This window comes from Hippoglossus stenolepis, chromosome 11 (assembly GCF_022539355.2).
Source record: "Hippoglossus stenolepis isolate QCI-W04-F060 chromosome 11, HSTE1.2, whole genome shotgun sequence".
Lineage (NCBI taxonomy): Eukaryota > Metazoa > Chordata > Actinopteri > Pleuronectiformes > Pleuronectidae > Hippoglossus > Hippoglossus stenolepis.
The window spans coordinates 15,017,958-15,132,449 of NC_061493.1; the positions used below are offsets into that span (position 1 = coordinate 15,017,958).

Genomic DNA, 114,492 nt, shown 5'->3' on the forward strand with positions numbered 1-114,492 from the left:
AGAGGAGGAGATTGTTACCTTTGCTGCATCTCTCTCTGTGTGCACGCTGCCACACTCAGTGGTGGAGTATAATTGAAAGATTTTGCGAGGGATCAATGAGATTAGGGATTTTAGTTTATTCCTCTGTCGCTCTGGATTAGTGCCCCTTTTATATCTGCCTTGAGGAGTAGCATATCCAGCACGCACACACGCCACAGCGGATACAGACACAAACATGCTGACAAGATAGCGCGATGTTAAAAATGTGACGGCGAGGTGTTGGAGCTGTGAATGTGGCATTTCTGTTTTTAGAGGAATTACTGATGATTGTGAATCATCCTCCTGTCGATGTGAGAAATGTATTTGTAAAACGTGCCGCTCTTTTGTTCACGTTTCTTGGTACGTGGTCTTCGAGCATGCTGTCATTATGCTTTAATGCTTCTAAGCATCTTCATACACGTGTTGTAGCAAAGCAGCTTCGGAGATTTTTTTTTCCCATGGACTGTTCCTAAAGTGGGGGTAGACTCAGACGTTTAGAATGTAGGGAAAGGCCGCCGGGCTACCATCCACTGTGGGTAAAAGGAGAGTTTGCTATTATTAACCTTGCTATGAATCCCGTCCTTCTACCGATCCACCAGTAATCCTAATAATCCGAGCCTGCACTCCTACTTACTATCCCTCTGTAATAAGTGCCAGATGCTGATAGTACAGATAAACAGCAAACCTGTGTTTTTATCCAAGAAAAATAAAGCAGAGGGGCCCGCTGGAATCCACATGCTGTGATGAAAGAATGTGAAAACATCGGGTCGCGGCAGAGAGGATCTCTCTTCAATGAGACGGAGACAATGTGCCTCATGCAAAAAAGTCTCTAAATTGAACAGATTTGTTTTAAGTGGTTAAGGAAAATGGGTGGCATTCGCCGCTTTTCATGCACTTAGAACTTTTTCTATGGTGAATGAGGTTTTCAAATGGTTCAGAGCTGTGGTACGAGCGATGTTCACAGTCTGCCTTTCTCCAAAACACAAAATGTGAAGCAGAATTATACTGGAATAAAAGAAAGTTAATTCAGTTTAATCATCATTATCATCATCAGGGTTTGCTGCAGCATTTTTCTTTAACTTTATGATTTTATTCTGGCATGACAATTTTAAAATGCTTCACTTCAGTAGTTAGTAAAAGTCTTCTGCTCCGATGCCTTATGTGTCACTTCCACACAGTTTTGTTTTGTGATTCCGTTTCATACAGAGACTCTGCTCCCTAGTGTTCAATGCACAGAAATGCATTTATTTAATGGACAGATAGAGACGTCACTGCAGACATGGGGAGAAAGGTTACTTCTTTTTTTCATTTTTTTTTTCACTGCTCAGTTGTGTTAAATATGCGACATGGTTGCAATATCGGGACAAAAACCATATTGTATGGTGACAGATCAGTGAAAGCACATTGTTTATGTTGATTATGTTAATATCAATATATCTATTGATATCTATTGATATTATACAATTACACAGTATTGACTATGTTTATGCTAACTTCCTGTGGCACTACATAAACGGTCAGAGTTCCGCAACACATCGAGGATCACCGGGGTAAGTGTGGGAATGTCTACACATCTGATTGACGAAACAAGGTGTCAGGGTCCTCGTGCAGGCTGCAGTCCAGAATAAGATTCCACTGTCAGACACAAAGGTGTAGCAGCACCTTCTAGAGGATGATATTTTCTCATCGTACCATCTGTGGGACTGGCATGTCAAGGTGACGCCCACCAGTCACAGCTTTGCTCGTGTGAGACATATTTTAGCATCTAACTGTAGCTACGTCACTTCCTGTCTCTGTCTGCTGTACCCGGCTGCTCCACCCTTCGCCTGAATAATGCGTCTGTGCAGGAAAAACCTTCCGCTCTGTTGTGCATGTGTAAAAAGCAAACTCTGGGTAAAAACCCTCTAGCCAATTCTCCGGATTTTACCCATCGGTCATGTCTGAAAACGGCTTGTGTCTGCAACAGCCGCTGCTCTCATGATGTCCTTTTGCAGCTGATTAATATTTTGCGTCTGTTTTTAATGTGACTGCTCACTGTGTCAGATGTGCTGTCTTTTTCCTCTGCTGATGTCTTCAGTCTCTGCGGAGTGTAGATCGTCTTTTGAATAAAATTGTTTGTGCATTAAACTTCCCCAACAAATGGAAGTATAACAGTTGTGGGCGTCAATTACGCTCATGAACAGATGGCATTCATCACGTTGAAACGAGCAATTTACCACAATTTAAGAGTGTTTGGCTGAATATGACTTGGAACGTCTGCATAAACGAGCCCTGTAGAGAGAAGGGGTTTTTTTTGCACAATGCATATTGAGAAAAACTAAGAAGCTGCACCTGAACATCGCTGTTTAAGAATGTATGCAAGGTAACTTTATAGAGAGAAAAAAGAGAGGCAGAGAAAAACAAACAGTGATAGATTTTTTTGCTTGCAGTTCAAAGTAAGTGCTTTGGGGCTGCTGTATAACACAAAGTGATATACATCCACACACAAAGCTCCGTGGGTCTCTGGGCGGGAGAAGCAGCGGAACACTGTTCTCCTCTGGTGTTTCTGGGCGGCACAAATCACATCCACCATTACTCAAACACAGACCAGTGGTGCCGGAGGTCCAAAGAGAGGAGATCATGAGCCGAGGATTACAACAAATATACTGTCAGGGATTTATCTGTTCATATAACCCACCACGAGTCAGTGAATCATCACGCCGAGCACTTTTCGATAGAGAGCACACACGGCAGATGATGAAGAGAGGCAGTGCGTAAATGCTGTGGCAAAATAGTTCTTTTGGTTTTGATCAAGGCAAAGATGAAATGGAAAGAGTGAAATGTAACGTTGGGCAGTTTTATAAGGCACCTATAAGGTCTATTCAAGGCTCTAGGCCAATTAAGTAAAAACTCCAAACTATCAATTAAAGTGTGCGTCTCAATAGATGTTTCTGAATCGTTTCCTCCATCACTTCTGACAGTGATTCATTCTCGTTAGTACTGGGAGTCTGCTTTGTTTCCCTCCTCCTTTCAGCTGGAGAATATGCTGGCCTTGACTAATAGCCTCACACAATACCTGAAGGTTTTATATGGTCGTTGCTTGGGAAATGTTTAATGCTGTATTGTTATCTGTGAGACATACCAACAATAAGTTTTTTCATCCTTCACTGATTGGAGGTCCAACTGTGCTTCAGAAGAAAAACAAATATTTCCGAGCTGTTGCGAGTAAGTGCTGTAGAATATGGAGAGATTAGCATAAATAAAAAATAAATGTACTTCATATTTTAAAATGAGCCGGAGACAACTTTGAAAAGAGAAATAATCACAGTCCGTGACAGCGCTGTTGTCTTTGAAGATTAAAGGCAGACACCATAATAGTCCCACGGCTGCCCTTATTGCAAATCTATCTTTTTACCCAACGCAGCGCTAAGCAGCCGCCGTCAGCCGCCAGTGTGTCAAAGCAGCCACTGCGTCTTCGGTTGCCGCCTCCGGGGCCTTTCGCCGCTCTTCCACTGGAGACAGCAAAACAAGAGAACCAATGCCAAGGAGGAATCGATCAGGGTAATGGTCTTTCCCCCGTGGACAGTGAAGCCAGGGCAGGTGGCATATCCACCCCCATCATACGCCGCGCAGCCCTCCATCACCTCTGTCATCCCGCACTGCAGACTCCTCATTCTGTCCAATCTGCTGGTCCTTCACCTTATCTCTCCGGCCAATCGGCTCGCTCCTGATCCCATCCCCGTCAACCAATTTCATTCTGGAGCTTCACTTTAACGAGTCAGAGCCCTCTGCCCTTTTTAATCATCCTGGACCGCTTAAATTAATAGCCGCTACCTTTACATGTAACATCAGAAGAATCGGCGAGGCAGAGAGGCGCAGAGACGTGCCTCCCGCCGCTTCGCTTTGATAGTCTTATGCAAATTGGCCAGACCACTTGACCTTGTGTCAGTTGCTGTGTCAGAAGTGTGAGAAAGAGAAAAAAATTCTTGGCAAACTTCATCTTCACTTTATGATCATTAAAACTTTGATTAGTTGTTTGTTCCTGTTTTTTTTTTTGCGCCACCTGTCACTGCTCACTCAGGCTACAAGAAATCAGAGCTGATAAGCAGCTGAGCGTTTAGTTCAAATTTGCTCTATTTCATCAAAGTGAAAAGATGTATATTTCCTGTTATGCTCTGGATTAGTTGCTTGGCATTTTTTAAAAAGCAGGTAATTAAAGTCATTTGCCAGATGAAACCCAGGGAAATTCTACCCTTGTATTCTCGCTGCCATTCTAACCCCCGGACTTTCTTTCAAACCCTCCATGGCCTCCACATTCTTCTCCTCTGTCACACTCTGAATCAGCTCTTCTGTCTCTTTCCCAGAACTGAAAGTAGAAAAGAAAAAGAAACAAAACTCTGACTTAACATGACCAAACATCGTCTTCTTTGTGTCTGAGGATGACGTGTTCACATGGTATTTCCAACAGTCAACACTGCTCCTCGTGTCTCACCCCCTTCTTTTCATGTCGAATAATGGTGTCCCCCATTAGGCAGAGATGTGTAATTGCATGAGTCAGGCGCGCCAACAGCTTCTTTTTGTCTGTCTTTGTCAGTCTGAACGTCACACTGCTGAATACAGGACGGGGCATTGTGCCAAAATCAACTCCGTCCTGATTTTCTTTATCCGGTGCGTGTGTGTGTGCCTGTAATTTTGTGTATGTGCTCATTTCATGCCCATTTCGTATTTATTGATTTCTTTGTCTATTTGTCTTCAGTCCATTACAGCATTATTGCCATGATTGCCCTTTGGAATAAATCATCCAAAAGGCTGTTTAGCAGTCAAGCCACATACTGTACAATGAGGCATATCCCCAATACATATTGACTAAACTGTGATGGTTTATTAACACAATAAAGATAATTGTTATTGGTAATTGACCAAATAGATACGACTAAATGGGTTCAAATAGGCCCACAAACACTGCAGGCATGCTAAGCTTATTTCTGTAACCAGCAGTTTCATGACTTTTCAATGGGAAAACAAATGAGCTCATTTGTACTTGAAAGCCTCTTTTGAATATTACAAATTACTGTAGTCAAAATAGCACTTATTCATGCATTTAGCCCACATGGAGATGAGATACTTTCACAAATGTTTCCTGAACAGCTTAGTGGTGAGCACTGTTGCATATATATATATATATATATATGGTGTTTTACAGTTTAATTTAATTTTGATAAAATGGAATAAGACAAAATTAGAATTAGCCACTCTTATACTGGCGTAATAACAAATTTGCAATGCAAATAATACTGTGCACTATTACATACACGCCTTTGCCATCTCTGGATATTAGTTTTTTCCCCGAAGAAATTAATAATAATCTTCACGGTATCTCAACTAAAGCCCAAAAAGTTTTTAACAATTCTCTTTTCAATCATTATTAAATGAACTAAAGAAGTAGCCCGCACACCCGCCCGCGGTCACAGCAGATCTCCACTGAACAAACGGTTGAACACAACAAAGTGGGATCAAACATTAGTATTCTCTTTCAGGATCTCTTGTAGTCCTCAGTGCAACATGTTACATAATTGTCTGTCTCTGCTGTCAGCAGGGTGGCACGGTGGTGCAGTGGTCATGCCTGCGTGGGTTTCCCCCAGGTGCTCCGGCTTCTTCCGGCAGTACAAAGACATGCAGGTTAATTTGCAGCCCTAAATTGCCCATAGGGGTGAATGTGATTGTTTTGTCTCTGTATGACAGCCTGATGATAGACTGCTGACTTGTCCAGGGTGCACTCTGCCTCTCGCCCAGACTCAGCTGGCACTGGCCCTCCTGCGACCCTCAAAGAGTAAACAGTATAGATAATGGATGCTGTATACTGTCGACAGGTTATGAATAAGTTTAATAGCTCAACGCACGGCAAGTAGCACAAACAGGCACAGAGATGTTTCCAGGGGACAATAAAAGTGATGAACCTTGTTGTTGTTTTCTGGGATATCAATGTTAGAATAATAAACCAAACAAACTTACAATTAGCTAATTTTCCAACAGATATTGAACAACAACTGCGTGACATCACTTTTTTCTGTCCCACACAGTGTGCTGTTAGTAGCAATGTTTTGTCATTTGCTTGTATATTAAATCTATTTGCCTGTGCTTGAGCTGCACCGCGTTGACCTCACAGGACCAGCTATGAACTGTATATAAAGATGGACGCATCTTGATTGCCCTCTGGTGGCTGCCAGAGGTAAAAGTCATAAATCCTGCCACCTCCATGTTGGTGGGTGGGACAACTATAAAGTCAACGTAAAAAATGTCTCAAAGATGGTTTCTGTAACTGGCAGGATCTCGCTCCACCCCCCCCCACCGCTACCGCAGCGCATGTGCAGCTGTTACCTCCTCATATACATTTCTGTACATACATAGACATACACTGAGTCCCACATTACAACATGACTCCTCTCCAGTCAGCCCTCACAGCGAGGGGACGTCTAACAGAAGTCCCATGCAGTTGGGAAATGACAGTCCCTCAGCTTAAATAAAAAAAAAAAAAACACTGCTCTGCTGCTTATAAATTATTAATGTGACAGCGTTTCTCTTTTTTCCCCCTCTTGTTTCTCTCCTTTTTGGGGCATAATTAAAATCTCAGGAGCTGTCTCACTTTGCTGGGGATTAATCTCCCGTGGCACATCTCCATCTGCAGCCTGTATCGTCATCCATCACTCCCTGCATTAGCCCCCAGCCGCGCAACTGTCTGCCCAACCCCGGCCGAGCACTCTGCATAGGGCCACACTTGGAAACAAGTGGTGGGGGGAAGAAGGAGAGGGATATGAAAGTGACAGAAAGAAGGAGAGGAGTTGTGCGTGCTTGCATGTGTGTGTGTGCGTGTGTATGCGTTTGGAAGGGTGGGGGGGGGGTCAGCGATAAATCTTAATATTTCACATCAATTTTATTTTGCAGGGCTGATTTGAGCCTCATTTTCTTTCAAATGGCCTTCTCCACTGAGATCTGATTGATACTAATAGCTTCTACGGCGCTTACATTTAGGGAGGGTAAGAGGCTTTTTTTATTGGCACAGACAGTTAGTAGTCAGTGTGGCACCAGGCAGGATTGTAAATTTGGCTCTCTTTCGTGTAATGTGACTCTTGAGGGTGGTTGGACTCCGAGGGTGTGATACACCACCGCTGTCCATCTACACTTCCCCCCCCGTGGCTGTCCAATACTAATGAGATGAGTAATTCCTTAAATGGCATAAACAGGCACAAAATGCACATCGTTTATTTCCGGTGTGGCAGATTTCACTTGTGGGACTATTTGTTTGACAGGTGACCAAAGGACTTTGATTATTTCAGTGCATTTAGATATAGTTGTGTTATCAGTCTTGTTAATACTGCTGCTCTAAATGTTTTTTAGGGGTAATAATAGTAGTAGTAGTAATATTGCTCAATGACACGAGGATAAATGTAGGTTTGGTACGTATGTATAAGTCTAGACTGAGATCTGCAAAAGGACAGTTTACCTAAAATGTGCAATGCAACATGACAGCAGTCAGTCACAGAGACTCGGAGGCTTTAGAACTCTCCCAGGCTTCGGATTGGAAACCGTCCCACCCACTAAACAGCCAAGTATTTTGGCTGCCTCGAAGCCCAGGTGATTTAACGGGCTCTGGGCTCCAGCGTGCAAGATATGGTTGATCCAATTTAGGCCATGCTCAATCAACCTGGTTCTACGAGGGACGCGGAGGCTGGGTCCCGCAGTGTGTGCAAGAATGGATTGCTCAACAAAGCAGCTTTTAAAGGTCATGTTTTTGCTGCCGCCCAATGCCTACAAGATCCTCACGCAGGGCACTGTTTGCAGGCCGAGTATGTAAATTCATCACATTCCTCCAACTCAACAGTGATTTATGCCGTGAACAAGAGGGGCATCAGTTTTGACTCAGAGTCGGAGCGTAAAATGCAACGCGGCTTCTTCAAGGTCCTGTTTGTGGAATGTTGCGCTCTAAGAAGTTGAGAAATCTCTTGTCTCAATGTTTACTCATGCTTTTGTTTAGTTTTGTTGTAAATGCAGACGCACAGTTTAAATCCAAACAGTGTAAATCTCACAAATGCACGCGCATGCACACGTCTTTAGGGTTTTTGCTCTCCTCCTTTTTCAACATCTACATGCATCTTTCACATGAGGAGCACTGTGTCATGCCTTTGCTTCTGCCATACAAGAAGCCAATTATATTATCAGCATGGGACCCCCGCTTGACATCGCATGTCCTGATGGTATAATGGAATAAAAGAGGTTTCACACACGTCCTCCCACTGTGTCCTTGACGTTTGGAAATGTCTAGTTTGCAGTTTCTGTAATTTGGGTGAGAGGTGTATTTTCCAAGATACCATGGTGGTGAACGTTCTCCGCAGGGGACGGGCAACCCTGCCTCCCATTTCAAGGGGGGAGACAATGATCCAAGGGGTTGGTCCGCAGTGTGAGACTTTTTGCTTTCTCCTGTCAAAGCTCAATTAGGACATATTTTCTTATGTTTCCTTACATAATCAAATTAATAACTGTTTATGGGTCTTATTTTCAAAGTTGTGGTGATCATATTGGTTCAATATCAGCGTAGTCAACAGTTGAATAGCTTAGATTTGCAAACTTTGCTCATAAGAAGTTAGATTTTTAAGAATCTAGTTGAAGAAAAACAATTGTTGGTTTTAAACACATCACTATTATAGAGTTGTTATGTTTTATGTCCTTTTAAACTGAATACTTTTTGGTTTTGTACCATCTGTTGCAGTAAACAAACATTTTGAAGACATCACCGACAGGTTCTTGAAAGTAGTGTTTGGCATTTTTTACTATTATTTCACATTTTATAGACTATACAATTAATTGATTAATTAAGGAAGTGGTTAATAATAAAAATGTATTGTTAGTTGCAGCCCTAGTTTTTTTCATCTGCCTCATATCTTTTTAGAGAAATGTTCTGGAGCTGAAGCACAATGTATTGGAGGAAATAACCATCGACATGGAAGAGAATTTTACTGACTGTTGGAGGGCATCAAGTCTAAGATGCAAACTATTACAGCAGTCAGGAATGTTTGTTGTAAATGCTCAACATGCTGCAATAAAATGTGCCAAGCAGCGCTTGATGCTGGGGTCTAAAACAGGCTTGTTATAATGAGATCTCCCACCAACAAACAGATGTGGTGAACCAGCATTCTGTGAAGTTGACATCTGTAGATAATTGGATGGTGTAGCTATTGTGGAGAAACACATTGTGGGCCCCTGTTTCTCAGCGAGAAGTCATTATCAATGTTTATGTTAATAGCTTTGCCACACAAGGCTGCATGTGTTCGTGGACTGGAGGGGGGGGGGGGGTTCGGCAGACGGTTTCTGCTTTTCCATTTCTTGGTCATGGCTCAATAGTGGTGCTTGGATTTTCAGAAGTCTTGAATACCCGAACAATCTGCCATGAGTTTCCCGAACTTCCCTTTTGACTCACTTGATTTCACACTCATCGCCTATCAGTGTCATTGCGGGTCACAGCACCCACTGGAACACAACCAGTTCCCAGAGCTTTGCAGCCGTGCAGCAGCTAATTGTCCCTCCTCTCCCTGTTTGCTCTTCAGTTTGTAGGAGCACTCTGTCAGTATACTCCAGCTCTAACAAGTAGGAGCAGCCATCGAAGTCAAAAGCTTCATCGACATTTTCCACATCAGAAAAAGATTCGGCCATGATAGTTTCTCTTATAAAAATTCAAACCCTTCTTTTCAACTCTTTTTCTCACTCACATTTCCACCTCCGACTTCCTGCAACAAGCCAATTCTTGAGAGTGAGACCTGAGTATAATGTTGCCAGACTCTTGGCAAAGAACCAGGATAGAAATTTAAAGCCTTTTGTTTGTCCTAAAAAACATTTAGTGGACATTTTTGGGAATGTCCACTAAGTTGCCCCATAAGGTTACATTGCAGCCACTGCCAGCGGAAGGAACATTTACTACTGGACCAATTTCAAAAGTGTTTGTAAGAACTGTTCATTAATCACATTCATAAACATGGGGCCCAGGTTGGAAAACACCAGAATTTTCATTTAAAGTTGTATCTGTCTGCTTCTATGTTGAGTTTGAAATTTAAACAGATTTTCATTAAGTAAAGCTATGCCAAATAATAGTTGTAAAAAATACATATCTAGATTTTTAGATGTTTGGCTCAAATTTGTAAGTTTGAAAAAAAGAGTTTTGTCATATGGCAATATGAATAAGAATTTCATTAGGCATTTGAGTTTCTGTGAAGAACTGCTTGATGAAATATAAATATTAAGCGTTCCTTTCATGTAGGATGTCCACAGATGCCCTGAATCTATTTAGTATTCTATCAAAACTGTTGGATAATTTGAAACCTATCCTGAATGAAGATGGCCTTTCGGTCTCTCTCTCTGTTCTGGTAAGGTTTGCACTTGATTTGATCACATTTGATATTCACATTAAGTCTCATGGCAACTCAATGCATCACTTATACATTCCAGAAAGTAAGCACATCCAAGGACGAAGTATGTGACGGTAAATGCATCGTGATGGGTTCCTGAAAATGTTTGTGTTTACTGAGCTTTTCAATGGAGGTAATTGAACATCCCAAGCAATGAAACTGACGTGAAGTGATGAAGATTGCAGTAAGAGCTGCCGTTTGTGTTTAGTCTCCTTCACAGCGCTAACAGCTCACTCAGTCAACTCTGTATAAATAAAGCATGTGTGCTCACAGGTTTTTCGATTCATTTACTGCTTGGCTAAATGTAAAAATGGGCAAGATATGATCTACTGTATAGGGGATTCGAGTTTGGTGTGTCAACAGGTTGCTGAGACGCCTCAAGCAACTCAGAAACCCTGTGACCGCAAACACAAGGATTTTCATGCTCCTATGGTTTCCAGAGAAAGAGACATTAATAACATCCAGTCCATAGCAGTCCTGCTTTGTTGTAAGAGAAGTCAGAGTTGAATGGTAAGAGCATTCAAGCTAAAAGCAGAGAAAGACCCTAACGGAATGTTATCTTGCTTTATACTCAACACAGCACCGGTTGTAGCCTAATAACCTAAACTTTAATCCTTAATATGGAGATGTGAACGGAGGAGGGGCAGTAGTTTATTTAAGTGTTTTTTCCTATTTTGTAAAAAAAAAAAAAAGAAAAGGAGATCTGCTAGATATTGCAACCATACAGACATATGGTTGGTATTACCACCAGTTTCAATAATTTCAACTTTGTTTCTGAGATATAAGAAAGAAATACCCATGAACCTCGGGAGCAGTTGCTATGGAGAAGAAGCCAGTCAGAGGTGTAAATTGTAACCGTAGGGAACTCAGAACTATTTGTTGTTATAGCTGCTGAAGTCTATCAAAACTGACACCGATTTTTAAAGTATATTGATTGCAGCTGTAGATTGTGTTTTCAATTTTCCCAGCACTGTAAGCTTTTAGCGACCCATGACAGAACCCTATCGATTGAGTGTTGAGGGAATCGTCGGTAACTTCTCCTCTGAAAAATGTTTTGATGTTTTTATCAAATAACCATGTTTTCTAACACACTTGTGAATCATTTGAACTGATGATTTACAGCAGGAGAGTTTTCGTGCGGAGCCAAGACATAGAAGTGATCAAGCTGTGAGTCACGTACTATTGACTGTGGGAAATATGACTTATATTCTGGAAGCAGGGGCTCTCTAGTGAGCATGTTAACCAATTTCTAGCTCGGAGGGGTGGTGTCTTGTTTTGTTTTTCCCAGACCAATCTGTAGCAAATAATGTTTCCCTCCCATTACTGTCATTTTCCATCCACACAGAAAATTCTGTATTGTTGGCTTTTAATCTACCTACAACAACAGAAATTGCAAGTTATATGTTGTTACAGTATTTCTGCCAATTTACAACCGACTGTACATCTGTGTGGATCCATCTGTTTTCAGCCCCTTTTCTGTTCCTCTTCTACATGGATGTGGTTGGCAAGCTGGCTAGCTATTAAGATAAGATAAGATAATGTATGCATGCTTTATCGTGCCTACCGATGCAAATCTGTGATTGGTCCATTGTTTCTGCAACTGAGGGAACCATCTGTCAGTAGGGAAAAAAAACAGACGTGTTTGAATCACTGAATGAATCCTACGTTTTTCAGAGGTCTGGGGCCAAGCTATACCAATTAGCATAATTTGACCAAGTGGTGCATGGGTTCCGTCTTGCACTAAATAAAATCCCATTTAAAAATGTATGTGGGTGTTGTATTGGCCTGTTGTGGTGAAGAGGGAGTGAACCGCAGAGGCGAACGTGTTGATTGACCAGTCGCTCTGCGTCCTGACCCTCACCTTCGGTCATGAGCTCTGGGTAGAGACGGAAAGATTGAGATCGCGGATACAAGACGCCTGAAATTATTTTTCTCCCTAGGTTGGCTGAGTACAGGCTGAAAGACAGGGTGAGGAGTTCGGACATTTGTGGGGAGCCCGGAGTAGGGCCGCTGCTCCTTTGCGTCAAAAGAGGCCAGTTTAGGTGGTTCGGAGATTTTATCGGGATGCTTCCTCGGCGCCTTCCAGTAGAGGTGTACCAGGCATGCCCAAGTGGGAGGAGACCCCACGGTAGACACAGAACTTGCTGGAGGGAATCCATATTCCATCTGGCCTGGGAACGCCTCGGGATCCCCCAGGAGGCGCTGAGAGGAGAAATGTCTGGAACACCCTGCTTAGCTTGTTACCGCTGCCATCTGACCTCGGATTAGCACAAGAATATGAACGTGAAGATTTTAAAATGTAGCTCTCACCGGTAGACATATTTTAATTTATATAGCATTCAATGCAGGTGACATAAAGTTTAACTGGGAAGAGAAGCTTCATTCAGTGACAGCTGGTGAACATGAGTATGTCTAATACTCAAGGAATGATGTTTGATTTAAAGTGATTCAAACGATACAAGTCTTTTATCACACCCCGAACCGTGTTAATGGATTTATGGCTAAAAAGTAACATAAAAAGGTTCAGGTGGTAAAACTGTGTTCATTTCTTTTTCTTTTTAATGCATTGACATACTTTTTTCTATTATTTCTGGAGTAAAGGTGATGTTGAGTTGGCTTGGCGGGTTCAGACACACAGCAAGATAACAAATTGATCATGAATTAATAAGGTCACATACTAATCAAAATGTCCCATGCCTAAGTCTGAATGCATTAGCGGGATCAGACGACGTGTGTTCGGAATCAGAAGAGTTGGCGGAAGCTGCTGAGGCAGAGCAGCGAATACCAGAGAGACAGCAGTTCAGGAGGTCAGAGGTTAAGTAGGAGAAAGACCAGATGTGTCCAGATACGTCACGGCTGATTAAATTCTTTCACTATCGTTCACTAAAATAAATCCTTCCAAGAGGTTTCTAGAGCCCACATTCCCATCTGTATCTGTCTGCACGGTTATTCATAGATTTATATATAGACAGAGAGTCAGTCTTTCCTTTTCTCTTTATTGATATGGCTCTCGTTGTAGTTATAGATAGTAAGTTTTGCCGACAGATGAATCAGTTGAGCAAAGAAATCCACTGATATGAGCCTTTTACAGACATATCGGTCTCTGACCATATGCACAGATATGAAAACAATGCAGGAAAGACGTGCATTAATTCTACCTACAAAAATGTATTTTCATAGTTTATGTATATGTACATGATGCTAATATATTTTTACTCACTAAAATCCATATTGGACATGCTCCAGTAAGTATAAAATACAATTAAGTGTGAAATAAAATATAAGTCTAAGGAGTCTCACATTCCACTGGGCACCCTTTATAAATAGCTTGGGAGGAATTATGTTTCCACCTGCCGTGACACCCATGAAGCTCTCACCATTTTGTAAACAGGGAAAGTGTTGATCAGTCTCATAACTACTTTAGATTGCAGTGGCAATAGGGAGGTATTGTACAGGCATGTAATTATCTCCCACTGTCTTATGCTGATAAGGACAAAAAAAAAAAAGCTGTGTCTTAAAAATGTTAATCCGGGTATTAGACAAGAGGAAAGATGCATGTTTCAGTGCGGACAGGGAATTAGTTTTCAAACGCGTTCATTAAAGCCCTCTGATTGAAATAACTTCTTTGGCTGGGAAAGTTTTGCAAGGCTGGGAAAGTTTTGCAAGGCTTTCTCTTTGCTTTTTTTTATACCAAATATCTCGGGAGTGTTTGTACTGTAGCTGCGTAATGGATGGAATTTTTCAGACTCAAAATGGAGAGTGCAGCTTTTTTTTTTTATATGTATATAAACAGGCCTTGGTAATTGCTATCAGTGGAGTATCTGATAAAATGTGCTGTTATCTGTGAAGGCTTTTAAGCTATTGTTTAATGGTCAGATGGAGCTGCATGGAGCACTAATCCTGCAGTGTAAGCACTAATTTTCATTTTTCAAAATAAAGCCATCGTACAGCTTTTGTGCTGCATTATCGCTGTTCATCATTTTATAGCAATTTGAGGAATCTGAATGAGACGGCATGAAGTGCTTCTCCTAACAAAGAAATAAGACACTGGCTCCCCCAAAGCACAAGTGGTCAACATACAGAAACTTTATTCTACCCCTCTCAAAACATTTCATTGCCTCTCCATGCAGATTTGTATTCAATTGGGTCCTATTTGCAAACATGTGATTATGATCATGTGTATTAATATTAAATTATAACTTTTTTTCTAAAAGCACTTGGAAATGCAATGAAAATCCCAAAATCATTTCCTCTTTCGACTTGTCACAGTGGAAAAAGCCCAGAAGTAAATAATAAAATGAATGACTGGATTCAATTTAGCTGCTTGAGTTCCAGGGTCATGGTTTTGTGCCTGTAGGCTCACTGTCACACTGTCATGTCTCACTCTGACTCTCAGATAGAACAGTGACACCATTATTGTCACGAGTAATTTATATACTTTTCCTCCTATGACAAGTCAGGAAGGAATTAAATAAATGTTCATGGAGCAACTTAGAACCACATCAATCAGACTATAATAACCTAAAGTGCAAATCTAAAGTGCAACTCATCATGGCCAGAACAATTTCATTAAATGAATTCTTTGTACCACAGAAGTTTGTTGTGGAAATGATGAAATGACGCAGTGATTTAACTGTGTCTTACTGTGAGTTAGCCAGTGCACAAGCAAATACCAGTACCGGTCTACCTGCTCAGGAAGTGACCTACGAAACCACTTGCGAAGCTTTGACCTTTCACTCTCTCTGCGGACGCCACCTCGGGCCCCTCTTGAACTTGTCAGCAGCCCTCCCATGTCTCTGGACTGGGCAGCAGTGATTTATTCTCGGTGCCCTCGCTACAAGGAGCGCCGCAGGGTTGAAAGATGATTGTCCTCCTGAGCAGGGGAATGCGACGTGGCATGATGGTGTCAGGAACCCCATCTGGAGCGGGGAGCAAACTCTATCACAGGCACAAAGGAGAGAGTTGACCTTTAATCAAAGCAGAGCCATTCATACGGCTGCTGTCATACGAACACTTGAACTCCTGTTTTACTGGCTTTTAATCTGCAATGTCACCATTCTTAATGTATTGCAACATTCCATCAAGTCCTATAATGGATTGGGCGATATGGAAAAATATCTTATTGCAATAATCAGTCGATATCGATATATATCACGATATATATAAAATCACTGTTTCTGTCATTTCGGCTTCAGATGGTGAAACAGATTAGTGTTATTACCCGTCTTTGTCGGAACATGCTTTCGACACAATTTGCAGTGCACTCTACTCTGCTTTTTATTAGAGCCAAAGTATCTCCACACTACTGCTTTTCAACAATGTCCTCGTCTTTTGAGCCTTGTGCTGTGTCTTCTTCAGTGGCGCTGTCGCTCGAGTTTTTCGTGAACATTTTCTGTCGTCATTGTCTTTTTTATCTCACTCCCACTCTGCAGTGGCCCGAACATTAGCATGTGTGCTGCTGCCGGCTTGTCGGACTTTAAATAGCCCAAAAAAGCTCTTTGCTGTGTGCGTCAACCTTACCTGACGTGGCTGTAACTCTGACTCATGATTGGTTCAGTGCAGCGCTATTTTCATTATCATTGGCTGTTTGTGTTTTTGGTCCAAACCAAAATTTTTTATTTTACGACAGTATTATCACTATAGTAACGATCGCTTACATAAGCATGTGCATAATGTGACTTCACTATGTTTGTTTTCACATTTGGCCTTTCTGCATATTTTTTTTACTTTGCAGCACAAGGGGATCAATTTTGACTGTGGAGAAGCAATCCACCAAGGTGACAGCCCGCCAGGCTTTTAAAGGAAATGGCAGATGGAACTCTGGTTGGTTTAGTGCACGTTGCTCCCAAAACATACCCATGATTTATTGAGAGGCTAAGTGCAACACTTTTGAACCATTCGCCTCTTGCAGGAACTTTTTTCTTTCTGCCCTTCAACTAGAAAGCATTCGGAAAAACACTCTGTTCCTTAATAGAATGAAGCCCCACTTCACTCACATAAAATCTGACACATTTCTACAGTTATCTCCGATTATAATTACAGGAAAGTCAACTTTATTCATGTAGCACAAAACCATTGTAGAAAGAAAAGAGCCTGTCTGGAAAATTGTGGTTATTTTCCTGTAATTTGAGCCATCTGCTCTGTCTATTGTGATGATGAGCTACAGTGTCACTTCCTGATATCATCTAGGCCTATTTATGTCTGGTTCTTTCTTCAGGTGAGGTTAGTCACCCTGATGAAGCTAATGCTCTTTGCAAAGCATTAGATACACTCAGGCATGCTTTTAATTTTTCCACAGCAAGACTGCCTCAGTTTATTTCCTTTTTTGCATCAATTTGAGGGAAATTAAATAAAGAATACAAATCTGGGGGTGTAAGGGATAAAAGTTATATTTCAGCTTCAGTGTGCATTGAAAATTATTTTACAATCACCAAATAATCAGTTAACTGTAACTGAAGCCCTGCAGTGACTCGTGGAGGTTTTAATGTCCATTATAAGTCAAAAGCCAAAGTTGTTGTGCTTTTGTTTACAGATTATGCTGAGTTCATAGTTGCCATTATGATGATAGAGATTACAATTTATAAGGACAGTGATATTAAGAATTTATGTTTGTTTCTCCTTAATAAATGTCTTTCTACAGATGTAAAACCTCCTTAACAAGAAGAGATTAACAAAATAAAAGACCTTTCTAGGAAGTTCTCATGGCTAAATAACAGCTTTCCAAAACCATGACTAAGGACGGGTTGAGGATGAAGAGCTATAATCTTATGCTGACTTTACCTGGACGTTAGGCCACCAGCAGTGCCATCGCGTCTCACTGCGTTAAGCTCTGTGTACTAAATCATGCCCCCCCACGCACACTACATCCAACTCTCCCGTGCTCGCCGCCCACCGATGACTCTCTCACGGCTGCTATCAATGACAGCCCCTTTGCTAGGGAGGAAGAGAAGAGTTTGCGTGCGTAAATGTGTGCGTGTGCATTTGTATTTATGTGTGTGACAGAGCAATAAATCTGTGTTAGCACGACATGATAAATCCTCTTTGCTATTTTGATTGCTTGAAGTTAATCTCATTTTCTGAGCATCAGGCCATTTGATGAAGTTAAAAGAGTAGGGAGGAACTTACAGAAGAATGTGTTTGCCACTTAAGTCCATCATACCACAATGTTGAGTCATTTCCGTCGTCTTGCTTTGAAGACTCCGAGGAGCATGCTGCGGTAACACAAGCCACCGTACGTTTAACAAAGATGAAGGGGGATGAAGTCATTATCTACTGATGTCTCTTTTAAATTATTTTGTCCTGCTGACGTATACCCAACCCACACCATCTCCTCCGCTCGCCCCAACCTTCCACTGGCACTGCTCCTCTCCAGCTTTTCCTTATTTGACTTAATGCTGATAAATGAGCCGGTTGTTACCCGTAGCATTTCTCATTCTGAGTGGTCCTGTTGGATTTACTGGAGCTTACTTCACAGTGTCTTTCTCTGTCTGTTCGATGGAATTGGCCGCGAGGACAGAAAGGTTCTGGTTGTGCAGTTCTGGTGAAGGTCATGATAACTTTTCAATTATTAGAGTTCACGCAAAGGTGGCTCTTTGACTTCCTCGCACCCGAAAGGAAATTCCGAGATACATTGTGTATATTTCATAATCTATTTTTATTTCATTCCGTGTTAACTGCGCCTTGATCTGCAGTAGACCTTCTGAAATTAAAAAGAAAAAACATCAGAAGTGTTTATTGCATTTAGAGAGGAACACAAGAGCCGCTAATTTTTACCTAGGAGATTTAAACACTTTAAAGCGCTGCCATTGATGTAAATGAACACTATTATTCTCCCAACGGTCTTCCAGAACATTACTATAATTACCATAATTATACACTGTAAAAAAACACATTTACTGAACTACTGGAGCAATATCTCCACAGCCTCGTAGTGTACGCTTGCACATTCTTCTTCAGACGCAGAAAAAACAGTTTCAGCAAACTTCTCATTCCCCTGGAGAGCTTTTTGTGTGGCTCTACACTTTTATATATAAATATAAATATATAAAAGAAAAGGGAACAGGGGTGGGAGGGAGAAACAGGAAAGGAAAGAACTGTGTGCAAGCGTGAGAGAGATGTCAGGCTTTACTGATATTGCTGGCTGCTCTGTGTGATGCTGGGATGCCAATATCTGGGTCAGGCCTCCCAGCCTGGCATCAGGCACCATGCAAGATTCTCCAGGGAGAACTCTTTAACATCAACACGGGCGAGAAGATGGATTTGGAGAATATCTTGGTCTGCAGGTGTGGCATGGGAGATAAAACACTTCTTGGTAAGACAGCTGAGCAGAGATTCATCAGCAGCGCAGTGGGTCTAAAACATTCACAGACCAGCTGGTGCGGTCTCACAGCTCCTGGCAACATAGAATTACACTTGAAATCTTACCATTGGTGCCTACTTGTGATTGTGTTTCCTTCTGACACAAACCTGCAGTGAAAAGTAATGGCGAAAGGAAGCAGTGTAAAGCCTTGACCCCCCCCCACCAAGCCGTGGCCTCGTGTACCCAGGGCCTCTGGGATGCAGGCCTGTTGATGTACATGGTTAAATCAGAGTGGCAGGGCAGCCTGCGCTGACAGGGTGGGTTATATGAGCACATTGCTCGCTGTGCCCAGACATCCCACTCTCTCCCCTTCCTTAACATGAGAGTCAGTGATCAGCACCAAGTCAAAGTCTATCGCTTCTTTCCTTTTTTTTCCCGGTGCATCAATCACAGCTATACTCTCACAGAGTGGAGAGCACACTCCAGGATGGTTTCGTTTGTCTTCAATTAAATGATGATCTGTTCATTACATCATTTTTCATGCTGGTTCATCATAATTAGTAACGTGGATTTTACTCAGTATGAGAGAAGTGTATGGAAATATAAATACGAGCCCGACTGATGTGAATTTTTTAGGGCAGATATCAATACAGATATCAGGGAGTAAAACATTTACAATACCAATATATTGACTGATATATACATTTCATATTTTAAACTGGCAATAATTCATAGGATGTTGTTATCAAACCCCTTTAAGATCGAAAAATAATTGAGGGTGAATATTTTACAATTTAACCATAATTTTATTGTAACTTAACAGAAAACAAATATAATCGATAAATACATAGATTTCAACCCACATTATCAGTGTATCGGTCGGGATTTAATACAAACAATACCTTGTTTCAATCTTTAAACATTATGTTTGGGGTTTCGGAAAAAAGAGTTATCCCAAGATTATAAGTAATAATACAGTATATTCAATTATTTTGCTTGGTAAAATGTTTTATTTTGGAAGCTAAATCAAGCTGAATATATGAATTAGTCCGTTTATTTTGGAAAAAATAATTGTTACTATTGAAAACAAAGTAGCACAGAATAACATAAAATGGGAGAGAATTTGCCCTTATTTTATTATTTTATAGTTTTGGGAGGATGTACTGTGTATGACTGTTGAACAAAAAAAAAAAAATATATATATATATATACATACACAAGTTTGTTTTATATGACTGAGTGGGAGTTGGATTGAAAACTTTACAATTGAAATTACATGATTCCTGCAGGTGGTGCCACCAGCTTCACATTTGACCATATTTGTGGGTGGGCGTCCGGTTGCCTGTCCAGTGGGAGCAGAACCGTGGAAGATGGTGTCGGCCTCTGATGAAGCTCATCACTGGGAGGTGAACGGAGCTTCATGCAGGTTTTTTTCTTGTGCTGGGGGGAAATATTTTAGCCTCCAATTATAGTGACACAATATTGAGGATATGACATGCTAAGCAACAGGCCTGGTCTAGAACCTAGGCCACTGCAGCGAAGATTCAGCCATGTTATATAGTATATGATGTATAGTACATGTGGTGGCACATGTCCGTGTGTAGCTCTGCTCAGCACAGCAGTGCCGGCTCGTGAAGTGCACAGGGAGATTGAACATGACACAACGGGAGAAAACCGGTGGGGAAAAATGTCTATAAATGGAAAGAATCTATAGCCTCTGTTTTCAGTAAAGGCCGTAGACTTTCATGCTTTGTTCACAAATTGTAAAACTTTGTGTTTGACCTTGCCAAACAAAAAGATTACACTTTTGAAAGAAAAATATCTTAGACGAAGGGGGAATGTTCATTGCCATCCATGATAAAGGAATGTGAGTGGAAATACTTTGCAGCAGGGTCTTTTAGACTGTGTAGCCTTGATATATACCTGAAAATGCTGTATTGCAAAATTCTCTTAGACTAGAAGTCTGATGGTACTTACTGTAGTTCATTGTAACCAAGTAGCAACCAACCGTGACGTCACCCACTGGTTTGTGGACTGATGTTTTAAGGCTTACGTTTGGCATGTTGGCCACCGCCATCTTGGTTTTTTGGAACCAGAAGTAACCATATATGTAATAGAGATATTTCAATACGTTACTAGCACTGGAAATGCCTCCAATACTGCCGAAAATGCCGGGTCAGGCATCTGCGAGTACTTGAATCTATGTACCAAGTCAATACCACGCCTTTACACTTTCATCCAAATAAAACTGCAGTTTTCTTTTCAACCGATACACAAAGTTCAGGCATTGGAATCATGTTGAGAAGGGAAAATGGTATCTGAACATCACTAATTTGGAAAAGCAAGAGGTGAGAATGACTGAGAGCTCGAGAACACTTCATGCCCACCTACACCAATGATAAGAAAAGTTTATAATGACATTTAAAATGTGCTTATAGAAATCATGATGTAAACATTTTTGCAGTTTCAACTAAAAATAAGTAAAAATACATTCAAACATGATCATCAACATTTGTTTTATTGTGTAATCTGGCACATTTTTGGATATTAGCACTAATAGCTCTGCTATGATTTTGAAGCTGGTCTCAACTCTCTTACAGTGTCGAGCACAGTCATTCCAATCAGAGTCAGGGCTGCTGAGGACAAAGAAGGAAAATCAGCTCACTACCACCCAACATGGCCACTGCCTGGACAGCCTCTGGACGATGGTAAATGGCCGTGAGCGTGGTCAGCCACATGGTGAGTCAGTCTGATGCACTTTGCAAGTGAGTGGGCAGCAGTCGGGTCATCTCAGCAGAACTCAACTCAAATTAAAACACACAGCCAAGTCTGCGGATCTCACTTCTTTGACTCTTCAACCAGCCAAGTGTTATCTGAAAGTTTTGTTAGTGTCGGCCATGTAGATAAAGTTGGACGACACGTTTGTCCCTATGCTTATACTGCAGCCAGCCACCAGGGGACGATTACGATATTTTTGCTTCACTTTTGGAGAGCTGTCACATCGTTTATATAAAGTCTATGATGACAGTTTTGTTGGAGATTTTTAAATGTCAAACAATAAAGGTAGCTGAGAAGTGCAGATACACATGTTTGGAGCATGAACCTGAAAAAAGCCATATTGGTTTAATGTTGTTATTTTTATAACTGGTCAGCTGGAGAATATTCCTTCAATAAATAAAGATCAAATCAATCATCCAGAAATGTTGTCTTACACTGTATTTGCACTGGGATTTATTGATACACAGGATTCATACTAAAATGCGAGAATTCTATGTCTGTATGTGTATGTATCTATTTAATTCAGCTGAAATTCATCTGAAAACCCATTCATTCGATCAACTTGGCTGGTGTGTTGCCGTGAGCCTCAGGGAGTGCAGCGGCAAATGTGGTGTGATTTGGACAGTATTTTTGAAACATTTTGATTAAACAGGCAAAGAGAACTGTACTGCAGCTGAACCTCCCATCACCTTTAGTGTGGATATATTTTAGACAGAGACCCACCGATGTGCACGTGCTCTGTATTTTCTGCTTAATTTAAAACCCCTTTACGGAGAGAGAGAGAGAGAGAGAGAGAGAGAGAGAGAGAGAGAGAGAGAGAGAGAGAGAGAGAACGCGAAATCATTGAGGTGTGAAGTTGTTTCAGCGAGCGAATCTCAAGATAGCTGCAACCAGCAAAACCACAGGCCGAGCAAACGACCCATTCCTAACAGGCTTGTTTAGAACGGGCCCTGCACTCGTCAATACTAAATCTCCTTCAGTGAAAACGTGCCTCTTCCTCTCCTTCCCTCCCTCCACTTGGCCACATGTACATGCATGCATATGTGTGCACCTGCTCATCCCTGTGCTCCAGGGCTAATTACTTCAAATGAAAAACGATCTCCTTTGGGGCACCAATTTCACCCACTGTCTGATGAGCAGAAATTACACGTCTAATGGAAGGGAATAGTTGCGCAAATCGAAGAAATGAAACACGCTTCTTTTTTTAATCGTGTTGCCACCTTAGATTAGGTTTTAATTTAGACCACACTCACGCATTATGGAGTGCAGTGAGCTTTCTCTGGCACCTTTCCTGATTGCCTGTGGCTTTCTTATTTCTGCGGGATCCATTTTTGGCTGACCACCATTTTAAGCAAGATTCCGTGTGAGACAGGAACACAATGTCAAGGCAGCTACAGTAAGTTTAAAAGCTGAACCACGGCTTGTGTACAAACTCTTTCTTTAAAAAAAACAAGCAGTGTAAGAATTCGACTTGATGCTCTGTGTTTCTGCCTCTGGAACAACGACCTGCAGACCAGGCAGAGCTGCCTTGCATGCCAGAAATATTTCCCCGCCTGTGGAAAAACAACTCACCAACCAGGCAGGATACCCCTACATGGTAGAGATACTGCCCTTCTTCTGGCTGAAGAGCCTCCCTCTGTGCAAAATGACCTGCCAACCAGAGCAGTGCTGCCCTGCTTATGGCTAAACCGTCAGCCAGCCTATCCCCGCTCTTCCTCTCTACCCACTCGACAGACTGGTTTTCCACAGGCACTTTCCAAGGCTTTGTTTAGTCAAAGGTGGAGTCATGTTCCTGCTGTGCAGCGAGTTCTACGTCACCAACAGGCTGTTATGACAGAGACGGGGCTTTTGGTCTGGTCAGCCGGGGCAATTTCCTGGCAAGCAGGCTGGTTTCTGTCTTTGTTGCCACGTGATTTTTGACTCAGGCAATTTTCTGCTTTATATTGTGCTGCTGACACATAAGGTATGAGTGCAAACCTACAGGCCAACAGTCCCCTTATGAAACTAAATCCATTAGATTAAGATCTTTATTTGGGTTTGCACCAAATGGTTCATAGATATCAGTCCTCTTAACGTGCAATCTCACAATGTTTCAGAAGAGGAAAGAATTCCTGCATTCACCCCTTTGTCCGAATCCACACTAAAATGTAATGTTTTTTTTACCCATGTCCCATCCTTGCACAAGTTTTGTCCTGAAACCAGGATATTCGTAATCCTGCTGACAAACAAACCAACAGGGATGAAAACACAACCTTCTTGGCAAAGGTAATAAATGAAACTGTAAACAAAACCCAGAATTTACAGGTTATACATAGAATGACTTTAAAATGAAACCAAATTCATTGGTGACAGAAAGAAATTGTTGTATTTATGAAATATATTTTGAATCACTCTACTCGATAGGGAAATATATAAGTGGAGTCTAGGCTTTCAGAAATTTGTTTATTTCTACTATTACATCTTCCCTTATGCCTCAATCTTCACCATGGTAATACCCCACGTACTCCACTATTTAATCAGTAAACAGTGCCCCCTGCTGTGCAGAAATATTAGGCAGTCACATTAGATCATCTGCTTTTAGTGTAAATAAACACTATTAGTTCCACACACAAACACATGGCCGTGACTTTTTACAGGATTTTCTTTCTCTCTCTCTCTCTTTGTTTTTGGGGGGAGGGGTGTAACAAACTGAGGAATGTTTTCTTTGCCTCCTCCATCTGAAAACATGTCTGAGCTGCAGTGAAAGAGGGAAAAGAGAAAAGACAAGACACAGCTGCTGGAGTTAAAAATAAACAGATACTGAAGTTACGTGAATAGAGTCGGTGAGAGCTCTGGAGGCAGCTGACCCCGTGGCCCGGAGGTCGCAGAGCTGTGGTTCTGAGAAAGAGAAAGAGATGGGAAGAGCTGATGTGAAAAGCCTCGCCGAGTTTTGCAACTCCTGCACAAACTTGTCCGATACAAAAGCCTCCAGAATGTACAACTAAATAAAAAAAAGAAGCTATAACACGATTAAAATCAGCTCAAAATGTGCCGACATTGTTAAAATACACACTTTCTACCATCAAAGACATTACACAATTTACATTAAACTGTATGTGATAACAAGCATTTATTTATTTATTTCATCATGTGCTCATCCCTATTCAGGATTAAGAGAGACGAGTCCCAGCTAAGATTTAAAGATAAGTGTAAAAATGTCTTTATCTAGTTTTAATATGATTCTGCTGCATCCCCCGTATGTGCTGGTTTAAAATAAACAAAGCTTTCATATCGTACATGAGGGAATTCTGGCAGCTGTCAAGATATTCCTCTGATAACGTGAGCCGGAGAAACAAGGTAGATGTGCTGAGAGAACTGTGAAGAACTGTGAAGAACTGTGAAGAGCTGTGAAGAACTGTGAAGAGCTGTGAAGAACTGTGAAGAACGGTAAGAATAGTAACTTCTCACCAGCCCCCAGCACCCTGCTCTCACACTGCAGCCACAGCCAGGGCGCTCACACACTCACAGCCACTGTCCCAGCATCCCTTTGTGTGTGTGTGTAAACTGCATATGTCATGAATAACTTCCAGCACAGTCTCTAGTTGCGACAGTAATGTGTTTCTCGTTGTGTGCTCTCTACTCCCCTGTACACTTCATATCAAGTTAAACAACAACCAGGAGGGTAAAGTGTTGACTCAAGGCCAATTCATGCCTCTGCGTCGAAGCTACGCCGTAGGTACGCACGTAGCCTCCGCACAGGGCCGAGCATTCATGGTTGTGCGTAGGTGTGTGTGAGTCACGCTGCAATTACACCGCCGAAACACTAGTGGCAGTAGAGTTTCTATGCTGGTGTTGAGTGTCTTCCAGTTTCTGGTCCGCTTATTTATTTAGAACAATGGCTGGTGTTGGAGCTGATAGATGTTGAAGAGCAATTCCTTTTTCTTAAAGAACAGCAACGACGAATAGAAACAAGTCGCCCGTGTTCCTTCCTACAACTCAATTCAAAATGGCGGCGAGGCTGTCCTGACCCAACAGACCAGCTTCAAAGGTTGTTTGGAGGTGTTTACGTCTTTACTAGGTGGACAGAGTCGGACCGGTTGTCATTTTTAATACGAGGGAGTAAAACATTTAATTTTGGCTGTGGAAGTAAATATGTTTAAACTGAAAGTCATGATTTTAATCTTGACCCCTACCACATTCCTCCATCTCATTTCAGCTCAGTTGTTTCTATGCAATGATGCTTACAAACAAACATTCGGATAGAGGTGAAAACTGATCCTCCTTGGTGGAGGTAAACATTTCAAGTGAAACAACAACTAGAAGGTTAAAGTGCTGACTTAAAGTGGATTTAAAGGTGTTTGGATGTGTGGGGGTCTTTAGTGTCTGACCTGTTGGGGGCAGAGGTGGATTCTGGGGTGGGGCCAGGGGGGCACTGGCCCCAGCTGAAATCTGATTGGCCCCTAAAGTGAACAAGGAGCCATTTTCAAAATATGTTCACTGATGTGTGGCTTTGCTGAAAGCTCTAGTGCTAACAGTCAACAAGGAATAACTTAAATGTGCTCCTTACTGAATCAGGAATTGTGCATGGATGTAGGCCCCTCTGTGTAAATTGTGGCCCCTTTATGGCCCCTGATTTACAAACAATCCTCGATCTGCCCAGGGGGTTAAGCTGTCTTTATAATTAATTGGCTGTTGATGTAAAAAGGTCGAAACTGAAAGTCATGATTTTAACCTAATTTTTACTCAAAATCCAATACTCGCTAAATCAAAAAGCTGTTTTAATAATTATGTGAAGCACAGTAAACGTGAAGAGACAAGAGGGTGAAAAACAAGCTTTGACTTGGACGACTTTAGCACTGAGAAAATAACCCAAAAATAGAAGAAGATTTGGGTTATATTCATAAGTGGCAGCTACAGGAATAAGCCGGAGCAAAAGTTAATGTTATGTATTATGTGCTATTCACCTTTATTCATTATTCATATTTCACAGTAAATTACATAACTGTGCATCCAATTTTACCTCCTCAACCTACAACAAACTACTTTGTGCGAGATAATATTCAAAGCTTAACCCTCAAAATAATTCACCATCGCAGAGGAATTCATCCTGTAATAAGGGATTATACTACAGCTTACTCTACAGGCTCTTTTTTTTTAAAGCCACAAGCTTGAATGGCACAAAGTTCTCTGAAAGGAAGAATTAGCATGGCGGAATATAAGCAGCGATAGAGAGATATTTTAACACTTCAATCATCGTCGTGCCTGGTGATCATCGGGGCTCAGTTGTGCAGAGAGAGCCACTGAAGTATTGTTTTGTTTCCGCTTTACATAACTGCTCCCGGCGGGGTTCAGACAGCGGACAACGAAAAAAATGGTTCTTCAAAAAAACTTTCACCTCCCCCGCTGAAGATGTTTTCTGCATCGGCTTTTAACGTGAGAGTTTTTTTATTTCTCCGTGTACCGACGGCGCCCGTTTGGCCAATTAACCCGCACCCCCCTCGTCCTGCCTCCACAATTTCCCCCCAGCACATTGAGAAAAACCGCTGGCATTTTCAGAGATACTGTGTTTGCGGCCTGAATGCAGATGCTCCTCCAAACTAGGTGGTCAAGGGACAAAAGAAGAAATGCATTACTTTTGCCAATATAGCGTGCGGCACGTTGCATGGAGAATTACCTGCAATAAATAAAAGAGCAGGCGGGAGAGGGGGAGATAAAGCGAGCGGGTAAAAATAGAGGGATGTGCCCACCATTTGCAGATTTGCCGTGTGAAATAGCTGGCCATTATCTGGACGGCCAGGAAGGTTTAGCGCAGTATGAGGAATGCTAAGGTGCGTCCTGGGGTGTTATTAACAGATAAAGCTGTTGGTTCATTAAATGCATATGCAGTGTCATGCATTCACTATGCCAGTATTGATCGTCGGGACATCTCCGCGCACCTCCCTGCTCACCGGACTTCTGACACACTACATCCATCACGCACACCTACCTCCACCATATTTATAGAATTTTAATTAGTTCTGAGCTCAAGCCAACATCATTAGCTTTTTTTTCTTTTTTCTCCCAGCAAACAGCCATGCGTGGTAATAATGCTTGTTCTCAGACAGAAGCAGTGGGTACTTAAATCAAGGACACAGCAAGACACAGAGAGAGAGAGAGAGAGAGAGAGAGAGAGAGAGAGAGAGAGAAAGCGCAGGACAAAAGGTTGACAGTTTAAAATGACAATGAAAAATGGGAGCAGCGGCAGAAAAAAACAGCCTCACATGTGGAATGCAGGCAGCAATGTCACCTTGGAATAATTTCATTATGATTAAATGAGAAGCTCCAGCCATTCCTCTGTGATGACGGTATCTGAACACAGTCAATATGACTGAATCCCAAGTAGGTGTGTGTGAAGTTCTAGTCTCTTCAACATGCAAAATCAAAACTATAAAGTTTAGCCTTCAAACATGACCTATGTCAAAAAGAAGTACATTTTCTGAGGAAACCTGGTGCCGTAAAACGTCAATATGCGTCTATAAAAGAGGTGCGGTTGCAGAAATCGGGATAACTACTTGAAGTAAGTAGGCAGCTGGACTTTTATAAAAGAAACACTTGTATACTCTTATCCAGGAGTCTGATCACATTCTGTTATCTGCACGGACTCTTCTTCAACTCCGCTCACACGGGGGTTGGTCAGAAATACAAACAATATGGTGATAAGCTCTCATCTTCCATTAGTGATAAGATGGAGGAGTCACATCCACACCAGCGCATTACAATGCAGCGGCGCCTCGGCAGCCATAAAGTAAAGTGGCTTTATGCTCAGCTGTTGAGATACTGTAATGTAATCAGTCAGCCTGGTAGAAGTGACAGAGAACGAGTTGAGTTGAGGAGTCAGAGACACTGTCAGTGAAGACAGATGATGATCACAAACCTGGATAACCCATGATGGAGCATCAGGGCCACAAAGGGAAAAAGAAATAGGAGATTTCCAGAGAAAAGTACGATTAAGGAGAAAAAAATCATATTATTACAAGAGAAAAAATGTAACATAAATGTGTGATATTATGGGAATGACGGCATAATATTACGAGAACAATTTTACAAAACTAAAGCCAAAATTTTACAAGAGTAAAGTCGTAATTTTACAAGATTAAAGTGGGAAAAAAAGTCGTACTTTTAGGCTACATGTAATTTTGGAGGGGGAATATCAGAAGATCAGCTTCTCACTTGTGTTAAAGGAAAGAAGAACCTTTTCACAAATAACTAATAATAAAATACCTCATCTTTTATGAAATTATTTGTATAAGTACTGTGTCTATTCCGAAGAAAGAACCACACGGACCTTTTTTGTGGAGGAGGAAATCTTTAATTACGACTTTATTCTCATAATATTACAACTTAATTTTCATAATATTATGACTCTCTTCTGAATTAAGCCTTTATTCTGTTTATATTACAACTTTCGTCTTAGTAATTACTTTATTCACGTAATATTACAGTTTTCATCTCAATCAAGACTTTAAACTTGTAATATTATGACTTTCAACTCAATTACAACTTAATTGTCACAACAGTGCGACAAAATTGTCGGAATCGCAGCTTTTCTTTTCCTCAATATAACCCTTATACTCGTAATAACCACGCTTGAATACATATTTAAAAAACCAAGGTGTTTTAGTTTCCATCACATGAAACAACCTTGATCTGACTCGCGTTATTGCATTCTACCAAGTTTGCTCTCCGCCGGTTGAGAGAGGCACTTTTCACCAGCCTCGCTGTAAATTCATTCTGATCTTGTGGCTCGTGGACGTGACCCTCTGGTCTGTTGGGAGACGGAGCATTCACTCACAGACGTACACACACACAGTATCGCACAATACTCACTTAACGGTGACCTAATTAAGCCTGAGGGTATGTGTAATTACATGCAACCTTCATCTGCCCTCTTCTCTATTGTTGTGGCTACTTGCTGCCTATGGACTGATTCTCCATGTGCCTATGGAGCGGTCGCCCGCAGGGACTCTAGTTTCTCACTCCATTAGCTGTATGATTCCAGAGAGACATAACTATCATGTATTAAGTTCTAAAGAGATATATTTAGGCTTGCATGCTGCCTTAATAATCCATTTAGTTTTCATGTATGTAAGATCGCATTACCGCCTCTTCACTTCTGATTTTAATAAAAAGATAAAATAATTATTCCGATGAATAATTTAGGTGGCCTTGTGTTTTTCTTTTTCTTTTTCATGGACAACATTTTCAAGTGTGACTCCTGTGAGACTGTGCTTGTGCATTATCTGCCATTCTAATTAAATACCTTGGAATATAGTATTCTGGTATATGAAAGTATATAGGTGTGAGAGCAAGAGTGTGATTTAGTTTTTCTCGTATTCTACCTGAAGCCTGAGAGCAGTGGCGCTCTGCACGGCTTTATCTATTTTCTGTTGGCAACAGCCTCGACCATTAGTTTCCAGGTTATTAATGGAAAATGCTTTAGCTCATAAATATACTGCCCGCATATGGGAATATATGTGATGTTTTCCACCATACAACCCTGCAGCTATATTAATAGAAGCCGTTTCCACTGTAATGTTGCTGATAAACAAGCTTTATCTTCTCGGTAAGGCAAAATGTCAAGATGACAATGTTACAAAATGGCTTTTTTAGCTATTGTAGGAAGTTTTCACCACTGAATCAGATATAGATTATGAGTTTAGTTAAACATTAAGATTATGATTTTGATCAAGCTTTAAAATGATCTTGTTGACTGACTTGCTTTGTTCTAACTATAAACTTTCTGTTTAGTTGGTTTTATTATCCTCTTCAACCCCACTTACCTGCTTGGTGGTTTGGTCACTCTAATACATAAAACTAAACTAAATAAAAACCTTGCACAAAAACACAGAACATCAGTTTGAATTCAGATAAATATCTCAAAGTGCTCAGAGATGCTTCGGATCCAAAGCTGAAATCATACACAACAAATATATGGAACATTCACCACCAGAAACACAAACGTATATTTTAACACAGTTTAAGTGCCAAAGTGGGAGGTAAAGTGACGATTGTATATTCTAGCAAAAAATATATGTGTGGAAGTGGGGGTCGTTGAATGATGATACAAATATTGCTCAGACATACAGTGTATTCTTTATTTTTCATGCATCCTCTATCTCTAACTTGGAACACTGTTAAACATGCACTAAACATAAAAGCTGCAAATCTAATCACGACCACAATCATTTAGGCTCCATTAATGCCTCCCATGACAGGTTTAAATCAGGATGATGTGATCTATATGACTTAGAGAGGAGGTGATGGAGGTCACTGATAACAAATGTTATCACACGAGCTGTCATCTGTAGCAGCAATTTGCTGTGGGCCCCGTTAGTAATTAATCACAGGCGCCTGGTGCCCGCGTTCACCCGGTGCGGGAGGGATCCATCGCGTGGACAGTTGACCCTGGAAAGGTCAGACTCCCCAGGTGTTTGTCGGTCTGTGAGCCGCGTGTTTGCACGAGGCATCGGGGAAGTCCTCCGGTCAACACCAGTTAATCCTTATGCACATATTAAAGGAGTCACTGCCAAGAGTGAGTTGAAATGTGTACCATAACAATGTGTTGAAAAAACAATACCGCAGCTATTAAGGGTGAGAGCAGATAACACAATCTCATATATAGAATCACAAGTATCCTTCTTTAATGAAAACATGACATTAGATTATATTTAGAGCTCGACCAATTTATTGTTTGGACAATAAAAGTCAGCTGATATCAGCCTTTTACATCAGTATCGATTTGGGTAAAGAACAAAGATGTGCATTAATGTTTATATTTTACAGAAAAAAGAGTTTTTTTTTTTAGTTAAGTCCTATATGTATTTGTTTGTAATTGTACTTTCTTCATATTTATAGTTATTTATATTAGGTTTATGGTCAAACTGTAAAATCAAGCCTCAATAACATTTCTTTTCATAACACTTTAATAACATTTGAGGGATCGTTGTTTTAAAATGTACAAATATCAGCCGATATATCAGTATTGTGAATATTTTACTCTGTAGCATTGGCTCCGGGAATCCAAATCAGTCACCAAGTTTTGCCTAATTGTTGATGTTGATTGTTTCCTGTTATTTGCCTTTGCATGTGTTTTTAAAAGGTTCTATATAAAGTTTATTATTTTAATATTTTTTATCATTACAACATATTGAAAATAGTAATACACCATTATTGGACAACTGGAAATGCTAGAAAATGTTGGAATCGCTGATGATGAGTCTTGGATTTGACCTCTTGGTGGAGAGGATGAAAGGTTAGAGGAAAGGAATGACTGCCAAGCGCACTTGCATCGATTTCTCCTCCTGCATCATTCCTTTACCTGCCAATCACAATAGATGGAGTGATTTCTGGGAATTCGGGCAGGCGATCAATGAGAGAGGAAGAAGGGGTAGTTTTGGTTAGTGGAAGAGCAGGAGACGGGGGGGGACTGATCTCGCCCTTTATTTAAAAGGAAAGCCTTAATGTGAAGTTCGTCAGGGACAGAATGTGTCTCGCAGCGAGCGGAGGAGCAGCAGGAGAACAGGTGATCCATGTAAACTAAACAGGTCAACGATGCCTGTTTGCTAAAGTGAGACGTGTGTTGTGACACGTTTGGCGACACGCTGACAGCGTGTAAGCACGAAGGCCGTGTTCAGACTGACAAAAGCTCTGCGGTCGATTAGCTTAAAACACCAACGCTGTTTACCTTGTAGTCATTCAGATGGAGGATAAGATCACTAATGTGGGACTGCTGGATTGTCTCTTATCCACTCACTGGATAAATGCCTGCACTAAGTGTCCGAGAAGAGTTGAATCGAGTGCGACAGGACTTGGTTGTTGATACGTCAAGACATGTTGCCTTATGAGAGGAGAAATCTATAACCAAGTCCAGTCACCCTCGATTCGTCTCTTATTGGATAACATGATGTCCGACAATCTTCACTGAAAACCCACACTCGGCTGTTTTCTGTTATCTTCGGACAGAGGCAGAATGGCTGTTACCATTTCCAATCTTTCTGCAACGCTAAGCTAACTGGCTTCTTGCTGTAGCCTCATATTGACTGGACAGATATGAAAGTGTAACATTAGTCTCCTCTAATTTCCCTTGAGAATGTGAAAAGTACAAATGCAATCAAGATTCGAAAGTGATAGCTACGTAGCTATAGATGCGAGAAATTTTTACAAATGTCAACCTGTCCAAGGGGAGCAAGGCGCCATTTTACCCTCGGCGCCGTCTTTTCTTTCAGCACACTCAAAGAAAAGCCACAGCTCATCCGTGTTTTTCCTTGTTTGATTTCTTTCAGTTTTAGACTGTAATCCCCACTCTTAACGTCTGGTCTGAGATTTTTCCGGAGGGGCTATATGTGAAAGCGCAAATGTCCCGAGTTAGTTGCCGTGGAAATGTTCCTGCCAGCTAGTGCCCCAGTAAAATATCCGGAATATGTCATAGTGAGCCCATGTGAGAATACAGTAGGAAAGTGGCAGGAGTAAGTGGGCGTGCAAAACTTAAAAAAAGAATAAAGAATACAAATATCCCAGGATTAAATAGAGGAGCCATACAAGAAGAAGACGCAGATGAAGATGTCTATTTGGAAAATCGACGAGATTCGAGAACTTTTTGCGATAAGGGCCGATCTCCCGCTGCATTCTCCGTATGTGAAAGGAAAAGTCTGGAAACGACTTCTGGTTGCTCTCCTCTTCAGCTCCGGCTAACTCGGTCACATTTCGTTAACATAAAACCTATACTACTCTAGGGAATGTCGCCACAGACACCAGATTTAAAACTCCGGTGTACCACTGAATTACCTGCCTTAGAGGGGCTTATTCAGCATTGCACCAACTTGGGACAAAGGTTTGTGTAATGTAACAGATTCATTCATTTACATGTACAAGTCCTGCACTCGAGCTTTAAATAAACAACAAAGTGGTCGCAGGACTTCGACAGAGATTTGCTTCTGTGCAGTATTGGATTGTTTTTACGACCACTGTGGATACATTTATTCAAAGATAATGAAGTCGTGTTCTTATGTGCCCCCTTATACATGCGGTGTGTGCATTTTTTATGTATCTTACCCCACTGAGGCTTGCAGATGCAGATCCTCAGGGACTGATATACAGCTCTGCTTTGCCGTGTTATTTGTAGAATATAGAATCGGTTCATATGTGTCCAAGAATACGTCAGAAAATATTTTCTTAAAATTTGCCTGCTTACTCGTGGCTTAGAAACTTTCCAAGCATCCTCATCAGTATGCAAATTTTTTGTTATGGCCATTGAGCTCGGGGGATTGAGTGGGCCGAGATTTGGTTGCACACTGTGTATCTACAGGTTCAACCTTTAGCTCATGTCAAAACATTCCCTGAAGTCAAATGTGCAGTGGGCCAATTAAGTTCCACACTAAGACTGTGTGGTTATCAGGGCGTAACCCCCATGTGAGTCTGTGTTTTGCAGTCTGCTGAAGTCTCTCTCTCTCTCTCTCTCTCTCTGCACCCAGCTCAAGAGACTGGCAGTGAGGCGAAAGCAGCGGCTCACGCAGAAGGTGGTCTGATCGGCTTTGTAGCTCTCCGCCGCGGGGTTCAGACACCGAGAGCCAGAGGGAGCGTCCGTCTTCGTTCTGACTTAATGACCAACATCAGTCCCCAAAATCAATCCACAAACACCTTCGTGAAAATCACCCAAATTTCGGTCACCCTCATCTCTTTGTGTGCGTGTACATGTGTGTGTTTGTGTGTTTGCCAGCCACACTGCCTCTGTTGTTCATGCTCTTTATCTACCTGTCCCCCCTGCCGCTCCTCAGTGTGTCTGACCTCATCCATCACTTTGTTTCTCCACACTCTCTGATGATCCTAGCATGTTCCGCTGTTTAATTCTAGTAATTGGTGAAACATGCCAGTAAGATTTTTCCAGAGGCCTCACTTTGATTGTGATAACGACAGAGAAGAAACAAAAACACACATTGTCAGGTCCCTTCTTTTTCCATTTCCATCAGATAAAGGTACCAGGGCCACTGTGTTAATATGTGGATGAGCATGCTCACTAAACAGATGACGCTGTGCCGTGCTTTGTAATGCAGTCGTTGCAGCAGTGATTTCAGCCTCACTCCAGCAAGATTTGAGACAAGCTGCGAGTTCCTCTCTGAACATTGTTCCAAGCCACAGCACTTCACCCGGAGTGTGATGTGTGGCGTAAGCCTGGGCTGAGCAGTACATGATGAACAGTAATGAACAGGCGCCACCGTACTGGGTGATTTTTGTGCTAGTACTAAGTCTGCTGTGGCAGCCCGACTTCGAGTTTATTGCACTTCAGCACTTGTGTTCAGCAGAGACAAACACAAGCACCTATCTCGACCTGCACAGCCTTTGAGGTGTGACTGCAGAGACGAATGGCCTCGGTTGTGGTCAACCTCAGTCCAGTCGTTTACATGGTCAGTCGATAAGGGGATGAGTGTGAGGCTCCGCCGGGCTCTTACTGCGGTGGACAGTTAATTGTTTGAATGAAAAGCATCAGAGGAGCGACGTTTACCCTGCCTGCACGCTGTGTATCCTCCAACCAGGCAATGCAAACTGTGCAGTGGATACCTCTGCCAAGGCCCAACATTTTTATTCCATCAAGAGCCATGAATTATTCTTTGAGAAATTATCTAACATATTGAAAAACATGAAATATCTCACAAGGTTAAAATTCCTGTATCGGCAGATCTCTCTCCTGCCTCATACCACATTCTCCCACAAGTTGCTGTGGTAACCAGGTGATCCTCCTAACGAACAGAAAGATGGACAAACAAACCCAGACGACAACATAACCTCCTTGACGGAGTTAAAGATGACGTCATCCTGTCATCAAATAATTTTTCCATCTATACTCAGTTTAAGGTCATGTCGATAGCTCTGTAGGATGCAAAGATACCTTTTTGACCTCTTTGTTCCTTCATGACATCATTTACCACATCATATAATATGATTGAGAATAATTGCCTGATCAATATAAGCTTTCTCTAATATTTTTTGTGGATATCTTGGAAAATACAGTGTTTAGACCATACTTTTGTTGACCTTGACCTTTGACCAATTAGCTCCAATAGTTTATCATCTGGAGACGCTCTCCCAAGTAAGACTCCCACCAAGTTTGGTGAATATCTGTCCATGCGTGTTTGAGTTATTTTGTACACACACACACACACACACACACACACACACACACACACACACACACACACACACTCAAGGACAAAAAACATTACCCTGCTCCCGGCTATGCCTGTGTCCAGGGTAAAAATAAGAGTAAAGTCAAACTTTCATCTCACTATGTTTTTTACTTTCCTACAAGTATATCATTTTTTGCTTCTATCTGCAAGGAAAAAAGTGGTCAGAACTAAGTAATATGCTTTTACCTTGTATGTGCTTCCCTTCATGTCTCTTATTACTGGTTACTACAAAGAAAACGGCTTCTGTTCTCCAACATCCACATTTGAATCCAGGGAGAACAATGACATATTTATTCAGGCTACGTTCAAGAGAGTCAGCCTTTTTTGGAGACATAATGGTATCTATGATCTGTGGGACAATGATTGTGTGACAATGTGGAAGAAACGACGACTGCTGAGTACTGTATTGTATGTAGATTTTCTCCAGTTATTATCTGTGGATTTTAATTGAATTAATGAATCTACCACATATTCTTTTAGACTGTTTACCGACTGTTTCACTTGAAGCCCTTTTTTCTAATTAAGACGCAGATGACACATCGAGGCTTCTCAACCACCAAACAGATTTATCTAATTAACATGTACGCCGCACATTTCAGCCGAGTGCGAATCATATGGACGGCGACTCCAGAGAGAAACACAATAACTCGAGTGAACGAGGTAACAAGTAATTTAAGCTCCTGCATAGTTATGAGGAGTTTAAAGGTACAGTACACTGTGCCAAACGGCTCTTTAGGAGTGGGCGGTGTGATGACTGCAGAACCAAATGTAACATATTAATTTCTTTTAATCTGCCACACTTTTTATTCTTCCGTTAATTATAATCTATCTTTAGTATTAGGTGGTGTGGTTACCAGAGATGCCACATAAAGTTCATGCTAATATGCTTTGAATCTAAATCCTGCCGATTGTTACCTACGTTTCCGATGAACCTAAATGAAACGCTGCTCCTTTGAAAGACAAACGCGTCAAGTAATCCCTCTTTGAGGTGTTATCATATAGTGAGGAGGTGTAACAGCCAGCTGGGTAAATATTCTCATTATTTAAAGTGTGCCTTTTGAATAATCTATTATTACTGTGCAGAGAGAGGTGAGGACTCTACAGTCGTCGTGAGCGCGGGGGTGCGATGGCTGAGCCTGATCTCGTTAGATAAGTTACACCAAATATCAGTGAAGGGGACTGAGAGCATGTGATGGCTGCTCACATCACCATATGCCACATGGAGGCACGACGAGGCTCCTGTCACAGCTCGTCACATCACTCCAATTTAACTGCGCCGCGGCGGCTTCACAGCTTAATTCAAGTGATTTCAGGTGTTTTGTTGTACGTGCGACAGACAGCGAGAGTGTCTTGCCTGAAATTAGCCATCTTCTATAAATACTACCCCCCACACACACACACACACACACACACACACACACACACACACACACACACACACACACACACACACACACACCTCAGCCACAGCGTCACCATGAGGCTGTGTACACTCAGGCGAGAGGTAAGTGTGACACCTAGTGGCACTAAGCGGAACAACAGCTTGCTTGCAGAGGAGCCCCTCCACGAGGAGAAGTGCTAATGAAGCATGCATGATTAGTGACACGTGAATCATTTGACACAATGCGTCGCCGCGCTTTCTTTTCACAAATGCATCACAAATGACTCCGACGAGGCCTGCTGCATCCTCTAACACGCACTGCCACTGATTCAATTATTCACAAGCCTAAATTCCATATATACATGACCTGGTTCGTGCTCTCCCAAGACACAACGTGGAGAAATCACTTTGTCATGTGCGCTGATTGCAACTAAAATATCTCGCACGTGCCCCTCACAACTATAAATCCCGAGGCCATGTCAACAGGGGGTTAAGAAGAAGTTCGTGCACGCCACATTCCTGGCAGCTGAAGGCACCGCTCCATATTGAACTCAGATGGAGCCAAGTGTCCTCAGACACTCTGGTGGAGGGTGAAAACGCCCTATATCTGGAGAGATTGTTTTCACAGTATGCCGAAAACTAATTACAAGCAATAAATTAATTTCACGCTTCTGCTTTAGAATTAATTGCATCTTTACAGAAGTGACTGCGAGTGATGGCTCAAGCAGCTCTGATAAGGGTGGACACACTAAGTGGTCTATTGAATTATATGGCTTATCGCCGCCATTGCTTTTACATGGGGGATGCACTTGATGATCCCCGAAGGAATGATCTGGAATTCGGGTTTGTTTGTCGTTTTTTTTAATCGCTGCTAAGGTATTTCTGTCATGCAGCTCCCACGACGCACGCCATATGTTAGGACAGCTGAGCGGGCTGTTGTGTGCGTTGGGACTTCGCTGAAAGGTTTTCTTGTAACTATGTTTATAGACGTGGAGTTGTGTGAAAACATAAATTCAGTTTGGCGATAGTGTGAGTCCCGAATGAGGTGTTTCATCATGCACGATCTGCTGCTGCCGCCGCCTCAAACCCCCTCCACCCAAGCCTCTCAGTTTGAACTCACTTGATACATTTCACACTCAGCGACTGGTAAGTTCCTGTAAATAAACTGTGCGTTACTTGCTGTTCGAGAGGAATGTGGTCAGAGGTGTCGATGCTGAGTCATGACCCGGACCAGCTCCTTGGTCAGAAACCTCACGACGCAGCACAGATCATGACCTCCTTCAGGGTCTGGAACACATTATATGTCTGGCTCTTGGTTAGACATTCATGAAATTCCTTAGAAATGCATAAGTGTTTCTAAAAAATGCTGGGGGATTCGAATCATTGCAGCTTCTTTATTTCAGATTTCTAGAGCAGCAGTCAGACACGGAAGCTTTTATTTTTTGCACAGAACCGTAATTAAAAAGGAAATAGAAAGAGACTATGAATTCCTGATACTGTTAATAGGGCGGCTGTCTTTGTTTCCGACTGCCTTCTTTAGATATTTGGGTTAACTGCTTATTTTCATTATTCTGAGTTATGTGACTTTTCAAGATTCTCCTAATTGGCCCCAGTGGAATTTTGAGCAAAAAAAAAAGAAAATCCCTTGATGTCCCCCATACTCGTAACAGTATCATTGTAATCTGTGCACATAATATTGTTGTAGTTTTAACAAGATTCCAGTGTTTCATCATAGCGAGGGACCGGTTTCATTTCCAGATTTAATTTCCCCCTTTTTTTTTCTTCTGCTCTCTGCCGTCATTTTTGATACTCGTCACCACAATCACATGACAGATGGTCCCTTCTAGACCCTGTAATTATATTTCCAGCTTCAGATTCATAATTCATCAAACTGATGCATGATTTGCATGTCATCAGGAAAAAAAATGGGGAATTGTTGACTTGCTCCAATGCTAGTTCACGTTAAACATTTTCTATGAATTAATAATCGATAAGTGTAATAAGTTATAAATAATAAAAATCCTTTCCATTTCAATAGGGCCTCCCACCGTCGGTGCTCGGGCCCTAATAACTCATGGAGGATTTCAATACATTTGTTATACTGTATTAGTTATTTATGAAGGTCTGTGCATTTGTAGCTATGTTTGTTCTCTACAGAATTCCACCATATTGAAAATGTTAATATATAATATATAATTAAAAGTGATGCTTGGACCCTACAGTGACTTTCCTATTGGTGGGAAATGTTTTTCAAAGACTAATGAAGAGGTTTTTTTTTTTTTTTTAAATCAGAGTGCAAACCTCCACCAAGGCCCAACAGTGCCCTAAAAAAGATGCACACACTCATAAATACCAGTCCCCTAAACATGCCCGAGTTTTGAAATCAAGAACCATGAATTATTCTCTGAGAAGAAAAAAATAAAGTTCCTGGATCTGGCCTCCGATTCGGACCTTCGGCCAAGGCTGAACAATCCTACGCAAGGTTGTCTAGTTTTATTGTAAAAAAGAGAAAAGTGCAGTGGTTTGATGACCTAATTAATTGAACATTCAATGGCTTCACCCCAGGCCCATCCATCCATGTGCCTAGTTTTTCCACACAAACAACGCAGGTGAAAACATAATCAACTTGGCGGGGGGCAATTATCTCACAAACTTTTATGGCAACTGCTGCTGGACATGGTTAGATAATTGTGGGAAGGGGGGGAAAAATGAGAGCAGCAACTTTCTCCAGAATGCTGGAGGTAAATATTAGCTGTATGCGGTGAGAGGTTTGGCAGTAGGTGCAGCATTGTGCCCTTTGTAACTTGCAAGCTCAGACTGCCACACCTTGTAAATCATTCACCTAGAGTACACAGAGGCCGAGCACAGCGCACAACCGCTTCTGCTCTGAGGTGCTGCTCCACAGTCATAACAGCACAATGAAGCTTTGTTTAATAGAAGAAAACATGGGTTTAGAGCCGTGAGAAAATCATTCAGTGAATGTTCAGTGGCTAAGTAACAGTTTAACTTTTAAAATTGTAGAAATCTTATTTGAAATTAGCTTTTCCTTCAAATTAAGCTTGTATACAACTAAATAAGATTCTGTTAAAACTTCACCAAGAGACACATTCTTTAATGGCACTACATGATTACAGATTTAACAGCTGAATGCACACATACATACACACGCGCGCACACACGCACGCACGCACACACACACACGTATGAGCGCAGGGGAATGTCAAATCACTCTTATCAGATCAACATTTGTCTGAACTGGTTAGCTTTCTTTCCGCCTTGTACACAGACAGTTGCAGGCGATGTTGTTGACGCCTCACTCCACCCCTTCACGCCCTTGTGCTGACTTTTGCGGGATTACTGACAGAATGTTGCAATAACCTCAGGCACAGCCAAGCCCGAACCTACGCCCAGTTCTCCACCACGGAGGACGACAAGGCGCCAGATCTGTACTGTCTTCCAAAAACCATTGGAAGTCAGTAAACATTAATTGTGTGTCAATTATAAATGTGACAGGAATGTAAATTAGAAATATTTTTTTGCACCTTAAATATTAAAAAGTGCATTGTCTTATTTCATTTAGTTATTTATTTTTCTTTAAAAAATATATCAAAACTATCCAGCCTATTTAGCGAACAAGCAGCCACACAAATGCAAAACTGTATAATTTACCATTAACAGCATTAATGAATAAAAACCAAAATAACCACATTTGTTATGAATTAATTATAAAACCCCACAGCCCTTCACTGCATGTATATCAACAACAAACTTCATGACCTGTAAAGCCAAGCGACATGTTAATACAGTACATACAGATTATGTACATCATAGTTCTCAGTGCAAAAGACTTACCAAAATAACAGCTAAGAAAAAGCTAAGAAAACAAAAAGCAATGGCAGAGCAGGGCGTACACACACTGATGTTTGTTCTTTTTTTCCATTCATGTTCAGGGGCGTTATCGAGCACTCAGATCCCAGGCCTCGCTCTACTTGCTGTACGGTGAAAAGTAAACACCATTATTTCAGCTCAATTGTTCATGTCTTTTGACAGACGTCTGCGAGAGTTTTGAACTTCGGTCCGAGCGCGTTTAGGAAGTCGAGGTTATCGCCGTCGCCAAAGTCGCTGCAGCAGCCCACAGAGCCGGCTGCGGAGCCCACGCCCTCGAAACCGTAGGAGTGGCCGATGTCATCCGCGTAGCGTCCATCCTCCTCTGTTCCCAGGTACTGCAGTTTCTGCCAGACAAGAGGAAGCATGTTATTACTCTGAGTGTTGTCACCCTGGGCGATGGAGGGGAGATACTACACTGTGTGATATTGCCAGGATGCTCAGGATATGACTGGCAGCCAGATATTACACAGCAAACAAACAGTTCACCAGCAAAATACACAAACGCCATTTCTCGCAGAGAAGTTGAGAATTATTAAAGTTTACAGAGGATACTATCACAGCCCTACAGAACAAGATTACATTACACATGAGAGTCACCTAAGCTCTTACAGATAACAAAGAAGTTATTAAACCTCAGAGGTGCGAGAATCGGAGCAAATTCAATTCTGCCTCTTTTCCATCACTTTTTGAGCTAAAATCCACTCGTATATATATATATATATATATATATTTTATTTTATTTATTTTTTTGCATTTAATATTAAAAACACAAAGACGTCTTAAACAGTAAAAAAACATTACCCCGTGTAGATAGATGCCGTTTGCTTCCCAGTTGTGGAGAAAAGATGATCCCTGCTGAAGTTGTCCGTTGTCGAAGTTCACGCCACTTCCAACTAGCTGGCCTTCATAGTTGCCGCCGTACTGGCCATCGTACTGGGCATCGTACTGGGTTGTGTATTGCAAGTCAGGTCCAGACTTGTGCATCCAGTTGTCGGTCGTGCTATAAGCTCCGAGTGTGCTATGAGGTCCGAGTGTGCTCATGCTCTTTAATCCCGGGTATCCTGCATTCAAACCCTTAACTGAGCCCTTTGCTGCTTCGTCGCCTGCAAAGCTGGTGACAGGGATGAGACTGACATCCTGTGGAAACACACAAAAACAAACAAAATCAATGACATAAATAATGCAAAGAAGAATTATGCTCATAATCAGGGTCCTTTGTCTGAAACACTTGGTTTCAGATCCTGTCTCTACCAATAAAGCTCAGCCTGCTCTGATTGGCCGGCTGGCCCACTCTGTTGTGATCGGTTATCGACTTCAAGCACGTGTAGGAAATGTCCGCCTCACTCTCGCTTTACTTGGCTTGATAAGGGGGGGCGTACCAGACTAGGTGCTAGGCCTGCATTATGCAAATGTCCGGCATTTTGATGTCACAATGTGTGCGAAGTAAAACCTTAATAACACTAGACAGAAAAACAAAAAAAGCATTACATGTCCCCTTTAAGGATTCTTGACCATTTTTCATTACTCCGTTCTTACCACTTCCTCCCCTCGGCCCTCGGTGTTTGATTTGAGTATGATTCCACCGCTGTCTCCTATATCTTCCATCACCCACTTCTCTCTCTCCGTCAAACAGAATAAGCCGAGGAGTAAACCTGTTGGGACAAGTTAGAAAGTTGGAAATTAGTGCTCATGAAGGGAAATTTTCTCTTTAAAAATGTGTGGAAGGCATCACAAGAGTGAGCATAATGGTGTTGTAGTGCATGATATACAATGCATAATTCAACAGCAACCGAATCCTAAACTTTCTGTCACCCTTCCTGCACTTTTACTCATGCATGAGCACAAAGCTCCTGTTTCATTATCGGCACAGTGCAGCCCGAACAATTCTGCTGGCGGGAGCGTAGCAGCGGGGTACTCACAGAGCAGTAGGAGGAGGGCCAGAGGTAACAGCATTGCCAGAAGAGCCATGCTCCCTAATGATGACGATCTGTCCTGGTCCAAGCAGACTCCGCCCCTGCACTCGCAGATCCTGACTGGCACCATCTGTGTTTTACCAAAGCCCTGCAGATCTGTAATGTCCACTGCAACAATGTACTTCCCAGTTGGAAGCTCTTTGTTATGCTTCAACATCGCTGCTGTGGCTGTGGAGGAAATGTGTTGAAAGAAAAAAGACTTATTATTTCTCCCGCTCAACAGCTGGAGAATATCAGATCTTAAAAAATGATAAATTGTTTGTAACTTCATAGAAATTGAAGGCTTTTACTTGTAACGGACAATTTTGACTATGTGCTGTTGCTGTTGCTGCTTTGTTATTACTATTAGCCTCAAAAAATCTTTATCAGTTGAGCTCTGAACAATCAGCTTCTAAATAAGCTGCTTGCGGCTCCTTCACTGGGATGCTTTTCTTCAACTTTCTGGTTTATTTTGATTTGCTTTCACAAAAAAAGAGAAGATAGTAAATATTTTGCAGATGTTTCATTTAAAATAATTCAAACTGTCCTATTAAAACACTTTGTCCATCACACAGATTATAGATGGACAAAAACATACGTCCACCTACCATTATCTCTCACCACTGACCACCTGCCATCGCTGTCAGTGGGTATACTAAAGGTGAAAGGGGAAGAAAAGGGAGCTGCGTCGTTGTCTTCAGCCACAACCAGGACCGAGCCCAGCTCGCCTGGCTTCTCGCACATTATCAGCTCACTGACAGGGACTGTTGGCATGTTGTCGTTGACGTCCTCCACCTGGATGATGACTGTTCCTGTGCCTGTTTTGGAGGCTGAAATTCATCGGTATTACATTAGTATTCACGCAGGACAAATGTGGACAAGTCTGTGCTGGGGGAAAACAGGATAAACCTAAGTTGGTTGCATTCTGGCATTGCCTGTGGATTAGTGTCAGTTGTCTGTAATATAAAAATTCTGTATCTGGGACCAGAGCCCAGACTCCACATCAAACCGGATATCTGTGAGTCACTGTAAATCACCAGTCTCACCACCTGCGGTCTACAGGTGAGACAAAGCCTCGGCTGTTTGTTCAGACAAATACTGGTGAGGGTGGGGCTGGGGTTCTTAAGATCCTTCGGTTGATTAAACCATGCCAATCAAAAGATGTGACAAACACGTCAATTCTTGATTTGAAATTTCGACGTTGAAAATGTTTTGAGTGACAATATGATGGATGACTGTCAAACCCACAGGGGGACAGTGAGCTTATAAAAAAGTGATTAGATATTAATAAAAAAAATAGGTTAACAGCACAGTGTTGAAGGCTGTTGTGTCTTTATCCATAAAGGTCGGATGTACTTGAGATATATTTGTGCTCATGATATTTTCTGTGTGTACAGCATGTAACAAGCCACTTACTAGCATCAACAGCCTTCATGGTGATGTTGTAAATTCCATCCTGGACAAAGTTGGACTCTCTGTCGATTGTGTTTGCAACCTTCAGCTCTCCTGTATTTTTATCCACATTGATCCAGGCGGCTGGGTCTGATTCCTTGTAGTACCTGAGAGACGACAGTGGAAAAACAGCACATTCTTCAGGTCAGCCAGTCAAAGTCTGCCCTCCAGTGTTTCAGAGGTGTAACATAGTTGTGGTTCTGAGGACTAGCTCCAGTTGTGTTATTAGTTGCACCACAGGGAGGTTGATTTATCCGGTGTAACTTACTTGATGCCGCTGCTGCTCTTGGTCTCGGGATCCACGGCCGTGTAGCTTCCTATCCGTGTGCCGTTTGGCGTGTTCTCTTTGACGATGAAGCGGATGGTAGGAGCTGTGAATAGTGGGCCCTCGTCGATATTGGTGACGGTGAGGTCCACGGGGATAGACTTCCACTGTAGCTTGGGGTCGCTCAGCTCAGCTTCATTACGTGCCGTGATCTCCAGCTTTACTTTTGGGGTTTCCTCAAAGTCTAAGGGCTGGAAAAAAAGGAAGGGGTGTTTTATAAAGACAAATGTGTTGTCATGGCTCTCTGAGTTGACCTCCCATAAGATGTGAGTCTCCGCTGTATGTCATATTAAATAGTTGTGATACCCTCATGTCATGATAGATTGATTACTAGGACTGAATGTCACAACCGCTGGAAGTTTCTGTTTCACGTGTGTCTCATGGTCACTTTATCATGGTAATCATCCTCATTGTAAAAATAGAAATACACAATCTCACCTTAACGACGTAGAGAAGACCATCGTTTGTTTTGGGGTCCCTGTCGATCCTGAAGTTGCCATTATCATTTCCTTTAGTGACTTCGAATTTTGAAATCCAGTTCGGCGTGTCTACTACATCCTTGTCCTCGACGGGAATTCGAAGGATGAGTTTATCGTTTTCATTTTCTTGGACAGTGGTTGTGTACTGTGGGGGGAGAGAAAAATCCATGATTCTTAAATCAGATAAACAATCTTTTAGCAATAACAAGTTCAAAACACCTGGTGTGTTTCATTCGACCGTCACAAAACATGTGATGTCAAGGCGCTCCTGTTCAAGAGAAGCACTTACAGAGGCTTTTGTGAAGGTCGGCGGGTTGTCGTTGATATCCCCCACAGTAATTGTTGCTGTTGCCGTATTGAACAGCCCATTGACTGCACCCTCCATATCTCTGATTTCCACATTCACCAAATGCTTGTCTTTTACCTTAAGAGGAAGGTGAAAAGATGATATGAGAGAAAGATAAATGACGTGCTAAAGGAATGCAAGAGAGCAGTCCAAAGCATCTCATTTCTGTGTTGACTTCCTGTGTAAATTATTAAAAGCTCACCTCTCTGTCCAGGGTGTTGGTTACTGTGGTGATGACACCGGTATCTGAGTTAATGGCGAACAGGTCTAATCCATTCTTGAGAGAATACTTGATCTTTACATGTTTGGAGCCTGGTTCGTCTTTGTCTGAAGCGTTCACCTTCCCCACCACTGTCCCTGTGAGTTAAAACATAGTCATCTAGTTTATCGTCATCCACACTGAGGTCATCCACGCATCAGAACAACTGGTGTACATTCCATGGGCCTCACCTGCTTTGCTTTGCTCGAGCACAGTGAACTGCAGCGGGGATATGAATTGCGGAGCATTGTCATTCACATCGTCCACAATTACTTGGATGTTCAAGGGCCGGTCTGTCTCCACATTTGTGTTTTTGCTGAAAACTCTGATCAACAACTGTGAAAAAAATACATATAAGATTAAAGTTCAGAAATAGGGACACGCAAAGAACGTCACATGGTTTCATGTATTTTTAAAGATGGCCATAGGAGATTAATCACTATTTTCATTATCGAGGAGTCGCTTCAGACAATAGTGACAAATTTAACTATACCCACCTGAAAAAAATTGTATACAGTTGTTTGGACCATGACACCTCCTTAAGTTTTAGATTTATAATCATGGATATTTAGACGTTTTACAGACCAAACAATAATTGATAATTAAAATATCTCTCACTCACTATAAACTTTGGGAACATCTCACGATCAACTGGTTTGTGCACACTCAATACCCCAGTGTCTCTGTTAAGGGAGAACACGTTAGCTGGGTACTTATCGAAACCGGGTCCGCTGATGGTGTAGTACACGTCTTGTAGGGCTTCAGAATCGGACACAACCTGCAACAGAAACCACGTAAATCCAGACACGTTCCAGTAAACAACAAACCAGCATTCAGCTATTCATAAAACAGCCATCATAGTTAATGGCAAAATGGAAGGTAATGGAGGAACATGTGGAAAATGATCTAAATTAAACTGGTGCATTCTTCCACCAACAATCCAACACATTTCTTTCCTTTGGCTCCGGCTCAGGAGGTAGAGAGGATTGACCACTGAACAGAAGGTCAGTGGTTTGATCCCCGGATCCTCCAGCAAGACATTGAACACTAAATTACCCCTGACAGTGCATGAATGGTGTCATAGAGAAAGAGCTGTATGAATGTGTGCGTGAATGGGTGAATAAGACTTGTACTGTAAAGCACTATATAAATACAGTCCATATACCATTTATAGCAGAAAGAAAATCGCATTTATTTATCATAAAACTTTAAAAAGTGAAAAGTTTTCCCCAGATACGCTCCTTGATTCGTATCTGCACTAAAATGTAATGCATTCTTCCTGGGGTCGGGCCCGTTCCTGCACTAAGTTAGGTGGAAATCGGTTGGGCAGTTTTTGCGTAATTCTGCTGACAAATAAACAAACAAACACTTGTAAAAATAACCTCCCTGATGGGGGTGACGGTTAAGCACTGCATACAGTCTGCAGAAAGTCATGTAATTAAAAGGTGTGGGAATCAGAAAATCTGGGGGGCAGATTTGTGAGAAGGTAAAGTGCAGCAAAAGTAAAAGTGGGAGTACGTGGACTAAGTGTGTTGCCAGCAACGATCCAGGAGTCATGTGGTGTGAAGCTGAAACACGCTGCGTTAGAGCAGCTTCTGTTGTCAACATGAATATGACCTTCTTCAGATCTTTCAGATAAGGCCCCTGGGCCATTCTCTAATATGTTGACGGTTGGGAGACTCCACCTTCTCCTGGAGTGTTTAAGGAATTTATCATAAAACGTATAGAATAAAAATAAGGTTATTCCGCACCTTAATCCGCAATTAAACACATTTTGGTGGTAATCTGTTGGGTAGTTTTTTGCGTAATCTGGCTGACAAGTAAACCACCACACAGACACTTGTTTCTGAGTGTGTGAATCAGAGAATCTGTGGTGGGGCAGATTTGTGAGAAAGTAAAGTAAAAGTACTTCGTAAAAGCAAAAGTAAAAGTGGGAATATGTGGACTGTGTTGCCAGTACAGACAGGTAGTGTGAAGTTGTGTTGTCAACAGGAATATTACCTTATCTATCACTTTGGGAAAGGGCCCCTTGTCATTCTCCAATATATTGAAGGGGGGGGGGGCCCACCTTCTCTTGGAGCGTTTCAGGAAGCCTTGGATTTTCTTGGGTGACTGTGATAAGAAGAATGCAAAGACAACAGAGGAAGTTAAAAACAGGGGTCCATTACTGCTGGGGTCCATATAAAGCAGGTATAATAGTCAGTGTAATGTCAGTGCGCGGTCCTACCGGTTTCCATGACAGAGTGCTGGGTACAAGGTGAACTTCCATCTCACTTCCCGGCCCCGCGTCGTCCCGGGCCCGCACAGAAAATGTCCGCTCGCTCCCTCCCACGTACACGGCCGTGGAAGCCACTATCACCCCGCTCGACATCACCGTGAAACTCGGGTCCGTCACAGTGATCCGCACGGTGCTTCTGTCGCAGTCTGAGACGTCGACTGTAAAAAAAAAACCCACCAGGAAAGAAACAATAAGCAAAACAGACAAATGGCAAAAACAATAAATCGGTGCAGCGGATTCAAACTGACCGATAACCAATAATCAGTAAAAAGTACCTTTGGTGATTTCGTATTCTGGCGGAATAGTTTGCGGCACATTCACGTAGAGGTACTTCGGGATGAAACACGACTCCACACGGGGAAGGATCTGGAGAACAGTCGGTTACAGTTACTTTCACATCCGCGTTTCAAAGTTGCTTTGTATCAACTTAAAGTGTCAGTTCAACCGCAAGTAAACACATTGTTTTCGTTGTACAGTTGACAAAAACACAACATTGTTACATTTATACCAGTACAAGAAAGTTAAAGTACTCACCAACATTACGCACAAGGTGATTAATAGAACTTTAGCCATTTCTTAAATGTAATGTCCGGAGCAGGAAGCCGGACTCGGTGGACAGAAAGAAGGTGACAGATGATGTGTTTGTTTGGCCGCAGAAAACCCCAGTAAAGATGAAAGCTCCTGTCCGTGCACCTTGTGTTCTGCGTTAGTACGCACAGACTGTTACTGGCTCGGTTACTCAACGCAAGGACACACCTCGGCTGCCCCACCCAGACTCTGGAAGAGACACAGCTACTGCACCTTTGGGCTGTGCCCACTGTCACTGGCTGCTATTGTGCTGAGACTGAACACGTCCAACCCCTGTAAGTGTGTGTGTGTGTGTGTGTGTGTGTGTGGTGTGGGGGTGTATGTTTGTGTGTTTCCTGCCAGCAGGGGGAAACATTGTCCAACTCTTCTGCAACACTCAACTGACTCTGTGATCAATTTTAGACTGTTGCAGGAGTTCCAGAACAAAAACCAGACACCATGAATTCTCCCATGGGTGAGTTATAGCTGCACCATATGAGATGCAGATGCCTGGGAAAAGTGCTAAATAGAAGTCTTCAGCATTCAGGCGGTCATCGTTCTGTTAAGGCTCGAGCAGGTGCTCTTCCAATGTGGGGCTCGCCCTCATTAGCAGTAATCTCTTGTCTCCGTCCCCCCGTCCCCCCCCTGGTTATTTACTTGTCCGTCTGCCTGTTTTTCAAGAGTATCTGGTCCGAGAATTCTTGTCCAGGTCTACACAGAGTTTGACCCCAGCAGGCCCCTCCTCTCTCCTCTGAGGCGTTTAGGAGGAAGAGAACTTGGTTAACGCCACAGGAATGTGAGCTTTGCGAAGCCTGGAGTGGGGGAGGCTCCTCTCCCACAGGATAGAGCTCACTATCTCTATAAACTGCTGATAAATGTGGCCAGAGCCAATGTCACTGGGGCCGTGTGTCCTTTAAAATGTGGGTCTTGTGTAATGGAGGGAGCAGGCCTTGTTGTTCAGTGGTGTGATTGGGAAGTGAGCCTGCAACAGGAAAGGTGAAAATAATGTCAGGAAGACGGCGTTGATGTTTGAGTTTGGGCGTGGACGTAATGAAAGGGTTTGGGGAAAGGAGTCCCAACACTAAATGCAAGACAGACTCAGCAAAATAACCTCCCGAGCTAGAAAGACAGGCAGCCTATTTGCACTCATGCTTCTGTGTGTGTACAGAGTACACAGTATAAGTACACGTTCGAATGGATACATTTGTTCTTAGGTATTGTAATGATCACACTATACTTGACCTCTCCCTCCCTCACTGACACTGTGGGAATAATATTGTATTTCTGCTGAATAGTGGAGTTCTAAAGTGAACCAAAGATGATTCATTTCTCTTCCAGTCTTTGTCGTCATTGTCGTGTGACTTCATCGGTTCGTCTGTATCATGTTTTCATTGTCCGGGCGTCCAAGGAATTGCAGGTGTGTCAACTTGATGTTAGGAAATCTAGTCAGGAGCCAACTGTCTACATGAGGACAATAATGTGAGGCGTTCCGACCAGATGATACGTAGAATACCAGATTTTTCCAGGTAACACATTTGAAAAGGGTTTAAAAGATGGCACAAACACAGCGACGATCCCTCAGGCGGGAAAGTTTTCCGATTGCACCTGAAGCGGCTCCTCCGCCCCAACTCGCTCCACTCCCTCTGGATGGGTGCCAGATGAGAGGAAGGGTGGGGCTCTCACAACATGTGTCAGGGTTGTTTTTCGGTGAAACAGGTTTTACTGAGAGCAACAGCTCGTGATTATTGGTGTGTACTTAATGATAATATGGACTAATACTTATATTTAATGAGTGCAATAAAAGCCTTACAGCTGATACGTGTTAAACAGTTCAAGAGGCTTTTTCATATCCACCAACATGACGGCGGTGCCTCAGTCAAATTTCATACCACTCTCAATCTGCTGCATTTCAGAATAAACTTCTGAAGCTTTTTGGAGCATTTTCATCAATATGCCAAACTCACTGCACAGATGTGACCACAGATATAAGTGGAATCATTTCTCTGTCTGTCTCTTTTACACACATGTAGATTTATATCATTCGTCGTGCCTTATAAGGTCTCAATCGAAACCGCCCAGCCACCTTACTCACAAAGGCACTTAGTCACTGCTGAACAAAAGCAGCTATTCTACCATGTGCCACATGTGTAGTAGAGTAAAAATTGAGGCGTACACAATAAATTGAAACGAATAACCCAATCATGTCGGATTTAATTGATACCGTGTTTCAGCTCCGACACACCTTTGGCCACAGGGAGTAAAAGTTTCGTGGATGTTGCCCGGGCAAACTCTCATTGTGCCAAAACACAATGAGAGTTTGCCATCTCTCAAAAACATCTCGTTTTTGTGTGTGTTTCTGTAAAAGAAACTTGTGCACACACACACAGTTATACACACACACACACTCCAGTCCAGTGTGCCCAAACATGCAACTTTATTTTATCCTGTTTATTTCCCTCTGTGTATCTCTAAAATTAACTCAGAATCGCCTGCATGCAATAGAGACACACACACACACACACACACACACACACACAGTGTATTCCATAGCCACTCACCGTAACCTTAACTGTCACAACTTAATGTCTAACCCTAACCATTTCTAAACCTAAGTCTTAACCTTCAAGACCTTAATCACACGTTCACATAACCATAACCTAAACCTAATTCTAATCCCGGTCCAACCCTCAAACAGCCCTTTGAAAAAAAGTGAGAACTGGCCAACATGTCCTCCCTTTCCAAAATATCCTCACGTACTTTGGGAATTTCACAGGTGAAGGAGAAGTTTTGCAGACGAGTGAGAGAGCTGCTTCGCAAAGGGGCTCCGATGCAAGGGAGTGAACATTACAATCATACATGGTGGATAAAATCCCATGTATCAAAAATCCAAATGTTATCGTCTTGTTTTTGGAACTAAAAGGTTCAATCACCTGTTTATAACACCTGTTTCAGCCACGTTACACTGGCTCCCTGTTTGACCTTCATAGCAATTCATGACCTGGCTCCTGGTTGTATTTTTGATCCTTTTAATCCCATATGAACCTTTGTGTAGCTCCAGAGAACCGGCTAATGACTGAAGGAGACAGGCCTTTGAGTCAGGGCCACAAAGCTCTGGAGTGACCTGCCTGGAGAAATGAGGCTGGCAGAATCAGTGTCGTACTTTAAATCCCTTCTTAAAAGACATTTTTAATAAAAAGCCAGAGTAGTTTGTTTTCTTGAATTATTGTATTTTTTTCAAATACTTTATTTATACTGTTAGGAGTACTTCAGAATGTACTTCCTGTCAGAAAGCCCTTCTTGATTTAATCTAAGTTCTTTGCTTAGTTTATATATAGAGATATATAGATCTATATCTATATATATAGATGCATACAGGCATCGAAATGAGTACTTTAAAACTTACTTCTGCTTTTACCTGGGCTGTTTATTTATTATAATTTTGTCCCTTTTATTTGATTTTTCTTGCACAAAGCACTGTGTAAATGTGCTTTGAAAAGTGAGTGTTATTATTATTATCATTATTATTATTGTTTTTTATCTCCAGATCAGAGTGTAGTAGCACTGGATGATTGCCTGAGGGTGTAAACTGTATTTGTGCATATGTATATATATAAATGGGTATAATGTCACCATAGTATACTAAACAACATGTAATACTATATAATACATACTGTATATACTATAAATACTATATACTTACTATTACGATAGATAGATAGATAGATAGATAGATAGATAGATAGATAGATAGATAGATAGATAGATTTTTATCAAAAATAATTCATAATAACAGAATAATAATATTTAACAGTAATTTTATAAAAGCATTTCCGCTTCAGTTTAGTCTCCCTTTATGTTTTCTTTCCGCCGGGCTGTAGACAATAGACCGCACACACAAACATCACAACTATGCACAAAGTCGACACAACAACCACCTCCCTCCTCTTCCTCCTCCTCCTTCTCCTCCTCCTGTTATCAGCAGGAGCAATCAAACCCAGGGAGGAGCCGCCTTCTCTGTTACACTTCTTCCTGCACTGCGCCAGGGTCGAAGGCTGCACTGAACCAACAATACACACACACACACACACAGAGAGAGAGAGAGAGACACACACCGACAGGGAAAAGGACGCGGTTCGGATTCAACAAGTTTCCATTTGTCCAACAAGTCGATGGCTCCGCTGCTGAGGTGCTGCGTTTTTAGCCTGCTGCTGTTCTTCTTAACGGTGAGTCCACGGACCCACTACATGTTACACGTATGTTCATGGTCGTTTGGAATAAGAGTAAAAGCAGGTGTGGCTCCTCTCCTGTGGCCTCACACGCTTCTCTGTGCAGTAGAAACTAAACCATCGAGTTTACGCGCAGCGAGAAAATAAAGTTAATGCGCAACCTCCATGTTTACCGTCAATTGTGCGGAGGAGGGGGCACAGATCTGCCTTTATTTCCTCTTTACACAGCTTGAATAAAAGAACTATTCAAGCCACGTAGTCCCGGTGGAGTCCAACAGTCAGAAGTGTCTAATAGTTGATCTCAGGTTATAGAGGAAGTTTTCAGCTTCCAGATAATTGCGATGTATATTTAATATGGTGGTGATTAAATATTGATGAAAAGAATGTTCACATTCAAAATGCAATTTAAATAAGAGGAATGGCGACTGTTCATTTATTTAACACTTAATTAAAAGTTTTTTTTTTTCTTCATTGGAAGTAAAATAATAATTGGTTGTTTGTAACATATAAGTAAAAAAAATCTAAAACCACAGTGTGTGCCTGAGATCTATCTGTCTATCTATCCGTCTGTCTGTCTGTCTATCTATCCGTCTGTCTGTCTGTCTATCTATCTGTCTATCGATCTATCTGTCTATCGATCTATCTATCTATCTATCTATCTATCTATCTATCTATCTATCTATCTATCTATCTATCTATCTATCTATCTGTGTATGTTGGCACTCAGTAGAGCACGCACCTTTGTCAAAGCCCAATAATTTAGTTCTAAGTCGCACTAAATTTCACACACTCATAGATCATTTTGTTTCCCATTAAGATTAACACAATTATTTCCTGGGAAATGTAAAAAAGATTTTAAGTTCCTCGGTGAAAGTGAAAATGTCCACCTTCTTAATACAACTGCAAATAGCAGAGAGGGAATCTGTGAAACAGAAAATTGCTGACACTGCACTAACATTGAATAAGTTCCTCTGTGACATTCCAGGCGTTGTTGTGTAACGTTGCTAACGGCCAGACAGACAAACAAATGTCTTGGCGGAGGTAACGTATGTCATACCTGTGTGACTCAACAATGTGTCACATGAATTAGTATCTTTACACATTAATAACAGCGAAACCTTTTCCTTCCTCTTTGTTTACCTGCAGCTGGATCCTGGGGCAGCAGAAGGAAATGGACCAAGGTTACAAAGACAGAAAAGAGAATGGGTCGTCGCCCCCAGAAAGCTGAAGGAAAACCACGACTACACCGGCCTGCTGAGTATCGCCAAAGTGTGTAGCCAACTTCCTCTTTTGCAATCGTTCAAAAACAGATAATAACAGATAAAACTCAACATTCATGCACACACCTGTTGTGTGTTTAATGTGGGTAATCGTGTAGGATATTTTCCACTTCGTTGATTTTATCGTTTGATTTCTGAAAGCCTGAGTTTGTGTGCGAACAGGTCCTGATCTTTGTTCTGATGTTCACACAAACACACACCTGTTTGTTTTTATCTTATATCTCATCTGGATATAACCTCAGGTTTTAGGATCTGATGCTGTAATGGATGGATGTAATCAAGTGATGTTTGTTGCCAACAGACCGTAATGATCTGTTTGTACTTGCTCTCATCCGAGCGAAAACACTTTGAATGCCAAACTTTAGATAACTACAAACAAACAGCATTTTGTCACATGCTTCATCATCCAAATGACAATAATTTGAAATTAAGTTGTGTACATTTAGATAATTTATTTTTATTTTACAATAAAAACTTACAGTGAAGGCTGTTTGGAGACTATACCTCTGCCAAGGGTAACACCCTATCGACTTGTTAAAGAAAATGTCTTTCACAATCTTTAAACTTCCTGGATCTGCCCGTTTTTCCAGATCCGCTCCAAAATGTAATGGGTGTATTTATGTATTTTTATTCGTGAAGCACTTCGTAACTATGTTGTGAGAAGAGCTACATAAATAAAGATATCATAGATATTTTCAGGTCATGCCACACCCTTCCACAAAATGTCATTGAAGTCGGTTCAGTAGTTCTTGTGTATTCCTGCTGACAAACCAACGCCATCGAAAATATAACCTAATAATAAACTGTCTTGAACTTTTGTCCAGATCGTGTGGATTCATTGTGTTTCTGTATTTGTGTTTCAGATTCGCTCGGATCGTGAATACAACAGGACGATATATTATTCCTTATCAGGGCGTGGTGTCGACCAACCGCCTATAGGAAGATTTTCTGTCGACAGTAAAAATGGTTTTATTAAAGTCCATTCCCTTCTGGACCGAGAGGATATCGCCGTCTATCGTGTGAGTGCTCTCACAAATCCTGTTTGTATCGTATAAAGCACTTACAGCTCAAGGTGTACAGTGAGTACATGGTCAAATAATTGTGGTTTCTTTTGTTGTAGTTAAAAGGTGTGGCCAAATTCAAAGACGGGACTTATGCTGAGAATGATATTAATGTTACCATCACTGTTGAGGATGTGAATGACTGCATTCCAGTCATTACGGTTGCGCAGGTCGGATCTGTCAATGAATCCAGTGCAGAAGGTATTTAAAGACGCTCCACAGTGAGATGGTTCTGAAAAACAAAGGTATTTTTATCAGTACTCAATCATCTGCATTATTTCTTTCACCTCTAGGTACTGTTGTCATGAGAGTGAATGCTACTGATTGCGATGAACCGAACACAGCCCACACAAAACTCTTCTACAGCATTGACGAGGAGAGTAACAGGGATGGGATGTTCTACATCAACTCTGAAACTGGAGACGTCATGGTGAAACAGACCAATCTGGATAGGGAGGTGAGGCACTTTACTGACCTCTCAGCTCTATTGTGACAGCTTACAGCTCATATCACTCAAGTCAGATCAGTGTCGCATGAGTCGTTTCACACATGAAGAAAAAACGTGGAAAATGCAGAGTATGCAGGAGGCAGGACATGATGTATACATTCAGCTGCTGAAATCACAGTTTTTATTTTACAGAACTTCGACAGTTCCTCTCACCAAAAGCTCTCAAATGTCATTGACATCTTGCTCAGCGTCTATGGCTCCTCTTTTTCATCCTGAGATATTTGTATTCATTCTATTTTGTTCTGTTCATTTTTGCATTTTTCAAATTTTAGAAACGCAACTCAACATGCTCTCTGACGGAATTTTCCAGACCTTTTTCTGATGTATTCTCACATGGGCTTACACCATAAAAATATGTTTTTCCATTAGCTCTTATTTTGATGAATCAGACAGGCCCATGTGTGACCTTTATATGCATGGATACAGTTAATTAGCATCACCACACGAACTACAAATGATCTATTTTCCTCCATAAACAAAATTCCCTGTTGGATCACAGTCAATTATATTTACAATATTTAACCAAATATTAAGACAGAATCATTTTCATGTTCATCAACAAGTTTTGTCTCTGATTTTTCTTTCAGATCAAAGATACCTACAACTTGGTTGTCACAGCCTCTGACATGAATGGACAGTCAGGAGGAAACACAGGAGGCGGAGAAATTCAGATAAAAATTCAGGACATAAATGACAATGTGCCGACCTTGGAGAAAGAAATGGTGGGTGTGACAGCATATTTTCCACACCTCCGTTCTGTTCTTCAGTTTATACTTTTTCGGCTTGACACTAACGGTTGATTTGGATTTTATTTTGCAGTATGAAGGGAGCGTGATGGAGAACACCATCGGCACGGAGGTGATGAGGATTCAATCCGTTGACATGGATATGATTCACACTGACAACTGGAACGCTGTCTATGAAATCGTTTCAGGGAACGAGGGAGGCTATTTCAGTATCGTTACTGATGCCAAGACCAACGAGGGAATCATCATGGTTAACAAGGTAAAAACTAGAATTGCACTCAGTAGCAATAGAGCGAATACCTCCGCCAAGGTCCAACAGTCCCTTTAAATTAAAAACAAGGCTACACATTGGTGGTAGTGACAGGCTCCTATATCTATTTGTGATTACACAGCAGCCTAAACTTCTATAAAGACACATTTTAATCCACCAGATCCAGATTTTATTCGTATGATATTGCACACACTCATCGATACGAAGCTGCTAAATATTTCAGATTTTTTAAAGCAAAATTCTCTGAGAAAACAACAAACGTTTACATCTCATAATGTTAACAAAAGGGGGGGCGGGGGGGATTCCTGGATCTGCCCCAAAATCTCCTTGGTTCATATCACATTCTTCCACAAGTTTTGTGGCAATCTGTCGAGCAGTTTTTGCATAATCCTGCCAACAAAAAAAAATAAGAGCTTATTTTGGTGGGATATCACTACATACAGTTATAATGAGGAGCGTGTCTCCGTCAACCGAGTAACTGGTTTTATTAAAGCTAATGTGATCATGTGCATTATCCTCGAATCTACAGCCGCTGGACTATGAGGAACTGAAGGCCCTCAACTTGGGTGTGGCCGTCTCCAACAAAGCGGAGTACAATTTTGGTAGTAGCCAAACGTCAGGATCCGTCACCTCAAAATCCTACCCTGTCAAAATCAATGTGGTCAATCAAAACGAAGGCCCCCGTTTTCAGCCAGGTGTGAAAGTGGTGACCATCTCTGAGGACCAAAAAACAATCTCCCTCAACAAAATCTTCACTAACTACGCCGCTATCGACAGTGACACACTGGAGACAGCCACCAACGTCAGGTACAACCTCACAGTAGTGAAAGAAAGTTGCGTATATACACTTTCTATATGCAAGACAGTGCATATACGCAACACAACAGTGCATTTACAGTATCTCTTTGTGTCTCTGGATTTATGTGTGTTTGTACACTTTCAGATATGCAAAAGTCCGCGATGATGATAACTGGTTGACCATTGATGAAAAGACAGCAGATATCAGGCTGAATAAACTACCTGACAGAGAGTCCACGTTCTTGGTCAATGGAACATATTATGCTGAAATAATATGTATGACCGATGGTGGGTTCTGTAAATTTGTCGTCATTATTCCCACATGGACGTACTAAATCGGTAGGTTAATACTAATATCGCTTTCTCTTATCCCTTTCTTCCAGATAATCCCTCCAAAACAGCCACAGGCACCATAGCCATTCAGGTGGAGGACTTCAATGACCACTGCCCAAAACTGACGACAACAGCTCACACCATGTGCCTCGGGGGGAACGCCATCTACGCCACAGCCGTGGACGAGGACGATTTCCCCAATTCAGCGCCGTTCGAGTTCACTGTGATTGGGGACCAGGGCAATCAGAAATGGACAGTGGAGCATCTTAATGGTGAGAGCATGTGAAGAGGGAAGTTGGTGCTCATTAAAGTGGCAGCAAATCACTGTTTGAATGGGCTTTGTATTTATGAACAAATTCTGCATTCAGCTCTAGTCTTTACTTTTTATTCTGGTGGTTTCACGTTGTTTAAATTTGTTGCATAAAAACATGTTTACATTGTTTATGTTGTTCATCAGTGCTTCCCGGTAATTATCTAGACTCCGGTGTCCCGCCATATTGTAATGCCAACCGCATTGAACCTAGCCTAGCACGCCCCACAGCATACGCACCTGCGCAATGTTACCTTTCCCTCAAGTTGTGGGATTATCAAACAGAAGCTATGCAATTGGTTGATAGTAATCAACCACTTATAGTGATCACGATTAGCGGTTTCCACTGTTTGTTTTATGTCTTATCTGAAAATACTTTCTAACACACCACACTCCATTTGGCTTTTCCACGCACACTGCACTGCATTGAGCATTTTAAATTTCTGGCATGGATTACTGGGACACTCAGATCACACATAACCAATTATAGTAGCCATCTGCCACACCTTTCCTGCAAAGCTAAGTCTGTCATGAAAGGGTCCAGCCCGCGTTCGTAATGTCTGAGTAAAGAATGTCAAACTTATCTATGATATAAATATGGTCTCAATCCTTTTCTAGATACCACATCAATTCTCAGAGACAACGCCAACTTGTGGCCAGGCATCTTCCAAGTGGCCGTGGAGGTCAAGGACCAGCAAGGGAAAGCGTGTGATGAGGTTCAGATGATCGATGTATCCGTGTGTGAGTGCGAGGAGGACACCCAAGTGTGCGCTCCGCGCCGTGCAAAGACAGTAGGTTTAGGAGCTGGAGGGATCCTGCTTCTGCTCCTGGGACTGCTGCTGCTGCTGCGTGAGTCAAGTCACTAGTCATCTTTCTTCTTTTTTCTGGTTGTGCACTTTGATCACAAACCACGGCTTTCCAGTACAGGGTGGTTTCACCCGACGTGTCGTAGCATGTTGAGAGAGATTTGCTGTAAGAGTGAGCGAGATACAAATGGCTCCAGCATCTATTCTTGAATGAGAGTGATTGTTTTTTAGATGGGATCTGTGTACTGTCCTAACAGTTTATTTTTATTTTTTCAGTGTTGCCGCTTCTGCTGTTGTTCTGCCTGTGTGGAGGTGGTCCAGTTAGTGGAGATTTCAAGCAGATTCTATTCGACACCAAACCGCAGCTGATGTCATTTCACACTGAGGGACTGGGAGAAGACAAGGTACTTTGACCAGAGCAGCGAATGTATTTTATTGAATGTTTTGATATATTTAGCTCAGAAAATATGTATCTATCTAATAATTCCAGAAATATGTTTGTATGTGCAACTCACATCTCAAGAACCGTTCTCTTATCGGCTTCACACTTTGCATGTGTGTTGTGAAGGACTTCATGACAACATTCTCCAGTTTAGGGTTCAGCGTACTGAAGTCGAGCTTCACCGATCTTTGAATATACCGGTGAACAGCTGTGTGCAGCAGCGTTGGCACGGCTTCAGGGTTCTGTGGATTGATTCCAGCAGCAGGTCTTAACTTGCTGCAGCTCAATTACTTCAGATCGGTTTAACAGTTTCAGAGAGAAAACTGCAACCAGTGTTACCACAGGTCAAGCAAACAGGCGGGTTTAGAACAGGCACTGCACTGGTCTTCTAAAACGCTGAATCTCTGATGGAATCTCACATCGTTCTTACAGGAGGTTCCTCTTCTACATGTCCCGATTGAAGTCGACGGTGGCGCCGCGAACCTCAAGAGCAACAACAACTATGAGTCAAAGGGGTACCTGGGAAGTTTGGCTAACATCGGAGGAGGAGTGGGTGGAGGAGCAGGATATGGCGGTGGCATTGATACATCCACTTTGACAGCAGAGGAATTTGCCAGGTACAGCAGATACGAAAGAGATTTCGCGCAAGAGGAGGCAGACTATAGACTAGGTGCAGGGATGGGGGCTGAGTTCTCTGGATACGGAGGTGGGGCCTTTGATGGGATGGCTCTATCTGAACACTTCCTGCAAGAGTACTATACAAATGTAAGTACATTTACATTTAATTGATTGACGCTTAGTGGTTGTATTATTCATTGAGATAGGGTCGAATTTGTAAATTGGATGATGATATGTATTTTTTCATTATGGTAGAAGCTTGTTATTCAAGTCCAATTCACATATGCTGGTTCTGTTTGCAGAAATCAAACCATGCCACACAAGAGTCCCAGCAGAAGGATGGACTGCTGGTCTATGACTATGAGGGTCAGGAGTCTCTGGCGGGTTCTGTAGGTTGCTGCAGTCTTCTCGAGAACGATGATGATCTCTCCTTCCTCAATGACCTTGGGTATAAATTCAAAACCCTGGCAGAGGTTTGTCAAGGATCGACCATCGTGACCCAATCTGCGAATGCAGAGGTTTCCAGCTCCCGACCACGACCAGTGTCTCCAGTCAGGCCCTCCACCTCCTCCCACACGCACTTCCACACTCACACAGAATCAGTCAGGGACAGTGACCGTGTCCATATCAACACTGTGGACACCTCCAATGCAGCAACCGGATCCTCCACGATCTTCCAGGAGGAGCGAATTACTGAGAGAGCCCAGGTTCCTACGGTGCAAGTCCAGGACAATATAACGATTCCCAGTCAGACCATGCTCATACAGCAGCCCACTATGTACTATACTGCTGCGCCCATGTATGTAGTCGAGTCCCAGCCCCAGATGATGCTTGTGGCAGGGGGCGCCCAGCAGCAGGGGCTGGTGCAAGTTGGTGGTCTCCAAGGTTCTCAGGGTATGGTCCTCGTAGACAGGCAGGTAGGAGTAAATGGAGGCATGGGGCAGGTGCAGGTTGGTGGTCTCCAAGGTTCTCAGGGTATGGTCCTCATAGACAGGCAGGTAGGAGTAAATGGAGGCATGGGGCAGGTGCAGGTTGGTGGTCTCCAAGGTTCTCAGGGTATGGTCCTCGTAGACAGGCAGGTAGGAGTAAATGGAGGCATTGGGCAGGTGCAGGTTGGTGGTCTCCAAGGTTCTCAGGGTATGGTCTTCGTAGACAGGCAGGTAGGAGTAGATGGAGGCATTGGGCAGGTGCAGGTTGGTGGTCTCCAAGGTTCTCAGGGTATGATCCTCGTAGACAGGCAGGTAGGAGTAGATGGAGGCATGGGGCAGGTGGCACAAGGCTTTTCGCAGGGAACCATCTCCAGGAAGGTGTTGCTGGTGGAGAACGGGTCCACCGCTGGACAGCAAGGTGGACAATTTGCGCAGGGATTTATTCAGATGGGACAGGGTTCCACAGAGCAGGGCCTTGAGGTCAGTGGTCAGGGCTTCGAGGTCAGAGGTCAGGGCTATGAGGTGAGGGCTCCCAGTTTTACGATGGGTTCACTCGGTTCTACAGGATTAAATGAGGATTTCTCTGGTCACACCCAAGTTTCTATGGCCACACCCAAGTTACAAGGGAGCAAGAAACAGGTTGTGCAACATAAGAAAGTCACTGTCACAGAGAGAAATATTGAATCCAATACAAGAGCTTAAAGCAAAAAAAACATTTGCTGAGCATATCCACAAATGTCATACTTCTCAATCTACTGAAACTTATTTCAGTTTGTTAAAATATACTAAACAAACTTCTGGTAATACAGATTAATAACTTGTTAAATTGTGGTTAAACTGGTTAATGAATAGTTTAGTCTGCTTTACCTAAAGTACAGCACTGTATGTCCTCACACTACTGCGCTTAGTGAACACATAGGGTGTGTTATTGACTACATGTCTGTCATGGCCATACAATTACACAATACACACAGTGTTGGTGTAAGGTTTATAGCAGAACTGGGAGAAAACAACAGATTATAAGAGGCATTTACATGACTAGCTGAGGGGGAACAGAACATCTAGTACCAGTCAGTGTAGGAACAAAATCACTGTATTTACTTTAATTACACTAGTAAGGCTTTCAGGGTGGGAGTGGCCAAAGTAAACTAGACTAAACCCGTCAGACAAACACTGCATATTATCTGATCAAACTGCAAATCTCAGGCTAAATCTCCCAACTAAAGAGAAAACTGGAAGAAGTGGAGAACGTAAAAAATTGCCCAGGGCGTAGAAAAAAAGTGTACACCAATCCCTTCATATCAGGTCAGCATTGTCAGATGGGAAAGTTTGAAGTATCACAACAGAGGCTTGAAATTATCGAACTATATATCTTTGAAGCCTGCATTTGGGAACCAATCACCTCTCTGCACAATCTCCTGCACAATCATACTAGACAACCAATTATAGCACCCCAAGTGCAGGTCCAGGCCCATCTCTGCTTTAATGGGAACAAAATGAGAGCGAAACACAAAACACATGATGCACTAATACATGGGATGATGGATTGCAGTCTGTACAGTCTGTAAACCAGCGATGGAACTCGTGTTCTCCTTTCTGGACATCCCTACAACAGATATAGGACTGGAAAGTGGAAAATCTGACATTTCATTGGTACAGATCAATACTACTATAATTCCTATTGTTGATCAAACAGCACAGAACCAGTTTCAGAGAAAATGATTACGATAAATTGATCATGTTTGATAAAGTCACTAAGACAAAAAACTTGTGTACATAGTATACTGCTGCAACTCACTGCTGCGAGTGTTGTATATTTTTGTGTGGTGTATTTGTTTTTTGTAATGTTTTAGCTGTAGCCGTGCCTTTAGCTGCTCTGCTGACCTTTGGATTGTTTGACTTAGTTATACTGTAACTAAGACCTGGGTGGGAATTCCTGGGAGTACTGTAAACTGATAAAAGCACCGTCTGCAGCAGAATCAAAGCCCGAGTGTCCGAATGATTTGATTCACCAGAACGAGACAAGGATGTTTTTATTGCAGCGTACTCGACAGAAATCGTCCTTTTTATTGTTGCACTCTCTATTTTCTACAGAATAATGTGGGTTCTCGAGTAACTTAAAAATTATCCAAGGCTGTTCATTTTGTTTTATACAAATGTATATTGTGACATACTTTTTTTATGTTAAGGTAACATCATTTGGGTTTTTGATCAAGTTAATATTTTCATAGTGAACTGTATGAATACAGCAGATGTTGCTCTAGAACAGCACAGTACTAAAAATGCATTATAGGGAGGATGTTTTCATTTTGAAAGTGTTGCACATCATAACATAATAAAATCGAATTGAAAGAAACTGGCCCGTCTATTTCTGATTTCTGAAATACCTTTTTGACATTCAACAAATTAAACAGCAAGTTAAATTGTATTGACCCCACGATGGGGAAATTCACTTGTCAGATAGTCAGAATGAGGTGAAAGAGAACATGTGAAACTGTAGAATAAAATAAACTAGGCAATAAAATTGAAGAAAATAATAAAGTTAAATACAAAGAACATGTACATAATATACGTCTTTCACTACAGACAAAAATATTTTTTGTAGTACTTCAGTAAAGTGCAGGGGCACAGGATGATAACATAACTATATATGTGCATTATGTATAAAGATACAGTGAAATATACATATATATGCATATAGAGACTTGTAAGTCTATAGGCTGGTATGGTAGACGATATGAATATGAGTAAAAATGCTATGTGCTATACACACGCACATATATATAAATTGGTATAATATCACTAGTATACTAAATAGCTAAATATAAATTTACAATAGTATACAATACGATATGAATATAAAAATGGTGTATAAATATATATATAAATAGGGGATCAGCTGATCAAATTCACGTGAAGGACAAAACTCCATATGGTGTCTTCCCTGTGTTAAGTCGTCCACCTCTCTGTATTTGTTTTCACTGCGTATTAGGTGCAGAGAGGTACTTTCTCTCCATTGGCTTGTTGTGTTACATACCTCATCACCATACCTGTCCCTGTTGAGCCTGCCTCGTTAAAAGTCCATTCCTGACCTGTAAACCTGAAGCCAGTTTTCTGTCATTTAAAGAAGGAATTCGGTCGGTGAGGTTCAAATGTCAGAGGGAGGCTGCTCTGTCCTTTTCAACAACCGCTTTCTTTGTTGCTGACGCAAACAGATTCAATCATGCTTTATGTAAACGAAGGAAGAAGAAATTCAGGTTTCCCTCATGGATGAGAGCGGCGAATAATTACCATGAGCAATGCAGGAATCCTAATTTGTGGTTTTAGACATGAGGTGGCTCGTGTATCGATCTTATCTTTCCACTAAGATCTGAGACTGTTGCTCTCAATTTCTCAGAACAAAACCAATGCGACAGGTTCGTGAATGCACCGTTGCCATGTTGCCTGCAAGAGTACAAAAGCTTGAGGGCATGTTCCACCACTGTCTCAGCTTTCAGACTTAGGTCATGTGATCAACAGGTGGAGGTATGGTGTCGGATTGACAGGGGTTTAGTTTATGTGAAGCTATTTAAAAAAGGCTTGGTTTTTACTGCTGCATTACATAATGCACTGTCGCAATGGCACTAAATATCTTGTAATGTTAAAGAAAGTGATTTAAAATGTCATGATTCTGCTCCTTTGTGTGGACCTGTGCCAACGTTCAATGGGTTCTTTCTTTCCCATGTCTTTTGTGGAGGTAACGTAACCTCCCTCCAGCTTCAAATACCAGAGAGTGAATTTGTTTCATCATTTGCATAGTATTTCATCTGCGTGTGTCAAAGAGCACCGTTTTTTTTGACCTTGTTGTCATGAAGGTGTGTTTGTGGGCTTTTATTGAGTCTCAGTTATTTAGAAGGTGCAGTCAATAGAGTTCAATCCTCTGCCGAGGGCCAACACTCCCTTTACGAAACCTTATTTAAACTCACTAGATCCTGATTTCTAACTAGATTTGCAGCAAATGACACACACTCATAGATATCAGTGTCCTAAACATGCCTGTGTTTTTTCCCCCCCCATCAAGATCCCTGAATCATTCTCTGAGAAATCAAGAAAAAAGTTGGAAAACAATCTATCACACAATGTTAAACAAATTAAATTATATAGCTATTTAATGGGTTCTCTGCTGACCCATACACATCCTCTGACCAAGTTTCGTAAGAATCCGTTCTGTAGCTTCTGTGTAATCCTGCTTGGCAGAGGTAAAAAAGACAGAGTTTTACTTTGAGATGGGAAAAATGAGTAGTGAATCAGGATGCATTTATTAGGCACTGGTTCTCAGGAGAGTGAACCAAAGATTTAATAGAGGGACAATTAGTTGTCTTGACAGTTACTCTTCATCTTTATCTTCTGATTCAGCTCCTGAGCACATGGTTTGTGACTTTATGTGGCCTTTTTTATCTACTAACTTTATTTACCTATAAGTCTGATTTAGTTAGATTTTGAAACTCCAGTTCTGGCAGTATGTGTCTTTTTATTTCCTTCAATTTAGCAACTATATAAACTAGTCTCTGTTCAGTCCTGACACATAAGAGCGAGGTGGGTTAATCTGTGTCATATGACAGTTTGGACTCATAACATCCTGTTTTACCTTGCAACAAATTATTTTCTCCATTTTTCTGTTACTTCTACTTATCTTGTGTTTCCTAGGGGAACACACCTTGAAAAGTCTGTTTTCTTCCATTTATAATTTTTTGCCTTCAGTCATGTAAAAGCAGATGGTTTTCATTACCATTAAGTGTTTGCCTTGACAGCTTTGACAGGGGTGTGGCAAGGCGCTCAACATATTTCAAAGATACAAACCTCGGGGATTAGAGCAACAGACTGTGTGAATGGCAGTGTGTGTGAATTCATGTGTGAGGCCCCAGCGCCGTATCCGCAAGTTTCATCCTGTCACTGTCATCATTTAGCATATAAAGACTCAGTGATTCATAGCTGTTTGGTCTCCTGCTGCTTTCTCTACAGATTTTACAGATTTATTTATTTGTACTGCTGCTGGACTCCTCCCTGGTTGCCTGGATGTGTCTCAGGCTGATGCCTATCTGCAAAAATAAAGCTGTAGATCACAATGGAATTCGCCATTTTTATGAAACTCAAACCCAGAAAGATTATTCTAAATCATCCGATTATACGGGTTGCATAACTTCAGATATTGCCCCACATTGTAGAGGTTGGATTTCAGCGTCTTAAAGGGACAAAAATAAAAGGCATTTTTGTCTGTAGAAAAAAACAAATGTGTATACGTCATTATAAAACATAGGTGTGTACATACTACACATCTTTGATTAAAAGGAAGACAACAATCATGTGTTGTTCAGTTGCTACTTTTTGAATTTCTATCCAGTGTGTTGCTCTCAGATCCAATATCATTTCTTCCTACTGAATGCGTCAATCTTTAAAAACTTTCTTTAAAGTTCACTAATTTGAATATAACTCCAAACAGTCCCTTTTTTAAACCACATTTAAATTCACTAGATCCCCCAAAAAATTATTGGGATCTGCACCAAATTGCACACACTTATGTGTCATCAGTTCCCTGAACATGCCTGATTCTTTTTTTCATCGAGACACATTCATTATTCAAATCAATGAAAAATTAAGAAAAAATCCTAACGTTTAAGAAAGTGAAAAGAAAAATTCCAGAAACCGTAATATGAATTGGATTTTTCCTGATTTGTACCATATCCTTCCACCAAGTTTCATGGTAATCCGTCCTGTGGTTTTTGTGTAATCCTGCTGACTAGATGACAACTTAACCTTTATTGATTACAATTGTTGAAAACAGTTTCTTAAATCTTACAGGCATAGGATTTTTGTATTCACAGCACCAGGACAGTTTTTGTGGGATTTACTCATAATAAACTATAAAGTTCTCATGTTTATAAGATATAAAGTATTTTATAGACTTTAAACCCACAGTCAATACTTTGATAATTAGATCCATCCATGTAATTAGTTTAGGATCTATGTCGTGACAAGGTAACGGTTTGTTTTTACATATGAAATAAAAACATGACATGACGTATTGACAGGATGTTTTATTGGAGACAGTGAACGCAAGATGAAGTAAATGTTACAAAACTGTATTGAGGACAAGACTGTACTTCTTTTTTTGACTCTGGCAAAGCATGAAAACCACAAACTATATAGTTGCATTTGTTTAAACATCAGTAAAAGCCATAATCTATATGCAGCATAGTTTTCAGCTAAATTTCATCATGTTCTGAACATCGACCGCTCTATAGCGAGCTTCGTATGATGTCACTGCTCTGTCCAACAACAGCTACTATTTGAAGGGAGTGGTTCAGTCAGAACGTCAGGTCAGTGTTTTGGATAATCAGTGGACTTCCTCTTCATCCTCTATTTCATCTTCTTCATATTCGCCCGTCTCGTCTACAGTGGCGTCCTGGTACTGCTGATACTCCGACACCAGGTCATTCATGTTGCTTTCGGCCTCGGTGAACTCCATCTCATCCATTCCCTCTCCAGTGTACCAGTGGAGGAAGGCCTTGCGGCGGAACATGGCCGTGAACTGCTCAGAGATCCTCCTGAACAGCTCCTGAATGGCCGTGCTGTTACCAATGAAGGTGGCGGACATCTTGAGACCCCGGGGTGGGATGTCACAGACGGCGGTCTTGACGTTGTTCGGAATCCACTCGACAAAGTAGCTGCTGTTCTTGTTTTGCACGCTCAGCATTTGCTCGTCCACTTCCTTCATCGACATGCGCCCGCGGAAGATGGCCGCCACTGTAAGGTAGCGTCCATGACGAGGGTCACAGGCCGCCATCATGTTCTTGGCGTCGAACATCTGCTGCGTGAGCTCCGGCACAGAGAGGGCGCGATACTGCTGACTGCCCCGGCTTGTGAGAGGCGCAAAGCCCGGCATGAAGAAGTGCAAGCGAGGGAAGGGTACCATGTTTACAGCCAACTTACGGAGGTCAGCGTTAAGTTGGCCGGGGAAGCGGAGGCAGGTGGTCACGCCGCTCATGGTGGCTGACACTAGATGGTTGAGGTCTCCGTAGGTAGGTGTTGTCAGCTTCAGGGTGCGGAAGCAAATATCGTACAGGGCCTCATTGTCAATGCTGAAGGTCTCATCCGTGTTCTCCACGAGCTGGTGGACAGAGAGAGTGGCGTTGTAGGGCTCCACCACGGTGTCGGACACCTTCGGGGACGGCATGACGCTGAAGGTGTTCATGATGCGGTCGGGGTACTCCTCGCGGATCTTGCTGATGAGCAGCGTGCCCATCCCCGAGCCTGTACCCCCACCCAGAGAGTGGGTGAGCTGGAAGCCCTGCAGGCAGTCGCAGTTCTCCGACTCCTTCCTCACCACGTCCAGGACTGAGTCGACCAGCTCAGCTCCCTCGGTGTAGTGACCCTTGGCCCAGTTATTTCCTGCTCCACTTTGACCTGTGTGTTAGGACGTTTAAAGACAATCATGTTGGACAAAGAAATAGCACAAGGGTTAGGGTTAGCATACTTTACAAAGGGTTAATAAGTTGTTACTATTTAGTTTATTGATGGAAATACATATACATGGTCCCCAGAGGATGGATCCTATGGTGATCTAGAACCACCTTGACCTTAACATTATATCCATTACCATGAATTTTGGTACAGACATAGATATGAACACGTAGTAAATGGCATTTCTTAATGTACAATAAGTAATTTTGGGTCAGGGTTCTCTCAATCAAAACAATAACAAAAGACCTAGTCTGATGATGCTATGAAACAGCGTGGGATCATGGGAGTTGTTGTCTTCATCAAAAGGGAGAAGATAATTTACCTGACAAAACTCAGGTGAAAATCATGTTCATGAATGAGGTAATATATTAAAGTTTTATTCACGTTACCCAGCACATGGCAATGAATAAATGTGCACCATTTACGAGTGTCCAATACAAACAGTGGGAGGAAAAAACAGCTGACTGGCGAACTGTGTGTGAAGTTCTAGCAAAGAAAGACAAAGCCACTGGTAAAGCAGATATGATGTAATTAATAGACCACCAAAATTAAACCTTGAATAAAGTTGATTATTTCTCTGGGTTTGAACATTGCTGGAAACATTTTGGATAATGCAAATACACAAGTCAAGAAAAATAGACATATTAATGAAGAATCCTCACATATCATATCTTTAATTGCTTGTATATTATCAGACAGGTTCAAACTAGCTCTGCTCTTTGTGTTTCCTGCTGAGGAGTTTTTTTGCCTCCTCATTTGTGATCAGCATTGCAGCAGTTTCTCCAAGTAGATCTTTTTTTTTTTTTTGCTGAGTCACCACGAGAGCTGTCTCAGTCTGACACAGCTGCACACGGACAATGCATCGCACCACTGGCACATTGCTGAGGAGCTGCACAAGCTTTGTGCTGAGGATAAGCAGCGCTCTGCCCCGCTCTCTGGTTAAACTCTATTGGAAATGACAGCAGTTGCTGACATATACACACATGCACGTCCCTGGATGTGAAATGGGTTCAGGATGAGTGGTGACATTATGAGTTATCGTCCACTCACCAAAGACAAAGTTGTCAGGCCTGAACAGCTGTCCGAATGGGCCGGAACGAACCGAGTCCATGGTCCCTGGCTCCAGGTCCACCAGAATGGCACGGGGGACATATTTGCTGCCTTTGGATGGCAAAAGATGGAATAGAGGGATAGAGGGATAGAGGGATAGGGAGAAGTAATGGATGGAAGGGTGGAGTAAGATACCAACAGTCTCATTGTGCATGATGATGAGCATTCGTAAGGAATTCATAAAAACTTGACTGCACTTCAAAATATTCTTTTCTCCATATCTAGAATACTAGTCTAAAATGATGCACTGGTGGAATCTCTTAGGTATATACCAGCCTGTCTATCAAGCTTGATAATTAAAAACTGCACAGTGCCGTCTATTGTTAGTTTCTTGCACTTCACTGTGCTCCACCCTCTCCGTCTGTGACCCAAACTGCTGCAGCATGCTGCACCGCTTATTCTGGAGCAGCAAGGCTTTCAAAGTGCTGAGCTCTGCAGAGTCCAAACAAGATTCCATCGTCCCCTATAGCTGCCTCTGCCTTTTTTATTCTCCTTTTATCATCATCCTCTCTTACGCCGTAACGTTGCTTGCCTGTAGTAAAAACATGCAGATGTTTCTTCTTTGATTTTAAGGAGAAATTGATAAGGGTGGGGTGCTCAGTTGTAACCCAGTAGGTGACACTGATGTCATCATGCAACATGGAAACAAAGGATCAATAATGCCTGCTGCTGCAGGAAATAGGCTGTTTGTATTGGATATGCAGCTGCTTTCTGTGCAGGAGTTTTATTTAAGCCAAAGCAGATGATGCATGTTTGATCCTAATCCTGGGTACAAAGAGATCTGCACTGACTTGTCGGAGCTACAGCTTTATGGCCACATATCCTCGTTCACCAGGCTCCCTGTGACTGTTTTAATGTGCAGCGGCTGCACACAACACACAATGCATCTGGAGCGACCTTCAACATGGCACAGCAATAAAATCAGATAGCCGGGTGTGACAGTGGTGTGGTGAGCTCAGAGACTGCAGATACCTGTACTCCCTATGGAGAGTGAGACAAGAGGGAGAGGGAGGGCGAGAGACACAGGGAGACAGAGAGAGGGAGAGAGAGAGAGAGAGAGATTTTAGCAGGTTCACTGTCCTAATTCTTCCCTGCAGTCATGGTGGGACCTACTTTCCCCTGTGCAGCTGATGTAATGATGGAAGGTCGTGCAGGGATGATGAGTTATGCTAACAAAGCTTTGTGAGGTGGTAAAATATTTTAAATCCAAACCTCGGATTTATTTCTAACTAACTTTTTAAAATGTGATTTTTTTTTTCTACCTGATGCCTCGTTGTAGTAGACATTTATCCTCTCCAGCTGCAGCTCACTGTCACCTTGGTAGGAGCCGGTGGGGTCGATGCCATGCTCATCGCTTATCACCTCCCAGAACTAACAGGAGACAAACAGGATAACATCGAAAAACAGAAAATCATGGATCAAATGCGTCAGGTGGGCCTTTTTTTTTTTTTTTTGGCGTTATTGCGCATTTGCTTGGCGACAAAACGACGTCACGCAGCAGCTGCCAGCAAAGCTCGGCCCCACTGATCCACACATCTCACACAGATAAACATTTATGGAGCTGTGTGAAACTTTTTTTTTACATATATAGATTCATCCAGGAGATTCAAACGACTCGAGTCCATACATTATTCATGGTGGAAAACAAACCCTGGGAAATAAAAAGTGTGACGTTGCGCATTTAAATTACTTAATTATTCCCTTTAGAATTAAGTTCATCGATGATATTTGTACCTTCGCCCCGATCTGGTTTCCGCACTGGCCGGCCTGGATGTGAACGATCTCCCTCATGGTGAGCTGCGGATGCGGGTCCTTGTCCTTCAGCCTCTCCGTCTCCTTCTCTGCTGTGGTTCTCTAAAGCCAGCTCTTCACCTCTCCTCTGTCTCAGAGGCGGGTGTTGATCCGATCATGTACGTGAACGTGCTGCTGGTCAGATGACGTCACACGCCCGGCGCAGCATCCCCCCCCTCCTGTATCCCCGGCAGCCAATGGGAACGCAGCAGGTTTGATGCAGTGGAGGAGAGGATGGTGGTGCTGCATCATCCTCCTGACATCAGCCCCCTGTCTGTTCCATGCAGGAGGAGTTTGTCCCTTCTGGTCTGTTCTCGAATGGAAGGAAATGCAAAAGTTTGTCAGGGCAACACTGAAGGCTGCACGTGTGCTGATGAAGTCATGGCTGAGGCGATAACGTGTTGAGTACCTATTGAAAAGGAGGTGCTTTAATCCAAACTATAATTTCCATGTTTTTCACATCTTATCATGCAGATGTAAATACAAACAAAAACTAATGATCTACAGGCCCAGGTTAATCCACCTGTGAGTTTGAGTCAAGCTTTTTTAGGGAAGGTTTTCTGATTTGATGGTCTGAGGAAAGAGGGGGTTGTTTGCGGATTGTTAAAGGGATAGTTCAGCCACCCACCACCGGTCTACTCAGCACTAGACCGATGGAGGGGTGGGTGAAGTGTTTGAGTCAACAAAACACTTGTGGAGTTTCAGGGGTAAACCACGTGGCAGCCAAATCCAATACAATTGAAGTTACTGTTCGTCACGTCTTCAAACAACAACAGTGTTAAAAACACGGTGTTAATTATGCCATTTCGAGTCGAATTTACCTCAATTGTATTGGATTTGCCTGCAAGTGTTTTGTGGACTCAGTCACTTCACCAGCCCTCCATCGGCATAGTGGTGAGTGCATAATGAGGGATTTTTTATTTTTGGGTGAACTATCCCTTTAAGCCCCCTTGGGGATTTGTGACATTGCAGCACATATACTTAAATAAACTCTAACATAAATTGGACCTGTGCCTAAATAAGAAACCTCAAATTATTTTGAACTATTTTGTGACATGGGCCCTCTATCGGACAGGTCCTCGAGATTTAGGAGCCACCTGGAAGAGTTATTGGTTTGTTCCACAGACAATTTCAAACTGACACCCTTAGAGCCAGCAAATCACTCAATAAGTGTGTGATGGATTGACTAAACAGTCTGTGCAGATCCTGAGAGGATGAGTCTAGATTTACAACTTGAAAAGCATGCTAATATGCTAAAGTAAGTTTGTGAACCTATAAACAGTAGTTTATACCCAATACCCAAATAATATTAGCATGCCAACATTATCCAAGTACAGGCTCACTGCTAACATGATGGATACTACCTATAGATTTGTAATTTATAACATGAGCACAAATGAACACAGATAAGCCTCAACTTTCAGGGAGATCTTTTTATTAATTTGAAACATGCCTACAACCAAACGTGGAAGTTATTTTCCTTGGGATTTACATTGAATAAATCCATGAAAAAAAGAAGACAGACCCTGATGTTCAGTTGATCAATAAATAGTGGTTTATTTTAACAACCGGTATGGCTTATATACAAGTGCATCATGTCTGTTAAAACAAAACACAAAATGAAACCAAACAATTGGAAATTATAAATGGTACAATCCATGTTTTTTTTTTTTGTGTGTGTTTAATTTTTTTACATTCATTCAAATCTCCCATCAAGAGATTTGGAGTCGCAAGGTTGAGAGAAGCAAAACCTGAAATGTGTACACTGGGGACTTCATGTCTCTGACACTTTGATTCACCAAGTTCAAAACAATTCATCAGTCCATCCATGATCCAGGAGCTTTCATGCTATCAAACCTGGCCGTTTCCACACATTCACTATTTACAAAGACATTATTTTTCGGGTTTTTTCACACTTTCCCACCAGTGATTGCTGCCAGTCCACCCTATCGCTGGTGCTGCTTTGGATTGCTTTCACTGATTTTTACCTTCATTTTAAAAAACATCAAGTCAAACCAAATGCTTACTAAGACTGATGGAACAACTCCCATCGACACTGTGGAAGAGCTGCAGGGGAGCCGTGTGAACGTGGAAGCAACCGACCTCAGAGAGGACCGATAATTGTGTTGTGCTGTGTCATGTCTTTACACTTGGTGGTGCACGAGGGTGTTTGGGAGATACACAGTTCATTATCTGCAATACGCACACCGAGACAGAGAGGACAACACTCACAGACAACGAGAACTTGGAAGTAATGTTCTGACCCGCTCTCTGCTGCAAGAGTTTCTTAATAAATCCAGGTTCAACCCCACAAAGTAGATTACAAGTGGTTGTGCCGCAAAAAAAAAAAAAAATCATATTTAAACAACTGATTCAAAATCCAGCTCCATTTTTCCCTTTTTAAGATGCCGAGCGCCACCTAATCTGACATCACATGATTGCAGGGTTTTTGTGCTTTGAGGCGTAGCATGTACGTTAGACACATAGAATGGAAGTTGATGATCTATTTAAAGATTTAAAGAACAACCAAAGACAGGTTTGCCCAGTCAGTCACATACCAAACCCATACGTAGCCTTTGTAAGGGAACATCTGACTTCAGCCAAGTTCCTGTATGTTCTGTTTTTGTTTTGATAAGTGTGCAATGAGCTGACAATAACAGATCTTCTGTTAAAGTGTCGTCCTTGACTCCTGAATGACTCCCTAATAAATCACTCATACTCTCCGGATACATGATTCACTGTGAGAGGTTGATCACATTTGAAATGACACGACATCATTGAGTTGGCTCTAAAAGGTTTTACAGTACAGTGTATTATTATTATTATCATTATTATGATGAGGATTGTTGTAAACAGTGGTCTATGCGTGATCGCACATCTTATTACAACCTGCAGTGTATGAAGTGTGTAACCGCACCTGTCATGTTACACACGTAGTGTAGTAAAGTAAAAATATAAAGCCGTCCACATACGAACATGGAGTCTGTTGATTTAAGATCATGAAAAGTTTTATCTGTAAATAAGGATTTCACCTGGTTTCCCCCAAAGAGTATGAAATATTGCATTGCTCAGGTAAACTTGCATGTGAATGTATGAACACAGGGACGCATGTTAATGCCAGAACATGATTTGGAAAACACGCTGAAGGTTAGTGACGTAGCGACAAGTCACCAAATCACATGGGTCATTTTTGTCATCCGTGGGTTTCGTTTCAAACTGAGCTGTTGTGTTTGTGTGTTTTTTTCTTTTACGGTTTGCTTTAGTTTGTTTGTTCACGAGTATTTTCATGCTTCGTCCCCACTGCAGATATTGAGGTGCCACCACACCGAGGTGCCACAAATACTGTTAGAATGAAGAAGTACAGCCTTGTACGATAAGAGCACGCCATGGGAGATAGTTCAAAAATAATACTTGAAATTGTAAAAAAAACAAAACAAAAAAACTCAATCAATCTCAGCAACTAATTATGCATTTACTTACAATTATCACATTTACAAATAAAACCATTTGCATACCATAAATTTCATTGACTGAAACAATTGGAAAAATAAGTTTTCTTCAGACCGACAAAACACGGGTCATTTTTTTCCCCCCCAAGCTAACGTCATACAATGTGAACCACGTGTTGACGAATGCAGCTTAGCTTTAATCTTATCTCTCGGTTCTAATTCCTCACATGATGTTTTTTTTTTAAAACTAATATCAGAATTAATCGTATTTTCTGACATTTGGGTTCATCTGATTCGCTTTAATCCACGTACAGTCGATGGCAGGGGACCGCTAACCTGTATTTCTCAAAATACTGCGGCAATACTACTGTTTTGGCACTATGTCTACATTTAATTTTGGTCATTTTGGCAATTTTGGCATTGTATTTAGAAAAAAAAAATCACTCCAATTTGGATTGTTTTTCTCTAGAACAGCAAAAAAGTACTGTAACATTCAGATTTTCTTGTCCACACAGGTAAGGCGATATTTTTTTCCTTAAAAAATACGTTAGACAGACATTTTATTTGAGCAAAAGTACCAGTGATTAGATTTTTTTTTAGTTTTGCTTTTTTTTATTTTGTATTTTTTTGTTAGCATCGTTGCATTTCTCAACTGTCCTGACGACACTTCTCAGTGATTGTAGTTGTTAAGTCTCTTTAAAGCGACAGACTGTAATTTCCCATTCATTTTACATCAAAGTAGTTTATAGGCTGGTGATTTCCAGTGACATTCAAAAAGAAAGAAAGAGCAGAAGATCCTGTCACATTGTCACAAACCAGCCTCTGGCACTCTCTCTCTTGGTGGTGTCGTTTATTGACTAATTGCTGGAAGGTGGGCAACGGGGTGAGGGGGTCGGGGGTCGGGGGTCATTGAGAAAACATACAACAACTGAGTAAGACATGTCTGCTCAACTCCAGGCGGAGACAGTCTTCGTTAAACGCCCGAAGTCTGGAGCAGGACACTTCTTGCCGCTCTCCCCTCCCCTCCGGTAATCGTGTGACGTCAGGGTGGTGGGGGGGAGGGGGCTGCCTCCCGACGCAACCATAAAGCTTTGTTTTCCTGGCCGCGAAGCTGGATCAGGACGACGCCACGCCGTTGACAGCGTTATTTTCTGTGCTGGCGCTGTCCCTGACGGGGATGGCGACACCAGAGTCTATGGGGGAGGAGACGGTGCAGTCCAGCAGGGAGGGAGGGGTCGCTTCTGTGGAGCCTGAATCTGTGATGGAAGTCGTCAGTGAATCTAAGAGGAGGGGAGCAGGTGAATCTGGCACAATGTCTGTGGCAGTCACAGCAGGGGATTCCGGAGTGGAAGTGGGCACAATGTCTGTGACGGGGAGGATGGCGGCAGACGGTGCGGCGGTCTTGACAGTATCTATGACGGGGGGAGTGGACGTTCCCTCTGAGGGCAAATTGTCTGAGTCGGTGGGTGGAGGTGGAGAGGGTGGAGGGGAAATGTGGACTATAGGGGGAGTAGGGGGCCGAGGAGATAAATCCTTAATACAGGGAGAGGTAGAGTCTGACTGTGGCGGTTGGGAGTCTATAACGGGGGAAGGTGAGGGGGAGTCTCTAGTTGGAGGAGGAGATGTAGATTCATCTTCTAAATTTAACTGGATGGGAATGTCAGAGTGCGTGATAACGGAGGGTGGAGGGTCAGGGGAAACGGTGCAGTCTGTCACAGGAACGGGGGAGGGAGCCGGGGAGGGAGCCGGGGATGGAGGGAGGCTGTCAGGCAGAGCTGGAGTAGGGGAGTCACAGGGACGAGCAGCGGGGGCTACAGTGGCATCAGCGTCCTCCGGCAAAGTGGGCTCAAGTGTCACGGGGATGTTGTCAATGTCATTAATCGGGGGGTTTGGGGATTCCAGCATGGAGCTGGGTGGGGGCTCGATGACGGGTGTGGTGCAGATCATTAAGGAGGCGGGCGCAGTTTGTGGGACGGGAGGAGGGGTAGAGTTGGATGAAGGGGTCGGTGGAGCAGCTGACTCTTTAGTCGGAGAGGGACCAGTGTCGTTCATCTCGAGGAGGACAGAATCCGACGAGAGCTCAACAGCAGAAACTATTGCTGGAGGTTCTTCAGCGTCGACTAAAAGCGGGTCTGTGGCGCACGGTGCTTTGTGTAAAGGAGTGGAAGACAGCAGGTGCTCTTTGCTGGCCAGTATGATGTTGTCTTTCCCCAGTGCTGTGACGGGGGTGGTGGATAAAGAGGACCTCGAGTGGCCATTGGGGTCTTTGACCTCAGGCTTGACTGGGTGAACCTCCATGAACGTGGGGGCCGACATGTCTCCGACCGACTGAGCCGTCAAATCGACAGCCGAGGACGCGGTGGAGTCCATGGTGGACACTGCGGTGGCAGCTGCCTCGTGGAGCGGCGTGTCGTGCACCCTGGTGTAGTCCCTGCTGCTCTCGGACTGTGCCAGCAAGAGGCGCTGTTCTCCAGGCTTCCTCGGGGGGAGGAGAGGTTGTCGAGTGTAGCTCTCGCCGTCGGCCAGGGTCTCGGGGAGGGGCTGGAAGCGGGTCTCTGGCAGCAGGAGAATGCAGATGATGCAGATGAGGGTGCAGCAGGCGAAGATGATGTGGTGGAGGAAATAGCCCTTCTGGTTGTGGAGCTCCATGATGGGTGCAGTCAGCATGCCGAAGCCAGCGCTGGCGAGGACCAGGCCCACACCACCGCCCCTGAGAGGAAACAAAAAACGCTGTTACCTGGCGGGATTAAAGGTTTACGATCACACATACCTAAAAACATCATTAAAGGGCAGAGGTACCATCTAAATTATTCACAGTAAATAAAACGGAAGCTCTAATTTTTGCTGTTCTGATGACGTTTCACTGCTTTTTGATCCAACAGCAGCAGAGCGTGCTGCAGCACAACACGTCCTCCCTCTCCAGCCATGCCCCGAACACACCACAGAGTGGCGCCCTACACGCACTTTCACCAGAACAGCCCCCCCCTTGTAACCTCAGATAATGAACGTCCAGTGCTGTGTCATATATTCTCACAGGGGAAGACTAATTCGCACAAGATGTGGATTACATTTGACACCCAACTGTGACGGGTCTGTTGTTTCCAGCAGCTCCATGATTTCATATCCGCCATTAACAACAGGGCCAGTACCTCATTCACCTGAGTTATGTGATGAAAATCCAACCATTAAAATACCTGATTTGTATGTAACTCAGGGCAATTATATAATTAAATTAACTACACAAATCAGAGCTAACTAACCAACTAACGATAAAGCTTGTGTTACATGCTTTTATAAACAAATTATTGACTCGTCCTCCCCCGGCCATGTTACCGTCACAGTGTTTCTGTGGGTTTTACCTGATCACAGTGGGGGTGATCTCGGCACAGAAGAAGATGCTCAGGTTGCTGACTGCGTGGGAGGAGAACATGCCGATGATGGAGAAGGCGATGGAGAAGTTCTTATTCAGCGAACCTGAGCTGTCTGCAGACAAAGCAGGAGACACACACACACACACACACAGCAATTTAGAGTCAGAGCCCTGAGCAGTGAAGTGAAAAGGACAACAGTGCATGTATAGTTCATATAAACAAGGGCTGGGGAAAGTGTTTTTCCTTTTCTACAGTTTTTTTTAAGAAGTTCAGCATAGTTTAACTTTTGAGGTACATTGTATGATATATAAACTTAAATATGGTTTTGTGAAAAGGATAATGTTACAGCAGAGAAAAGCCTCCACTAATGATTTTGCACGGTAAAGATTAAGGTTTTATGAAAGCAAAGAAACTGAAATGATTTGAAATGTTAAAAGCAACTTAATTTAAAGTTGTGAAATCTAATCTCTACTCGATAATCGTAAACATTTAAACACCACTGATTCTATATCACCAAAAGAGTCATTTATCTTTATGCTTTTCCTTCACGGGCTTTTCAAGTGGGGATCGCAAATTCAGGAAGTGTCCGAAGTTTCCGGAGACTCAGCCCGAACTTTTCTTTCTTAGACGACTGACAGGAAACAGGTTGGAAAGTTTTTAATTGGGCTGAATTAAATGTCCTTCTTAGTTTTCATTTCATCATTTTGAGCTTTTGTTTTATTAGAGACTTGAAATCAAGGTTTTGAGAAATAACAGAGAAATACTTTCTGAAAATGGGCATTTAAACCACATTGTGTATTCAGATTGTGTCATTACATTTCAAATTTGAAAATCAAACTGATGGTACGTCTTTGCATCCATCGAACAACACACACACACACACACACAGTAAAAATTAATCTGCTTCTGCAAAATGTACTACAACATGTGCTATATGGCCCGAAAATACATCAAGATGACATTTTTATACTAGTCAGCATCATTACTTATAAAGATAAATCTCACATTATTATTTCTGTTGAGTTTAAAGACATATTTTTGCTCCTGAGTGAAGTTTGTGGTTTTAAACTCTTCTTTATGGGCAAAGAATGACAAACATAAAATACAAAATCAATTATGAGTTATACCACCTGGCTGTATTTATACAATGCATAAGAAACATATCAATATTTATTAAACCACTGTTATATTGCTATTGATGAAAATTATATAGCAATAATTATTTATATTGTTCTATTGCCCAATCGTGTGTCTATTACATCTCGAGTTTCAGAATCTAAATTTCAGAACATATCATAACAGTCAGTAAAAAACCTGGAGATGAAGGGCAAATGAACTTTGGTCAAATAAAACACTATGATTTCCCAGTTGCTGAGGAACAGGCATTAAACAGCCCATTTAGTTCAAAGAAGGTCTGAATACAAACCCATTTAAATGTTTTTATGAATAAGACATGTTGAAGATGGCACAGAGAGGATCAGTGACAAAAGTCGCTCACCCTCCTCAACACACAGGGAGATAAATAAATAGGTTAAAAGCAAGTCATGATTCCATCCATGACGTTACGGGTCTGCAGGGCTCATAATGAAATACTGCAGCGTGTCCACATGCAGCACGTTTTCTAAAATCTCATCAAGATAGCGCATCAAAAGTGATGCGATAAGAGTCACTGTGTCAGATGATTCAATTCACACTTCACACTGAGAGACTGTGCCCGCTGATAGATATGATAGCGGGGAGAAAAAAGTTATCAAAGCAAGACTAATCAATTACTAATCAGTTTGTGCACAGATTGGATCGGCACATACAAGACAAGAGGGCAGAAATAAAAAGGTCCTACCGATGTTCAGGTGGCCGCTGTACTTCCCCACCACTGGAAGAGTGAGATCAACACATGTGTATTAGTGAGGAACATAAAACAATATCATCACGTGCACTCAGATAATACATTTAATCCACAGTGAGATAATAAAAACTAAAAACGTGTACATGTTGCGCAAAAACAACAACTTCGCCTGGAATGATGAAACACGGGCATAACCTTGATGTGTTGACTCGGGTTAAACATTAAGTCTCGCTCATTTGTAACTGAATAAACCCACTTGTGGACCGTGGTGATCGTCTGGAGCACGTTTTGCTACACATTGACTAGAAGGACCATTTGCAATCGTGTTTGACGACTCCATTACAAACAACTACAGCCCACAACAACCAACGGAGGCTTTTACAGCAGGAAACACAGGGTTTGAAATGCAACTGCAGCTGCAATAAAACTGGGACATTTACATATTTTTGTATTCAGTCAATTTTTGATGAATGGATGACCCTGGAAAATCCCATAAATAAACCAATGCTGTATAGTTTGTCTCAACATACTTTTTAAAACCACCCCTGAATGTTTACTAAAGCTGCTTTCAGACATGCACTGAACTGAAATTATCCAGAGGGGCTGTCTGTGACAACGCAAAGGTCTGAGTCAGTGGCGACAGACAGAGTTTTTCCTGCCAGCCCCATGGTAAGACAGAGAATTGAGCCCCATGTGAGAATGTTATTGTTATTCTGGACTGAGCGAGTGTGTTGACGATGTTTCTGACACACGACGGATGCTCAACTGACGTCAAATTTGAGAGAGGGCGAGATTCAAGAGCGTTTGCGGATGAGGGCCGACGGGCCGAGTGTTGATGTGCTGTGAATTCTGCAGCAGAATTTATACGCCCTTCTTTGCCTCCTGTGCGATGCCACACCTCATCTGAGTGCTCCAGAGATTTTCCTGTTATTGTAAGTGCGTCTGACCCGGACCATCTCCTGCTGTGATTTTCGTATGTGAAAAGGAAAGTCTGGAAAATGTCCGGATGCAATTGGGCGGACATTCTCCAGAGTTCATGTCTGAAAACAGCTTAATTTACATGTTATATCTTACTTCTCTTATCTGTAAACAGTAATGTCAAAGCAGCAAATTGTGGCCGGTTTCCCTTCTGCTTCTTGTTTTTACGCTAAGCAAGTCGCCTACTGGCACTAGCTTTATATTTAGCATACGGACATGAAAGTGCTATTGATCTTCTCATATAACTTTCCGCAAGAAAGCATATAAGCCTATTTCTTTGAGCAATTTTGTGCCCTATAGTGAAAGTATTGAGAGTATGATTGTCAAAGTCACATTATTTATTATTACGGATTGCCTCATGTAAGTGGAATTATGTGTTACTCATAATATACTCACAGTTGAGCAGGCCCAGCTGCAGCAGGGAAGCCAGGGCAGTGATGATCATGAACATGAGAAGGCCCCCCCGCCGGCCCATCAGACCCACGGCCGGGCACAGCGCCATGCAGGACGCCACCGCGATGCCCGCCATGGTGTAATAGTCTGCATAGAAGTTATGGAACATGGTGGTCCTGCTGGTCTCCTGATCTTCATGTTCCCTCATGCTGCGAGCGAAGCAGTGGTGGATCCCGTAGCCTGTGAGCCTGCATGGAGAGCAACGCACGGAGGGAAAAGTAGAACAACACATAGAAATATCAGCGAGTGCAGCAGCTGAAATAGCAGATACAGGACAGAAGATGTATATAAAGATGGACAACATGACAGCTCCCCAAAAGTGAGGACAAAGTGTCTTGATCGCCACCTGGTGGTTGGCACAGTATAGATCATAAAAAAACCACCTCCTCTATGTTATCGGATGGGACATGGACCAAACTAAAAAGCCTGAGTAAATGTTTCTCTTTTTTTCTCAGAGATAGTTTCGGTCAACTAAGGTCGTTCTTATCACATTGATTTTTTTCATTCACGCCTGGATTTACGTAGCAATCTGATGCTATAAAAAAAGGGTGAAACGTCACGATTGACAGCTGAGATTCACTCTATCAGATCAGGATCCATCCCCTGATCGCTACAGCACAGACTCTGGTTCCTACCCGGGATATTTTAGCTTAATTTCTGGATAGTGGGAGGAAACTGAGCCACATCATCCATCATCTGTGTGCGAAAGTAGTGAAAAAGGGTGAACAGTGAAAAATAGAGTAAAATGATATATACAGAGAGAATAGAAGGAGGTAAAATGATGTTTACTCCCATCTTGAAATAGCCCATCTCATAAAAACCGCACATATGTAAACACTGGCTTACTGACACACAAAGCATACACCCCACGAGTGTACACATAAAAACACAGGCAAACACTCAGGCCCTTTTCTCCTGCTCGTCTAATGCTTCATAAGGACACAGCTCATGTAAAATTTATGCTGATTCGGGAGTCAGGGACACGGTGCACAAAGGCAGAGCGAAAGCTGGGACTGCCGGGCTATAGAGAGGAGGAGGAGGGGAGAGAGAGAGAGAGGAGGGGAGGTCTCGGACGGAGAGAACAGAAGAGGAGAGGAGAGGAAAAAAGAGAGAGAGGGAGAGAGAGAGATCCCACTGGAGATGAAATGAGGGAGCAGCACAAATGTGGAAGGGCAAAAGCATCGAGGGCCACTGATCAATGCTGTATCGAGCCTCCAGGTTAATAGTGGCATCTTTACTGTGCAGAATGGCGCGGCTGACTGGCATCGCCTCGCCCTACACACACACACACGCACGCACGCGCAGTTACTGCTTTTCTCGCTCACACGTTGTCACCTTGACACGTGAAAGGTCCGAACAGTTTTCTAAGTGCTCAAACTTACGAGTTGACGCAGAGCACAACGATGTTCTTCCACAGGTTTCTTGTTCCGACCATCTTCACAATGCACGTCTTTTTGGGCTTCTTTTGAAGAGCTCTCTGCAGTTCTGAAAAACAAAACCAAAAAAAAGCAAACAGATAAATCTCAGAGACTTTTGAGGCAGATGTCAGTATAAATGTTTGCCAGCATTTTAAGAGTTTAAAGTGCAATAGTCTGGCGAGGTGTCGGCCATATGTTCTGCCTTCTGGACGATTAGTCACTTTATTATTAGTGTTTTTTGGTCTATATTGTTCCTGCAGCATCACCACATCTAATCATCTTTAGACCCTTTACTAATTTATTTAAACCCCATAATATATTTATTATATAAACAGTGCATTCAGAAAATATAAAAAAACATTCAATTCATTTGTATATATGTGTTACCAAGGTCTCAAATTTCTCTTTAAACTTTCTGAATAATAATATATTTGCTGATGTATATATATAAAGAAATGTATTTAAGGGCTTTATATTTTATTGTTTAACCATGAACTTTATTATATATAACTGTAAATGAAAATAAAATGTATTGATTCAATTGTGTTGTGTGTGTGTGTGTGTGTGTGTGTATACACACACACACACAGTCTATATGCAGTAAATGTGCTGTTGATAATTAAAATACAATGCCCCTGATAATGTCGCAACCACAGAGAATTCCACATGAGAAAGTTTCAACCCACACAATGTCGTGTGGTGAGACAGGTATGACGATGTTTACAGAGGAACTGGAACATTTCCTGACAGGGCTCCACCCCTGAGCTGCAGGTGAAATGTGGCGTTGCACACCGTGGATGTTTTGGTTTCAGTGTGCGGGGTTGCCACAGCAACACACCTCTGCTTTGCAATACCGTACATGGATGTTGACCCTGTCATGTGACTGCATTTCACAACAATGCCTCAAGGTCATCTCTGACTTCCTTACTCAGGGTTTCCACTGAAAGCCGCTGACTAAGACTACCGTCTAGATTTATGAAAATCGGTTCTCTCCCTCCCCAAAACGATGTAATCAGCAGTTACACGCGTTTGTTCATGTCTCAATACTTGAAAACGTTTCACATCTCCTCCTCTGTAACAGCACTGAGTACATTCAGGGCCCGACGTATTTAATGTTTGCTGTAAGGGTTGGGGACAGCCAGAGAGTATATTAATGTCTATGGAGATGTACTTTTCTCAATGCTGCTTCAGCACAGTGTCTGGGTACTAAAAGGTTCTAGATACTTAAAACCTATTCTTGTCTGATCAGAGCTTCTGTAATTAAGAATCCATGCACCTTATTTTTATTTTTATTTATTGATTAACAGTCACTGTGACAAGAATAGCCATATTGGTGGTTATTGATGTATTTATGTATTAAGACGACTGTCAGAGTTGATTTCTTAAATTTCCTTTCCAATCTTTCCTCTCCATTTTCTTCTATATTGATTAACTCCACATCAATGGATTAATATTTAATATTCACTTTCTTACACACAAAATTACTCATGACAGAATAACTATAACAACAAAAATGTTAACTATGGATAAAACGTATGATGGTGCTGCAAGTTTAATGACATCATGATTTATTTAAAAAAATGATTTGATGCATCTGATCAATTTACACAATAAGTCTATGGCAAAAATGCAAAAGCTTTAAGATATTGTGGCCACTATTTGTACAGTGTGAGGCTGAGGCACGTTTCCCTCGTATGTAACTGTGACAGCGTTGCTTTATGATGCGAGCGTCTTAAAGATGGCTCTGCTGCAAAGAAGTGCAGTAAAGATAATTCACTAAACGAATGATTCATCAAGCTCATAGACGTGTGTGCGGCGCTTTCAGTGGAACGTCTTAATGCTTCGTACACAATCGACAAGTTGCTGCCACCACGTGTTTCCCTGAGTCTAATGAGGATGTTCCTTGCCTGTGCAATCAACTAAGTTATTTATGTGTTTTGTCAATCAATCATTTATCTAATAATTGTCAAACACTGAAGACGACACAAGCTCCCAGCTGAGCGCATGCGCACACAGACACAGAGAGAGAGAGAGAGAGAGAGAGAGAGAGAGAGAGAGAGAGAGAGAGAGAGAGAGAGAGAGAGAGAGAGAGAGAGAGAGAGAGAGAGAGAGAGAGAGAGAGAGAGAGAGAGAGAGAGAGAGACTAACAGCTAATTGAAACGTGTTAATGAAAACTATTCACTAAATATTGATATAATAAAGAAAGCAGCAGCTGGATTTAAATGATTATTTCGCTGTGTGGCCGGCGGCTGAGCAGGGTTACCTGAGAAAGAAAAAAAAAGGGACAGTGTGTAGCCATACGCCCTAAGCCTACAGGAATATTGGCACTTGGGTAATTAACTGTCTGTTTACCTTTCGAACAGCCTTTCATTTGACGGTTTGCACGAAGCCACCGTGCATCCTCACGATGTCATATCACCTCCCCTCACTTTTTCCTCCCACTTCAGTTCTACACTGATCTCAGACACGCAGGGACCCAGGACTTTTTTTATTTTGATAATTACGGTAAAGGATAATAATATACCACACCAAACAGCACAGTCTGTAATAACACACAATGTGCTATAACGTTTGACACGACACGGGCCCCTCTGCTCTTTGCCTGTGGCGGGTCGTCTGAGCTCAGACACTAGCGGTTAACCCCGGGTCAAAGTGCCTGACCTGCGTCCATCTGCACACCATTTTTTTCAGCTCTTGTCCACCCACCCGGGCTATAATGAAATTAATGAACATTCTCGAGTGTTACAATGTAATGTTCACCACCCACTGCTGCCTCTGGGGTGGCACGTTACTATGGTAACAAGACAGAAAACGGATATAACCTTGTCAATCTGGTTTCTTTGGGAAAGCACAGCTGGGGATACTAATATACATCGTCCATTCCAAAAAAAAAAAAAGCTGGGTAGACAACAAAGCAGCAAAAGTAGATGATATATAAAAGACACAATCACTACAGTAATCATATCAAAATGTGGATTGCAAACCTCCAATAAGGCTCAACGGTCCCTTATGAAGCTACACTTAATTTCACTTGATCCAGATTTTTATTTGGATCTGCACAAAATTTTATAAACCCCTAAATATATTAGATTTTTTCCATTAAGATCCATGAATTATTATCTGAGGAATCAACAAAAATGTTAATGGAAGTGAAAAAAATAAAAAAGATCCTGGATCCACCCCCTGGTCCAGATCCACCCCCAATTTGAATGGGTTCCTCTCTTACCCCATACCGCACCCTTCACTAAGTTTGATGATAATCGATCTGGTAGTTTTCCCGTAATCCTGCAAACTAACAGACAAATAAATGCAGATGAAGACAAGGAGGTAGAAAATAGTATCCAAAGTGTTACCTGTGAGGATGTTGTCTGCGTCAAGCTCCATGTTCACGCGGTTTTTCTTGGCTATGTGTCCCATGATCCACTTGGAGCGGCAGTACTGCTGCGTGGCCAGCAACCAACGCAGTGACTCAGGGAAGATCCTGTCAAAAAGACAGGGGAAGTCGTCCATGAACTCATAAAGCATGAATCGTGAGTCAGAGTGGAATGAAGACTTAATCAGGGTGTTAGCAGCACTGAGAATCATTTTTGTTGACAAGCAACAAATCAGCTCTTTCCTACATTTAAATGAAAATGTGTTAAGACTAAATCAACAAATAAACACGAGCGTCAGCCATTGTTATACTCATCCCTGATTTCATTTGCTCTATTATCTATTAGTTATACACTTCATTGCACACGTTCCTCAGGTTGGTTAGTTTCTGGAGAACAGATGTCTGTAAGGTAAAATGACAGGTTTCATGATGCACTGTCTGTGACTGCTTCCACACATCAGCCACCTTGGATCCCCTGCACTGTTGAACTCTTGGGCCCGATCAGCTTTATTATTAGCAGAGTCAGTAACTTTTGCCCATAAAGACAGTCAGGTTTAATCCAGATGGTCAACATACTACTGAAATTCCAAAAGTCCATTCATAAAGGCTAATCTGAGCTATAGACTATTACTTTCTACATCCGCCCCTGTCTGTTTGTTCGTCAGCACCATTACACAAAAACCATGGAATGGCTTTCCACTAAACTTGGTAGAAGGATGTGATGTGGGCAAAGGAGGAGCCCTATGAATTTTGGCACGCATCTCGACAAATCTTTGTTCTTTCATTCTGTCCATTTCGTAAACCTTGCCAAACAGGAGCGTGATATCAAGAACACAGAGCAGTATTTTATGTTTTTTTTGGCCGACAGCTCAGTTTGATTAAACTTTATGAGTCGAGAACCCCAGGTAATAAATTACAGTAGATCCAAGGACACTTCCACATTTAAAAAGCAAACATTTTCATTCTAAATTAAAAGAAAATGGAAATTCTCTCATGCACCATTAAAACACTACTCAGCTGTATGCCTACGATTTCTGAGTCCTGCACTATATCATTCAACTTCTGTAAAATCCCCATCAATCCCCCATTAGTTCTGCTCTGTGTCCAACTCTGATTGAAGTGCAGTGCATAACCAATATTGATGTTTGATCAGGGGGCTTTGGAATACTTTGGAGTGCAGTCGCCCCTTTTTTTACTTCAGGTACACCATGGAAGAAAGCAATGGTCTGAGATACGCTGTGATAAAGTCTATTTTTTGGGATAATTTTCCCCCTGCTGACTTTCAGCAGTACTTTTAGAATAAATGAAGGTGAAAACAAGATTATTTATGGCCTGAGCTTCAGCTAAAGAGACGCACTCACAGTAGAGGTCACTGCAAATGGGTTCACACAAAGACGTTACATTTAATTTGGCAGGGAATTCCCTGATGGAAAATGTCCTTGGAGCAAAGACTTTGTCCACTTCGTGGTTGATAACATGCAAATCTGCTAAATCAATGCAACATCGTTTTTGATATACAACTGCTAATGCAACTATAGAAACAACAGATGCTTAATATTAACCAATATATATTTATTTAAGTTGTAGAGGACGCTCCAAACACATTTTTAAACTTCAACAGAATGACAAAAACATGGATGCTGGGGTCTTCCTTACCAGATGTAGGACAGCATCAGCAGCAGGGGGCAGATGATAATAGCTTGAAGTACCTGCCAGTCGCGGCAGAGGTACGCCATCCCGGGCATCAGCAGCTGACCTCCCAACACCACGAAATTGGCCACCATGGTCATGGAGAAACGCCACGCTGGCAGGCACAGCTCGATCCCTGGTAGAGAGAACACAAACAGAGGACGCAAAAAATGAGAGGGTGCATGTTTTTAAATCAGGTTTTCAATGAGGGACAAAGATAAAACAGGCATATTTCACATATTTCTTGTCAACATCACACCAGTAAGAGTAAAGAGAGAGAGTAAAGAGAGCACTGGAATTGAATGATTTAATGTGTCCCCGTGCTGAAGGAAACAGAGCAGAGTTGATATCGAAACAGAAACATCTCCTCTGAGAAGGTGAGGCAGAGACGCATGTATCCCGACAGGGATGATTCTGACTAAGAGTTTTATGTGGTTCTGATGCACCACAGACACACACTCACAGACATACAGTCATTCCTTGGTCATCGATCCGCATGACTACTAATGTATTTATACTGTGACTTTTAACACAGAGGAACACACATTCTACTATAGCGTGGGAGCCAGTGCCTCCTCAGTCAAAAGAGAAACAGAAAATGTAGGTCGCTTAGGGCTGGAAGTGAATTAAGAGAATAGTATTGTGCATAAACTTTGATAAGTTAAAACTGTTTTCTTTTTTTAATGTAAAGTATTTAATATAATTTTTTTTTTAAATAGTTGCAAAGAAATGTAATTGAGACTCAATATTTTTACTGTTATACTGTTTGGCCATAAACTGGAAACTGAAATTGGACTTGGAATTGTGGGGAAACTTTTCTGACATTTTATTGATTAAATGTTTAATTGATTGTTTCAACAAAAAAAAAACATCAACAAGAGTGTGAATGAGAAATATAGGTCAATTTTAGAATGAAACGTCATGTAAATAAAGGCCACAAATCAGCATGTACAGTTGTTGTTCAGAAACAGTACACAGACCATGACAGAAGGCCGCTGTCAGAGTGAACTCAGCAGAAAGAGCTTCCTTGTGCTCATTTCTCCTCTATCAGAATGGCACTGATTCATTCACCCGGTCATTAACATGCACCCCACACTGGCAGCCAGCAACCACAGACACCCCAGCCCTTTAGTTACTGCAGTGTAGTGGATGGCATCACATCAAACCACAGAAAGTGAAAACTACTGTATCGCTGCCTTTCTCTGTCACGCCCAAATCTTTTTGTCCGACTTCATTCATCCCCGTTTGTTATACATCACTGCTTCTTTTTCCTAATGGCTCCTGTCTGCCTCCCAGGAATGTTGAGCACTCTCCAGATCGGCCTTTCAAGGTGACGGGGCCAGCGCATTACAGTGGGTGTCAGTGGCCCCGCTTCATTCCAGTAGAAAAGACCGGAATTTCAATTAGGACTTGCCCCCTTCTGAGGACATGAATAATGCTCTCTGTTCACAGACACTATCGCAGCTGGAATGACAGAGCCAATGAGCGGAGAGCAGGGCGATGGGTGCAAGACCTGCTGAGTTTGAACCAACTAACCTCAAGACTCCTTCCCTGTGCGGCGCTGGGAGAAAGGCGGCGGTTCGCTAGTTATGGAACACATGGGATTTGAATTTTTCGGTTTTGTATAAGACATCATGTGCTCCAAACAGGCCACTGCATTGTGACTGGAAATCCTATATGGTGAGCTATGTCGAAATGCTCTCACACAGTTAGATGCAGTGATGAAGCAGAACAAACTAGAGCACATTGATATATGTTAATATGAAAATAAGGATGCATTCTGTATGAAATATGTTTTCTCGATTGAACTTCAGAGTGAGCACAAGAGGCCATGGAAATGAAAGGAAGCCTGAGCTCCTTACTCCTGGTGACCCTAATCCTCCACAACCCACTAGATCAGCATTCTCACAATGCCCTGCTGCAGCCTGTGTCCTACAGACATGAAACGACCAATAACTAATCTGACGTCACATGCAAGAAACTTGCCAAAGATGCTAAATAACATGCTAAGTCTCTGTAGCGACAAAACAACTGGGACCCATTAAAACGCACATCTGAAAGGCATTTACTCTACAGGATGTTTAAATGACATCATTAACGAACAAGCCAATAGCCAATTAATAGTAACGATAATCCCTAAAGAAGCTTAAGCTGGTTTGCTGACTCGGGCAAAACAGGAATATGAAGTACGCTCTCCGGTGCATGCCACAGTAACTCACAAGCCTTCTGTCAAGTACACAGCTCCGTCAAGGAGAACCATTGTTTAAGAAGTGAAAGATGTCCACTAAAGGCACTCGGAACAGCCATTCCCACAGGCTAATGGCATGACCTTCTACTGGTCACATGAGGTCCTCAAGGCCCCATGCTACAGTTTCACTGGCTAATCCAGGATCACTTGATCTGAGAAGTAAAAGTAGAGAGGCATTTCTCGAAACTGAAAGATAAAAACAAAGAGTTGTTTGCTAGGATTAACTTTAATGGCTTTTCTGTATTGGCTGTTCAGTCCACATCTGGACCTACAGGCCTAGGTAAAAGCGAAGAGCAGTTGGATTATCGTCATTAGTCGTCTTCCCTCAGCTTTGTTCAACCAATTCTCTTCCCAGATTTGATGGATGAGTTAAGGGCCGATCACACAGAGACCCGTCGCTAGAAACACAGCGCTAGCAAAACTTTTTTTTTTTGTGCAAATGCATTTCGACCATCCAACAAGCACTTTGGTCAAAACATAATAATGCCTTAATACGTCACTCCGAAAACATGGGTCTTTCATCTGTTTGACATCTGGTGACTGTGACGACAAAAGCGTATTAATCATATAATGTTCACATGTGTTTAACTTCTCCACAAACTTACTCAGGACTAGTGCAAGTCTCGCTAAAGAAAATTGATTTAGTAAGCCCACAGGTCTGGTTCATTTTCTTGTGGCTGGACTGTGTGGGGCTCACCCATGCTTTACTGAGTAGGTGTGGCACCACTGTTGTTTTATTAACACACTGTTAAAGCTCTACACCTTTAAAGCTGTGGTCACAGATGGAGAATGTCTAATGAGACCAAGCTCAATTCAGTCATATGCAAATAGCTGCTGATGAGTTTTTGAAGAAACCTCCTCTTGAGTGACAGGCCAGTGCCGCTTTGTCAGCAAATAGCTTTTTCCTGATTAGGAACTAATGAACCCTGGTCTTCGACTGTAGATCGAAGAGGGTTTGTGTCGAGGAAAAACTGCATTCTCTGTAGAAAACCGTGATCCCATAGGAGGAATCAAACATTGTGTATAGCGTTGTTCAACCCACAGTTAATGAGGGAAGTCTCTGAGAGGAGGACACTTTGCTCTTACGGTACATAATCATCCAAGAAGCCGTGGCAGAAGGCCACTGTCCTGATGGAGCGTGAGGAGACTTAATCTGCTGACAAGGACAAAGGCTTTTGTCAGGTCAATTAAAGGTCATGTAGAATGGACTTCTCTACCCGGGGCATTTGTTTTCAAGTTGGCATGCTGAGAAGATTCTATACTGATGGCATATTGAGATTCTTTGTCCATATGGGCATGAACTAACTGTACTTTATTTGCAATCCCGGTTAGGGCTAAGTGATATGACATAATACATATAATAACATGATAAAAAGAAATCCTTTTGATTCACATTCTTCTTTATCATTAATTATGTTGTGTCACTTGTCAAATTAAGACGATTTGTAATTTGGATACCCACATGCATTTTTCCACACTATACAGAATGGGGTCATTCCAAAACCCAACAAAACAAAGAGCTAGTTCTGTTGCATGGGTGTAGTTTGGCTATGAAAAGTCTGAGAGGGGTCCGAAAACCATAGATTGCGAATTATGCCACAAACTGGTCCCCACAATAGACTCCAATAACCTCTTTTACCACCCATGAAAGAATCATGTCAAACAGTATGGCGAGGGTCCACAAATAAGAGCCACAAGTACAGATGACTGCTCAACACAAACCCCAAACTCGGATGTTGAAAGAGGCTTTTGTCCGTAGCACATCATATGGCAAAGAATCATCAAGATGGAAGGAGATAACAGTCGACACTACAGCTGAACATTTGTAAAGACCTAAGATACATGGTTGAGAATAGGTAGTAAATAATGATATGTGGATATAAAAATACGTCTCTCGAGATGACATTTTTTGTCATGTAGCATGGCCCTAATGTACCATATGACTTCCATAGATACATTTAACCCTTTGTTTACAACATACACTATATATAAAGATAGATGGATGACCCATCTCCACTTCTGTGCTTTCGTCATAACTTACAGCCAGTAGTGATCGTGGTGTGAAGCCTCTGTATCAAGATTTTGTCAGAACACTTGCTCGACCAATCGAGAGTCAGTCTCAGCTAACAATCGTGACATTTCACCCCATTTTAATAGCATCAAATGACCAATTCAAATCTAAATTAACACATGGACTTACATCAGTGTGATACGAACCGTCAAAAATGACAGAAACAATATTTGAGAACTTTATTAAACATGTACTTTAACTTTATATCTTGGTCCATGTCTCATCCATGAACATGGAGAAGGCAGAGTTTTATGATCTAGAGTGCAGTCAGCCACCAGGGGGCGATCAAGATGATTTGACTTCTCTTTTTGGGAGCCTTCATGTTGTCAATCTTTATAAATTCAGTCTGAGGTTTATATACAGTGGGGTCCAAAAGTCCAAGAGCTCTTTCCCCATTCACTTGAATGGAAGAGCAGTCTCAGACTTTTGGACCCCACTGTATACAGACTGATTGTGTTGGCCCATGTATATCCTGAGGTATCGTTGCTCCTTCCAAGCAATGAAAAGGAGCCATAATGTTTCCGTGTGAGTGTGTTTCTATGACCTGAACCATTCCTACCCCCTCTTCCACCCACACACAGCACAGACCGAAGCTATCGTCTGAACAGGAAACAGAGTGACTGATGAATAGTTTGCTCTTTGACGCAAATAAGAATAAGCCCTGTGTTTCCTTAACACGCCAAAGTCATCAGTCTCCCCCAGAGAAGATCTGAAACAGCATTTATTTCTTTTCACACACATCAGAGGAGAGTGCAAAAGTTGGCCAAGCTGATTTGGCCAATCACTGGACTTCACTCAGGAATTTGCAGTGTGAGATAACTTGAGGTTATGTCATGCAGTGCGTCTTTCGCTGCAACCTTTTCTTTGACAAGGGTTAAAAATTAGAAGGGAAATTTGAAGCATGACCATTGGTTGAAAAAAAAGAACAAATGTAGGATGTACAGCAAATGTAGCTGAATGTTACAGTGGAGGAAGTCTGCTGAGCGTCCAAAAACGCAAACTCTGCACAAAAGGGAACTTTAGCCCAGCTCATAGGAAAAAACTGACTCTGCACCTTAACCCATATATCAGCAGAGGGGCAGAGCAGATTGTGGGGAAGTAAGAGGACGGTTCAATCAGAGTATCATGGAAAATACCACTTTTCGGCCGAGAAGAAGCATTTGCTCTCTCTACACAGCACAGTCCCACCTTGTCTTCCTTTCAGGCCTTAGCAGGGTTCATCTGATGACAGTACAATATCTCCGCAGTGGTGTGAGGCGGACCTGGCTGCTGTCCTACGGGAGGCATAAAGCCATATGGTGGGGAATGAAAAGCTTGTCTCTTCAGAGTCCAGATCTGGCACACACTACTTAGCTCAGTGCAGACTTGAGTGATACATCCATCAATGGAAAACACAACAACAGAGAGTAAGATGGGCAAGGAGAGGAGAAAGGCAAACAGATAATGCTGTCCGTCAGGCTGTACCAACAAATAGGGAAGCTGACATTGACACAGAGAAGGCCATTTATAGATGAATACACACGGAGCTTCCATCTTTCTGTGCTGCCCCCTCCACTTCATCTGTGTGCAGAGAGATTAATACCTGTGGGCTCCACTGAGAGAAAGCACCTCATTACAGGCAACACACGGTACAGTGAAGAGGACTTTGCTTTGAGGCTCATTAATACTCAACGTTAGATACACATACAAAAAACAGACGGACCCTTCTCTCTGTACTCTGCAATAATTGTGTCTGTATTCCGTACACGTGTTTTAAAAGCTAATGGACACGGACAAAACAGACCAAATGGAGCGGTACAACTGCAAATCATGAGGGGCAGTGTAGTCAATAGTTCAAGGGAGAAGATCAGAGTTTGCGACTACAGGCATCTATATAATGTTACAATGCCTGGTCTCAGGGACAAACAGATAACAACGCGGCCACATTGGCCTCTTTCGTCAGAGGAACATTATCACAACCCCCACTGTCGCCAAGTTTGTTGTTTTGAGAAACACTCGACTCACGCTGCCCTTTAGTGGATGTAATGCTTAAAGGTGGGGTGGGTAAGTTGTTTCTGAAACACTTAAATCATATTTGTTGAAATCTTCATGCTGCAGTTGCCATTAATAAATAAAGTCTAGTAAAAGAAACAAATAAAAGCTGGTGTCTGTGTGTAGTGTAGCCTACTCTTGCTAGCTTTTCCAGGATTACCAACCCTAGCTTTAACAAACCTACATACCAACATGAAGGATCTGTGCAGTGAAGGTTACATAGTTTGAAAATAGACATATCCATTTGCATTAGTAAAGGCAGCAGTTTGCGTACAGGTACCTGAAGAACACACAACCATAAAATACACATACATAAAATCTTATGTCATATCAGATAAAATGTCACATGACCTAATATAAAAAAAAAAAAAAGGGGAAATGCTCTCAGGGGACATTACATACTGATATGTGCTGTAGTTCGAGCACCCATGCAATCCTATCTCTCCACATACACAAACTGCTCTACTCATTTCATCCGTGCACACCAGACCCCTAGTTTCTTAAAACAACAAATGCTTCCAGCTGTTTTACTTTCTCTACCTGCTTCAAGTATTACCGTTTAGATTTATATGGATTTTAAATGTTTTCTTTTAATGTGTTCATGTAATAACTGTTAATCTCAGGCTGTGCCAGAGGGGCCGTAAACTCAGGAACAGTCCACGTCAAGGTTGAATGGATTTGTTCCGAAGCATCACATGACCATAGCAGAACCGCCAAACTAATGTGTATAACAGTGTTGCAATATATACTTTAAACATTGAAGTGTCCTCCTATGTAAGGTAATAACTAACTCACCAACATCAGGAGCAGTCAAATTATAACTTTAAATCATCTTTGAAAATCTTTGACACAAACCGTTATGGAAAAGAGCATTAACGTACTTCTCATATCACATTCCCTTCTCTGTGTTCTTGGTAAACGGTTGTCTGCTGTTTGCGTTCATGTTCCTGACCACTGCCCATACTAGTCCAGTTCAGAGGGAGTGACAGCAAACACCAACCACACAAATCGATACAGTGCATGTGTGTGTGTCTGGAGCAAAATCTCCATATTGACACAAATGCACAACAATCTCTTGACGACATTTTTTTTGGCTCTTTCTCTAAATTTATAAGCCCCATCATTTTCTACAGACGCAGTGACTGGAATTATTAACAAAATCCAAGTTGTTTATATATGCACGGTGCATTTTAGCCAGAACTCAACTACAGTGCTAAATCAACATGGGAAACATGGTAATTAGTGCAGGATGTTGTTTGCTTATTGGTATTTTGTGGTGCATAGTAACAGGTGAGGTTTGCGCTGTATTGACACTGGTAAGAAGGCTACTGTTTTTAGAGCAGCAAAGAAGAAGTGATACCCAGTAGTGAAGCGTTAGTCAGAGCTAGCTATAATGTCAGCAATTTGGCAATATTACATGTTGTCCAAAAAGTTAAATGATGGCGTGCACTTGATGCAAGACTCCAGTTTCAAGCTATTTTAAGGAAGTAACATTTGTGTTTTCCAAGATTTTATTTATTCAATTTTCAGTTGTGATTGTCAAACTGATAGGCAGCTAGTCAAGGTATCAGAATCAGTATCGGGAAGGAAAAGATGGTTTTGGAACATTTCTTCAGTCTTGTAAATCTTGACCAATGTATTGATATTTCTTAATCTCATGTACTGATAAATCTGAACAGGATATAGTAAAGTATAGTGTCCAATAGATGTAAGAGATCTCTTTTATGAAAAGACAAAGTATAGAAATAGTCATTGGCGAGATTAAGCAGCACCACAGAAATAGTAGAAGATGAAGATCCACCATTAACGATAACTTTCTGTCGTCGAGATCATCACACACACGGAGCAGTCACGAGCATGTGGGTCAAAGGTCACTGACTGGAAAGTCGCAAAGCTCTTTATGATGCATGACCCCAGAGAATCATGCGGTCTGCCTGTTGTTTCCCACTCTGTGTATGTCCACTGTCTCTCTCTTTACAAGGCTTTCGCTCTCTGAGACACATGCACACACCCGTCGCATGTAGAGACATGCCACCTCATATTCAGTCATTGGGAGTGAGCAAGCACTCCACTTAAAGATGTGTTTAAAGAGCGTTGGAATTTCATGTACTTCTAAAAAGTAAACATCATATGAGAAATTAAAAAGGTGCAAGTTGAAACACAATAAGGCCAATGCAATAATAGTTGTAGAAAGAAGCCGCACTTTAAATTATAGTGTGTACTTTTGTCTGTCTAATAGCGCTAATCAGATATTTGCTGTAAATGGACACCTCAGGGGGGGAAATAAAAAATCGGTCTGAGAAAAACAACAGATTTCAGGCCCAGAGAGCTGACGGGAGAGCACGATACAACCTGTACAAACAAAGAGCGAGCGAGCTCTGGCCCACTGCCCCACAGCACAGTCACCCCGTCTCAAGCTGATCACAAAATTCTCACACAGCGCGGAAGGCTAGCATGACTCAGCTCGTTGATGTGCTGTGTGTGTTTGTATGTGGGGGGGATTGGGGATGGGTTGAGTTGGGAGTGTTTGCTGTGGACCAAAAAAAAAAAATTGCATTAGTGAGCGGAACCATGATGCTGAGCTATATGTACTCTGAGCCTTTCCTGGTGCTGGGCTGCTAAGAATGCACACTGATGGAGCACTGAGGTATAAATAGCAGCTCTGGATCAGATGACTTTCTATAGCTATCTGTTTTGCTGCTCTGCTGGTAATCCTACTGTGCAGCCAACGTGGTATAGATGCATTAGCTTTATACGTGAAACAGTTTAATGTTAATATGCAGGAAAGCTTTTATTTGGGATGGTGGTGCAATTGCCCCTTCAGTCACCCTCAGAGGTGAAAAATCTTGCCCTCTCTCTCTCTCCCTCCTGCAGTTTCCACATTCCTCCCAGTTTTCATGTTCCTCTTTTTTTCCCCCTCACGGTCATCGCTGGTCCCCTTTCTCTTTTTACCCCTCTTTGTCTGAAACCAACCCGCCACCAAATCTCTTTTCGGTCTTTCTTTGTGGTGGTTAACGTCAGGAGGTGGGTTAAGTGTCACATCATATCAGCCACGTTTCGCCCTGCACTGGGCTCCAGTCCAACTTGGGTAGTAGCTGCGCAAAAATGCCCACGCTCTTAAAAAGAAGGGGCTTACCCACGTCCTCAATGGATTTCCTGATTGATGCCTGCATGGATCAATGAAGGGTCAGAAAGGTCCTGTCTTCTAATTAGTGTATTAACGTACAATGCCCGTTCTAAACCTGCCTGTTTGGAACGGGCTGTTTGCTTGACCTGTGCTGATGCTGGTTGCAGCTTTTCTTTCTGGAACTGTAAAAGTGGCCTGCAGTATTTGAGCTGCACAAAGAGCTGTTCACCTCTTTAATCAAAGTTTGGTGAAGCTCGACTCAGTACGCAGAACCAGAATGCACGATTGTGGTGATTGACAACACCACTTACATTAATGAGTCCCAGCCGCCACTGCTACAGAGCGCTGGTCAGTTGTTTATTCAAAGTTTATTGGTATTGAAAGTATTGTGTTTCCAAATTGCAAATTGCACATACAAACAGATTTCTGGAATTATTAGAGAGACCAAACAGAAAATCACAGTAATCTCAATATTATTTTCTAAACTAAAATTATCTTATAAAGTGGCATCCATGGCTTCAAGATGCACGAACTAAGACCTAATTGATGAGAAAGGGGGATTAGTGTAACCTCTTCTGCAGTGGAAACAGGGATTAGCCTCAGACTTTCCTTTGTGAGCAGAGTCAAACAAAGCAACACACAAAGGAGGATCATGTGTTTTCTTATGGTACATGCATACACGTCACATGACTGACACGGTGTCAAGACTAAGATGCATATTAGCTTTGCTAAACTCTTTACCATGTTGCCAGCTCTCGTGCGAACGCATTTAATACCCTGAACCTTGAAATAAAAAGGATTGATTCTCTGCAGTAATGTGTTATTGAACAACTGTGCTCCTTCTCTTGGAGCGGCTCAAGTGGAGTTTTGTCAATACGCAGTGTGGCTACAGGGCAAATATCATGTGACAGGGGCCGCACATGATCTGAAGTAAGGGTGACAGTATAGCAACACAAAACCTATACAAATATGCAAAGCTCCAACAAATATCATTCCAGCTAAGCCCTGTTCAGGCTGGGTTTCCACAGTGCTACAGCAAACTGTTCTTGGACAGATATTAGTTATACATATATATATTTCATGAGTAACTGAAATAAGAAAAACTGGAGCAAGAACTACAAAAGGGGAAATATAATGGACAGATTGGAAGATGGTCTGTGTCTGACTGGTTTTATGCTTCTTAATTGGGGAATTTTTAGTGGAATATCTGAAGCAAAGAACCGTGAAGATCCTTTGTTTGCTGTTGATGCAAATGGGTCAATTTTAGTTTTCTAACCAGACTCCACAATCCTGGTCCTAGGGTTTGAAAGAAGCCTAATTACCTCTAGAGTTTATTTTCTTTAAAGCTAGAGAAACTTTAAACGTGATATTTCAGATATTTTTCCTGTCATCTGAGCCATTTCTCAAATACAAAGGAATAGAATATCATTGTAGAGGGTACAGTGTTGCATCAACCTTTCATAAAGTATCTCAGTACAGAGAAGAACATCAATAAAAATGTCCGTGACAACTACATTTACTCTGCAATCAGTGAATTTTAGTTTTGTAGATTGAACGCTGGAATAGCAAACGCAGAATTTTAAAATAGGGAAGAATATAATAAGGAAGAGAATAGTAGAGAGCTGAGGAGCAGAAGAGCTGGGGGCAGGGAAGGTAGCATTACAAAGTAGACTGAGAAAGGAAGAGGAGAAATAACAAAAGTAGTAAAAACTAATAATGAGAAGGAAGTAAAGAGGAAGATACAAGGTTAAAAAAACAAAACTACTTTCACAATGATCGTACCCTCAAGACATACGTGTGTGTGTGTGTGTGTGTGTGTATGTACATATTTGGAATGCAGCCCTGCTACAGTAAAGCCCTGCTGCTGTAGAAACAGATATATTCAAACAAATACACATGTTGATTCTTAAATGGTCAAATCCTGCTCAGATATTCAACCATTTGAAGGCGTTTTCGTATGCTTACATATTTCTGCCTTTAACATACACTTTAAATGCACATACACAGTATTTGTATGTCAATTCTAAGCTGAATACTGTAGCTAAACAATTTGTCTTGCTTTTTTGTTTTGTGGTAATTGAATATGATAATAATAATAATAATAATAAAAAAAAAAAAAAGCATCTTACATAAGCGTGTTTGGTAGAAATGCAAATACATCTTAAATGCCTCTTATTATGAAATCCCTCCCCCTTCTATTGGGCTTGAGAACCACTGATTTATTGAACCATAAACTGTCGGCTAACGTGAAAACAATGGAGGGTAATGTCGAGTTCATTTCAATTTGATAAGACAAAGCTACTGTACAGTTTAACTCTGGGCCTTTGCCTCCTGCCGCGCCCTTTTTCCTTTGTCCTGGGACTCAACGGTCTTTCTGTTCAGGGAGCCGGGGCAGAGCCTTTCAGGGTGTACAGTGTAGAGAAAATGACAAGGACCCCGGGGGCCCCTTCCCTCATCATCTCGCCCTCCACCTTTGCGACCCCCCTCTTCACTGGTCAATTACTGCGGCCAAGAGGCTTTTAAGGATCCATAGCTGAGACGAGAATGTGCATCTGCTGCGAGGCCAATTATCAGGATGCTATCAAAAAGTCTGTTCCCTCCCCGCGCTTTGGAACCTGACGCGCAACATTCCCACAGAACTAATGATTTAAGCCTTTACGGTGCCGAGAGAAGGTCACGTCAACGGAGAGGATTCATCTCCACCAGCATCAGAGCCGCTGCAGACTCTTCCTGCAGTGATGAGGGAAGCTACACAAGTTACCACTCCTTCTGTCACTTTCAGATTATTGATTAGCAGCAAAAAGGATTAAATCTCTGTAAAAGACTTGCTGGGGCTGCACCTAAATGAAAATTTAAGAGTAAACTTCAAGGTTATGGGGGATTGCAGTTTCTCGGTAGTGAGAATTTATCAGGACAACGGCAGTTTGACTTATTAAACGTGAGGAGGTCACTGCAAAACAATAACTCTTCTTTTGGCTGAATGCTAACCTCAGCATGAGACAAGAAGGGGAATAGCTGTTTGATCAGTTTTGGCAGGTGGCTAGTGACAGCTCAAACAATGGGAGGATATGTGGGATTAAGAGTAGAGGTATAGACTAAATAATTTTTTTTAATAATAAGTTAAACATTATATATTTTAAGTGCGGAAGATATAACGCTGTGAGAGATTTTGGCTAAAGGGGTGAAATTTGTTATTTATATCTCATTTTTAATTATATGGGGACGTGATATATTATATTAAAGTATTTACTCAGCCCGAGCAAGGGAAACCGCACCTTGCCGTCCAACAAGAGCTCCTCTTACTTCCTGGCCAGGGTCTCAAACAAACAAGTTTGACCCAGAGGTTATTTCTGCATCGCTGCTGAGGCCATTTGTTGTGAGCACCTCTGTTTAGTGCAAACATTAAATCCAGGAACCCTCTACAAAACAGAAACAGAGGGTTTCAAAGGGTTTAAATGCTACGTGAAGGTCCTGCAGCAAAATACAGCACCAAAGACAATACTTGGTTATTCAATGTACACAGTCAACATAGATGTGCAGAACCCAGAGGAGAACATGGAGAAGAAAAGTAATGTGCACGGATTTACGAATTTGTCTCACAAATCAGTCCCAATTCATCGTAGATAAAAACTTTACATTGCCTTCCACTTGTATTACTTGAAGCTGCCTCGCTGTCACTTCTGTCTGCTTGCAAAAACAATCAATCATTTTAGTTTTATATTCTTCAAGGGCCACATTAATATATCAAAGACATATATCCCACTAATGTTTCTAATGTGACGGTTGGAACTGCTTCTCTTTGGCAAGGCATCTCGTGTATGATGGTGGTGATGATGATGATGATGATATTACACACAGCTAACTAATCCTAACCCACACACAAAATGGCCGGTTGAGAGGTATTTTCTTAAAATCGGTTGTTCCATCACAGGCCACAGAGAGAAAAACTGGAAATTGCCCTTTTTCCAGTATCTTGTGCTGCATCAGTAATCTGCTCTGCAACGAGGACGCTGACATTACATGGCACTAAATCTCCATCTGCAAGCAACGTGGCAATTTCCCCATCGGTGTGAGATGCTAATAGATAATGTTAAACCACCGCCTTAAGCAGTCGGCTTAATATGGCTTTAATGTAGGTAGGTAAAGTTGAAGTGGATCTAAATGTCAAGCCATTTTGTTGCCATCATGTTCCCTTCCCTTCACTGTGTTTTATCCGATCTCCTACAGCACAGAGTGTTTGAGTGCATACCAATTTCCAGTCTAGCACTGTTGTCGGTGCACTCACCAGAATCACCTGAGAAGCGAAAGAAACGCGCAGCACAGCCATTCAAAGACGGCCATTTACACCTGTGTTCATAGAAAATGAACACAGGGCTTTTAGCTGAGGGTTCAACACTTACTGAGGACGTAGAGAGAGAGCATGATTCCTGCCAGACAGAAGCCCTCAAAGAACCGCAAGGTGCTGTACATGGGAACGTTGACGGAGAAGGCCACAGTCAGACCGAACACCAGCATGAACAGCACCGATATGATCAGCACTGGGTGACGGCCAAACCTACGGAAAAAGTCAAATAACAAAATTGATTATTGATACTTTTAATGCGGTAAATACCTTTTCTATCTGTAAAAGTTAGTGTGATGAACTTAGTTGGAAATCTCACCAGTCAGCCAGGACTCCAAACACCAGGTATCCAAAGATGGATCCCACCAACAGAGAGAACTTTGCAATATGGACTTTCCATGCTGAGTCACACACCAGACTCCACTGTGAAGACAAATAAACAGAGGCATTAGTTCCAAGAAATCAATGCTGGGTAAAGAAAAGAAAATGGAAGTGAAAGATAAATATAATGTTTAAGGATGAGTCATTTTAGTCTCTTGACTATCCCTCTCTGCTTGGTCTGTCTTATTTATGAGACCGTCTGGCCATAACTGCTTTTCCATTCAAGTAAATATCAAGTAAACATCAACGTGATATTCCCTCATCTCCGTTATTCCTCCAACTATTACTTTTCCTTTTTCATTTCTCCAAATATTATTTTACACAGAATATATCGCAGGCAGTTTTTATGTAATGCTGGGTAACTGTTAAATACAAATATAGTAAGACACTTATAATTTAGAGTTTCTCTGATTGAGTGACTATTCACATGGTTATTTGCTAATTTAGCACAAAACTTTTGGACTTACTTTTGAAAAATAAATGATGGGTCACATTTAGTGAAGTGTTTTCTATCACGTTGAGTTAGTGTGACTAAATCAAAAACCTTTACATTGAACTTATCTCAAAGTTAAACTCGTAGTTTCAATTGTGATTGAAATACCTAAAGTCACCGTTTGTGAGTGCGAGTATAAAAAGGTACTATTTGTCATAATGAGTTAATGGGGTTTTCCTATGAAATGCATACATGGTAAATGTATGTTTGGGTTAAGGATCATGTATTTGACTTGTGCTGCCTCTGGTTAGGCTGAACACTCTTATTTATTCTCCTCAAATCAACATCAGGGATTAAATTATCTCTGTTAATGCCAATTATTTCCTCCGTTCAATTTAACAGGTGTGTATAATCTAAGTTGTTTTATTTCACTGTGTATTCGTTCCCCCTCTACAATGTGAAAAGATGGCATATCACCCTGTGTCTCTTCATGTTCTTTGCAGATTCAAACCCTCAGGTCTCGTAGACGGTAAACAATGCAGTGTGTGAATTGAGCAAGCCCTGACCTTTCCCCCCTACAGCAGTGTCAAGTTGTGACAGACGGACCTCGTGCACACAAGCAGTGATCGTAAAGAGGTGCAGCAGCACACACGGAAATACAATTACCCAAAAATCATCTACACAAACCTTCCACATCGACTAACATTGACGTGTTTGATAAATGATCCTACTAGACTGGTTGATGCTGAGAGGAATACAATTCGAATGTCAGAGAGGAGGTGGATATTTGGGCTCTTTTTTGGCAACATATGCCTGCCAGGTGTCTTTGCTGAGAGACTCAACAGGAAGGAGCAGATATGGGCTAAGTCGTCATAGAAGGTGCATAGTGTATTGGAGTCAGATCAATGCTGACCTCAGATCTCTCCCATTTATACACCGCACCTTCTAAAACAATATGAGATAATTCCTTCACATACGAAATGTTGTTTGTACATGTTTCAGTGAGGGGCTCTAACCTCCCATAACCTCAACCATAGTGACTTGTCCAGAATGGAACGCTCCAGGATTACCCAGAGCCACCCAGCCATCACATGATCCAGGCATGCCACTCATTCAGTATCGATGTCAGCAGAGAAAAAGACAGTGGGAGGCAAACAAGTTCCTATTGCACAACCCCAGCAACACAAAAAAACAGTAGCTTCCCTCCTCCAGGAACTTGACAAACTGAATTTAAACTCTGAGTCTGCAATTACACAAGTTCCAGCAGTCCACGCACGGATGACAGCGCAGCACAGACGTGTGCAGCTGACCACAGACAGATGACCAACGCCGACATTCTCAAGTCACATGACGCGGACTAAGCAGCGACGTCTCGTGAGTGGGGAAATGTGAGGCTAGATGGCCAGAGGATGTCAGGTTGGGATTCGCCAGAGTATCATTAATGTGCCTCATTTGCCAATTTTCATGTATTATTAACCAGGTCTCTCTCCAGGCCAAAGGCTCTGACCGAGCTCATCATTAACGGGCTTCCGCTCTGCTATTAGCACGAATCAGAAAAAAAAAAAAAAAGGACAGACCCTCAGCTACAGCCGAACAAAGAAATCCCAGCAAAGTGTGATTCAGTCTTAAGCATGAGTCAGATCCATGTAGCTCGTCTCCTATGCCCCCTATTATTTCTGCCAGTCGCTCCCTTGCTATTGTCCCGCTCATTTGGGAGTAATGAATAGATGTCAGTGTGCAGAGCCGGCTTGGACACGTATAAATCTAATAGCTGACGGAAAAAACGCAGAGCAATGCAGGGCCAAGAGAAAATCAGTTTGAAGTCCCCGGGGTGTCTGTCGACCTCTCTCAAAACGACCGGCCGCACCAGTTAGTCTACACCGTTGAGTCTCATTAGCTCCCATGAAGACGCTCTCCCATCTACAGCTGCACATTTCTGCACTCGTTGAACTAGAGGGGTGGTGGGTGGGGGTTTGAGAGGAAGGAGGGGTGAGGACGGGCGGGAGATGGATGAAAAGCACAGGGGGAGGCAAGAATAAAGATTATACAATGTCGAAGCAGAACATGCTAAAGAGATTGAGAGCAACGTAAAAAGAATAAAAAGGAAAGCACTGGGACGGGTAAGAAGCTGAAGAGAAGGGAGATGCTTAAAAATCTGTTGCGAGGAGAAGGCGGAAAAACACATGGAGAGACTGCTGCATAGTTACTGCCTAGCAACAGACCATCGCTGTGGTGATCAGACTCTTTCTGCTTCCAAGTGCAAGTTTTAGCACCAGTGCATCATCGAGAGGCTGAAATCTTATAATGTGGTTGTAGTGCAGGTGAAGGTAAAGGAGAATGAGTGAGAGCATGAGGATGAATCTTTACTACTCGTACTCATATTGCAGTTTTGTGGTAAAATAAAAAAGGAGAAAACTCCGCAGATATGAGGATATTGCCTGAAAATGTATTTATCTTAGTGCTCATGCAGCTGTAGCATTCTGATGAGAAGCAACGGCATGTTTGACAAGTTAAATTTCCCTGTAACCAACAGTGACAGATCGTGAAACAACAAACCTTTGTCAATCCATTATTCACTGTATTGTTTTGCTGGCAGCTCAGAACCTCCCACTACACATCTCTGTCACCACAGAGACTTCGAATGCATCAACAACCCACTGACACTCTTACAACATGAATTCCATAACACAGTCCTGAAAACAAACTTAAACCAAGGCCAAGGGTCAGGCACCCCCATACTGCTCAGCCCTCCCTGTTACAAAACAGCACTTATCAGAAACAAGCATGTACCACACTCTCTTGTCACACGAGGAGCCTTCAACAGAGTTTTATCTTTTGGTCACACAGGCATCCTCTCCTCCCAGCTGACGCTGCGAGTGGCTGTCATTGTGTGCTGACTGGGTATCTGCAGTGGGGTCATCGCCTTTCGACAGCTGAGACTGTTTCAAAGTGTCCCACACTGATCCAGAGTCAGCGGACGGAGCCAGGCAGCTGGGTAAACAGTACGAAGGGCCCCGGAGCAGAGAGGCCTGCGTGGTGTTCAGCTGAAATATCATCTTTCACATCTATGGGTGTGGGACCACTTGATACTGATACTGGGTCTGGGTGTACCCACAGTTGTGCTTTGCAACATATCGTCCATACCACCTCCATACAATGCTCTAAGATAAAAAATGGCAATGACATACCATTTAACTGTACCATGTTGAGTCGTGCACAAACAATTACTCAACTCAGAATTGCTTTCATTGTCAATTGCATATTTTTGCACGTTTCCCCAACATCTTCAAAGGTCTGGTTTAGTCTCAATAAGAAAGTCACAGGATAAACACAGATTATTTTAATATTGGTCTGTTGACTCGTTGTTTTCAGCTCAACAATCAGAAGTTATGTTTTCATCCATGTTTTTTTGTGTTTGCAGTATAAACCTAAAACTACTGGACGGACTTCCACGAAACCTGATGGAAGAATGCAGTATTGGTGAGGGAAGAACCCGTTACATTTTGGTGCGGATCCGGAATTTAATTTATGTAACATTGTGCGATAGGGTGTTTTTCAACATTTTCCTTGATTTCTCCGAGAGTAATTCACAGATGTTCATAAAAAAACAATCAGGAGTGTTTGTTATTTGGTGCAGATCCAAATTTTAATCAGGATGTCGTGAATTTACATGTGGTTTTATGAGGGGGCTGTTGGGCATTGACAGAGATATGAGCTCTGCTGAGTTCCAATCTAGTTTATTAAGCAAATAAGGAAATGCTAGTTCCAGCTTCTAAAACACAAGGATTTGTTGCTTTTCAGACATTTTGTCTTCATCCTTTTAATTGTAATCTTTGGGAGTTTGGGAAAACAAGCAATTTGAAGAAACTACCTTGGAGGAGAACTTGAAATTTCATTTACCATTTTCTGACGAGACAAAAAATAACTGTTCCACATATAAGCTTAAATCCATGAGGGTGTCAAAGCGTGGTACGAGTCCAAACACCGTTCTACAGTGGAGTATGACAAGAGGGGAAATCCTAAATTCACTATCAGATACAAAAATCATCAGCGGTCTTTAGACGCCACTTGTCCCTGATTAAGACACAAGAAGTCGGCTCATATACAGGATCAATAGAGAGGTTAATCTTTGCTTTGAGGATGTTCTCAGTCCACTGTTTCAGATAGTGTGTGCAGCAGCTGTGTTGCAGGGAGACTATCTGTCTCTGAGTAATGATACATTCTCATTTCTCAGGCTCAGTCCAATTACGACGGACCCTGAGGAGAGCTTTGACTCAATTAGGACGGGTCTCCACATTCACCACTCTGGATCCTTCACCACCACCTCAACCTCCGCTGGCCGCCTCCATCAAGGCCCTCTCTCTCTGACGCCGGGAAAATGGAGCAAGTGCAAATGCATTTAAATGCATTCCTTTGCTACCGATTCCCGAAACAAAACCCAAGCAGCAAACAAGGGAAAACATCAACATTTATTTACATGTTGAGCACCGGGGTAAGAATTTGTTGGGTCCAGTGTCACAGAGAGCTGAGCCCAGTCATGTGCAGTTATGCCTATGCAATCCAAACATAGGGAGAAATGCCAAGTCATCACTTCCTGCTGAAGTGTCACCCTCATGTCTGTGCTGTGGTGGGGCCTTAGAGGAGTGAGGGACAGGTTGACAAAGAGAGACGATGGTGAGGGTCAATTATTATGCTTCATTTTTTGGAAGAGTCTCCTGCAATGGCATCTGATCCAAATCCTCCGAATGGTGACCTTGTCGGAACGTGGACGACACTGGTCAGGGAAGACGAGCACTGCCACGCACTTATACCAACTGCTCAGCCCCTCCACTGATCTGTACTGGTGGTAGTGTCAACATGACATTCTCGTTATGTGTGCAAAGGCAACACAGAAGAGAGTATCTACAGGTTACAGACACCAGCATGAGAAGAGGCAGCAGTGCATTAGAGCTAAAGTCACATGAGAACTCTATGTTCACTTTTTATGGCCAAGAACAGACATTTTTGGATTGTTAGTAATCACCCGCCCAGTTGTTTTTCCTTACAATATGACATAATATTTAGCTGAAAGTTTGTTGTATTTTGAAGGAGTCCGTCCATAAAACATTGCTCTGCAACCCCACCTATACCAAATAACCCTGCGGACACATAATCAAATCCAGGCTTCAACTGTCCCTCAGGTCGTGGCTAAAAGATAATGCCCCAGCTGCATTTTGTTTGCTTCATTCAAATGAGTCCATTATCAGTGATAAAAAATGAGCTGCTGGTGTCGCAGGGCGCCGCGACCTCCTCCTATACGGCACGGAGGGGCTTCAAAGCCCGGCTCCAGATCAAACTCCTGCTGATAAGCCTTTTGATTACATTTCAACCCCTTCAGAGGTGAAGATGATGCAGATTAAAACACAATTTACTGTCCTCTGCAAGGGTGTGTGAGGTCATCAGAGTGTGTGTCAACATTTAAACTTTTCATGATGAACATAGTGCCTCCCTTTGTCCTAATGGCTCCCTGTGATCACAACAGATTTAATCCCATCATCCAGCCCCTAATGTTAAAGTCAAGTTTAGTCAGAAAGTAATGTGTATAGTGTTGCGCTTTCCTTGCCATACTAAAATAACACTTGATATGTTGACATGAGCTGCAGCATCCACAACGGGAGAAGAGCAGATCAAGAGACAAAACCCTTCTTCCTCTAGCTAGCAGACCAACTATAATGACTACAGGCCGATACTGTCCCCTCTTCAACATACATTCCTGTAACAGGGCAGTTACAGGAATGTAATGGGGATGCCACAGGAGGTATATGCATCCATTCTGAATTAAAGTGTCCAGGATGAGAGCTGGGAAAAAAGGCTGGTGTTTGGTTATGGGGCAGAGATAGGCCAGCTGATGTTTGTCAAGGGATAGGGTTGTAATATTCTAGAGCGTGCACAGACTGACCTTTGCTCCAAATCAAAAGTCTATTATGTGCATTACGACAACCGGCAAATTCCACCAGCCCATGGCAGCTTTGCCCAAAAGTGCAGGTGCATGATGGCCTCCCTATGCATAGGTCACAGTTTGTGTCAGGGTATCTCACTCTCACCTATGTATTCCTACTAGTTTGGTTTTTTTTTTGTGATTTCCTAGAGGCAGTGCTAGACCAAGCCTTGGATGCAACAATGGAGGCGTATCCATAGCTGGCAAAAAAAACTGATTTGGGCACAATTTGATATAAAAGAGCCTGTGATGCTGTTGGAAAGTGGTGTGTTTTTTAAATGATGGACAATGTGTTGATAAGGGCCAGGATCTCACTCTGTTACCAAAGTAAATCGACCCTAATGGGATTATAGGGAGGATCGGGTGACACAGACGTACAACACAATGGGATGGAAGAAGGATGCCCATCCTTGGGAATGGTCATCTTACCTTGGTCACCACGTTATGCACGAGTCCCGTGCGCAGCTCGAACACCCACTCGCTGCACTGACACTGCATGGTGGTGTTGTCACTGTTGCCGCCGTAACTTCCATTGGCATACATGCGAGCTGACCGCGCGCCGCCGCTGCCGTTTTTGGGACCGTCCAGCAGCGAGGAGTGACCCGGCGCGCTCAGGTTACTGCGAGTCAGGTTCACCAGCGGCTGCACGCATGTGGTGTTCGGCTGTGCCAGGAGGAAATTGTCCGAGAACTGGCTGAATCCAATGAACAGCGCCGGGATCCATGTCAGCACGATCAGCTGTTTCTGGTATTTCCCAAATCCCCCGAGAAACGGCAGCACGGAGCCGTCGATGCGCGTCAGCAGCCCCGGCGACGTGGTTTCGGGGGACACGAAGCCGTTCTCCGGCTGGTGGTCCTCCCTGTCGAGCTGCACCACGGCCATCGCGGTTCCGCCAGATAGATGCCTCCGTGTGCGTGCGTGCGTGCGCGTGCGTGTGTGTGTGTCGAAGCCGGGGTTGCAGTGCTACCAGCACCCCCCCTCGCCTGTCGACTCCACAATGCGTCAATGCGCCCCCAGCTCCCCGGCGCTGAAAGCCGTGCGCAGTCACTCAGTCCCACTCAGTCAGTCGCTGGAATGGAAATAAGACGCACCTCTTTATTACAGGAAGCACTTCCGTCCGTCGGCCCGTCTGCACAAACAAGCGCTGGCCTGAGAGCAGCCTCGAAGCTCCCTCACACACACACACACACGAAGCTCACTGCTCAATGAGGCAGTGACGAGAGAGAGAGAGAGAGAGAGAAGAAGAAACTATTCCATGATCTCCTTCCTCTGGCTCAGTGTGTCCGTGTCGCGGAGGCGGCAGAGGAGCTTCCTGAGGGAGCCACAGGTAACGCACCTGCCCACAAGGCTCTGTGTTGTTGACTCAACTCAACATGGCCACCTGTAACCGCTGGTAATCACTGCGAGGGCACAGTCTGTCACAAGAGCAACGTGTTGTGGTTCCTCTTAATGCTTCAGCCTGCACAGTGGTGGCATGTAACCGAGTACTTTTACTTCGTTACTGTACTTGCTTTCTTTGGTTATGCATTCTTTGCTGGTTGCCTTTTGATGTTTTTATTTGTCTTATTTTAAACAGTTATTAATGGCTCTTTTGAAATATGTTTAATCAAATTTGTATTATTATTATTTTATTTAACATTATATTATTACAGATATTATTAATGCATCTGTAATTGACTCAAATAGCTTCCTTTTTCGTTACTTTTCACTTTTACTTCACAGCATATAGCAGGGAATATTTGTAATTTCTACTCCGCTACAGTGCCTCACATTACATGTTCACATTAAGTTTATGTATATATATATATTAACATATAATATAACATATGACATATATACATGTTATATTATATATATACACTACCGTTCAAAAGTTTGGGGTCACCCAGACAATTTCGTGTTTTCCATGAAAACTCACACTTTTATTTATCAAATGAGTTGCAAAATGAATAGAAAATATAGTCAAGACATTGACAAGGTTAGAAATAATGATTTTTATTTGAAATATTAATTTTGTTCTTCAAACTTTGCTTTCGTCAAAGAATGCTCCATTTGCAGCAATTACAGCATTGCAGACCTTTGGCATTCTAGCTGTTAATTTGTTGAGGTAATCTGTAGAAATTTCACCCCACGCTTCCTGAAGCACCTCCCACAAGTTGGATTGGCTTGATGGGCACTTCTTGCGTACCATACGGTCAAGCTGCTCCCACAACAGCTCAATGGGGTTGAGATCTGGTGACTGCGCTGGCCACTCCATTACAGACAGCATACCAGCTGCCTGCTTCTTCCCTAAATAGTTCTTGCATAATTTGGAGGTGTGCTTTGGGTCATTGTCCTGTTGTAGGAGGAAATTGGCTCCAATCAAGCGCTGTCCACAGGGTATGGCATGGCGTTGCAAAATGGAGTGATAGCCTTCCTTATTTAAAATCCCTTTACCTTGTACAAATCTCCCACTTTACCAGCACCAAAGCAGCCCCAGACCATCACATTACCTCCACCATGCTTGACAGATGGCGTCAGGCACTCTTCCAGCATCTTTTCACCTGTTCTGCGTCTCACAAATGTTCTTCTGTGTGATTCAAACACCTCAAACTTTGATTCGTCTGTCCATAACACTTTTTCCAATCTTCCTCTGTCCAATGTCTGTGTTCTTTTGCCCATATCAATCTTTTCTTTTTATTGGCCAGTCTCAGATATGGCTTTTTCTTTGCCACTCTGCCTAGAAGGCCAGCATCCCGAGTCGCCTCTTCACTGTAGACGTTGACACTGGCGTTTTTTGGGTACCATTTAAAGAAGCTGCCAGTTGAGGACCTGTGAGGCGTCTATTTCTCAAACTAGAGACTCTAATATACTTGTCTTCTTGCTGAGTTGTGCACCGGGGCCTCCCACTTCTCTTTCTACTCTGGTTAGAGCCCGTTTGTGCTGTCTCTGAAGGAGTAGTACACACCGTTGTAGGAAATTTTCAGTTTCTTTGCAATTTCTCGCATGGAATAGCCTTCATTTCTAAGAACAAGAATAGACTGGCGAGTTTCACATGAAAGTTCTCTTTTTGGCCATTTTGGAGTATAATCGAACCCACAAATGTGATGCTCCAGATACTCAACTAGCTCAAAGGAAGGCCAGTTTTATAGCTTCTCTCACCAGCAAAACAGTTTTCAGCTGTGCTAACATAATTGCACAAGGGTTTTCAAGGGTTTTCTAATCATCCATTAGTCTTCTAAGGCGATTAGCAAACACAATGTACCATTAGAACACTGGAGTGATAGTTGCTGGAAATGGGCCTCTATACACCTATGTAGATATTTCATTAAAAACCAGACGTTTCCACCTAGAATAGTCATTTACCACATTAACAATGTATAGAGTGTATTTCTGATTAATTTAATGTTATCTTCATTGAAAAAAACAGTGCTTTTCTTTGAAAAATAAGGACATTTCTAAGTGACCCCAAACTTTTGAACGGTAGTGTATATGTATGCTAAAAGTGTGTTTGTAAGTAATCAAAACGAGAGGTTAAATGGTCCCCTGATTCAATCAGAGTGGGCCGATAACAGAGCAATGACAATAAAACAATAATCCCCTTTCAAATAATCAATATACAATGCATTTGTTTTCAGTAGCGTCATCTGCAGCATTCTTTGTTAATGTGAGTCTTTACATTTCTTATATCAAACAAAATATACAGTTAATGATGTTTTGGACCGTTGCATTAAGTTTAAAGTAAGCAAGTACTTGCTTACTTTCGCTTGAGTACACAAGGCTACATCCTCCACTACTGATCATATACAATAATTTGTTTAATAGGGCTGATGAGCAATATGAACAAAAAGAACAAATATGAACAAATCTCAAGAGAGACATTTTCTACGCACAGCCGCTAATCGCAGACATTCCTTTGACTCCTTACTTTCTCCTCTGTGTCTCTAAACTGTAAATGGTACCTTAACTCGTGGCCTGTGGTCATATCGTGAATTACAGAAATAACATTTTATGTGAATTTGAGGAAATATTTAACCAAGATTAAGAATTGGACCCAACGTCTTTGATCTTGGGCCTCCCGAGATAACCTCTTAAACAGGCAAAAGGTTACATAATATTTTTACTTTTGCTGCTATAATACAGTATCCTATTACAGTGGTACTTCTAATGTTTGCCTTGTACCTCCTCACTGTGCCTCTAAAATGCCTGAGAAATATATTGATATTTTTATTGAACTTGTTATTGATGAAATTTCATGGCAGAAGAAATTCAAAACCAACCAATAGCAATCTTCATTCCACACATACGGACTGTTTATGAGAAACAAACAAACACTTTCCTTTATAATGTTACAGTTTTCCAAAAAATAAGATCATGTGCTTTCAGAAATTACAAGTGACATAGAACCACAGGTACAGGACTAAGGACAATCAATAATATTGATATATTTTAAATGCACACTGCAGATGAGGGGTCCAGTTCTGTGCCAAGCAAAAAATATGCATTTCAAATGTAAGGGGCATTAGATGTAAGTACTTAAAAAACACATAGGTAAATAGTATTTATTAAGTTATTGAATTATCAAAATACGTTTAAGTATTTAACAGCTTTTGAAAGTTTCAGATATTGAGCAATAATGTGTAACGCCTGAGACGGGCCTAAAGTTTGTTGGTTATATTGTTTGTATTTTTTTGAATTGGACCGAGACAGACCAATGCACAGTTTGTCTGGTAACACACGGAGGGTTTGGCTTTTCTTATTCATGTTATGTTTTGTTGGCAGTTTCATGAATGTTAATATACATTTCCATGCTGCCATCCCTACTTTCTTATGTTGTTTTTTTGTACAGTCATGTTGAGGTTTGTGTCTCATGTAATTCTTCAGGTAATCATTTCTAATTCAACAGAAAGGCTTTAAAGATAAAACTTGTTTTATTCAAGCCAACCTGTTGTTTTATCAACACTTTTATATGTAAGTTAAATGTCACACTTCATAATCAGCCCACGGGTCATCAATGACAAATGTTAGTATGTTATTAATAAGGGATCTTTCCGTGCCTGGTTTTGTAGATGTGAATTAGTAAATAGTTAGTTAATGGATTTTGTTCCAGGTGATCCTCCACTCTTTTCAACAGGGGGATGGTTGAACTCAACATAGCTGTCTAATGAACTGAAGAACTAAAAAGACAAATGATCCTGGAGGAGGACAAACACCAGTCAACAGATTTCTCCACAACCTGGCAACCCAAAAATTTCCATTACTAATGTTTTATTACCGATTTTTACAGCTTCATCGATTTGTTTCTTTCTCATCATTAGTTACAACATACAAACCTAAAGTTTTTTTCCGAACGAGATATTTAATTATCCTTACATTTGATGCCTTTCCCTTGTTTTACTGAGACACAACCACTCATTTGACAGGACATACGTTTATAATTGAAGCACTGTGAATACACAGGAGACAGATGATGGTAATTATGAACATGATGTATTTCTGATAATAGTATTTATGGTGACATAAGGTTCAATATTGGTCCAGTTTGATTTACCTCCACTGACTTTATAGACTATATTTATCTGAGCATGTGACAGCAGACTCCCACTCCAGCTACAGCACATGTATAATTAGCAATGCTTCACCCTCCTGGCCATAATGTGATAGTACATGTACACTCACAAACGCACACACACCCACACACACACACACACACACAGGGAGCTGAATCGTGCACAGGTAAGTTTCATTAAATTCTATTTTTCAACCAACATTAGAAGAAATCTATTTTTTTCTTCTCTGTTCAATACTTTTTTATTACATATATACAGTATGCTATTATATATAGTATATAGCAAATTGCATATAACGTATGTATAGTATCCAGTTACATGTTATACTATAGTTACATGTTATTTTACCTTTAAGCATTTGAATAAAGTATTAT

The 114,492-nt window shown here is 42.0% G+C and overlaps 4 protein-coding genes across 5 annotated transcripts; 1 reads left to right on the forward strand and 3 right to left on the reverse strand.

The window, feature by feature from the left end:
- Positions 1-40,203: 40,203 nt before the first annotated feature.
- On the reverse strand, positions 40,204-48,931 carry dsc2l (desmocollin 2 like). Its single transcript, XM_035169969.2, has 16 exons — positions 48,621-48,931; positions 48,362-48,452; positions 48,036-48,244; positions 47,810-47,920; positions 46,431-46,586; positions 46,000-46,144; positions 45,752-45,906; positions 45,493-45,627; positions 45,163-45,348; positions 44,668-44,915; positions 44,364-44,506; positions 43,556-43,777; positions 42,915-43,136; positions 42,532-42,647; positions 41,797-42,132; positions 40,204-41,339 (listed from the first exon to the last, which is right to left on the reverse strand). Exons 1-16 carry the CDS (start codon positions 48,657-48,659, stop codon positions 41,142-41,144), a joined length of 2,712 nt encoding a protein of 903 aa, XP_035025860.1. The 5' UTR covers positions 48,660-48,931; the 3' UTR covers positions 40,204-41,141.
- Positions 48,932-52,662: 3,731 nt separating this feature from the next.
- LOC118117848 (desmoglein-2) lies at positions 52,663-63,337 on the forward strand. The gene is made up of 14 exons (XM_035170455.2): positions 52,663-52,876; positions 54,026-54,148; positions 55,023-55,178; positions 55,280-55,421; positions 55,514-55,677; positions 56,316-56,450; positions 56,548-56,733; positions 57,275-57,552; positions 57,689-57,831; positions 57,927-58,148; positions 58,805-59,035; positions 59,269-59,396; positions 59,867-60,199; positions 60,355-63,337. Exons 1-14 carry the CDS (start codon positions 52,823-52,825, stop codon positions 61,681-61,683), a joined length of 3,624 nt encoding a protein of 1,207 aa, XP_035026346.2. The 5' UTR covers positions 52,663-52,822; the 3' UTR covers positions 61,684-63,337.
- A 3,703-nt stretch (positions 63,338-67,040) lies between these two features.
- On the reverse strand, positions 67,041-71,532 carry LOC118117248 (tubulin beta-2A chain). 2 transcript variants are annotated; one of them, XM_035169323.1, is made up of 5 exons: positions 71,326-71,532; positions 70,854-70,962; positions 70,564-70,572; positions 69,532-69,642; positions 67,041-68,424 (listed from the first exon to the last, which is right to left on the reverse strand). In XM_035169323.1, the coding sequence occupies exons 1-5, from the start codon at positions 71,380-71,382 to the stop codon at positions 67,355-67,357; spliced, it is 1,356 nt and encodes a 451-aa protein (XP_035025214.1). In that variant the 5' UTR covers positions 71,383-71,532; the 3' UTR covers positions 67,041-67,354. The 2 variants fall into 2 exon arrangements, with proteins under 2 accessions (XP_035025214.1, XP_035025215.1); XM_035169324.1 differs by lacking the exon at positions 70,564-70,572.
- Positions 71,533-72,914: 1,382 nt separating this feature from the next.
- Positions 72,915-109,975, reverse strand: LOC118117247 (solute carrier family 22 member 23). The gene is made up of 10 exons (XM_035169322.2): positions 108,999-109,975; positions 102,098-102,201; positions 101,837-101,991; positions 87,927-88,095; positions 86,251-86,378; positions 82,862-82,964; positions 81,423-81,667; positions 80,043-80,075; positions 78,191-78,314; positions 72,915-77,541 (listed from the first exon to the last, which is right to left on the reverse strand). Exons 1-10 carry the CDS (start codon positions 109,449-109,451, stop codon positions 75,948-75,950), a joined length of 3,108 nt encoding a protein of 1,035 aa, XP_035025213.1. The 5' UTR covers positions 109,452-109,975; the 3' UTR covers positions 72,915-75,947.
- Between the last annotated feature and the right edge of the window lie 4,517 nt (positions 109,976-114,492).

Excerpts from the sequence above, each read along its gene's own strand:
- LOC118117248 (XM_035169323.1), bottom strand. The coding sequence starts at position 71,382 with ATGAGGGAGATCGTTCACATCCAGGCCGGCCAGTGCGGAAACCAGATC. Across the intron at positions 70,963-71,325 it reads GAAACCAGATCGGGGCGAAG|TTCTGGGAGGTGATAAGCGA; the intron begins GTACAAATATCA and ends GTCTCCTGTTAG. Across the intron at positions 68,425-69,531 it reads GCCTGACAACTTTGTCTTTG|GTCAAAGTGGAGCAGGAAAT; the intron begins GTGAGTGGACGA and ends CCTAACACACAG.
- dsc2l (XM_035169969.2), bottom strand. The coding sequence starts at position 48,659 with ATGGCTAAAGTTCTATTAATCACCTTGTGCGTAATGTTG. Across the intron at positions 45,907-45,999 it reads GCTCGAGCAAAGCAAAGCAG|GGACAGTGGTGGGGAAGGTG; the intron begins GTGAGGCCCATG and ends TTTAACTCACAG. Across the intron at positions 43,137-43,555 it reads GTCAGTGGTGAGAGATAATG|CCACAGCAGCGATGTTGAAG; the intron begins GTAGGTGGACGT and ends TTTCCTCCACAG.
- LOC118117848 (XM_035170455.2), top strand. The coding sequence starts at position 52,823 with ATGGCTCCGCTGCTGAGGTGCTGCGTTTTTAGCCTGCTGCTGTTCTTC. Across the intron at positions 55,179-55,279 it reads AGGATATCGCCGTCTATCGT|TTAAAAGGTGTGGCCAAATT; the intron begins GTGAGTGCTCTC and ends CTTTTGTTGTAG. Across the intron at positions 59,036-59,268 it reads GGGACTGCTGCTGCTGCTGC|TGTTGCCGCTTCTGCTGTTG; the intron begins GTGAGTCAAGTC and ends TTATTTTTTCAG.
- LOC118117247 (XM_035169322.2), bottom strand. The coding sequence starts at position 109,451 with ATGGCCGTGGTGCAGCTCGACAGGGAGGACCACCAGCCGGAGAACGGC. Across the intron at positions 81,668-82,861 it reads GTTGTGCTCTGCGTCAACTC|GCTCACAGGCTACGGGATCC; the intron begins GTAAGTTTGAGC and ends CTCTCCATGCAG. Across the intron at positions 78,315-80,042 it reads CAGCGGCCACCTGAACATCG|ACAGCTCAGGTTCGCTGAAT; the intron begins GTAGGACCTTTT and ends CTTTGTCTGCAG.